This window comes from Vicugna pacos, chromosome 2 (assembly GCF_048564905.1).
Source record: "Vicugna pacos chromosome 2, VicPac4, whole genome shotgun sequence".
Lineage (NCBI taxonomy): Eukaryota > Metazoa > Chordata > Mammalia > Artiodactyla > Camelidae > Vicugna > Vicugna pacos.
The window spans coordinates 31,905,384-32,049,562 of record NC_132988.1 but is presented as its reverse complement, the minus strand read 5'-3'; the positions used below and the strand labels follow the sequence as shown (position 1 = coordinate 32,049,562).

Below are 144,179 nucleotides of genomic sequence, written 5' to 3'. Positions count from 1 at the left end.
AACTTTCACTCTTCCAGGGACATCTACTCTTGTAATTTTCTTTACCATAGATTAGTTTTGTGTCTCATACAAGTTTATGTAAATAAGATGAACAGTATGTAGTCTTTCCTGTGACTTCTTTCACTTAGCTCATGCTGTCGTTCGAGTACTTCAAAACTTTTTATTGAAGCGTGATAGTCTGTTACACGATTATGCCGAACTTCAGTCACCCTGATGGTGCAGAACACCTGATGTGGTTCTGTTTAGTTTTTATGAATAAAGCTTTTATGAATATTGTTGTACATGCTGTTTTATGGACTTTTTTATTTCTCTTTGGTAAATTAGTAGGATTTAGAACTACCGGTTTATTAGGTAGGTGTGTGTTTATGGGTGCAGAACCATAAACACACACCTACCTAATAGGTAGGATAGATGGTTATGGATCCTTTTTCTAGAACAAGTGTGTGATTTTACACTCCATGAAACATATTTTACAGTTTCAATCGCTCCCTGATCTTGACAATATATGGTATTGTCAGTCAGTTGTAGTTATTCTGGTGAATATGTAGTAGCATTTTATTATGATTTTAAGTTGCATTTATCTGATGGCTAATGAAATTAACCACATTTCCATGTACTTACTTTCCTATGTGAAGCAACGTCCTTTATAAAGGATTCGTTTAAATCTTTGCTTATTTTATTTTTGAGTAGTATGTATTTTTACTGTTAAATTATCAGAGTTCTTTATATATCCTAGATAGTGGTCCTTTGTCAGATACATATTTTATGAACATTTCCCTGGTGTCTTGCCTATTTATTGAGTTTTAAAGCATTTTTTAATGATCAGAAGGTTTTTTTTAATATATGTATGTCTTTTTAGCATGATACCTACTTTATTATTTTTATGGTAATTGCTTGATGTTTCCTATCTTAGAAAACTGTATCTACTGCCAGGTCAATCAGATATTCTTCTTCTAGAAAATTGATAGTTTTAGCTATTATGTTTAGTTCTGTGATGCAAATCAAATTATTGTGGGGGTATGATGTGATCTAGTGATTATGGTGATTGAGATACTTTGTTTCTATAGAATACCTAGGGACGTTCTGTAAATGTCCTTTATAATACTGAGAAACCTTTATTATATTCCTACTTTGTGAGAATTTTGGATATAAATTGGAATTGAACAGGCATTTTATAAATTGTTTTCTCTGCCTCTATTAAAATGATTATATCACTTTTCTCTTTTGATTAATTAATATGGAAATTCAACAGGTTGGTTTCTGAATGGTAAACTAACCTACCATACCTAAAATAAAACCCCTTTGGTCATGCTGTATTAACTCTTCTTCCATTGCTAGATTCTCTCTTAATATTTTGTTAAGGAATTTTATGCATATGTTTATGAAGAATATTGGTCTGAAATTTCCTTTTTTGTGATTTTTTATATCATTTTGGTGTCATGGTTTTGCTGGCCTCATAAAATGAGTTTAAAAATATTATCTCCTCCTCTTATTTTCTGGAAGTGGGTGTGTAAGATTCCTCTCACTTTTTTTCCTGAAATATCTGGTAGAATTCACCAGTAAAGACATATAAAATCAGTTATGATTCCTTTTTTTATGTTTTTTCCAGTTATTACTGCCCAACAAACTTGGGAAAAAAAAACCTAACTTTGTTTCAGCATGTGCTTCTCAGAGAAAAAACAGACTCAGTGATTCTTTTTAAATGGCTAGAGCAATATTCAGATTTTATATTTCTCCTTATATTTCCTGGCTTAAAATTAGTAATATCCATTATAATTTCTTCATAAGATCTGTAGTAATACTGTATTTTTTCTATCTTGGTCCATCAATCTTGCCAGATGTCTTTCAGTTTTATTTTTGAAAACAATCAATTTTAGATATTCCTCATTTTCTGTATTTTTCTTTATTAATACTTTTGATATATACACTTTATTTTTCGTGTAACTGTTGGTTTAATATGGTTTTTTGTTGACTATATAATATCAGCTTATATACAGGTGAGACTATATTTTTCTGTAAGCACAGCTTTAGCATTATACCACAAAATTTTGATATATTTTATGTTATCGATCACTGAAATATTTTTCACTGTCTTTTTTATTCTTTTCCCTATCATTTATTCAGAAGTTTATAAATATCCACATACTTATAACTGTACTTATATCTGTCTTTAGTTTTTTAGCTTTTAGTTCAATTCTACTGTAGTCAGAAAAAATACTTGACTGATTTCAGTATTTTGAAATTTGTTGAGTTAACTTATGTCAAAGCATATAATCAAAGTTGATAAATGTTTTACATGTACTTGAAGAATATGAACTCTGTCATTTGGGGGTACAATGTTACAGTATGTGAAGTAGGTCAGATGTGTTATCTTTGTTTTTTAAACCTTAATGGTTGCTCAGAAATTCTTTAGCCCTCCTTTAACTTTCAGCCTTCATTGACCTAATATTGAGAGAAGGACTCTTAAAAGCATCATTCAGTTCTGGTCATAATTTTTTATCACTTGATTTCCAAATTGGCAACCTTTGACTTTGAACTGTTATTGGTTCTCTTTTTATTTCATGTACTTATTGATAACTGTGGGTTTATATCTGATATCTTTCTGTTTTGGCCAACACATTGATGCATTTAAATATTCAAATAGTATTTTTCTGAGCTTCTTTTTTTGTTGTTTTAATTAGGAGTGGTTGAAAGTTTCTGTTTTACCATATAGCCAACAATAGCTTCCTGTTGGTCTCTTTCTGATTACTATTTTTTTAAAAAAAACAGGTGCTTTTCACAGGCAGTTTTTGTTTTTTGTTTGTTTGTTTTGTTTTGTTTTGTTTTGTTTTTGACAAATAAGACTGGCCACAGAAGTTACCTAGAAATACAGGTAGTTTCAAAATATGAATGTAGTTTTAATCATCTGTTACAGAGACTTAATCATCTCTTCTATGTAGTCATTCCAGTGAGCTAAATCTCCACAACCCCCATAACTTTGAGTTAGCAGGGCATTAGCTTAACTCACAATTAAAGTCAGTAAGCAGTAGGTCAGCAAGAATATAGGTGCATGTGTGTGTGAGTCTATGAAATATTTAGCTACTATTTGTTCCTCTTCGACTGTCTTTGATCAGTAGTTCAAAAATCAGTTACCATCTACTATTCCTTCACTCCACCCCTGTGGCCACTGCCTTTCTTCTTCCTCTGTAGTTCCCCCACTATATTGTATGGTGACGTGATACTCGGGGAAGTTGCCATAGTTGATACTTATGGCTGGGTTACGATTTCAAGTAACACATTTATTTGAGGTTGTTTGGGTCATGAGACATACTTTTGGAAAGCTCTCTGTGCTGCCAAAGATCTATAGAGATATACGTGTTCTTTGATTTGTCCCTTTATCGGGTCTACTTTTCATGCATTTAGCAGCAGCTCTTTGTAGTTTGAGTATAAATTGTAAAAATGGTACTTCTTTTCTGTTTGGCTAGTTTGAGGGAAAAAAGTGAGGTAGAAATACTCTTGCTTATATTTTTTTTTACCTACATAAAAATCAAGAACAGTTTTAGGCCATGCAACTAAATTTTCTCCATGCCTAATTAAAAAGTCTGACTTCTGTTTTTGGAAGGAAAAATATAGAAGCGACAGAGATTGTGCTTTTCCTGGGCATATTCTTATACAGCAAAGCACCCTAGAGGTATTCTACTTGTGAATTTTCAATATTACTGAAATATTGAAGCATATATTAAAAAATTAAGCATACATCAATTTGGCCTATTACTAGAAGTATGAGGATTTTAAATAAATCTATAGATAAGATGTAGTACAGAGCTAAAAGTTTTCCATGTATTCTGATTGCTTAAAGCATTTGGTCCAGTAATAATTTGATGTGGTAAATTATATAAAGAAAGGCCACTATGTTCTTTCAGAGATTGGCAAACAGATATTCAGACCAAACTGGCATTAAATAAAAACACACATGAAAATTCTCCAAATCAGTGACCGTGTTGAAAATTAAATAGATGGATTTTCACAATAATACAGATTTCACATCTGGCATCTTGAGAAGCCCCATCAGTATTACACACGAGCCATTCCAAATGTTAGGCAACAAGATATATTCATTAAGGGTGACCCATGAAACACCAGCCAGGAGCATATGGCAATTGTCTTTACCATACAAAAATCTGGGTTGTGGTATATGCAAAGAATCTAAGACATTCATACAGCAGACTGCCTTAGAAACTATTTTTTTTTAACTTTTTAAAATTGAGTTATAGTCATTTTACAATGTTGTGTCAAATTCCACTGTACTTAGAAACTATTTTTTTCTGGCCACTCTGTTCTTAAATTTTTCCAAGGCACTACAGAAAACAACACATAGAAATGTGCTGGGAAACTGCAGAAAGTTACAAAAGTTTGGCACAAGATAATTAGTCATTTTTATATGCTTCTGATTATATTTTTAAAAACCTTCTGCCCTGTTTTAAAGAATTTAACATGATTTAAAGTGGCTTTCAATGATATGTAATACTTAATATTCCAAAAGTAGAATGCAAATAAGAAACAAGGGTAAAATTAAAACAAGTAACAGAGAAAACCTAAGATATTGCATGCTATAATATCCTGTACATATATATTGTAGTTTATTATGAAATCCACACATCTAATAGGAATAAATGGAAAGCCAAGTTTTGACTAGCCATACAAATAGACATGACCAAAAAAATTAAGATGTTTGAAATTGGTGCATGGTTTAAGGAAACCATTTGCTGTCTTGACTCCTTATTTCCTGTCTTGATACCAATAATAACCTAATTTTTCAACTGATACCTTCATCCCACACAATTGAAAAATCATTCTCACGACTGAAAGTTTGTTGAACTGTTTGAATGATTGATATATTCCTAAATAACAGAATACAAATTTTATTAGAGTTAATGTCACAATGCTCCTTGCTCATCTTTTTTTTTAAATGAAGTATACTTTAAGTTATACAACACATTGATTTATTTTTTATAGATTACACACCATACAGAGTTGTTATAAAATTTTAACTGTATTCTCTGCAATGTGCATTGCATTCCACTGACATTTATTTTATAACTGGTGATTTGTACCTCTTAATTCCCTTCGCCTGTTTTGCCCCTCCTAGCACCCCTTTCCCTCATGGCAACCACTACTTTGTTCTCTGTATCTGTGGGTCTGTTTTGTTATATTAATTTGTTTTGTTTCTTACATTCCAAATATAAGTGGAAACATATAGTATTTGTCTTTCTCTGACTTATTTCATTAAGTGTAATACCCTCTAAGGACCATCCATGGTGTCACAAACTGCAAGATTTCATTCTTTCATTAGTTTTCATTTTTATGGTTAAGGAATAATCCATTATATATGTGTTGCATAATGGAATATTACTCAGCCATTAAAAGGGAAATATAAATATATATAATCTCATTTATTCATCTGTCAATGGACACTTAGATTGTTTCCATATCTTAAGTATTGGAAATAATTATTCTATGAGTACTGGGATGCATATGTCTTTTTCAACTAGCTTTTAAAAATTTTTTTTTTCAGGTAAATATTCAGAAGTAGAATTGCTAGATTGTATTTCCTCTATACCCATTTCTTATAAGGCTGGTTTAATGGCAGTACATCTTAGTTTTTGTTTGGGAAACACTTTCTCCTTCAGTTCTTCAATTCTAAATGATAACAATACTGGGTAGAGAATCCTTCATTGTAATTCTTTTTCTTTGAGCACTGTAAGTATATTATGCTACTCCTTTGTGGACTGGAAAGTTTCTGCTGAAAAAATCAGCTGATACCCCTGTTGGGCTTCTTTGTATATGACTTTGTTTTTATCTTGCTGTCTTTAAAATTCTCCCTTTAACTTTTACCATTTTAAGTATGTTGTGTCTTGGTATGGATCTCTTGGGGTTCATCTTATTTGGGATTCTCTGTGCTTCCTTTACCTGAATAGCTGTTTCCTTTTTCAGATTAGGGAAGTTTCTAGCCATAATTTCATCAAATATATTTTCTGCCTCTTTTTCTCTCTATTCCTTCTGGGACCCCTGTAATGAAAGTGTTAGTTCATTTGACGTAGTTTCTCAGACCTCTTAAATATCTACATTTAAAATTGTTTTTTCTTTTTTCTGGTTCAACTGGGTGATTCCTACTATTCTGTCTTCCAGGTTCCTTATACATTTTTCCTGTATCATTTAGTCTGCTGTTGTTTCCCTCTAGTTTTGTGTTTTAGTTATTGTATTTTCCAGCTCTGTTTGGTTCTTTTTTCTGTTTTGTAATTCTTTGTTGAAGCTCTCACTGTGTTCCCTTATTGTTTCCCTATTTTGGTGAGCCTTTTTTTTTATGACCCTTTGAACTCGTATCAAGTAAATTACTTTTCTCATTTCATTAGGATGTTTTTTCCCTTTGTTCTTCTGTTTGGAACATTTTCCTATGTCTTTTCATTTTGTTTGACTTTCTGTGTCTGTCTCCATGAAAACAGGTGAAAAAGTTACCTTTCCCAGTCTCTAAGGCATGTCCTTGTGTAGGAGTGCACCTCTGCAGTCTGTGTGTTCCTGGTAGCTTTGGCAGGAAGACTGGAGTTGAAGCAAGTGTGAGCTGAAGTTTTTTCCAGGGTGTGCTGGTGGCTGTTGCCTTCAGGGTGGGGTGAGGGGAAGGCTGCAGCCAGAAAGGCTAGAGCTGCAGCTCTGCATAGGTTGCAGCTTCTCCTAGGGGATTCAGGTGGTTGCACCTTGAAGGAGGGCAGGACTGGAGCTGGAGCCCAGAAGGGGCCAGACTTTTCCCAGAGTGCACCAGGGCTGATCCTTTGGCAGGTGGTGGGGTGTTACAACTGGAGCCCAGTGCAGACTGGGTGCATGCTAGGGCCCTGATGGCAGGCCAGCTAGAGTACCAAGCACTTTTCAATTTGCTGCCTCTGCAATGGGACTGGAAACAAATAAGTTTGTGGATACGCCCTTTAAGAGCAGATTCAGTTTTCCTACAGCCCTCAAGTTCTCCCTGTTGTGAGACACGCTGGTTTTCAAAACCAGTTTTGATGCCTTATCTTCCCAATGCTGGACTCCAGGGCTGAGGTGCCCAATGTGGGGCTTGAACTCTTGCACTTTAGGGAGGTCCTCAATGTTTGTGATATCTCCTTCCTCATTTGGGTTGCCCACTGAAGTGTATGTCTTGACTAGATTGCTTCTCTTCTCTTCCCTTCTACTCATCTCAATCATCTCATCATCTCAATGTGAGTGTGTGTGTGTGTCTCTGTGTGTGTGTGTTCTTTCTTTCCATTCTTATTTGTAAAAGAGGCATTCTGCTAGTCTCCAGGTTGTTCTCAGAGAGATTTGTTTTACATGTGGTTGTAGTTTTGGTGTTTTCATGGGAGAAGGTGAGCTGGTGTCTTTTTAGTCTGCACTCGATCCCACTTCTCTTTGCTCATCTTTATATACCAAGTTTCTAACATAATTCTACCATTTTTACCTGTGTTACTATATTGTGATGTTTACTTAATTTGATTGTATAATACGAAATAATGCTTCTGTAATTTGAGTTTATGCATACAGCCAGTTCTGCTACAATATGATACAGCATTCCTGAACATTTTATATTATGTAAAATTATGCACTGAAATAAGGAGGCATGCCAGAAAGACAGTTATGGACAAACCACTTAAAATATATGCAACTTTCTAACCTGACCTCCAACTGAAAAATAACACTACAAGTAAATATAAGATACAGTAAATTATACTTTTTAAAAAGAGAAAAGAGTTTTAAAACCATTATCCAAGGAGAAAATTTTAAGAAAAATCAAGGATTATTATTCTTAGGAACAAAAAATAATTTTAGAACTTGTAGTTTTTCTTCTTGAAGGAAATTTCCTCTGGATTTAAAATGCCACTTTTTCAGATTTATATTTATATTCAAGATTATATGTAGGGAGGGGTGATATTAAGTGATCTGTTATTATATTGACTAGCACTTATCCTGATTTATATCTAAAATATAGTGTGATTAAAATAGTTAATAAACCATAAGAAACTTGCAGGTGGTTAGTTTTAAATTCAAAAGAATAGCAGTTTATCTCAGTTTATTTTTGTTTATCAGCGAAGTTCTAGTTGAAGCTGTGTTTGGAGTATGTCACTTGTGTCAGATTTCTGCTCATATTATAATGGAAGTAGGGGTGGGTTTGATACCCAACTTGTTAGAAGGAGAATAGATTACATAGAAAGCCAATTATTAAAAGACCCATTACTAAATAGAAACAGACTCATTAAATGTCACTCTATGGTGACCAGTAAATACTTGTTGCATTTGAGTTGCAGGAATAAGCTTTCCTACATCAAATCCAGTCTGGCTGAGCCTATACTTGCCAGGGTGGGGTGGAAATCAGTTCTGAGTCATTGTGGAATAGAAAGCCCCTTTCCCTCTCTTTCAGAGACAGGAGAATCCTAGTGATCTTGAAGCAAGTCATCAGGACTTCAGCCCATTACAGTGACCTCAGAATTGCTTACTTTCCAAATGACGTAGTTTATCTGAAGATACATTTTACTGCCCCTTGTCATCCATTTCCGCTCTGCCAGGATCTCCCTCATAGCTGTTAATTTTTTAAAAAATATAGTCGAGTTTCCATTTTGAAGCACCTCCTCCTTTGGGGACAATCATATTCTTAGGACCCTTCCTGGGAGTAGAACACAGGTGTCAACCCCTCTTGAAACCTCACAGTCCTCTATCTTTTGAGTATCAAGTAGTATAATCTAGTTCTTCCCTTTTCCTTCAAATGCATATCTTTCCCTTCTTGGCAAACCATCTGCTATTGTGATGTCAGCTTTTGAAGAACCAGAGGCCTATTAATCCTCCCCTAAAAAAGAAAGTCACACTTGGAAAGCTGAGGTAGCATGCTCTCTGCAGATGCTACACAATCGAGAACAAGAGAATTATTATTCTGGTTGATAATCCTGTTGCACACTTAAACACCACCCTCTAACAACAGTAGTTGAGGTTTGATTCACTACCCTTCACCCCTAACACAGCATCACAACCTGCCAAATCTCTCTTGGATCTGTCTACTTCTCTCCAGCTCTCAGGGAGCGAACCTAGATTAAAACACCTCATCTCTCACCTGGACTACTACAGGGTATCTCCCCATCTCATTCTCATATGCTCAAATTCCTTCTTCACAGAGGGAGATGATTTTAAAATACAAATTAGTTTATACTTATTTATTTATTATACCACATCCCCACCTTCCTATACATTCCTTTCTTGAAGACTTGTAAATGGCTTCTCATTTCTCTAAGAATAAAGTCCAGCACTGTAGCGTACAAGATCCCGGAAGGGTTAACCTTTCTAGAACACTCCAACTAATTTTACACCAACACCACTTTGTTCTCTGCATTCAGCAACATTGCTGTCATTCACTCTGTCCTTGGGTCATGGTCTCCAGTGCCGGCCAGACCTCCTCCAGCCCTGCACAGCCCACGGCACTCAGACAGAAGGTGCTTTCACCTGCTGCTGCTTCTTGGAAGAGGCCACTTTCCATTTCACCATGTACTTCCTATTCCTTCTTCAGGTTTCAGTTGAATCTTTACTTCTCTGACTTTTTTTTCCCAAGATGAAATCCTGCCTGTTATAACTACTTTTCCACAGATACATCAGCATTTGTTTTAAACATTAGTTTTAATGTTTTGGTTCAGACAGAATTCCATCTCCATGAAAGCAGGGCTCTATAAGTTTTTTGTTTACTATTATATCCACCCTATGAAATACAGTTTCTGACATTTTGTAGGTGGTGAGTAAATATTTGTTAAAAGAAAGACTATTCATACCTAGGTACAGTACAGTAGTTATTTGGCTGATCATTTGCACTTACAGTTGTGATTTTTTTTTTCCCCTTTCTTCTTGTGGTACTGGAGTGCAGAGTCGTTTGGAATAAGTAAAAAGGAAAACAAATAATCCCACATTATGGGGAAAGTCCTAAAGAATATTGTTAAGATTGACTTTTCCTGGAAAATAGGAAATAAACCTAATTCTTAATCCTTTTATCTTTGTGTATTAAATATATTTTGCTTTAAAATGAAAAATAAATATTTGTGTTTGGGAAAAAAAGTTAATATTAGTTAATTCTTTTTTTCCACTTAGGTAAGAATCTACATTATTTAGGCTTCTAACTCCCCATTACATGGTGAGAAAAAAATATGCTAATGAAGAGCCAGCTTTTTTCCAGGTAATGATACTGGAAGACAGGCAACTTGAAAGACAATATGACCTTATTTTGATTTTTAGCTTGAAATAATTGTGCACTAAAAAATTCAGTATCTTACTCAAACTTGACCTACTCATGTTGGTATACTACAGCTACACTGTTCACGCCTCATACTCTGAGACTTCCAACATAATGTGGAAAGTAGAGATGAGGACCACACAGCCAAGCTGCAGTTAAAAAAAAAAAAAGCCATTAATAAAGAAGCCATCAGTACTGCCCTCTGCCACCCCAAATGAGAGGATACTTAGGGCACGAACGTATTCTGCCGTAGGAAACTGGGTGAGATTACTGAGGGCTAATTGGTGATAACTCCTCCTGTGTCCACAAAATAGCAATAAATACGTTTCAGTTTCCTTTTATATAGTGGCCAATTTAATTCATATGGGCAGCTAAAGATACCGATATAATAAGTGGTGTATCATAGTGTTAGGTGGGCAAATTCTCGAGTCAGACAATTTGGGTTGAAATAATCTCTTTACCTCTTCCACATTGTCATCTAGGGCAAAGTAAGCATCATTAATAATCCTGTTTCTTTTCTATAAATGGATAAAATAGCACTTCCTATTTCATAGGGAGTTTAAAAGAGAAATGAGTGGTGAGTGCTTAGTATAATGCTTGGCACAGAACATACACTCAGTAAATCGTAATTACTATGTGATACTGGTAATCATGCCACAAATATAATTAGGATAATCTACATACCATTTTATAACAGCAAAATAAACCTGATTTGAAAACAGTGTGTGTTATTCTGATGAGTACTTATTGGTAGAAAAGATGGATTTTATGGAATAAACTAAAACTAAAAAATGCAGTATTAAACTTAATATTAAATTGGCACTTGTTTAGTTTACATATAAACCTTAATCTTTGACATATAATAGTTTCTACAGATAGTGTTTAGAAAAATAAGTTGTTTTTGAAGTTATAAATATTTAGAATAGGAAATATTGAAAAGTTGACCAAAACATACAAATAATAGAAAACTATCCCTTATCAAACTTTGTTTTCAAATTCTGTAGATAAAATTCCTAGCTTGTTTTGATTAAGTTATTCTTGAATACTATTATTTTCCACGGCTTTTATTTTTACTGTTTTCTGTCCTAAAAAATAAAAGAACTTCAAACAAAAATTTATTAATTTCATCATTTCTTTCATAAAGGATAAGAATAAAGTTGAAAAGAAGTAAGTAGGGGTTTTTTGAGGTATACTTGATTTATAATGTATTAGTTTCTGGAGTACGGCTTCAGTTCTTCATATATATGTGTATATATACTCTTTTTTATATTTATTTTATTATAGGTTATTACAAGCTATTGAATATAGTTCCCTGTGCTATACAGTAGGGCCTTTTTGTTTATCTATTTTGTGTATAGTGATTTGTATCTGCTAATCACAAACTCCTAATTTATCCACCCCTCCCTTTTCCCCTTTGGTTATCACAAGTTTATGTCTGTGAGTCTGTTTTGTAAATAAGTTCATTTGTGTCATTTTTTACATTGTACATAGAAGTGATATCATATGGTATTTGTCTTTCTCTTTCTGGCTTACTTCACTTAGTATAATAATCTCTAGGTCCATCCATGTTGCTGCACATGGCATTATTTCATATATATACACACACACCACAACTTCTTTATCAAGTTATCTGTTGATGAACATTTAGGTTGCTTCTGTATCTTTGCTATTGTAAACAGTGTTGTTATGAACATTGGGTTGCATGTGTCTTTTTAAATTAAAGTTTTCTCTGGATATATGTCCAGGAGGAGAATTGCTGGATCATAAGGTAACTCTGTTTTTAGGTTAGTTTTTCTTTTAAAGGCATCTCCATTACTGTTTTCTGTAGTTGCTGCATCAAATTACATCGCCACAAACAGTGTAGGAGGGTTCACCCCCCCAAAAAATTAATTTTATACACTTCTTTAAGTTAATCTTTTTTTCTTTCTTAAACATTTATTTAATAAAAGCGATTAAAGAAAAAAATTTAAATTTTTACAGTATTGTCTTCCCAATAGATTATAAGCTCTTCAAGGGCTGGGACATGGGTATCTCAATCAGCAACATATAATGGATTATATAAAATGGTGTGTTGAATAAATAAATACATGATGAATGAGTAATGAATGAATAAATGAACAAGTATGTAATCTCTTAGCTTTTTTTGAAGTTTGTTTTTATTTGATAAATTTTATTGTGAATTGCTGGATGTGGTGACTCAGAATAGATGAGGTGACCATAGAGTAGTTAAATTGGTTGGTCAGGTCTCATTTAAAGCAATTTTACATTCTAGACAGAATTTTAATATGAAACTCATCCACTAGCATTTTAATCACATTAAAATTGCAAACTCACTGTAAATTGTGAACTTATGCTGAAGAATTCCAGTTTAATAACTTCTGCTCATGTTTTGAAACTAATTTATAACTGGTCAGGAAAGAATCTAAAGTCTTATGTGTTATAAAATTACAATAAGCTATAATTTGCTGGTTCTTAAATGTTGGAAATCTTATTAGCTGTGTTTTTATTCCTAAAAAAGTTCCTGACTTTTGTTTAGATGGAAAAATAAAAGTATAAATGCTGGAATGTTAGCTTCCTTTCATTTCCATACAAGCATTAGTTAATAAATAAATGCCAAACTGAGATTCCCAATATAAATACGGCTGGGTAAACTGAGGCATTCTGTAGCTCTTTTCATAAAAATAATCTAAATGGAAGAAGAGGAAGACAAAAGTGCAAACTCCATTTTTTTGAAAATTAGAAAACATGGCTAAACTTTGATAAGGGCTGGTGAAGGCAAGTTCATGCATATATCATCTAGTAAGAAACGTAAATGGAGGAAAGCAGAGATGAATGGGATACAGTGTCAAAATTCAAACACATATCTAAAGCTGTGGGTCACAACTGAGGAGCAGAAGTGTTGAAATCTGAGGCAATGGGCGATGTCAGAAAACCCCTTGATTTAGTTCTAAGGAAACAGAAGAGTCAGAGCTACCAAAAATAAAAAAAAATCATTCACAGAGCAATATTTGCAGGAAGTACTTTTGTGGCAGCCAAGAAGAAGGATTTGAAGTTAAGGAAAACAATTATCTTGTAATACTACCCTGACAAGTCCTCACAACAGAAAGTTCTTAAAATAGCAGGTTGCAAGGCACCAAAATATGCTGTAACTGAAAATCAAAATCAAATCAACAGAATGCATAAAAATATATGTAATAAGAAAAAAGAAATGAGGAGAAAAATATATTACCAAAGAAGACTAGTTAGAACAATATTGCCATTAAACAGGTGAACATTGAAAACATAAATGCATTAAAATAACTGCATACAAGCCTATAGGAAGAAAAACCCTAAGATAAAAACATACTCAGGAGAACCCCTAATGAGATGTGAGAAGGTGATGAAACACAGCCTAGCCAGAAGGATTTTTTTAAGTCACAGATAAACATAAAAATAGAATACACACAAGACTAAAGAGACACTGCAGGGAAAAAAAAAAGGGTTGAGAAAGTACAATTAAGAAAATTAGGTGCAATTGAACTAGATTTTTAAAAAGCAGTTTTTGAATTAGAAAAAATAGCAAAGGCAGGCAAGATGTTCCATTATATGTGTATTTTTATTCTTGAAAAAGAAAACCAAAATTATGTTAAAAGAACAAATATTGAATTATTTGAATATGAAAAACAATCCCCAAATAAGAGAATGAGTCTTTAAGGTGTACTGTATACCACAAAAATTGATTCATATGTCATCATTAAGAAAAATTTGGTAAAGTACTAGATTTCAAAACTAAACAAATTATCCTCTCTACAAAGGTAGGCTAAAAATAACTTATAAATAAGAAATAACATAATGATGGCCTCAAATTTCTCTACACTAAAATCCAATAACTGAAATCAGTGAGTAAACATTTTGAAAACGTTCAAAGAAAGCGTGAAACATTTTAATTCAGACAAAATGCCTTTCAAGTATCAAAACTAAAGAAATTTGAACATGCAACATTTCAGGGGATATTGTTTCCCTAAACCTTGTTTGAAAAAAAAAATTAGAGGATATACCTCAGCCAACAGAAGAATAACGGAAATTATAGTAAAGCACTGGTAGTACGCTGGAATATAATAGTAATAAACTATCAATTTGGGAGAAGAGACACAGAGGACAATGTAAAAATCTAGTATCAATGTAAAACTGATACAAATTAAAAATTTATATGTGAAAAAAAATGAAGCCTGGAGAAATAATAGAATACATAGTATAGGATGGCTTACTATAGCATATCACATTACAAAGATAAAACTTGAAATACATTACCTTTGCCTAAATTCTGCTGGGAGAAAAAAAGGAAAAACAAAGACTGTACAAAAATATATAATTACACCCATAGTAAGGAACTAGTAAATATTGATGAAAGAAATGGAGAAGAAAAGAAATTATATAAAGTTGTACATCTAGAAGTAATCACTGGAACAAAATTACAGAACTTCCAAAATATCAGAACTACACACAGAGACACAGAAAGGAAAGAGACAATTTAGTAACAAAACCTGAAACAGGAAAGAAAAATAAACTACTTTGTTTGAAATACAGAAAATCTGTATTATCAAAAAATATGAAAGTTATGACTCAACTAATGAAAAGATTTACAACAATCTGGGAATGATTCATGTTAAAAAAAAAAAAAAGATGAATCTTGGCAAGGATGAGCTTTGGGGCATTTTAACTTGCCCATTTCTCATCACCTTCTCCAAACAAACTCCAAGAAAGGATTTCAAAGTTCTGAAATCTTGGTGAAAATCAGCAGTCTTGCAACCACTGAAGAAGTTAAAATAGGATTGAAATTGTTACAAAACCCCATTCCCAGAGTACTGCCATCATTTGACCTTTCTGGAAAACTCTACTCACAGAGCTTGTCTTTGATCTGATCCAGAGACTGTTTAATGAGAATGGCCTTCTTCCTAGGGATATTAGTCAAAAAGATCTTAGGCAGGGGCTTTAAAAAGACTTCAGCAGGTTCCTGGAAATCTAGTCACACAAATGCCTGGGGCTCTGCATATGGCCAGGGGAACGGCAGCTGTGTGAAAACAGGAAGTGAAGGCTAAGGCACAGTTGGACACCACTGGGTTGAGTGCTGAAGATCTGTGCCACTGTGTACACAGAACCCTTTGGCAAAACCTGGAAGACTGACTGGTTCTGGACATCTAAGGAAATCTCTAGTGAGTCATTAACTGATCCTAAGCAAACTAGCCAGGGACATCACTAGTCACACATGGCAAAGACTATATACTTCACAGAATTAGTTCAAGGAAGTCCCCAAATGAACAGCAACAACGACACCAAACAGAAACAACTATAAACTTGAGAGGTGTAACATCTCATTTTCAGAGATGCCAAAATACATTATTCAAAAAACTCATTTTTTACCAAAAAATTATAAAACATTCAAAGAAACAGTATGGCAAAGACATTGGAAACAAACAGTTCATAGATACTGTCCTTGAGGAAACCCAGAAACTACACAGACTTTAAATCAGCTATTTTACCTATTTTGAAAGAACCAAAGGAAACCCTGTCTAAAGAACTACAGGGAAGTATGAGAACAATGTCTCATCAACAGATTATTAATAAAGAGATAGAAATTATAATAAAGGCTGTAATATAAATTTTGAAATTATACAGTATGATAAGTCAAATCCACTGCAGTTGATCAGTAGTAGATTTGAGCTGGCAGAAAAAGAAAGAAAAAAGGTGAACATAGATCAATTGAGATTATCCGACCTGAGGAGCAGAAAGAAAAATGAAAAATGAGCACAATTTCAGACTTATGGGATATAATAAAATGTACCAGTATATATAAAATGAGACCCCAACAGTAGTGGCAAAGGGGGGAGGCAGACATAATCTTGGAAAAAGTAATGGCTAAAAACTTCTCCTAAAATGATGAAAAGCATTAATCTAAACACCTATAGATCTCAGCACACAAGAAAGATAAACTCAAAAAGATACATGCATAGAAATATAACCAAAATGTTGAAAGACAAAGAATCTTGAAAGCTACAGAGAAAAACAACCCATTGCTTACAAGAGAACCCTTCCCAAGATAAACAAAATCAGAAATCATTGTGTGATGACATTCAAAGTGCTGAAGAAAAGGAGACTGTCAACTTTGCTGAATATAGGGTTCTCTGTTATCCTTCAAAATGAAGTATAGATTAAGAAATTCCCAGATAAACAAAGCTGAGAGAATTCAACTCTATCAAATGTTACCTACAAGAGATACTACAAGGAGTTTTTATTTTCATTTTTGAAATGAAACAGCACTAGAAAATAACATCCAAATGAAAAAAAGAAAAAAGAATACTGATAAAGGTAACTACAGAAGTAAACATAACAGACAGTATTAATGTATGTTTAGCTTGCAACATTTTTTTCTCTTACCTTATTTAAAAGATAGCTGCATGATGAAATAATTATAAATCTGTGATGATGGAAATGGCATATAAAGCATTGTATATGCAATGTGTAAGATGATACTTGATACAATGTAACAAAGAAGAGGGTAGGAATGAAGCTATATGAGAGTAGTGTTTTAGCACAGTATTAAAATTAGGTTGGTAAACAAGGTCCTACTGTATAGTACAGGCTAGTATATTTAATATTTTTAATAGCCTATAATGAAATATAATAGGAAAGAAATATGTATGTGTTCACTATACTGTACAGCAGAAACTAACACAACCTTGTAAATCCACTATACTTAATTAAAAAAATAAATAAAATTAGGTTGGCACTACTCTGAACTAGATTGCTATAAATTAGATGTTAATTGTAATCTCCAGGTCAACCATTAACAAAATTGTAATAAATTTTAAATTATAGTAAAATAAACAAAATACATGAATTAAAATAGTACATTACCTATTGTCTATTATTAACTTAACTCAAAATGTGGCAGCAATGAAAGAATAGATAGATTAAAAAGCATAAGAGATATAGAAAACAGCAAAATCAGACCTGAATTCTAAATGATCATTAATGACACTAACATAAAAGAATTAAACATTTCATTCAAAAGATAGAAATTGATACATTTGGATCGTACTTTTTAAAAACTTTATATGCTGCCTAAAAGGGACTCACTTTACATTCAAAAGCACGAATAAGGTAAAATAAAATTTGGAAAATGCCATACTGTGCAACTAGTAAAACAAAGCCAGAATGGCTATACTGTTAACAGACAAAATGAGGCTCTAAGGCTGGAAAACAGTTGGGCAGTTCCTCAGAAAGTTGAACATAAAGTTACCATATGACCCAGCAAACTTCCACTTCTATGTATATAACTGGGAAAATCTGAACAAATACCCATGTAAACACTTGTATATGGATATTCACAGCAGCATTATTCATAGGAGTCTAAACTTATAATCAACCTGAATGTCTACCAACAAATAAAATACTTCATAATTCAGTAAGATTATAGAGATATTTTAGTTATAAATATTAATCAAAAAATCCTAAGATATTAACAGTGTCCAGGTACAATTTTTTAAAATGAGTTCATGCGAGAATGTAAGTATGGTACAATATTAATTGATACTCCTCAAATATATTAGAATTTTAAATAAAATCAGAGATATTGAATAAATTTAACAAAATTCAGCATCCATTCTGTATAGAAAGATATTAAAAAGAAATAGATACCTCCTTAACATGATCAAATACATGTATTTATACACAAACACTACCATCATGCCTAATGGGGACCAATAGACACATCTGCAACACGGTCAGGTATGAGACCATGACAGGCTCCCATTTACTTAATACTGTATTTGAAAATTATTCAATGAGATCAGGCAAGTTAAGAAACTAAACATCATAAAATTGGAAAACAGATAGCTATCACTATACGCAGATGATATGACTATATATGTGGAAAACCCAAGCATAATTAACAGTAATGTAACAAAACAGCAAAACAATGAAAAATTGATGCAAATTTGAATAAGTAGATTCTGTGGGTATAAACTAACACAAATTAGAAGATATAATGGAATAAATAATCCTATTTATAATTGTTATACAATGTATATCTAAGCATAAATAATTAGAAGGGAGAAATTTGTAACAAACTTAAATTCTTTGGCATTCACCAAAGACTTAAAAAAATGACAAATTAATCATGGATAGAATATTCAATATCATAACTGCATACATCTTCCCAAATGTGTTATAAATTTAATATGATCCCAATAAACATATAAATATATGTATTTCCTTGAACTAGACAAATCAATTCTGAAGTGGTTTTTTGTGAAAATAAAAATTTAGGAAATAAAAGTAATAGTGTAATAAAGGAAGATAAAACATCCTATCTATTAGAACATACTGTACAATCTCAATTATTAAATTAGTATTAGTGTTTGCTTAAACAGATGAACAGAAGATAAAGTTCAGCAGTAATGTTTATATAAACAGGACTTTAGTCTATGATAAAAGACATCTTCAAAAGCAAGTAGGAAATATATTGCCCCTTATATAAAACTGCATAAAAATTGTTATATCAACTGAAAAACAATCTGTAAAGAAGCAGTTAAGACAGATCGATACAAGGATGAATTGTAGTTGAACCAAAGATTTTTTAAGTGAAGTATAGTTGATTTATAATATTATATTAATTTCAAGTATGCAACATAGTGATTTAATATTTTTATAGATTATATTCCATTTAAAGCTATTACAAAATAATGGCTGTAATTCTTTGCACTGTCAGTATACCCTTGTTCTTACTTATGTACCCTTGTTCTTATAGTAGTTCGGATCGCTTAATGTCATACCCCTATCTTGCCCCTACTCTCTTTCCTCTCCCCAGTGGTAACCGCTAGTTTTTCTTCTATTATCCTATTCTATTCCTTTGTTTCATTTTTTAGATTCTACTTGTAACTGGTAACATATATTCATCTTTCTTTGATTTATTTTGCTAAACATCACACCCTCTGGGTGCATCTGCATTGTTTCAAATGGCAGAATTTCACTTTTTATGGTTGAGTAATGTTTCATTGTGTGTGTATGTGTGTGTATATATATATGATATATATATCTCATATATATCTTTTTATGGACACTAAGGTAGCTTCCATTTCTTGAATATTGTAAATAATGCTGCTGTGTGCTATGAATACTAGGGTGCATGCATCTTTTTGAACTACTGTTTTCATTTTCTTCAGTTATATACCCAGCAGTGGAATTGTTGTATCATATAATAATTCTGTTTTTAGTTTTTTGAAGTACTTCCATAATGTTTTCCATAGTGGCTGCACCAGTTTACAATCCCAACATAGCATAGGAGGGTCCTCTTTTCTCCTCATCCTTGCAAATGTGTTATTTGTAGACTTTTTGATGATAGCCATGTTGACAGATGTGAGATAATCTCAATGTGGTTTTGATTTGCATTTCTCTGATTAGTGATGTTGAGCATTTTTTCATGTGCCTGTTGGCCATCTGTATGTCTTCTTTGGGAAAATGTCTGTTTAGGTCTTCTACCCATTTTTAATAGGGTTTCGTTTTTTTTGATGAAACAAATATTTTTATGTTTAATAAAGTGAAAGAAACCATAGATTAATAAGAATGAACCAAGGAGACTATATGTAACTTTGGATTGAAGAAGCTATTTCTAACTAAATCCAATAATCAGAAAACACAATTTTGATAATATTGGTTACCTTGAAAAATAACTCTTGCGTCATAAAGTAACAAACAACAGTAAAAAACTTTTTTTAGAAAGTTCAAAGTGATAAGGTAAGAAAAAATGCATGCCACGCATGTTACAAAGGCTTCTCTCTCTAATATATACACACTCCCTATAAATTTATTTAAGGAATGTTAAAGCCACAGTAACAATGATCCAGAGAACATGAACACAACCATCAGGATCATCCTTTTAAAACACAAATCACGTTATATTTCCTTTCTATTCACTTGTCTCCAGTGGCACAGAAGCCAAAGCCCATAAGATGACATTCCAGGGCTTTGTATGGTCAGAGCTGTTCCCTCCACTCTCATCTCCTGATACTCTTGCTTCACCCATTTTGTCTAGACTCACTATTCCTTGCCGCTCCTTTAGCACCAAGTGCACTCTAGTCGGGGGGTTTGTATTTGCTGTCTCTTTTCTAGAATATCCTTCCCCAATATCCACTTGCTCACCACCTCACATCCTTTTGTTCTGTTTCCTGATTACATCTTATCACTGCAAATCAACTTCATCCTATTAGCTACATCTCTCTCTGCCCTGCTTTATTTTTTCTCATGGCAGTAATCCCTATCTCAAATACTTCTCTTTATTAATCTGTTTCTTATTTTTCTATACCCATTTGAATGATTAATTTAAGCAAAAGTATATTCTCTTTGTTCACTTCCAGTTTCTGTAGCTCCTAGAACAATGGCTGCCATATAAGTGTTCAAAATTATCTGTTGCATGAGTGAAAGAATGAACACATAATTTATATAAAAAGATAAGTGGCTCTGAAATACACAGAAATATATTTAATTTCACTTGTAATAATTCATTTGCAAATTAGAACTCCACTATAATACAACTTTAAAAATCTGGCAAAAGAAAAAAGCAAAAACTTAATGGACATTATTTTAGAAACTGGTTCTAGTAAGAGTGTACATCAAAACACCCCCTATGAAAGGCAGACTGGAATTATTTATCTATGTGAAACAGAACAGGCTGAGGGCCTACAGTAATGAAGAGCGTTAAGCTTTTATGCTACACGATTATTCTCAGGAAATGGCAAGGTAGCTAGAGACCTCAAAGGGTGGAGAAGTGCAGTCTCACCTTGTACTTGGAGAAAGAACAGGAATATTGATTGATGAGCAACCCTAGTAACTGTAATACTATTGACATTGTTATGTACACACACCCTTTGCTTCAGCGATTCCACATAAAAAAAATCCATCATACAAATATACCGGCAGGTATGTAAGGATAGGATATGTTTAAAAATTTGTGCATTGCAGCATTAAAAAAAAAAGTACCTCAATAGTGTACATTAAGCACACTATGACATATCCATATAGTTGAATGATATATATCTGGAAAACAAAACAAAAATAGAAGCTCTTTATCCTTTAGTATATCAATATCTTCAATATCTTTTGTAAAATAAAACAATAATGCAGAAAATACATATAGCGTGCTACAACTTTTCTAAAATGGAGAAAAACAGGATATGTCTCTCCATCTGCATTGGTTTTCATTTGTAAACAAAATTCTCTAAAAGATAAATAAGAAATGAGTAGTAGATGTTACCAATTATGAGGAACAAAGGTGGTAAGAAGACTTTTCACTAAATACGTACATCTTCTTTATTTGAGTAATATGAATGCATTATGGACCAATAAGACAATTTTTAAAACTGCCGATTTTTGAAACTTAGCTGTAGTTTCATTTTCCTGACTCTCAGTGGGGCAAATCATTTCTATTTTTCTCATTAGTTTATATCACTGAAGGTAAAGGTCATGTCCTAGTATCTGTCTCAATATTTATGCAGTACAATTCCTGGCATATAATAAGTTGCATATATATTCAAATATGTATATTTGAATTTTATTGAATTGAAATTAATTTTCTTCATACATAAGAAGATACTCTGTGTTCTCATTGTCCCTTACAGCTCTTTTGAAGTAAACAAAAATTTCTCCAAATATGTAATTTCTGAAACTGTTATTCTTTTAAACCCAAATTTCTCATATAAATAGATCTGTGTTATTTTAATTACCTTTATTTACGTATATGGTTGTACGCCCCTGTCCTTCTCCAGTCTTATGAAATACTACTTATTCTAAATCTACAGTTACATTAGTGCTTTTAGAAAATGTTTATCACAAAACCTAGCATTTTACTTCTCTTACAAACACTTAAGTATATAGATTAAACATTACAAAACAAAATAGCAAGTGATCCTAAAAATTCTAATGCAAATGTTCTGTACTTGAGGAAATTAGGTTCATATCAAGCTGTTCCTATGTCAAGACTATATATATAGACTTTTTCTTTGGGCATATTGTAAATTCCCAAGACATCAAATAAAACTATATTAAATAAAAATATATAAAGCATATTCTAAAACTGATTTTAAATGTGTTTTATTTATAAAATATTAGAGATTTATAGAACTATTTGTTTCTTTTAATGAGTTGTAGTAACTAATATTTCACTATACTCAAGATAAAAATAAGAGGCAAACCAGTCAAATAAGGACAAAAATAAAGGTCTTCTTGAGTTTATCTACCAAATATATGCCATCTAATTCAAACAGATTTGAGAGTCATTTGAACTCTAGTCAAGTTGAAAAATAGAATTTATCAAGTTCTGGCCTTCTTGTTCTAAGTGCAGAGACCTATCAATGTCTGTCTCTTGGCTACCCTCCTTTGTAATAAATGTAGGCTTGATGTATAATGAAAACCAGCTGAGTAGTTCGAGGTACAGATGCCTTCTTTTCTTCTTCTTCCAACTAAGATTGGTCTTACTCTTCATAATCTCTCACAGCTGCCAAAAATCCATTTTATCTTTGCATGAGGTGAGGTTTCCATTAACAGCTATTAGGGTAGCAGAGGTCAGACGTCCAGTGTCAGATGTGCTACTAAAAAGAAGTACTGAGCATGGAAAGTGTCTACCAAGAGGGGATAAAAACCATTTCAGAATCTTTGGGACTTATCGAAGTGCTTTGTTCTTTCATATTTCCCTTGCCTTTACTGTTGACAAGATAATTTTGGAAGAAAAGAGAAACGAGAATTTATGTGAGAACTCATCAATAATGGTTATTGAGAAGAGATTAACTGAGTTAGAACTTGCCTCACAAAACTTTGCCAATTGGATTGCCAGTATCTTCAGGTTATAAGCTGTAATGATGTTATCTCGATGTAAATATTGGTAATTTCAAAACTTGGTTATGTTGGAAGATTCTGTGGTACAACTCATAACACAGACATCAATGAAGGCAATAAGAACACTTGTTCTTTTGGAATAAAAAGCTAATTTTAAAATGTGTGGGGAAAGTAGCTCTTAGTGTGTGTATATGTGTGTGTGTGTATGTGTGTGCATGTATACACACAAAGAAACTATTGTCCCTAAGAATATAAATACATCTGTAGATATCATTATGTCATTTCATTCATTCATGTATTTTTCCATTCATCCAGTATATTTTATTCTACCTATTTATTAATATTTATTGAGTGATTCCTATGTATCAGACCTACCAAATCAAAATTTCTGAAGAGAGTTCCAGAATTAAATTCTAGAATTAAAGTCCAGTTGATTGTGATGCATGGACAGATATTTTAAATTTATGAGCTTAAAAACTTAGCCCAAAGTTTTATCAGGGCAAAGTAAATATAATTCATTTTATTATGGGACTGAAGGAAAATAGCACTAGGAATTTACGGGATCTGAAATTGACAGTGAGACCCGAAAAATCTGTCTAGATATTTCCCATAGATATTTCACATCCATATCAATGTCCATATATTCATAAATTAATTCTTTTTTTGGCTGAAACTTACTCCTCCTTCTATATTTAATATCATAGTAAATCATGATTATGATTGGTGAATCACTGACTATTAGGTGACTGATTTTCACATGTAAAAATAGAGAGGTTCCACAGGAACCCTGTAGTCACTCCAGAACCTGAAGAACTTAAGCTTGAATTTTTGCAGCTTTACTGTACCCTATCTCCAATCCCATTCACTATTTTTTCCTATAAATTCACCAAAATTTTATATATGTTGAAAAAAATCCCTTCTGTGTTTCCATACAAACTAAAAAATTTTCTGTTCCAATTCTGTGAAAAATGCCATTGGTAATTTGATAGTGATTGCATTAAATCTGTAGATTGCCTTGTATGGTGTGGTCATTTTAATAATATTGGTTGTTCTAATCCTAGAACACAGTATAGCTTTCCATCTATTTGAATTGTCTTCAATTTCTTTCATAGCACCTTAAAAGTTTTCAGAGTATAGATCTTTTGCTTCCTTAGGTAGGTTTATTCCTAGATATTTTATTCTTTTTTGATGCTATAGTAAAGGGGATTATTTCTTTAATTTCTCTTTGATATTGTTCTTAGCGTATAGAATGCAATAGACTTCTGTGTATTGATTTTGTTTCCTGAAATTTTACTGAATTCATTGATGAGCTCTAATAGTTTCCTAGTGGCATCTTTAGGATTTTCTATGTATAGTATCATGTCATCTGGAAACAATGACAGTTTTACTTCTTCTTTTCCAATATGGAGTCCTTTCATTTCTGTTTCATCTCTTTTTGCTGTGGCTAGGACTTCCAAAACAGTGTTGAATGAAAGTGGCCAGAGAGGGCATTCTTGTCTTGTTCCTGGTCTTAGAGGAAATGTTTCAGCTTTTCACCACTGACTATAATGTTAGCTTTGGGTTTGTCATATATGGCCTTTATTATGTTGAGGTATGTTCCCTCTATGCCTACCTTCAGAATACTTTTTATCATAAATGGATGTTAAATTTTATCAAAAGCTTTTTCTGCATCTATTGAGATGCATATGGTTTTTGTTCTTCAGTTTGTTAATGTGCTGTATCACAGTGATTGATTTACTGATATTGAAAAATCCTTGTGTTCTGGGATAAATCCCACTTGATCACGGTGTATGATCATTTTAATGTACTGTTGGATTTGGTTTGATAGTATTTTGTTGAAGAGTTTGGTATGTATGTTCATCAGTGATACTGGCCTGTAATTTTCTGTTTATTTTGTAATATCTTTGTCTCTTTGTCTAGTTTTGGTATCAAGGTGATTGTGGCCTCATAGAATGAGTTTAGAAGTGTTTCTTCCTCTGCAATATTTTGCAATACTTTCAGAAAGTTAGATGTTAACTTTTCTCTAAATATTTGATAGAATTCACATGTAAAGGCATCTGGCCCTGAACTTTTAGTGGTTGTTAATTTTTTAAATTACTTATTCAGTTTCAGTACTGGTAATTGGTCTGTTCATATTTTCTGTTTCTTCCTGGTTTAGTCTTGGGAGATTGTACCTTTCTAAGAATTTGTCTGTTTATTCTAGGTTGTCCATTTTATTGGTGTATAGTTGCTCACAGTAGTCTCTTATGACCCTTTGTACATCTATGATGTCAGTTTTCACTTCTTTTTCTTTCTGATTGTATTGATTTGGGCCCTCTACCTATTTTCTTGATGAGTCTGGCTAAAGATTTACAATTTTGTTTATCTTTTTAAGGAACCAGCTTTTAGTTTAATTGATCTTTTCTATTGTTTTTCAGTCTTTATTTCACTTCTTTCTACTCTGATCTTTATGATTTCTTTCCTTCTACCAACTTTGGGTTTCATTTGTTCTCTCTCTGATTGCTTTAAGGGTAAAATTACATTGTTCATTTACAATTTTTCTTGTTTCCTGAGGTAATCTTGTATCACTATAGAATTTCCTCTTAGACTGCTTTTGTTGCATTCCACAGGTTTTGGGTTGTCATGTTTTCATTTTCATTTTTCTCTATATTTTTTTATTTCCTCTTTGATTTCTTCAGTGATCCATTATTTGGTAGCATATTGTTTAGCCTCCACATATTTGTGGTTTTTGCAGGGTTTTTTTTTTTTCCTTGGAGTTGATTTCTATTTTCAGAGCATTGTGGTCAGAAAAGATGCTTGATATGATTTCATTTTTCTTAAATTTACTGAGGCTCATTTTATGGCCTAGCGTGTGATCTGTCCTGGAGAATGTTCCATGTGCACCTGCAAAGAATGTGTATTCTGCTGCTTTCAGATGGTACACTCTGTAAATATCAATTAAGTCCATTTGGTAATATGTAAGGCGTGTGTTTCCTTATTTTCTGTCTGGATGCTCTGTCCATTGATATAAGGGGGGGATGTCAAAGTCCTCTACTATTATTGTGTTACTGTGGATTTCTCCTTTTATATCTGTTAACATTTACCTTATATATTGAGGTGCTCCTGTGTAGGGTCCATATATTTTGTTATGTCTTCCTCTTGGATTTATCCCTTGATTATTGTGTAGTATCCTAATTTGTCTCTTGTAATTGTCTTTATTTTAAAGCCAATTTTGTCTGACATAAGTATTGCTGCTCTGACTTTCATTTGACTTCATTTGCATGGAATACTTTTTCCATATCCTTATTTTCAGTCTGTACGTGTCTGGATCTGAAGTGGGTCTCTTCTAGGCTATATCTATATCTATATTTATCTCTATATCTATATCTATGTCTATATCTATATCTATATATCTTATTTTGTATCCATTCAGCCAGTCTGTGACTTTCGGTTGGAACATTTAATCCTTTTGCATTTAAGGAAATTATCAATATGTATGTTCTTATTATCATGTTGTTAATTCTGATTTGTTTTTGTAGGTCTTTTTTCCCCCTTTCTTTTGTTCTCTTCTCTTGTGATATCACTGTCTATAGTGCTATGTTTGAATTTCTTTTTTTCTTTTTTGGTTTGTATATCTATTATAGATTTTTGACTTGCAGTTACCATGAGGTTTTTGTATAGCAGTCTGTATATATGTGATTGCTTTAGGTTGCTGATATCTTAATTTCAAATGCATTTTAGATAACCCTGCATTTGTACTCTCCTCTCCTCCTGATGACTATTTTTGATATAATATATTGCATCCAATTGTTTTGTGTAACTGTAACAGCTTATTGGGGATACATACGCTTTTACTACATTTATCTTTTAACCTCCCTACTAACTTTGTGTGTGGATAATTTCCTACCTTTACTGTATATTTGCCTTTACTAGTGAGCTTTTTCCTTCTATACCGTTGTTTCTAGTTGTGGCCTTTTCTTTTCTGCCTAGGGATGTTTCTGTAGCATTTACTGTAAAGCTGGTTTGGTGGTGCTGAATTCTTTCACCTTTTGATTTCTCCACCAAATCTGAATGAGAGCCTCATTGAGTAGAAGATTCTTGGCTGTAGGTTTTGCCTTTCATGACTTTAAATATATTATGCCACTCCCTTCTGGCTTACAGAATTTCTGCTGAGAAGTCAGCTAATAGCTTTATGGGAGTTCCCCGTATGTTATTTGTTGCATTTCCCTTGCTGCTTTTACTATTCTCTATGTTTAATTTTTCCACTTTAATTACAGTGGGTCTTGGTGTGTTCCTCTTGGGGTTAATCCTATATGGGATTCTGTACTTCCTGAAGTTGGATAACTATTTCTTTTCGCAGGTTAGGGAGGTTTTCAGTTCTTCTCTATTTCAGGCTCCTTGTCTCTATCTCTCCTCCCTCTGGGACACCTATAATGTGAATATTATTGTGCTTGATGTTGTCCCAAAGGTCTCTTAAACTGGCCCCATTTCTTTTCATGCTTTTTTCTGTTTGGTGGCAGTGATTTCCACTACTCTTTGCCTTCCAGCTCACTGATCCATTCTTCTGAATCATTTTATCCACTATTGATTCCTTCTAGTGTATTTTTCATTTCAGATACTGTATTCTTCATCTCTATTTGGTTCTTAAATATTGTCTAACTCTTTGTTAAAAACTTCCAGCTTCTTACTCTGTGCATCCATTCTTCTCCTGAGTTCTTTGGTCATCTTTATGATCATTACTCTGAACTCCTTCTCAGGTAAATTGCCTATCTCCACTTCACTTAGTTCTTCTGCTGGAGTGTTATCTTGTTTTCTCATCGGGAATATATTTCTTTGCCACCTCGTTTTGTCTGAGTTGCTTTTGTATCTTTATGTAGGGGTTGGTTAGGTTTCTTGACCATGGAGAGCTAGCCTCTGTAGGAGTGTGCTTTCCTGTCATCGCCCAAGCCATATGCTCTAGGGGTTCCCCATTAGAGGGCTGTGTGTGTCCTTCTGTTGTGGTGGGCTGACTATGTGGGCGGTCTCACAGGCTTGGCTGGCCCCTTGTGTGGTTTGGTGCCAGGTTTGCCTCGTATGGATGCTGCTGGCTGCTGTTGGGTGGGGCACGAGGTGGTTGGTTGTGGAATCCTAGGGGCTAGTGCAGGTTCACTGGTGTACACAGTCAGAGTCCCATGATTCTGTGGCTGTTGCCCACCCACTGGTAGGTGAAACTGGATCCTGGGGTTAGTGCCAAACTACTGGCAGGCAAAATTGATTCTTGGAGTCTGGGTCCAGGGATTCCCAGAGCCTGTTTCAGGTCGTTGGTGGGGCTGGGCTGGTTCCTGATGCAGTTGGGAATGGATTCTGGGGTGTCTGGAAGGAGGGTTTTGTTGGTCTGCTAGTCAGCAGGGCCCAGCTTGTCCCAGGGTAGGATCTGGCCTAAGTTGTTGGATCATAGTTTTCTTGCTTCTGGTGTCTGCCCCCTGGTGGGTGATGCTGGGCTTGTGCAGGCTTCGGGGCAGGAAGGGCTGGTGCCTGTCCACTGGTGGCTGGAGGTGGGTCTTGGTCCTCTGCTGGGCTGGGTCCTTTCTAGGGGCATACCAGAGGCCACTGTGGGCTCTTTAGTCTCGAGGCACCCTGTTTGCTGATGGGTGGGGCTGTGTTCCCACCCAGTTTGTTGTTTGGCCTGTGTCCCAGCACTGAAGACTACAGGCTTTTGGGTGGGGCTAGGTCTTGGTGCTAATAATCCAAGATATCAGCTGCCATGAGTGTTCACACGGCCGAATGGTCCCCAGTATTTCTGACACCATTGTATATGTCCCCAGGGTGAGCTGCAGCCACCCCTTGCCTCTCCAGTATTCACTGGAGACCTGAATAAGACCAGATAGGTAAGGCCCAGCCTCCTATCAAATTACCGCTTTTGCTCCGGTCTCAGTGCATGTGACATTTTGTGTGTGTCCTGTAAGAGTGAAGTTTCTATTTCTCCCAAGTCCTATGGGGCTCCTGCAGTTCAGCCCCACTGGCCTTCAAAGACAAATACTCTGGGGGCTTATCTTCCCAGTGCTAGAACCCCAGGCTGGTGAGCCTGACATGGGGCTCAGAACTCTCACTCCTATGGGAGAACCTCTGCAATATAATTATTCTCCAGTTTGTGGGCTCCCCACCCAGGGAGTATGGACTTTGATTATATCATGGGTCCACGTCTCCTACCCATCTCCTTTTGGTCCCTTCTTTATGTCTTTAGCTGTAGATCATCTTTTCTGGTAGGTTCCAGTCCTTTTCATCAAGAGTTGTTCTACAGATAATTGTGATTTTGGTGTGAGAGGAGGTGAGCTTGAGGTCTTTCTTCTCTGCCATCTTGGCCACCCTCCATAAAAATATAATTTAGCCACAAATTCAGCATGTTCAGTCTCTCTTGTTTTATGGTTTTATGGGAAATCTATGTTGCAGACAAGTTTGCTTTATAGCAAATAATGGTTATTTCTTATTGAAATTTTGATATAAAATATACTATGTTAGCATGGTAGAATATCTTAGGAGACTTAAAGTGAAATATTTGGTATAGGATAAATATACTGGCTATCTTTTCTATATGTGGAATAATTATGAATATGAAAATTATAGTGCTGTGTACTATTTCATATTTTTTCATGTCTTAACCATCTTTTTAAATAAACATTTAATTTTTTCTTTTTTTAATTTTCTTTTTCTTTTTTATTGAAGTACAGTTACAATGTGTCAATTTCTGTGATGTACACCACAATGTCCCAGTCATGCATATATATACATATTTTCATTTTCATATTCTTTTTCATTAAAGGTTATTACAATATATTGAACATAATTCCCTGTGCTATACAGCAGAAATTTTAAAAAATCTATTTTTATATATAGTGGCTAACATTTGTAAATCTCAAACTCTCAAATTTATCCCTTCCCCCTGCCCTTCCCCAGTAACCATAAAATTGCTATGTCTGGAGTCTGTTTCTGTTTTGTAGATGAGTTCATAGTGTCCTTTTTTTTTTGTTTTTTAGATTCCATATATGAGTGATATTATATGGTATTTTTCTTTCTCTTTCTGGCTTACTTCACTTAGAATGATGGTCTCTGGGTCCATCCATGTTGCTGCAAATGGCATTATTTTATTCTTCTTTATGGCCCAGTAGTATTCCATTGTATAAATATACCACAGCTTCTTTATCCAGTCATCTGTTGATGGACATATAGGTTGCTTCCATGTCTTGATTATAGTATATAGTGATGCTATGAACATTGAGGTGCATGTATCTTTTCGAATTAGAATTCTCTCCTGACATATGCCCAAGAGTGGGATTTCTGGATCATATGGTAAGTGTGTTTTCAGTTTTTTGAGGAATCTCCATACAGTTTTCTGTAATGGCTTCACCAAACTACATTTCTGCCAGCAGTGTAAGGGGGTTCCTTTTTCTCCACACCCTCTCCAGCATTTATCATTCATGGACTTTTGAATGATAGCCATTCTAATTTGTATGATGTGATACCTCATTGTAGTTTTGATTTGCATTTCTCAGATAATTAGCATTATTGAGCATTTTTTCATGTGCCTATTGGCCATTTGTGTGTCTTCATTGGAGAATTTCTTGTTTAGGTCTTCTGCCCATTTTTGGATTGGGTTGTTTGCCTTTTTGTTATTAAGTTGTATGAGCTGTTTATATATTCTGGAAATTAAGGCTTTATCAGTCACATCCTTCACAAATATCAAATATTTAATCCCATTCTGTAGGTTGTCATTTTGTTTTGCTTAAGGTTTCTTTTTCTGCAAATGCTTATGAGTTTAATTAGGTCCAATTTGTTTAATTTTTTGCTTGTCTTCAGGCCAAATGAGTATTCCAAAATGAACTCTGCCTCCCTGTGACTGCAACTTTGCAATAAGCCATGATTCATATTTTTACTAAAGTATGAGCAAAGACCATGTCTATGAAAAAGGGATAAAATCAGTTTTTAATGATCTTACTAGCAATGGTATCCCACCTGATACTATGTGGTGGGGTATAAATAGAAAGTACACAGGTTTTGGAAGTAGACAAACCTGGATACTACTCATGTTTTGGCTACTTTCCATCTCTGTAGCCTACTCTTTCCCTATGTTCTCACTCAGTGTATAAATGGAAAATAATTAGTATTGCAAAGGTTGAGTATTTTGGTTCCAATGATTATTAGATTAACTTTCTTATTTTCTATAAAATAATATGCCCCAATTAATAATTATCTAAATAATGTGTTCCATATAACGCAGTTAATGTTTATGCTCAACAGTCTACATAACTTAGTTTAAACAATGATCATTGTGCTTGAAATATTTCATTTTGCCTTGATTAATTAACATGAAAATTTGTATGCAGTATTTAATACATATTTAATTAAAATTAAAATGAAATGATGTAATAATTGCCTAGTCTTTGGAAAATTATACTTTTTTCAGTCATACCTTTTATTGCTTTGGCATACCTCAGCTGAAAATAAACTCACATTTTAGTGAGGCGAGATTACGCAGTGTAGCTCAAAGTGAATATTCTGTGAGTAGCTTGGTTTAAGATCATGTTTCCCTAAATACTTATTTGAAAATTCTATTAAATCTTAATGTGTTACACATTTATCAGTTGAGTAACTTAAGTTCAGTGCTCCATACCTCATACCCTGGCATTTCATATGTAGTATTAATTTTTGTTTGTTTTATTTAACTTTCAAGTAATTTGACTGAATTTTGAGGAAAAGTAAAGTTACCAAAATATTTGGACAGTTCAAATTGGAAATCAAACAGTTAAAGAAAAAAATTCAACCCTCAATTAAATATGATTATGAATTTCATTACTTTGAGTAATTTAATACCATCATTATTGATTAAGATAACTGTTGCTGCAAGTAACATACCACCTAAAGTGAGCAATAAGGACAGTTTATCATCTCACATAACAAGAGTTCTCAGCATTGGCTGACCCAGGGTGGTTAATTCAGGAACTTGATATCATTATCAAGAAGGCAGTTTCATTGAATCTCTCCACTCTGACATTCTGAGTGTGTGAACTTGGCCTCGAGTTGGTGTATCTCATCTCAAGGTGACAGTCATCATTCCAGAAGTGACACGGGAGAGGCAAAACCCTCTGTCTCATGTAAAAGGAATCCTTCCTAATAAGACAAAAAACTGTTTCCCAGATATTCCCCAGGAGACATCACCTCATATCACCTAGACCTCTAAATAAATCACGGACATGGAAAATGAAACTGCACGATTGGCTTAGACTGACAGGAATTTAAATCTAAGTCATGTGGTTGAGATTGGGCACTTAAATAAAACTGAGGCGAGTCAATATGCATGACATGGTGAATGGCCCCTGGGTAGGCTATATATATATACACACATATATACACATATAGTAGGGTAGTCCCTACTGTAAGAAGTAAGATGAATTTCTCTTATACTCTCCTTCATTGAGTCATATAATCTAAAATTTTATCTAAAATCTCTGATGCTTGACTGTTATCTAAAATATTCTAAGAAGTGGTCATCAAGGATCCAATGGAAGTCCCCTGCGTCGAATAGCCTGGACTGCGTGTGTAGCTTTAGATGTAGGAAATGAGGGAATGTGATTTACACCTCCAACAACTGGGCAGTGTTTGCTTCCCGAAGGAGGGATTCAGGGCAAACAAACTGATATCCCTTTATTTGTCCACTTATTCTTTCATTAATATTTAAGAAGCTTCCTGTTCACCCCATGCGGATAATGGATGATGCGTTAGAGACAAAAGCTGAAAAAAGTCTGATTATGACTGCGCTCTCAAGTTAATCATGACAACCAAGTAAAGAGCAAACAAACAAGCAGTTATCATACATTGTAGTAAATGCTGTAGCCGCGGCAGGCAGAGTGTGTGTACTATGGAGACACAGAAGGGGAGCATGTAACTTAGACAGAGGTTTCAGAGGTCAGTGAGAGCTTCCACCTGCCAGTAAAGTTACTGTCTGTGAAGAAGTAAGTTGTAAGCATAAAAGAGTCAGTTACATGAAATGGCAAGAGAAATGTTATACGTAAATGAATCACAGATAGAACAGCGTGTGTGCGTGTGTCATCAGAGAAAGAAAAGGAGGGAGAGAGAGAGAGAGAGACTGATAGGAAGAGTCATGAGTGAAAGACTTGAAGTTGGGAAGTTGGGGCCAAATTATGAAGGGCCTTTTCCAGATCAAAGAGTTTAAAATAGAGCCATGAAGGCATTAGGAAGTCATTAAAGGATTTAGAATAGGATAATGACACAGTTATATTTGCAGTTTAAGCTTCATTCAGCTCAAATGTAGAAGATAAATTGTAGCTGGGAAGAGATTAAAGACAGCGAGATTGATTAAGAGGCTGTTTTCAATAACACAAATGAAGAAACGGAACTGTCTGAAAGCCAGTTAGTGGCAGACAGTGACATTTAAAAGGAATGGACAGATTTGAGAAATATTTACAGATGTAATCGACAGAATTAGGTGACAAAATATTGTGGGGAAATAATTAAAATAAGGACTCATGGAAGCTTGTCAACTTTCTGACTTGGGAAAGTTTCTCAGTAGTTCTGTCATTCATGAGATCAGGATGTCTGAGAGGAAAAGGTTTGGTAAGTAATTAGAAATCAGTTCTGCACTCAGCACTGCAGTGTAGCAGGCAGATTTACTTGCTTGATTGATGTTTCCTTTCTTCTACTGTTTGAAAATACAATTCTTTATATCCCATCTGAAATGTACCTCATGAGTGAAAGCATTGCTGAAATCTTCCTATCACATCCTCAACATGACTGTCTTGTCCCTGTCATCTCAGTTGCCCAGGTATGACATACATCACAGCCTGTGGCATACACTTATCTGGGCATCCAATCTGTGACCTTCTTAGAGATGTAACACTTTCATACCCATGTGTGAGACTCCCCAGTGCCTACCCTCCCCCAAATACTTGCATATAATAAGCACACAATAAATGTTTTTTAAATAGAGCCAAAAAATAATATTCTTCATTGAATTCCTTTAAAATGAAAACAATAGATGCTTTTGGTCCCACTGTCGAGTTGAAGGTCAGGCCATCTCTTGCCAGCAGGCTATGATTGAGTTTAATTAAACATTTTATACCATTCATCTGCTGCTGGTAACTTGTCTTTTAAAACACAGGAAACATTAATCTGCAGATGAATAGTATAAAATCCTTTTACAATATTTTTCTCAGTTACAAGGAGATTATATACTAACCACAATATTTCTGCTCCATTCTAGAATCATAGAAGAATGCATACCATCAATAGACACCTACAGTGAGGGTAATAATGTGCATATGGTGCATTATAACATCCTTATGCTAGTTTCAAAAACTGAGAAAATAAAAAAAATTCACATGTGGGAAACATAAGTGAGAGCACTGTGTGTTTCACTGTGTGGTAACCCCTTATCCTCCTTCATTTGGTTGACCTGTATCATTGCTCTGTGGGTGTTCAATATTGTTGTCTAGGTGGGACTGATGGGAAGAAGGGAAGGCAGGCAATGTGTTAATAAGCCAGCAGAAACAGGGATGGTGAAGCTCTTACTATGACCTGAAGTGTAAGTTTGCATTGATCAGGTTGATAGAATTGATTCATAAACACAGCTGTGTCCAAGAAATATCAGGTTGAGGATGTGAAAAAAAATGGAAGGCAGGAGTACTAAACAAGAAAATAAGCCTTAAGTGGTTTTGGAGTTGGAGAATGACCAATTGCCTAAGGTTTTTTTCTCCAACCCGCCTCTTTTACAGACAGTAGGGGTGGTGGAGGTATCTTGAGACAGCAAATGTACTATGAAAAAATATATATTGAGTATTCCTGAAGACACTAATGAACTTATCTACAAAACAGAAACAGACTCACAGACATAGGAAACAAATTTATGGTTACTGGGGAAGGGTTTGTGGGGGGAGGGGGGAAGGAATAAGTTGGGAGTTCAAGATTTGCAAACATTAACTACTATATATAAAAGAGATAACAAGTTTCTACTGTATAGCACAGGGAATCATATTCAGTATCTTGTAGTAACCTATAATGAAAAAATATGAAAAGGAATATATGTATGTATATGTATGACTGAAACATGCTGTACACCAGAAATGGACACCACACTGCAACTGACTATTCTTTAAAAATTAAGAGAGAGAGAAATGTGTATTGAGTGTTCTATGACTTCATCTCCCTACTCTCACTTCCCTTCTCATCTGAGAACGACGTTCCTGTTCTCTGTTTTTACTGAGAAGTGGGTTGACGTGGCTTTGTTGTATTATCTGGTCTTGACTTAAGCTTCTGTGGATAATTTCAAGTCCTGTGATTCAGAGGTTTCCCTATTTAAGGTACTGAAGGTAACAGCACTCAAGGTAACTGAGCCCTCTCTTTTTCTTAAAAGATTCAATCTCTCAACATGTGTGAAATTCCTATTAGCAATATTCTGGACCCTCTTCTCATTCTTAGTGTTTGGCTCAGGAATCTTACCCATTTCCATCTTATACTTTCCTTCGCAATCTAGATGAGTAGGGAAACGAAATACCTCACCTGTCTACTTCAAAACTTCCCAAAAATCTCAACCTCAGATTTATCTATAACTCCATCTTTTACCTCTCCCCTCAATATCCATTCACAATCACAACTGTTCACCTTCTTCATCTAAACCATTTCCAAAATTTTACTACTTTACCTCCAAAACACACCTTAAATTCTTCCGTATCTTTCCACGTACTATTTTTTCTTGCCTGGAATGTTCTCCCCTCAAAATTGTCTTCACTAACTTCAGTTTATTCTTCAAGTTACGATTAAAATGCTACGTCCAAAAAGATTCTAGATCATGATCATGGAAAATTTATGTGGATGTCACCCTCCAACATCATTTCCTCTCAAAATACTATTTTACCTTATATAAAATCATTGTAATAGTCTATTTGCTATTCGTTTAATACCCATCTCTTCTGCCAAGCTGTAGACTCTAAAACAGCAGGGGTGTCCCTTGTATCTCAGAACTCTGCACAGTGCTTTGGACATTGTGAGAAACCAATAATCACTTGTGGAATAATGAGCTATTTTTATAACCCTTTTATATGTACAACGGTTATCAGTTTGCCTAATAACTTCATATGGCACCATATCTAAGATTATAAATAATCACAGAACAATGTTTGAAAATTGTTGCAAAGTATATTTTTGTTCAATTAATTGTATTTCCCTTTATATATTCCTGGTTGGTAGAAATAACTTTTTTCTTGCCTAGTATTTAATCTTTATCTGCACCAAGGACATTGCCAAGTATACTGTGAGTGTGACCCAGTAAAACATTTTTTTAAAGTGTGATATTTGTCAGGTTTGTATTAATTATGAACTAATCACTTTAAGTGTTGAATTGATGAGAGGGACACAAAAAACTCAGTTTTCACACCCAGATCTCCTTTGTTACAAAAGGGACAGAACAGTAACAACAGAGGGAAGAGATGCATTGAAAAGGCTCCAGAGATCTCGGGTACAGGTGATCTCCTTCAGCTGGGCCAGGTCAAAAAAAAGTGCATATTGCCATCTGGCCTTGAATCATCAGCAAAACACCTCGGTACCAGGAGCCCAAATTCTGCTTGTGCTAGAGACCTCTGTGTTAAGCTGGTCATGTAGGTATATTCCATCTATGTCATCAGCCCTAACTGTTGAACTCCACCCATTCCAGGGCTCCATGTAAACCAGATACTAATCATAAACTTTACTATTACAGCTAAACAGTGTTGACAGATTAGAAATCACTTGTTTCTCAGTTTTATGGTTTGGCCAAGAACAAAGAATGCGATCAGTCCATGTCACTGGACACCCGTACTTTACAAGTAAGAATGGAACTTAGAACATGCATAATATTTTATAACATTCTTTCACACATTACCACATTTAAATTTCACACTGATAAGAGGAGTGTACTACACTTTCTTGTATGATATAGAAGTAGACATCAAACTCAGAAAGATTAGGTGACTCACTCAGAATCAAATAAATAGCAAACAGTAGCACTGGGAATTAAACACATATCTTTAGATATTAACTCCAGGGGTTTTTTTCTTTTTTTTCCCCCCTGTTTCACAAAGACAGTCCCAAGCAATCTGCTTTCTTCACATCTCTCCTAAATACCTTTAAAGTGGTTGATGAAGTAAAACAGTTAACTGTTACACATTTGCATTCTCTTTCTTTTATCTATCCCCAGTACCTTGAGACAATTTATCCTGTAAATTCTCAAAATTCTATATATCCCTTGTACCCTTCCCCCTTTTATCACATGTGAATAATAAATTTCAGACCATCCATTATGTCATGATCTTCATATCTCCCCAAGCCTTATTATCTCCCATGGTTTTGTTATTCCATTAAAGAGCAGCTTTGAGGGACTGGAGGAAATATGTGGAGTTGCCTTATGTCATTATTTACCGTCGTGGAGAGTGGATTAAATGCATACCGTATTGAGGGAACAGAGATGAGCCAGATTTAAAGATCCTGTTAAAAATAGTTGCCGTGAGTGTGTGTGTGTCTATGTGTTTCCAATTATCGTATTGATGTCTATTACTCTAATTGTCTACTCCTGAGCAGGCAGATCTTTTGCAATGCTTAACAGCTTCTAGCAAGGAGATCTTTGTGATTTTTTTCTCTGATTACTTAGCCTCCGAGAGTCAGTAATGAATCTTTGCATCTAATTTAATTTAATTCAGCCGTTATTTACTTTCCCTTCTAGGGGCTTAGTGAGATGGTAGAGTGGAAAGTTATTTTGTTTGCCCATTTGTTTTGAATGGAACATTAAACATCACTAACTAGAAGAAATAGCACAGGATTTAGAATAAGAAGCCATGGGTTTGAGTGCTCCTTTTATTATTTATTTATTTATACATTTACTATTTCATTTACTTATCCATTCATTCTCTTATATAAAATGCTAAAGAAAGAATCATCTACTTGACACAATTACATGAAGGAAGAAATCAGATTGTGCAAGTAGAGATTTTTGTAAACTAAATTATACTGCTTTTAGTTACTCTGTTTAGTTATAAATGTTTTTTCTCGCATAAACTAGAGTATCTTCATTTTAATATGATAGGCATGACAGACTAAATACTCCATTTGTCTCCTCCCTTCTTACAAACCCTTGAAAAGATGGTACAGAAATGCAAAGCCATAATCCCTCATTATACAGAGAACAGGGGAAAGGACAATGATGAATGTGAGGTTTGTACACATTTCTGGAAAGCATAAATCAGGCAAAGGGGTGGTTAATCCGTGAAATACAGCAGTGGAAAAAATAGCCTTAAATATGAACGAAGGAGAAGATAATCAAATTGGATAGTATGTGCCAAAAGTCTGATAACTCAGGGATGGCTGATATCATCTCCAGGTTGAAAGAGAAAGTAGACCTGAAAGCAAAGACTGCAAATGGGAAAGTCTAGACTTAGTATCTGTCTTTCTCAGCATAATATCTAACTTCTAGCTATTAATATTAACCCAGGCAAAATACTGGCATATTTTCTATAAAGAGATTGAATAAATCATCTCGAGATGACCAAGGAAGTGTGTTGAGGGTGCTAGTGTCTCAGGACAAAGCTTCCTTGTTTAGAGATCCCAAAGGCTCCTCACCTGGGTAGTAGCTACTAACCAGTCCTGTTCTCACACATGATCTTCTGGTAATTTTTGTATGTTCTTCTTAAGTATGAATAGGAACCCAGAGATTACCAGACATTTGAAGAAGACTGCCCATGAGATACACAATGAAAAAAATTAACACCAGGAGAAACATAATTCTAGAAACAGGAGGAAAAATCCTCCCAAACCTAAGGAAAAGGATTCGTTATAAAAGAACCACCAGAGAATATGGCTGGCACTGTGCTGGCAAGTTTCCATTACCTAAGACAGAAAAACAGTAAGGACAATATTGTGTTAAACCTTCAGAGATATCAGTGCACCTTCCAGTATCTTGAATAACAGCTTAAAAATACTGTAATCAAACATTCATCTAACATTTGAGTTAGCACAGTTCAGATATCAAAGGTGCAACTTAGGTATTCATAATACAGCATCCTTTATTGCAGTGCTTATGCACTGATCTCATCTTCCTCATTGTTGAATGTGAATAGCTTTACAATTAGGGGCAATGGTGTAAAGAAATGTATGGCAGTAGGAAGGAACATGGTATAGTGCTTAAGGACAGATACTCAGGACCAAACCTGCCTGGGTTCAATACTGACTACCCCTAGGATTGCTTGTTATTTGATACATGTATTCCTCAGTTTACCCCTCTGTAAAATGGGGGTAATACAGTAACTGGCCCACAGACTTTCTATGAGTACTTAATATTTGTAAAATGCTTAGAACAGTGTCTGATAGGTGTGTTGCACTCTACTAGTGTTGGTTCTGTCCATACAAAAGAGATCTGGTATTGCATCTTTGTCTAAAATTAATTAACACGCTACCTTAGCCTTTTAAAATTAGGATTAGCATCATGTCTTTCTCCATCCCTTTATCCTGTCTGTGCCTTTATATTTAAAATGGGTTTCTTATAGACATTTATTATTAGGTCTTAGTTTTTATGCACTCTGACAGTCTCTGTCTCTTACTTGATGTATTTAGAACATTTAGATTTAAAGTGACTATTGATATAATATTGGATTAATATTTCTATCATTTATAATTATTTCCTGTTCTTTCTCTTTTTCTCTTCCATCTTTTTCTGCCTTCTCTAATTATAATTGGGCATTTTATATTATTCAGTTTTCCCCCGTCTTAGCATACACTTATTTTTAAAAATTTTGGTGGTTTTCCTAGTGTTTGCAACGTATCTGTATAACGAAACCAAGTCCATTTTCAAATAACACACCACTTCACGGATAGTGCAAGTGTTTCATAACTGAGTATTTCCAGTTCCTCTATCCCAGCTCTTATAATGTTGCTGTCACTCATTGCACATACCCCTAAGCTTCAATCACCAAATACTTTGATTATTGCTGCTGTCTTGAACAGTTATTATACTGATTAAGAATAAGGAAAATAAAAGATTCTGTTTTAGCCCATTTATTCCTCCTCTAACACTCTTGCTTCATCTATGTATATCCTGGTTTTGGCCTATATTTTTTTCCTTTCTCTCTGAAGAACTTCTCTTATTTTTTGTCAGGTAGTTCTACTAGTGACAATTGCACTCAGTTTGGTTTGAGAATGTCTTTATTTCTCCTTCCCTTTTGAAGGATAATTTGCTAGGTTCAGAACACTGAGTGATTTTTTTTAATTAACAATTTATATTTAACACTTGAAATATTTTGTCCACTTCTCGTTTAGTTTGCATGATTTCTGAAGTCCAACATAGTTCTTTTCCTTGCTCTTCTGCAGGTAAGGATTCCCTTCAGCCCCTTTCTCATAGCTTCTTTTAAGACTTCGATTTTCTGCAATTTGAACATGATATACCTAGGTATAGAATCTTTGGAATTTACCCTGGTGTTCTCTGAGCTTCCTGGATCTATAGAGGATTACTTTTTAAAATTAATTAATTTGCTTTTATTTACCCTTCCCCTGTCCCTCCCCTCTCCTGACTGGGAACAACTAGTTTCTTCTTTATACATGAGTCTGTTTCTTTTTCTTTATATGCACTATTTTATTTCATTTTTTAGATTCCATATGTAAGTGATATCATACAATATTTGTATTTCTGTCTGACTTATTTCACTCAGCAAAATACCCTCCAAGTCCAACCATGTTGTTGCTAATGGTAAAATTTCTTTCTTTTCCTTTCTTTTTTTTTTTCTTTTGGCTAAGTAGTATTCTGTTAAGTACGTGTATATTCCACATCTTTATCTATTCATCTGTTGTTGGACACTTAGATTGCTTCCATACCCCGACAGTTGTAAATAATGCTGCACCGAACATTGGGGTGCATATATCTTCTTGAACTAGTCTTTCCTTTTTTCTTGGATATATACGAATTTTCAGCCATTATTAAAGTATTTCTTCTAACCCTTCTCTCTTTCTAATTCTCTTTCCTTCTAGTCTTCCCATTGCATATGTTACCCCTTTTATAATTGCCCATAATTCTTGGATATCCTGGTCTGTGTTTTTCATTTTTTAAAATCTCTTCATATTTCCACTTTTGAAGTTTTTGTTGACATATCTGTAAGCTCGTGGACTCTATCTTCACCATGTGCAGCTACAGGTGACCCCATCAAATATGGTTTTCATTTCTTTTACAGTCTTTTTGATTTCTAGCATCTCCTGTTTATCCTTTCTTCGAATTTCCATCCTTTTGCTTATATTACCCATCCTTTCTTGCATGTTGTCCACTTTTTCCATTAGAATTTTTAGCATATTAACCATAGTTGTTTCAAATTCCTATTCTGATCATTCCAACATGGTTCTGATGGTTACCATGTCTTTTCAGATAGTGTGTGTTGTTTTTTTGTTTTTTTTTTTTTTGCTTTTTTGCTTTTTAGAATGCCTTGTACTGTTGTTGTTGTTTAAAGCCAGACATAATGTATTGGGTAAAAAGAACTAAGATAGGTCTTTAGTGTGAGGTTTTGTGTTTATCTGGCTAGGAGCTAGGCTATGTTTACTGTTTGCTATAGCTGTAGAGTCAGAGGCTAAAAATTTCCTCCACTGTTTCGGCCTACTTGGTTGTCTTTTGGTTTTCCTGTAGACTCCTAAAATAGGGCCTGAGGGTTACAGCAATTTTAGCTGTCACCTCCTGTTATCATATAGGAGCCCTACTAGGGGACGCATTCTATCGTCTTGTAATTAATTAGGCCTTAGTCTTTTGGTGAGCCTGAGTTAGACAGTTCCCTTCCTTCGCATCAAAAGGTAGAGTAGGCTGGACTTACTACCCTTCCCCAGATTGGTTAGGCTTTGGTTAAACCTTAGTTGGCCAGGCTCTGGTAAGAGTTTCCCTTGAGGAGAAGCCTTACTAAGGAAAATAGAGAACTCTTGTCTTATTTCAGAATGGTTGCTTTTCCCCTCTCCCTGCTGTAAGCACAAAGGGATTTTCCTCAGATCTTCACAGTGAGAAACTGATAGGATTCCTGGAAGTAAAATTCAGGAAAGAGTGGGGGCCCCTAGATTGGGCTCTCTTGGATCCAGTCCACAGTTAGCCTCCAGCAATTTGTCAATTACAGTGTAATGTGTTCCTACTGATACTGGCTTCAGTTTTGGGCTTCTGCTCCTAAGCTTCTTCTCACAATAAGCTGTGACTCTCTGCATCTGATTATCTGTCTCTCCAGTTTCCAGGGCAGAAGTTTACTCTGTGAGCTCAATTCTCTGATCTAAGGAGAGTTGTTGATTTTTAGTTTGTTCACTTTTTTTCTTGTTTGAGGATGGAGTGATGGCGGCCAAGCTTTTAACATGTTGGGCCGGAAACCAAAACTTCAGGTGTCACATCTTAACTTAAAAATCCCCGCCCACAGCAACTATTCACCGTACTTCATTGTTTCAGTTCCTTTGACAAAGTCAAAATAAGGTTCTGGCAAATTGGAAAAGAAAGCAATGTATGACTGAGGATGAAAGAAGCAAAAGATAAATACTTCCGGGCTGACTGATGGTTAAACCCTCTGTATAGAGTAGCAAATTCATAGTGAGGTCTTCATTTGCCTACTTTACTCAGACAATGGTCATTGTTTCCTAGCTTTCATTAGCTTCTTCCTGCAATATGACTTCTTCTGTAGCCTTTATTTATAGTCATGTTGCCTGCTGTTCTCTTTATGGGCCAATTTACATCTTTGGGGAGTAGACAGGGAGAATTTCAGAATGATTTAGGAACCAGCTGGATCAAGTAACTTGCCATGTTTTCTCTCTGCCTATGAAGAGAACATCTGCTAGATATGCTGGGGTGGAGGCTGCTTTTGTCTTCAGAAGGAATCAGGCATCTTCCTGTATTTTCATTCTAAAGAGAAAATGTTGCTATGGTGCATTAAAAAAAAAATCCAACCTGTAAGTAACAATTTGCTAAGACACCACGGTAGAGTTATGTTCTATTTTAAGGTCTTGGATGGAATGCATCTTTACTGCACAAAGAGTGTGGAGAAAATGAGCTAAGACCATGCCTGTCATGGCCTCCTTTAGGTTGTTAAATCTCCTGCTGAGAAAACAGAGGAAATATTAATAATCTGACAGCAACTGTCAAGGTTCACATGGCAGTCTCATGCCAAGCAGGCTTAGTGATACTTGACGGAAAATAATCCTAAACAAGCTGGAGAAAAATCTGAGCATAAAATTTAAGGCCATTCTCCTAACATGGAAAATTAGTACACCTGTTAGCAGCTAAGATAATAATTCCCAGTCTTTTTGGTTATAGCATATTGCTGATAATTGACTAACTCTATCACTAACTTTCAATTCTGCCAAATAGTATATAAGGGGTGGATACATTTAAATACATGTATATGATACATATAGAATTCCGATTTTACAGATTTTAAAATAGACCTGTATCAGAACTAGGTGCGAATAGCTACCATTACCTTACTTCAATAGATTATTCCCCCTCGTCATATATTAGTACCACAAATTGCCAAATGCATACTGGCATTATAGACATTCTGTTGATGGCAATAACCATCACTTACACGTTTAATTCCTTGGTTATTTTCTGATAGCTTTAAAACACAGACATTACTTCTTGTCTAATACATGCAAGTACTCATTTGAAAATATTTCTCCTCCGAAAGATACCTAAATTTTATTCTGGTGGTAATATGATAAAATCATATACAAATCAATTATATGTACTCAATTCATTTTATCTCCATCTGTTTCACTTGTCCTTAGATCAAGCTACCATCATCCCTTCTCTAATCTACTGGAATAACTACTAACTAATCTCTCCAAATCCACTTTTGCCCCTTTTTGATCACTTACCAACATAGCACATTGAACGACCTTTGCAAAGAACAGATCTGACCTTAAAGTCCTCTTCTTAGACCACACACTGCCCTCCATCACTCTTTCGATAAAGACCTGCAGGGCTCTGCGTGTCCTAGCCCCTGCCCATATCTTCAGCTTTCTGAGCTCAGTAGCACTCAGCTTCTTTCCTCTCTTCCTGTACACTAGACCACACCCCCAGTGGGCCTTTTTCATGTTGTTCCTATTTGGAGCCCTCTTTTCTCCCCTCTTAGTCCTTCCGTTCACTCCTCATCCCTCAAAGGACAGGTTCTTAGTCTACTCTCTCTCCCTCAGCATTAGGTCAGATCTCCTATGAGGCAGTGTCAGCTCCCATACCTTTTCCTCCATAGAACTTAGCACTAAGGACTATCACGCAGTAATAAGAACATGCACCAAACAGATGCATTTGAGTCTTGTCTGACATTTAATAGAGAAAGGTATGCATGTGCTGGAGTAATGTATTCTTGGCACATTTTTACATGAGTGCACATGCACAAGCATACATTAAGAGGGAAAAAGAGAGATGGAAAGAAAGAGACATGCAGAGCTGACACCTTCCTAATCGATGACACATTTTCAAGAACTTAAAATATATACTCATGTTTGCACTGAAGTGCAGGTGGTGTTTATCACTGCATTAGCATGGGAAGTAATACAATGATTATGCATCTTGTTTCATATTTGTGTTTAAAGTCAGTATAGTTGATCTCATTATTCTCAGATTCCGTATTTGCAAGTTCATCTGCTTGCCCAAACTTACTACTCGTTACCCCCAAATCCATATTGACTGCACTTTCCTGTCATTTCCAGACAGGCAAGAGCAAGCAGAGAGACAAGAAAATTGAGTTGCCCAGTTTATCCTCAGAAAGACTAAAACAATTTTCTGAAGTAACACAGCTATTCATTGAGGTAAATATATCTAGAACTCAAATTTCTTTGAGTACTAAACTTTTCACAAAATTACGCACACTCTGTCTCTCTTCAAGAAAGTGACAACCAAAATAATAACTGAATAAAAAGGGAAAGAATATTAAAATATCAGCACCGTATTTGAGGTAAAGCTGTCTGTAATGGAGGGACCGCTGGTTCCTTATCTCAAAATTTGGCCTGTTCTCGTACAACATGGACATAACAGTATTTACAAATGAAGGGATAATTTTACAATTTAATTGAAATCTCTAGTTGGTAATGGGGAGAGTCTTGGATAAGTTAATCTGCTGTATATGACACTGATTAAAAACATTAACAAGCAGAACAATTTTGGGTTTCAAACAGCAACTTTAAAATCTTGCAACTTACCTTGCATTATCAGGCATGACAAGGTTTTCTCAAAGAAACAGGTATTATGGATCAACATTAAAATATAATGTATAGTTATTACATGTGTCATGGATCAAAGCACTCAAATTTAATGTATGGTTATTTTGTTTTGTTTGTAACAAGCTGCCTTCCACTGCAAAGTGAATATTCACTAACTTTTTCTAACATTTAGAAGCTATTAAGAAAGCATTCTTCTAATGAAAACCTAAAATCACTTTTGACCAATTCCTCTCTATTGTGGTGCTTGACATAAATCTTACAGCACAGACTGTTGCTTGCATATGTCCACGCCTACAATCTTTAGCTGGGTGCCTGGCTGCCTGCTGTAAAGATTGTTTCCCAGCCTCACCTGCAGCTATTGGTAGCCTCAGACCAATGTTCTGGCCACTGGGTTTGAATAGAAGTATAATGTGATTGCTTCTGGGAAATCTTAAAAGACAGTTGCAACAGAGTCTTTGCCCCTTCTCCTCTCCTTCTTATGAACCCCCTTGAAAGCAGGATATGGACACCTGATCAGCTTCATGGCCATTCAAACAGTGTGATCATATAGAACCTGATGCAGAGTGGCCCCACACTTAATTAATTGCCCTACTACAGCCCTCCAGAAATCCTTAATTTTATCTTTGAGCTTATGTTTTGTAAGGGAAGTCCTATGGGGACAGTGGAAGATACTGTTAAGCACAGGAGCTTCATGTAGTATTTATCTCAGATGTTCATTATTTCCTCATTTATAGCATTCTCAATGCCCCATGAGGTGAGAATTCTGGTGAACACTATGTGGGATTTCAGTGAGAAGCAAAGTGAGTACAAAGTAAACATGCTGCACATTTGAATAAGAAGGAGAGATGTTGTTCGTTCTGAGAGACCACACTTTGTATTTGAGGAATAACTTGCTTCTAATTTAGGGAGAAGGCAGTCGGTACTCTAAGAAGCACAAGAGAGAGGGAACCCTGTCATATCCTTACTTGTGTCCTTAAGTCCTTGTATTAGCCAAGCACATATGCTGAAAATAATGACCCAGAAAGAAAGGGTAAAATAAGGCCACCCATTGTCATTTCTCCTTTTAGTCTCTCCTTACTCAGCAGTAAGGTGAAGGTACTCAGTGGTGGTAGATGGTGCACATATAAAAAAAGTGAAACAGAAATATTTGAATTAGTTTTGCGCAGTGCTTTAACCACTGTGGATATATGATGTATAAAGTATGAACTGTGTATTTGATTATCACATATATGAGTTCAGCAGTTTTATATTTGCATCTAACACTAGCATCATACAATATAAAGGTGAGCGGTAAAATCTCTGCTAATAATAAAAATTTTCAACTTCTGTATACTTAGAAGAACATTAATAGCAAATTTTTAAAAATATCCTAACAAGCTGAGAGAGAAACTGCAGAAGAAATAAGTGGCTTTATCTTTTAGTCCCTTTAGCAGTATCTTTTTCCTGTTTTTTGTAAAAAGAGTCCCACATTTTTATTATTTTCCATGCCCTGAGAAACTGCATAGCCAGCCCTGCATGGAGGTGATGGCTAGAAATCATTCTCGGTCCAGGAGATTGAAGGCCAAACACTAGCAGTGGCAGAAAGGAAAGCTGGAAGCAGGCTGGGTTCCATATGACTGCCAACAATTATAAACCAGCCATGGGCTGTTCACAGGCAGATTTCCCAGACTGAGAAATAAACTTCTATCAAGTTTAACCAACCATGTAGGGGACGTTCAGTTATTCTGTAGTAACTCATACAAGCACTGAATGAAGAAAAGGAGATTTTAAAGTACCAGATCTCACCATCATGCACTTTGTATTACAGACACTAGCCTATAGTTAAGACACAAAAAGATCTTATTTAGAAGAAAACTGGTCACAGAGATGAGTGACCAGATTCATAGTGAAATTTATGTGACTAACTGATTAACTGTCTTGAATCCGTGCATGTTCTGCTGTACATTCATTTATTTCTTGATTTACAAAATCTAAATGACCCTAAGAAAAATGATTTATTTGGATATAGATCCTTGAATTAAAATAAGTCAGTATTGGCTTTTTTCATCAGAGACATATATTTTCTATTAGTATTATTTGAGTATAACCAGGGAAAATCACTGTGAAAATAAAGTGACATCTAAGGCACTGTCTTGGTGCTAAAAGAAGACATTCTAGTGAGAAACAAGCAGAAGAACATCTAGTGATACCCACAAAGCAGAATGAAAGGGTTGTTAGTTTAGTGATAAGAGAACATGCCATGAATATAATTGCTAACAAGTAAGGGGATATGGGAAACTGTAGGGTCAATGTGATACTACAGAAAAAGAAAACATTTCAAACTAAGTAAAATGAAAAACTAAATGATGTGCAGATATGATGTTCATCAACCAGAACAATCTCTAGTAATATTTACAGAAGTGTACTTGTTCTGACTTAGGTATTTTTTTTTCCTGTAAACTCAATACAGATACATTACTGACTTCAGAATATGAAGGGGTATCTAGAAACTGGAAGGTTTTGAAACAGTCAAATATCTGGCTGAGAATGGAATTTAAAATAATTAGCTAAATATTTTGGATATTATTTTATTATCTTTCATTAAAGCAAAGAGCAACACAGTGAATGAGGGGGGAGGGTGCTGTAGTAGTGTGCTCCCTTAATCTCTTAAAGAAAGAAGAGGCATGAGCAAACCACACCTAGGAATGTATCTCAAATATTAAAAATACGTTAAAGGAGAAATGGGAATGAGTTAAACCAATTAGGCATGAAATTAAAACCCAGATAAAAGATGATAGGCTTGGCTCATAACACTGCAATGGAAATGAAACTGAAAAACAATTTAAAGTAACAGAATATATCTTTAAAGGAATTTAAGTTGAGGGAAATAAATATATTTATGTATCGATTGCTATACCTCTTTTCCTGGAAACATACTGTAAATATAACCACATACTGAGTGATTATAGTTGCTTTCTAATGTAGTCCACAGTAAAACAGAGGGAGAAGTCCATGTTTGTAAGTCAGGACTTTATTTTGCCATTAAGTTAATGATGATCATATTTGTGCTCCATGAATCAGTCAAAATATGAATCAATCCACTTATCACAGAATTAATGTTGAGGCTCAGTGTTTGCTTTAGCAATGATGATGTGAGTGGGGAGGTCAACACTGACATGTCTTGAGTTCCTGCCGTGTCCAGGTCTATGGTTGTGCCTTGCAGTCATTATCTTTTTTATTCTCACAAAAGCACTGTGAGGGTAAACAGGACCATCATTTTACAGACCATAAAGCCCTGGCTCAGTGAAGGGAGTTTGCTGCCCAAGGTCGCAGAGCTAGGATATATTTAAATCCAAGCCTGTCTGTTATAGTATAAAGAGCAGCTCTGAAAGCACACTGCCATCCAGGCAAAGCGAGTGGCATTAATCATCTGTGGAAAAGCTTGTGAAGTCTTATATGAATCGAGTTTGTGAGGACTAAAAAGTCCTTGCTATTTCATCTACAACTTGAATCAAGTTTCAATGTGCATTACCAACCCTAGCAACCAGTAAGTTCCACATGAAGCTAATGGAAAAAGAGATCATGAAGACAGATGGAGCCTTTGGATCCATGCACGATTATTGCCTTATGTTCTTTTATATGATCCCTGTAAAAATAGGTCAGCTTAGCTGTCTTACTCAGATGAAAATGTAATAAATGTTTACACAATTCATCACTTAAAGAATCTAAATTTAATTTCCTACTTGGACTTCTGTCTGTAATAAAAATATGGAAGAAACAGCCTGTGTTATTTACCTCTTGAGAATGACAAGTTATAAAGTGGGATCTTTGAGATGCTAAGCATAGATGTTTCCATAGCTTTTGTTCACATCACGGCAGCTGTCATACTCATCAGTCTAGACTGATTTGATCACACTATCAATTGTGCCTATTGGTCAACCAGCTTTATTTGTAAAGGTCATGAAAATCACCCAGTTTGTCACTATAGTGTATAGTTATAGAAACCTTAAAATACATTTAAGAAACCTTAAAATAACATTTAATTGAGCTTTAAAGGGGCAGAACGTTTTGAAAATTGGTAGCTATAATTTAAACTTGTTTTTAAGTGAAAGGGACGTTAGAATCAGGTTTCCTAGTGGAGTATTAAATTATTTAAGACATTCATTGACAACATGAATTTTGAGGGTTTCATACCTTTCAGAGGCGATTATCTATCTCCTGCTTACTGAAATGTCAGTGTTAAGACTGACTCTTACTCTTTACTATGATTTAACTTTTATCTATAAAAACCATCCTTGAATGTTAAGATATTTATATTCAAATGTAATGGACTATGTTACAAGACTCCCTTTTGCAAAAGCTGAGTACTGAATGCTCTGGTAATGAGTAGTTTGAATAAGAGAAAGAGCATTTAGAATTTATGTAGAATAGAATAAAAGAGAAGTAACAGGTAAAGAGTCTTTGAAATAATATTAATGGCAACATTTGTCTTAAAATTGTTACTAGAGATTCTTTGCCTTCTTTTCGTAAAAGAATACATCCTAGTAGGTATTCATAGATTTATTTTATTTTACTTTTTGATTTTAACAAAGTTGATGCCCTAAAAGTATAGGAGAACTGACAGCTGTGTGTACAAATTGTGATTACAAGTAACTGTTCTTGAAGGAAATATGTTTTCCTTATGTTGAGACACATTTTTTGATGTGGTAAATATACGTATTAACAGTTAAGTATATGTGTATGTTTTAAGCATTAGCAGAGAGTCACTTGAAGAAAGTAAATGTTAGTTACATAATAGACATGAAAGAAAAAAAACTAAGAATTGTTCTTGGAGTTAGATATTTAATCATTACAACTAAAGAGGGAACAGGCAAAAATGACTAACTCCTAGTAAGCTACTGACTGTAATTTTTTTTTTTCCCCAATGTGTTACCTGCATTATTTTGTGGCTTTCTGCCTCTTTAAAGGAAATAGTTTTCTCAAATGTTCTGTGATGCATTTTTGTCTACAAATCCCATTCATCTTTCTATTGTGTTTATTATTGGCCCCTGAGGTATTGACTGAGGAAAGTAGAGACTTGGCAATGGTGGTTCCAAAGTGTCCCACTACACTTGAGTCTAAATACCTATCTTGGACACTGTTTTGCTTCTTCAGCATCCAAAGTAGAACTTGAACTTTCAGCTTCAGCCTGTGAGCTTGTTGAGCCTACTTTCTAGGGACAGAGGCAGGAGGATGGCAGAGAACCCTAGTTGATCCAAGTGCCAGCCCCAAATCACCACCCACCCGATCGGTGCTCCAGCTCCTCTGTTTCTGCTTGGCTGTGGTTTTATCTGGTTCTTTAACTTACAGATCTGATTTTCTGTCTGCCTCTCCCTTTCTCTTTGTCTCTTTCTTTTTCTTTCTCAGTAATAATTCTTGCTATCAATGGAGTTACTTATTCTAAAAAGGTCTTATCTATCATTTACTATGCTTTTGAGTAGAAAGGAGAACTGGTGTTGGTGTGCTTATGCTCAGACCATTATCGCTATTGTAATTTTAAAACAAAAAGTTATACTCATGGAGTCAACTCAGGGTTCTTCATAGTACTAGGGTCTCACAGTTCAATTTGTTTTGCATCTGGTTTTCTTGAGTATTAATCTTCATTTCCAACTCTTCTGAAATACATTTTAAAGCTAAGCTAACAGACAGTTAAGAGGAATAAGCAAGTTTAAAACATCTTGAACTGTTCTTTCTCAATATCCTCATACAAAAATTTTTGTAACATATTATCTGGTGAGGAAAAAGATTATCTTGAATATAGTTAATTCTACTCTAACCTTGAATATAAATTCTTAGTCTTATTTACAATTAGGTAAAGAGGCATAATTTTTTAACAGATTAAAATTGGGTAGTTGTTATAATCTCCCTTAAATTTAATTCAGAAGAACTAAAGTTGGTTCATTTGGGGTTCCTCTGTACCCCCTAAGTCTCGCTGTCAATCCAAACTCTCTTGTTTTAGATTTGCTCTTACCTATATGCACATTATTTATATTTTGTTCTCAGGATTAGCACAGTGTTTTACAGACAGAAGGCTCTCCACAAATATATGGGAAAGAATAGATGGTACACCAACAAAAGAAAAACCTCTCACAGAACCATAACCTACCAAAGTGATGTTCTTATATTTTATACGCCTTGTAAAACAAACCTGTAATTTTCACGTGAATAATACTGTGTTACTGCAACAAATTATCTGGTTATTTTATTATCAGTTGACTTGATTTCAGATGCATAAAATCTTGCTTCTAGTTCTCACTGGAGAAGAGAGAAATAAATAGAAACAAATACTATAACATTTATTGTCAAAGTATCTATTGAGCACTTGTCTGTAAAGCACTGAGGAAGTGGCTGCTATGATTCTTGTGCTCTGTAAACCTGTAATCTAGTGCAGGAGAAAATACAGAATTGGTGGTTTATTATGCACCTTTGGAATTTGTATGAGAACAAACTTTAAGTACACAGTTTAATAATATGTTTCCCTGTTTACTCAGGAACATTCCTTTTAAAACAACAATGGTGTCCTTATCCAAACAATGATTCTTAGTCATGATGGTGACCTTGAGTATTCATACCTGGCACCATTAACCAAATGAATCAAAGGAAGGACAAGGGAGGTCAAATCAGGCAGTATTTGAGTTAACTCTTTCTAGCCTAGTCCACAGTGTAGATGGAGGCTTTCTGTGGTCTCCAAAATACACAGATGAAGCAGTTCAAAGTGTGAAATTGTCACACGTGTTCAGTTTACAGGTAAACATAAATTTCTTACTGGTGGCCTTTATATCTATAGTGTTTAACCAGGACTGAGTGTAAATGAGGGAAAGCAATTTATAGTTTTCTGTTTCTCCTAATTTCATTATAATCTTCCTCTGAAACATGATGTTCTATTTTATGAATTAAAAACATTTACTGTCAGTAAACTGACTGTCAGGTTGTAAGAGTGATAGAGGGAAAAATTGCATGTAAGTTATATAAATTTAAGAAATATGTCATAAAGATAGTTTTCCTTGGCTTCTAGACCTACACATATCATACATTTCCCTAAAATTAGGGGAAACTGGGTGGGGGTGCTATTCTTTTTACAACTCAATTTTACCAAAGCAGGGTAGAACTGAATCTAATTCAAAAGGCCTCATCTATCGTGTAGAATTTTGTTCCCTTTCAAAATTTAACTATATAAATGCTGAATTTTATATCATCATAAGGAATAAATTGGAGATTCTGAATGGAGAAAAAGAATGAGGAAAAAGGAGATGTAGAAAAAGAGGGGATGTTTCCTCTTCACTGCATCTCTCTTGCTTCAGCATATTTTATCTTACTCTCTAAGCACTGATTGTACAAAATCCTCTTTTGTGCTCTTTCTTTGAGTTCCTGGTTTTTCTCCCCTTTTTTTCTGCCTGTTGCACCTTTATTAGAATATAAGCAAAATAAAGTAAAATTCACATCACCTAAATTCATGATTTGTTAGACGCTGTATTAAATGATTTAACACAATATTTGAGAACATTTGAGTAAAGTAACGTTTAGCCAAGTCTAACCTAGAGACTAGTGTTGAGACTAAGAAGAAAGGAATTCCCAGAACTAGGACAAATAATTTCAAAATTTGTAAGGGAACACAAAAGCCAAAACAATCTTGAGAAAGAAGGATAGAGCTAGAGGAATTGGGCTCCCTGACTTCAGACTATAGAGCTACAGAAATCAAGACAGGGTGGCACTGGCACAAAACCAGGCACAGATCAATGGAACAGAACAGAGAGCCCAGAAATAAACCCACACACTTGGGGTAAGTTAATCTACAACAAAGGAGGCAAGAATATATGATGGAAAAAGACAGTCTCTTCAATAAGTGGTGCTGGGAAAACTGGACAGCTACATATAAAAGAATGAAATAAGAACATTCTCTAAATCCATATACAAAAATAAGCTCAAAATGGATTAAATACCTAAATGTAAGACTAGATACCATAAAACTCCTAGGAGAAAACATAGGTAGAACGCTCTTTGACATAAATCACAGCAAAGCTTGTTTGGAGCTATCTCCTAAAGCAAAGGAAACAAAAGCAAAAATAAATAAATGGGACCTAATTAATCTTAAAAACTTCTGCACGGCAAAGGAACCCATCAACAAACAAAAAGACAACCTACTGAATGCTAGAAACTATTTGCAAATGATACGACAATTTGGGATTGATATCCAACATATGTAAACAGATCATAAACTCAACATAAAAAACAGCCCAATTAAAAAAAATAGGCAGAACAGAATTGACATTTTTTAAAGAGGAAATGAAAATTGTCAACAGGCATATGAAAAGATGCTGAACATGACTAATAATCAGGGAAATGCAAACAGAAACCACAGTGAGATATCATCTCACACCTGTTAGAATGGCTAGGATGTGGAGAAAAGGGAACCCTTTTACACGGTTGGGAGGAATGTAAATTGGTGCATCCACTGTGGAAACTAGTATGGAGTTTCCACTGAAAACCAAATTATTATATGACCCAACAATTCCACTCCTGGGTATATACCTGAAAAAAACAAAAACACCGATTTGAAAAGATACATGCACCTCAATATCCATTGCAGCACTATTTACAGTTGCCCAAGGTACAGAAGCAACCTAAGTGTCCTTCAATAGATGAATGGAAAAAGAAGATGTGATATATATATAAAATGGAATACTACTCAGCCATAAAGAGTAATGAAAATTTGTCATTTGCAGCAATATGGACAGATTTGGCCATTATACTAAGTGAAATAAGTCAGAAAAAAGTAAATACTGTATGATTCTCACTTATATGTGGAATCTAAAATATATGACAAACTAGTGAATATAATTAAAAAGAAGCAGTCACAGATATATAGAAGAAACCTTGTGCTTTCCAGTGGTGAGAGCAGAGGGTGGGGAAAACATAGGGGTAGGGGATTAAGAGGTACAAAATATTAACTATGAAATAAGCTACAAGGATATATTATATAACTCAGAGAATATGGCTAATATTTTATCATAACTATAAGTGAAGTAGAAACTTTAAAAATTGTTATTTAGTACATTATACACCTGGAACTTATTTAATATTGTACATCAACTATACTTCAAACAAACAACTAAATCAAATCCTGTGTGGTGACGAGTCAAAAAAAGTAAGAAATAAAAATGACAAAGGCCTGTGGAATCACTCAGACTTGAATCTGAATCCTGACTTGACAGCTTCTTGCATTAAAAACTTGGGAAGTCTGCTTATTTTCCCCAAACCTCCATTTCTTCTCTTGGACAAGGACAGCAACATTTGCTGAACTGTGCCATCAATGTGGGGATCTCAACAGGTGTCATATATGAAGAAAGTCCTTAGTATGTGACCAAATGAATGACTCATAACTTTTACAATTTGCATTATCTATTATTTTGCACTGTGTTATACAATGAGTTGAAGGTGCATAATGCACAGATGGACTCAGGCACACATTTTTAAGATATTCAAGAATTTCTCCTTGAATACTTTCAGTTTAAGCTGGACTCATTGGCTATGAACACCAAGAGCCCTGTTTTACTCTGGTAGAGAAGTAGAGAAGTAGAGCATGCCTGCCAATATAAAGTTTTCATGGAAGTAAAAACTAAATATTTTAGAATGTGATCTTCAGCAATGCTCACAGAGATACTAATTCCTTCTCATAACAGTCATCATTCTGTTTGCTGCTTTTGATCTTGCTTCCTGCCTCAGAACTCAAACTGCCTTTCTCTTTGTGTTCATTTCAGTTTGACTTTGTCTACACAGTTTTTATTTCCTGTTTGATTTGATCTGAGACCCTGGACCCTGGCTTAGATTTCTCCCTAAGTGTGACCACAGCCCCTTGGTCTACACAAAAAGGCAAACTGGTATTTGTCGTCCTACCGTTAGCGCCATCTGTTACATTCCACCCGGTAAATCTGGTTTCCAGATTTGGACCCTGATAGTTCATCTCGCTGCAGCCCGTGACTTAACACGAGTTTACGCCAGTCTATGCACACATTCCACATGCGTGTGTGTGTCTACGTCACCACAGGTTAAAATGGAATTTTGCCAGATGGCACACTGTGACAATTTACTCCGCTATGCCTTCCTGGTCCTAATACTGATTTTAAAAGTAAGGATGTCTATCTTCATCAGAGTTATAGATGGAGAAAACACCTTTAATATTTTAAGGGCTATACAATAACCAGTCTAGCACATTGATAAACTGTTACTATTTAGGAAATGGGATAATCTGCTATTTGTTTTGATGTCTCCACCAAGGAAATTAACCGTCATTCAGACTATATATAGTATATCAGATGTCATATTCAGCCACAGTTCAGTCTGAAGATAGAACTCTAAAATAGAGATCAGTGTTAAACCACAAACCCTTAGGTAGGAAGTAGGCTGGAGATAATAATCGGCAGATAAAGATTCATTCCATAGGAGGTTAGCTGATTTTGTCCGGATCAATCACATAATAAGTATTAAATCACTGCCTCATATTCAGTCCTTCTCAATCCTAGTCTGGAAGTCTTAATCTCTCATGTGTTCACTCAAACGGAACAGATAAGTAATGTATCTTGTTTTCTGTGATTTTGGTGATGGATGGTAAGTAGCATATTTTTATAGGGAACACAAAGTCTAAATTTAAAGGCTTGTTTTTTTGTTTGTTTGTTAGAGCTGATCTGTGTCCAGGCTGGTCCTGTTTTGTTTTTAAGTGTTTAGATTATGCAAATTATGTATAAATAAACACCTACAAAATAATGTGAGCTTTAATTTTAAAGAAATTGCAATTATAACCCAATAATCTTCTGAAATTTTGTTTTTTAAAAAAAACTGCTTACCAGATTGACACAGTATGAACCAGTAATTTAGTGACTATCTCAACAAAAGAATAAAGTTAACTAATTTGAAAACACTCAAGGAGAAGACTGTGCATGGAACTGAATGAATTACCAAGGTTTGGCCAAGTCCTTAACTGAACCTTCAAGAAGTCCATGCAACAAATGGTTTCACCCAGAGCGTCCAGCTAACTAATGGTAACTACAGAAGTAAAGCACCTGTGGCACAGGGCCTCGCGCATCTGAAACTCCCCGGTATTCCAGCTGGGATTCATTGCTGGCAGGCTCCCCTTTTGGTGTCCCTTACTTCCTGCTGGAAGCTTAACCCCACTTGTTGGCATTTACTCTGGAGCTGAAATTTCTCTCCAAAGTTTACTTCCCTTAATTCTGGGTTTTGTTTAGATCTGATTCACCATTCTGTTCACAATGACAGCCTCCCCTTCTTCATGTAGTCATGTAACCAGATGGAATCTGTTCTCCAGACATTCTCACTGATCTGGAATTCAAAGAACAGACATCAGCCCCCCCCCCCCCAAGAAAAGCAAGCCCCCTGAGCCCTCACCACCTTCCCTTGCTCTCATCGTCAGCTACTTTGGCTGATGTTTCTGGGATTGGTCCCAGTGAAGAGAACCTATCCAGGGGCACAGAATCTGGTCAGCAGATGGGGGCATGCTTCCATCTCAGATGAAAATCACTTAGCACTTTTTCTCTTCTGTTCTTCCCACAGCCTTCTCTCTTTTTTTTCAGATCAACTGTACCTTCTCTTTTGCGCCTTTGTTAAGATAGAATGTATGATATGTATAGACACAGGGAGAAGCACAGAAATATTAAAGAGTGGGCAATACTCTTTGCCCAAAATACCACTCTCAGTGTTTGGAGAGAAGACACACACACCCCCCCCCCCCAGGGAAACACAAGTATAGCTGAAGACTTCCAGTGTGCTGGCTACTGTGTGTACTGCTGTAAGTAGATTTTACCAAACATAAATTTCCTATAGGCTAAGTGTCAGAGATATTTTATTCACTTTTCTATTACATAGAGTTAACTCACCTTGAGCCAGTTTAGAAAGATTTTATTTACCAAATGTCATTTATGTATAGACATGCTTGTTGAGTATTATTTTGACTTCTGTTGCTTTATCATGTGTATTTGTCATATCTCTATGACAGAAAAACTTATAATTCATCCTTAGTGTCATTTCTCTATGAAAACAATCACAGTTAAGTGTGCTCGGACATGCATTTAACAAAATAGTAACTCATTATCTGTATGTTTCACGTTATACCTCTGTGTCCCACAGCTAAACTACTTGCTTCTTCCAATTTACTCTGAGTGGTAATTTCTGGAGAGAGTGAAATAATGTCTATTTCCAACTAAATGTTTATTATTTAAAGAATCTAATGTTTTTGGTTGCCCTCTCTTAAAACTGCAGGGAAAAAAAAACAATGTGTAAGATTGCACAATGACTCAAACATTTGGAAATGTTCCAAATCCAGGTGAACTTCAATCATTTTCTTCATAATCCAAAACAGATGATTACATTGGCACATATGAAATATGATGTACAGTTAAGTGTAAAAAGGTAGAAATATATAGAAATCATTATGATTTAATACATACATTTTTAATAGTATTCTACATATCATTTCTATTTCAACATAAAAAAATTTTTGCAATATATTATTTTAAAAAATGAAGATCACCAGAATACAAACAGACAAACGATAAATCTGTCCATCTTGAGTCTGTTAACCTGGCAGTCGAGGGAACACTGACAAAGAAGAAATTCTTTAAGGCAAAATAATCAAAGGTTTTTAAGTGCCAGAAATGGGAAGGGAGTTTCATGGTGGTTATGCTAATTCAAAATTGAAAACAAGTTCTCTGGATAATATGAAATGTGTCCATCAGTACATATATAGTCAATTGAAAGTACCACTTTTCAGCAATTAGAAAAATGTCTTCAGTCACTTCCAGCAGAGGTCTGGCAAACTGAGTTACTTGAACTTCGTGGCTCTTGATAACCTTCAGATGACTAACCAATTGTGGGGAAACACTGTATCTGGGTTTAGTATCTTCTATATGAATATGACTGTAAGAAAAGTTGTCTTTCATAATATGCATTTTCATTTTATAACATCTTAGGATACTCAAAATACTATCATTAATATTTATATATATATATATAAAAGACAAAAAGATGCTAAAGATACAAAACAGTAAATTTTACAAAGGGATGTATTACAAAGAAAAAAATAACACGAACAATATATTATTCTTTCTGTTACCATTGTTGATGCATTTGTTAGTTATTGTTACTATTCTTATGTCTGAAAACAAATAGAAATACAATCTTGTTCTAAAGAGTGGTAGTCTTAAATTAATTTTTTAAAGTTCTAAATCTAAAATGCACCAAGAAGAAACTGTGCAGCCTCTGGTATTCCTTGTGGAATGGGATAACAGTTAAGAAAATGAGCCTGTGTAAAACATTGATGATTTACAGAACGTAAAGATGGGGATACAACTTCAGAATTACACTTTCAATGTGTTGAATGAAAATTAACACTGCATCTATATGGATATAGTTTTCCAGCTATTATTCTTAACAGGTTCTTCTTCTCCACGAACATCTACTGATGTTCTCTGTTTCTGTAATATTTACTTCTTTTAAAACACACTTGCTTTTCCATCATCATTTTCTCCTTAGCCACTAAGACTATGGTTCCTATATCTGCAGACAGAAGGAAGGGAAGCAACTTAGGGATGAACATTCTCAAAGCTTAGTATTAATTAGCTCAAGTTAGAGATTTGCAATTCATGGGGGACTTAGCACTACCTTTGTTCACATATGGAGCCCACCCCATGTAAAAAACACAAGTGATATCAAAGGATTCTCTGTCACATACAATTAATATCAAATCAAGATATAATTAAAATGATGTATAGATGTCATCTCTTTCCAAAAGTCTAGCTTTTATTCAGCTAGTTATAAGTTATTGTTGTGTTTTAAACTTAATTCAGACTTTTTCCACCATCAGGAGCTTTTCCTGTCTGTGTCTAACAAAACTAAACACACAACTCTGGAGGCTATGTAATTGGTCTCTTTAACTTTGCTAAATTAAAAAGAAAAGGGTCTCTGTTTCAGTCAGTTGGAGTGTTTTCCTCTTCAACAGACATATCAACCTGTTGGCCATTTATACATCTTCTTTGGAAAACTGTCTATTCGGATCCTCTGCCCATTTTTCTATTGGAATTTGTTTTTTGAAATTGAATTGTATAAGTTCTTTACGTATTTTGAATAGTAACCCTTACAGATCTTTTCATTTCCAAATATCTTCTCCCATCCAATAGGCTATCTTTTCATTTTGTTGATGTTTTCCTTCACTATGCAAAAGGTTTTTGTTTTGTTTTGTTTTTAGTTTGATGTAGTCATATTTCTTTATTTTTGCTTCTGTTGCTCTTGCCTGTGATCCAAAGAATATTGCTAAGATGTCAAAGAACTGACTGCCTCAGTTTTCTTCCAAGAGTTTTATGGTTTCAGGGCTTACATTTAAGTCTTTAATCCATTTTGAGTTTATTTTTGTATATGGTGTAAGAGACGTCTAGTTTCATTCTTTTGCATGCAGCTGTCCAGTTTTCTCCACATCATTTAATGAATAGACTGTCCTTTCTTCATCCCTTTCTTCATCATATGTTCTTGCCTACTTTGTACAGATTACTTAACCAAAACATATGAGTTTATTTATGGACTGTCTATTCTGTTCCATTGATCTATGTATCTGTTTTGAGCCAATACCATCCTGTTTTGATTCTATCATTTTAAAGTATTCTATATATGTAGCCCAAAGTTACCATCTTATAGTTTCTGACTATGGTTTCCTCTGTTACAGTTTTGTCCAAACTACTCTCATTACATCTAGATTTCTAACACTGGAATACTCTCCAGTGTGTTTCTCTCCCTCTTAAAGTATAGTGCCCAGAACAGAATCCAGCTTTTGAATGTGTTCTGACAAATGAAAGGTAGGACAAGAATATCATCTTTCCTATTCTCTAAGCTAGAATTCTACCACTGTATCATACAGCTTATTCATATTAAGTTTATTGTAAACTAAAACCTCAATATGTTGTTATTAAATCAACATCTGCTCATGTGTCTGTCATTCTCTCCTCTCTTAAAAAGATTTGGGGTTTTTTAAACCAAAATTCAGTTTTATCTTGTAACATTTGTTCCATTACCCCAGGCTATCAAACATCTTAAGAAGCATACTATTTCTCCATTAAGTCCATCTACAATGTTATTATTAAATACCTTAATAAATGCTTTAAAGAAACCCAGATATATTATAAGCTCTGCATTTGATATACTATAACTTTTTTAAAGTCTACCATATTGAGGGCTGATTTTTACTACTTCTTGCAGGATTTAGCAAAATGAGTCTTTAATAGTTCACTATTCATGGAGTAAACATTGAGATTAGCATCCTGTAGATGCACTATCCCTTAATAAATGTGAATGTCTGCTTGGCCATTCCTCTCCCTTTCACTTTAAAGTCTCTTCAGGGTTTTCTAGAAATTTCTAATAACTGAAAAATTGTTCTTGCAAAGTCACTGTGTTAAAATTGTCCCCTTTAAGTAAAGCATATTTTTGGAAGCTAAGTATAATAATGACACAATAGTTTTACAGCACAATAAAATAACATACATATTACATAAAACATTGATACATGTAAATTTCTTTTTACTCTATTTTGTACTTGTATGTAAATACTTGCCTTCATTCCTTCTTATTTAAATTCAGATGAAGATTATTATTCATCTTTTAGTAGAAAAACTATAATTTAAAAAAAAATAAAACTATAAATCAGCTGGACACAAAAGTATTTGATTTCCTAATATAGAATTTTCCTTTACTCTTTTACCTTCTTTTTCACTGAACTCACTTGTAGAAAAACATTCCCAGATGAAATGAAACAACTGTACTCTGTTTTCCTGCTCTTAAATTTTTTTTTTCCCTACATACTTCTTTTCACACATGATTGATAGGAAGGGAATGGAGAATAACATGTGAGCTTCTGTGATTGTATTTGCAAAGAACAGTGAGTTATTTTCTATTTTTTTCCTTGAAAAATGATTAACTTTTCTCCTCTCAGCTGGTTTTCTCCTTGCTAGGAATTCCCCAATACTTTAAACCACAGTCTTTTTTATTTTTCTATCTATAAACTTGTAAATTTTACATTCATTTGTCTCTGATATAACTGCTCTTTCAAGGAAGTTGATTTTTGCCAAAGAAACATCCATAGACTACTTCATAGAATATAAATCTTTTTACCAGGGAACACACTCATATATGACTTAATTCTTCTCTATTCTATACCTTATACAAAAACTAATGGGAATATTTAGAGATTTGCTTGATTTTTATGGCAAATACTCATTTATGTATGATTTACTTGTTAGTCACCTCACGCCAATTCCCTACCTAGGCAATTATGAGCTATTAAGTGAAACAGATCTATGTTGACTGGGTTCATCGGCAACCTCCCTCCCCAGTATACAGCTTTTTAGCTTGTGTTTTTCCCTGAGTATCTGTGCACACCAAAACCTTAGTAGGTAATATACTTAATATCCCAAATTAGCTCAGTTGCCAGGCCCAGCCTGCATCTTGGCATCCTCCTCCCAAATTAGAACACAAAATCTATGTTATTAACCTTTTTATCAATTCCAAAGCAGGTGTGCAGTAACAGCCCTCTTGTTGTGTTATCCACTTCACTTTCTGTAAGTATATTTTCCAATACTATTGCTAACTGTTGACTCACCCTAAAATACCAAAAAAAAAAAAAAAAAACCCAAACCCAAAATTGCTATTGCTAAAGAAAAACTAAATTTATTAGACTTGCTAAAGTAAGGAAGAATATTACCTTGACAGATACTTGTGTGTCAAAATGGGGATTGGGGCAGAACGCTTACAGGCATTGGGGTTTTAGGTTCTTGTCTGGAAGATTTTTAATTTAGATCATGTTAGGTGAGGAACTAATTGGAATTATGCAGAGTTGATAACATAATAGCTCCAAATTGGGAGTCAGCATGAGGTAAGGATTTTGAAGTGAGTCTTGCTGAGCAAGCTTGCAGTCTTGAAAATAAGCTATATACTTGGGCCATCTCGCCTTTCAGGAACAGGCATTTTTTTGAAGCAAATGGCTACATTATTTTCATTTAGTTCCAGCATTTTTTAATCTGTGGACAAAACCTATAGTCCTATTATTGCTTAATATACTAGGTTGGTTTAAATTCTCAATATGTCCACTCCCAAAGCCATTTTAATGTCTATTCACTTTTCTTTGTGTTCTTTTCTGTATATACAGTCATCTCTCTGCATCTGTGGGGGGATTGGTTCCAGGACCCCCTGTGGATACCAAAATCCAAGCAGTCAAGTCCTTTATATAAACTGGTGTAGTATTTGCATATAACCAATTTGTATCCTCCCTTTAAGAAAGTTATGTTAGGGAACTTTTAGAAACATGCAAGTAGAAATAACAAAGAAATAATGTGTGTGTGTGTGTTTATTTGCGGTTTCCATTAAATTCTGATCAGAGGATATATGCATTTGTCAGTAATAACTTTGTATAACAAACTATAAATCTATAAACGTGAGTAAAATCAGCTAGGTAAAGATATGTAATAGAAAGAGCCTTGTTGTAGAATGTCCAACCTTAAGGGCCAGATAAGTTTCAGCCAGCAAAAAGTGGCATAGAAGGAGGTCCATAAATGTACTGATAAAACCAGAACATTATGACCTGGAAGATAGAAAAAAGTAACAAGAACTGCATATTGTGGAAGGTTGCTAAAAATTAAGTATGGTGTTTGAAAACCAGAAGTGCCATTGGATTTAGAAATATGGAATCATCAGTGATTTTTCTAATATACCAACCTTAAACTTGATTATTGTTGAAAAAGTAAATGTAGAGTCTGAAGGGAAGTCTTCTTTAAGTTACATCTAATAAAGATGTCGTAACGTAGAAAATGAAATCATAAAAGGTAATTATATAAACCACAGTGCTGTTATTAGAGGTGGATATTGGTGTGACCATATGAGGCAGTAGTTTTAGCTTTAGACTTCTGGCTGTTGAACATGAACTTCAGAAAATCATTTTGGTGCTCTCTTCATGTGTTACTTCTTTTCTATCTCTTTGTAAATATACAGCCCCAAAATAATATAAGCTACATTTTCTCTGTTTGGAGATACTTTGAATACAAAAGATCTGAAACTTCAATATTTATGTCAGGATAATCAGCAGAGCTGAGTGGATTTGATTCTGAGGCAAGTCTTAGGAGGAAGGTTACTCTGCTGAGATTTAAGGAAAGAGAAGGAGTGAGAGTAAAATCTGGCTACCAGCTCTCTCTTCTATAAAATTTCTCTCTGAGGACAAAGATACATTGCAATCATAAGAAATTTGGAAAAACATAAGAGCCCTGGGAACTGTTTGGATTTAATGGGTTTTGTTTTGTTTTGTGTTTTGTTTGTTTTTATGGCAGCATCTTCCTTACCTACTACTTATGTAAGGTGTCCCTCAGCCTCACTACTCCTTTCAAAAACCTTTGTGTTTGGACAAAAAGGCATCCTCATGTGTTATTGAAAATGCCTAATCATAAAGGAAGGAAAAATAGTATTTACTCATTCCAGAATTTGGAAGCTATCTAAATCTAAACAATTTAAGGGTCTCCTTGATATGCTGTAATGTTTCATAATATTTTCAGCTTATAAGTTGTAGATTATTATAGCTTATGATAATGTGGCATAAGATTGGTAATGCATATGAGCTGAAGCCTTAGTACTTAATACTTAAGCATGAAAGTATCAAATAATTCAATCCGTTTGTTTTGCCATGGTAACCTACAACATGGGAAATGTAGTATAGATTGCCAGTTTCAGTTTTATGGGAATTCTTTGAAATATGCTGACCCTTAGTTGTTAGGGATGTTAATTTTTGTAATTGCAGAGGAGATTATTTCCAAATGAGCACATACTACGGGAAGTGAATTAATACAATTTTAAAGTGGTGCATAAGGGGAATTTTATAGGACTGAATGCATATTTGGAAAAGAAGAAAGATATAAATCAGTAATCTAAGATTCTCCCTTTGGAAACTAAAAAGAGAAGAGCAAATTAAAGCAAAAGAAAGGAAATAATAAAAATTAGAGCAGAAGTCAATGAAATTGAAAACAGGAAATCACTAGAGAAAAACCAGTTAAACCAAAAGGTGGTTCTTTGAAAAGATTAATAAAATTATTAAGACTATAGCCAGACTTAGAAAAAAGAGAGAAAACACAAATTGATAATATCAGAAGTGAAAGAGGGTATCACTACATATCCCATGGATGTTGAAAAAACAGTGATGGAATAATAGTCAATAGCTCTATGCCCATGTGTTTGATAACAAAGATGTAATGGAGAAATTCCTTGAAAAGACCCGACTTGCCAAAACTCATTGAGGAAGAAAGACAATCTGAATAGGCCTATATCCATTAAGGAAGTTGAATCAATGATTAAAACCTTCCAAACAGAAAGTCTCAGACCCAGATGGGTTCACTGGTGAATTTTACCAAAAATTTAAGAACTAAATTATACCAATTCTCTACAGTCTCTTCTAGATGACAGAATCAGAGGGACTGCTTCCTAACTCACTCTGAGTCCAGCATTACCCTGATACCAAGTTTTCATACTGATGAGGAGAAAAAATTACCGGCATGATTCTAGCAGGGGAAGGGCACAGTAACCATTTGGAAATATATCAAAGTATCTTATTCTTCCTAACAAAGTTGCCTCTCAAGATAAATATTTTTTAACACAAAAACCTGCATATGGATATTTATATAGCAGTTTTATCATAATAGGCAAAACTTGGAAGCAACCAAAATGTCCTTCTATAGATGAATAGATGAATAAACTGTGGTACATCCAGACAATGGAATATTATTCAGTGCTAAATACAAGTCAGTTAGTATGTCATGAAAGGCATGGAGGAATCTTAAATGTCTATTGCTGAAAGAAAGAAGTCCGTCTCAAAAAGCTAGTTACTCTATGATTCCAATTACATGGCCTTCTGGAAAAGCCAAAACTATGAAGACAGTAAAAGATTCAGTGATTGTTAGAAGTGTAGAGAGGCAGGCGGGGTACACGGGGCTGTATGCATAAGTGGAGCATAGAAAATTTGGGGGGCAGTGAAACTAGTATCTATGATACCACAATGGTGGATGCATGTCATTTTACATTTGTCAAAACCCACAGAAAGTACATCTCCTAGAATGAACCCCAATGTAAACTGTGGACTTGGTTGATAATGTGTCAGTGTAGGTTCATGCACTGTAACAACTATAGCACTCCAGGGTGTGATGTTGATAATACAGGAGACTGTATGTAGGAGTAGGGAATATATGGGACTCTGTTCTTTCTACTTAATTTTGCTGTGAACCTAAAACTGTTCCAAACATGAAGTCTATTTTTAATGAAGTTTTTATAAAAATACACATATATAACATACATGCTTATCTTATAGTTCTTACATTGAAACTCAACAGCCAGATTAACTGTTTAACTCAAAATTTCCCAAATGTATTTTGCTACTAGATTCATTTTTATATAATGTCTCTTTATATCTCTTGGGCTTTGGATTCTATGTAATATTTTCTGTGAAATAGTGAGTTTAGATGTAACAGTATTAAAGACATTCTATGGAAATCTTCTGCATAGTTTACTCTGTGTCTTAAAGTTCACATTTTTGTGATTAAAGAGTCATAAAATCCTTTTTAGACACGCAGAACAATAAGAAATTGACATAAAGTAACAGCAATAATCAAAGGTAGAATGTACTCCTATTTTGACTCACAGTGTCAAGTCAGTCTTACTGCTGAACAAGCGTCTATAGTTCTGTGGAGCTGAGAGTTTTTGCTTTTCTCTTACCCACCCCATCACATACACGCATGCATGCACATAAAACACACACACTATAGTTACCATGTTGAGTGTGAGGGGCAGAGAGCTGATGACTATCTCAGATCTTTGTCAGACCTGATTGTGCTTCTCTGGTGGACCTGCCCGGCTTCATTGAAACTTGCTTCCTCTCCGTAAATGTGTGCTGACATATGTCTACTTCTTTTGACTCGACCTCCTGCCACTCAGTCTCAGCTTAGTTTGAATCCCTGGCACTTACATTACTCTGTCTATTTGGTCTTTGTTTTCTATTTCTTTCCACTCTGTTTGGAAATCTTGCTGATGACCTCAGTCTGTGCACTTGGACTTTATGCCCTGTTTGCTCCTTTCCTGTTGCCACGGAGTCATTAGACTTGGAGCACATCATCTCTCCCTGGAATTACAATATCTGTGTTTTCTAACCTCCTGGGTTTGAGTCTGTGCCTGCCAGACATTCACTGTCTTCAAGGTCATTCCAGTTGGACTCCTGAACTTGGCTTTCCCGGGTCTGCCCTAGCTGGCTCTGTGCCATTTTCCAATACTTAGCAGAGATGAAAGAAGCCCTTCCTTTCCTGTCACAGCTTTTGGTAAGTCAGATATAACACTTCCTGCAAACTCACAAGGCTTGTCTTCTATGCAGTTCAGTCCTATCACTTTCTAGGTGAAGCCTTCACCTCCAATCTATTTAAAATGCAACCTTTTTCTCTCATCACATTCCCTATTCCCTTTCCTTGCTGTATTTTTCTCCACAGTATATACTATATAATATACTTATTTATTGGAGGTATTATCTGCCCCCTTCTACTGGGACATAAGCTTCATGAGTGCAGGATTTTGTTTTCCTCACTGATACATCCCTCAATCTGGAAGACTGCCTACTTCATAGTAGACACTCAATAAACACATACGTAAATGGATAAATGAGTGAATATGAGTGAACCTTTGGTGGGTCAAATTGGGGGTAAGAACACTGCAATCAGCAATTTCCATTTCATACAGTTTCAAAGTTTACCCACCAAGACTGGCCCACCATGGCATTCCCAAAATACTTAGAAGGGAATTTGCACTCTGATCTCATTGTGAATCTGCTAGCAAGGAAATCAAAGTTAAGTTTACCTTACTGACATAATCTTAAAAGCAAAGTGAACACTTATTTTTTTAAGTACAGATTTTAATGGAGTTATTGACAATTAAAGGCAGTGTGGCTTACTCTCTTTTCATTAGTTATTTCATAACAAGAAAATCACATTGCTCAATGATTCCAAACTAAAAACTGGTTGAAAAGGGTGATTTATTTTTCATCGTTCATTTATTTCATGCTTTCTGTAACTAAAAGTATGTTTTACTCTCAGTGAAATTTTAAATTTCGTAATCTCCCAGTTGAGAGGTGTGGTCATTCCTCCGTCCACTGTATGATACTCAGATTGTTTCCACTTCTTGGCTTCAGATAAAGGTACAGTGAATATTCATGTCCAGGTTTTTGGGTGAGCATAAACTTTTAATTCTTTGGTACAAATGCAGTGAGCTAAATTGCTGGATCATATGGTAATTCGATGTTTTGTTTTATTAAAGTATTTTCTAGGTTGGCTGTTATCATTTTACATTCCACCACCAATGTCGGAGTGATCAAGTTTCTCTGCAATGTCGCCAACATGTCGTGTTGTTATTTTTTATTTTAGTCTTTCTGATAGGCAAGTAGAGGTATCTCACTGTGGCTTTAACTTGAATTTGCCAAATGGATATTAAAGTTGAACATCATTTCCTGTGTTTATTTGCCATCTGTATATCCTCTTTGGTGAAATGAAAAGTTTGTCTTTTACCTGTTTTTAAATAGGTTGATTTTTACTGTTGAGTTTTAAGAGTTCTTTATATATTCTAGAAACTAGTCCTTGGTCTAGTATGAGGTTTGAAAATATTTTCTCCTAGTTGGTAACTTGTCTTATCATGCTCTTACCATGGTCATTTGCAAGGCAAATGTTTTAATTCTGACTAAACCCAATTTATCAACATTCCCTTTTATGAATTGTGCTTTTTGCATCAAATCTAAAAACTCTTCCTCTTCATTGGTCTCATGTGTTGAAGATTTTTACTTATGTTTTTCCTAAAATATGTATAGTTTTGTTTTATTTTTAAGTCTATGAACCATTTTGTGTTAATTTCTATGTAATATATGAGGTTTAGTTCAAGGTCGTTTTTTTGTGTATTTTTGTGGTTTTGGTCTATGGATGTCTAATTCAACAACACCATTTGTTATAAAGGCTCACTTTCTTCCATTGAATTCCTTTTACATCTTTTTCAAACATCTGTTGGAAATACATGTGTGGGCTTGATTCTGGGTTGTGTATATTTTTACTATTAATCTTTGTGTCGGTCCTTCCACCAATAATGAACTAACTTGATTAATGTAGCTATATAGTTAAGCTATATAGTTAATAGTTAAGCTATACAGTTATGACTTAATATTAGGAAGAATGATTCCTCCTATTCTTTCTTCTCTAAAAAAAATTGTTCTAGCTGTTGTAGGACTTGTGCCTTTCCACATACATGCTAGAAGAAGCTCTTCTATATCTATAAGAATCCTTGATGGGATGTTGATAGGAATTATAGTCACCTTTCATATCAATTTGAGAAGAATTGATATCTTTAATGTATTTAGTCTTTCAGTCTATGAATATAGTATATTTATTTAGATCTTTGATTTCCTGCATCAGCATTTCATATTTTTCAGCATACAGATTCTGTACATGTTTTGTTAACTTTATAGCTATGTCCTGTAGCAATTTTAAATGGTTTTTTTTTGTGGTTTTTTTTTTTTTGGATTGACATGTTTACTGTTGGTATATAAAAATGTGACTTAAATTTTTTGCAATGATCTTACATTTATGATCTTGTTGAATTCCTTTATTTTAGTAGTTTTATTGTAAATCCTTGGGATTTTCTATGTAGACAATGAGTCATCTTCAAATAGTGAAAATTTTCTTTCTTCCTTTTTAATCAGTAGGATTTTTTTTTCTTGACTTATTGCAGTGGTTAGAACTTCTAGTACCATCTTGAAAGGGTAGTGAGAACAGATTTCATTGCCTTATACCTGATCTTTGGGAAATAATTTAGTCTTTCACCATCAATCTGATGTTAGCTGTAATGTTTTTGTAGTTGGTTTATGTCAAATTGAGGTAGTAATTCTTTTTTCTTTAACTTGCTGAGTTTTTTTTTTACATTTTTTATTGATTTATAATCATTTTACAATGTTGTGTCAAATTCCAGTGTTCAGCACAATTTTTCAGTCATTCATGGACATATACACACTCATTGTCACATTTTTTTCTCTGTGATTTATCATAACATTTAGTGTATATTTCCCTGTGCTATACAGTGTAATCTTGTTTATCTATTCTACAATTTTGAAATCCCAGTCAAAACAGAGTTTTGTTTTTCTTTTTTCATGAATAGATGTTATATTTTGTTAAATGCCTTTTCTGTGTGCATTGATATGATAATACATGTTTTTTCTTCTTTACCCTATTAATATACATTTGATTTTCTAATATCAAACCAGCCTTCAGTAACAGAAGCAAATGCTATTTGGTCATTGTATATAATTATTTTTAGACATTATTGGTTTTGATTTCCTATTTTTTTTCAGGATTTTTGTGTCTAAGTTTATGTAAGACATTGGTCTATAGTTTTCTTTTTTACTGTCTTTCTCTAGTTTTACTAGCATTATAATACTACCAATCAAAATTAGTTAAGTTTTCATTTCAGTTTTCTGGAAGAGACTGTATAAAATTGACATTTTTTAAAAATGTAAATTCCACAGGGAAGCCAACTGGGTCTGGTATTACTGTTTTTAACTTTTTAAATTACAAATTCAATTACTTAAATGATTACAGGATGACTCTGGTTACTTATATCCATCTTGGTTTGAGTTTTGGTAGTTTCTGTTATTTTAGGAAGTTATCAAATTTATGAATATATAATTGTTCATAGTATTCCCTTGTAATTTTTAAGTGATTGTAAAATCTGTGGTGACATTCCCTGTTTTATTCCTTATTTGTGTCATTGGTCTTTTTATCTTAAGTCTTTAGTCTTGTTAGAGGTGGGTCATTTGTATTGATTTCCTTTTAAGAACCAACTTCTGATTCTACTGATTTTTCTTTACTGTTTTCCTGTTTTTAATTGCATTGATATCTACTCTTATTTGTATTATTATTGTCCTTCCTTCTGCTTACTTTGGGTTTGTTTTGTTCTTATTTATCTAATTTCATGTCATAGGAGTTAAGATTATTGATTGGATTTTTTTTTCTTTTCAAATTTGAGCATTTAGTGCTAAATATTTCCCTCTCATTACTGCCTTAGTTGCATCTACAAATTTGGATATATAATTTTATTTCCATTCAGACCTATGTACATATTTATTTCCTTTGAGACTTTCTCTTTCATATATGTGTTGTTTAGGAGCATGTTGTTTAAATTCCAAGTGTTTAGAATTTTTGCTGTTATTTATTTATCCTGTTTCCTTATATTTCCCTCTTTTATTTCTATTATTGATTTGTAGTATGGCTCCATTATGATCATAGAACATAGTTCCTATTTCAATTCCTATAAATGTGCTGATGTTAAAATTATGAACCTGGATGTGGTTTAACAGGTTCCAAACACAAAAGAATGTCTATCCTGTATTTTGGGGTAAAGAGTTCTATAAATATCAATTATATTCTTTGGGTTGGTGATTTTATTCAGTTTTTCTGTCTTTGCTAATTTTTTTCTAGTAGTGCAATTAAATGTGGGGCACTGAAGTCTCCAATTATTGCTAATTTGTCTATTTCCCTTTTCATTCTATCAAGTTTTTTTTTTCATATACATTAAGCCTCTAATATTTTGTTTGTATATACATTTAGGATCACTATGTCTTTTTGCTGAATTAAGCCTATTATCACTATGTAATGGCCCTTTTTGTTCCTGGTAATTATCCTTGCTATGTGGTTTCTTTTAACTGATAGTAATGAAACTATTCCTGCTTATTTTATGATTGATAGTAGCATGATACACATATTCTGGGTTTTTTTACATTTCATTGTGTTTAATGTGTTTCTCCAATTTAGATAAATTATCTAAATACAGAGATTTATGCAGCATATAGTTGTGTCTTTTGAAAAAATCCACTCTATCAATCTCTGTATTTAGATAATTTATATTGAAAATACTCGTATCTGGCATTTTATTATTTTGTGTGTTTCCTGTTTCTCACTCCCCTATTTCTCACCTTCATGTGGATTATTTCAGTATTCTTATTTTTAGGATTCTGTCTTGCTTTATTTATAGACTATTTTGGAGGGTATCTCTTTGTATAGTTTTTTTAGTGATTACTTTAGGTGTTACAATACATATGTGACTTGTCACAGCCTACTGATACTGACATTTTACCACTTCAAGTATTGCAAGCCTACTTCCTAATTGGTCTGTTAGGGTCACCACATAGAGGAGTAATGGACCCCCCTCCCAATCTAAAATGGGCTCAGGTGTCTACACTAGTAATATCACAAGTGCCTCCAAAAAGTATGAAATGTTTTTTAGTCACATAGTGAGTAGGACAGGCTCCCAAGCAGGTCCATAAATATGGAGAGATTTCAGTATCATCAGTATTTGCGTCACTAATGGGGTGCTATGCAGGGCTAAAGGAAGCAGTGACTTGCACCAGAATTCCATTAGCAGCTTATGCCTATCATGGGTACAGAGACTCCAGGAGGCACACGAGGAGGCTGCAAAAAACCTCTCTAATGAAGGAGTCTCAGAGGGATACTAGTGGGAGTGCCAGTTTTATTCCAATTTCAACAGATTCTAGAGACTCTGTTCTAAGAAATTCCATTCAGGATGGTCTGACTTATAACAGCCTATATACGTTTAAGTAAAAATTTTAAATGAGTAGTATGTTTCCACCAAGATCCAAAAAGACTTAAAAGATATTGGATTTAACGTTGTGGATGCTGAGAGGATAAATAGCTGTTTGTTGACAGTGTAAGGGATAGAGCAGCCCTTGGCAAACCAAAAAATTAAGGTGGCGAGTCTCCTATGTTTTGTGAACTGCTTTGTTATTATTTGTATGACCTGAATGAGTATATCAAATAAATCTCCTTGGAGGAGAATACCATCAATGAAATATCCTACCTGTGTTGTGGATAAGGTTGGATGTGGTTAAGAAAGGCAGTTTGTGAAGAATGTTAAGATGCCCTATAGAGTTACTCTTTATTACAAGATCCATTTACTCTACCCACTTTAGATATACCAGTCTCAATTCTCTCTATATATACTTAGCAACAGAATACATGTAATTATTGCTTTAATTATCTAATACAACTTAAGAAACTCTTAAAGTATAGCTTGTTATTTTACCTATATTTTATCCATTTCCTTTTCTCTTCATTATTTTCTAAACTTCCAGTACTTTTTCTGTGACTGTCTTATTTGGAGAGCTTCAGTCAGCTATTGTTTGAGTAGGTCTATGAATGGTGAATTTTTTAATTCTCCTTTACTTGGAATAACCTTATTTTCCCTTCAATCCTAAAGGGTAGTTTCACCGAATATTGAATTCAAAGTGTACAATTATTTCTCTTTCTACAATTATTTTTGTTTAATACATATATTTTTATTGAAGTATAGTCAGTTTACAGTGTATCGGTTTCTGGTCTACAGCATAATGCTTTAGGCACACATGAACATACCTATATTTGTTTTCATAGTTATTCACCATAAGTTACTACAAGATACTGAATATAGTTCCCTGTGCTGTACAGTATGAACTTGTTTGTTTTCTATATATTAGGTAGTATCTGCAAATCCAGAACTCACAATTTATCTCTTCACACTCATATCCTCCCCTGGTAACCACAAGTTTCTTTTCTACATCTGTGAGTCTGTTTGTAAATAAGTTCAATTATCTTTTTCTTTAGATTCCACATATAAGTAGTATCATATGGTATTTTTATTTCTCTTTCTGGCCTTCAACACTTAGACTGACAATCTCCAGGTCCATCCATGTTGCTGCAAAAGGCATTATTTTATTCTTTTTCATGGCTGAGTAGTATTCCATTGTATACATATACCACATCATCTTTATCCAGTCATCTGTTGATGGACATTTAGGTTGTTTCCATGCCTTGACTATTGTAAATAGTGCTGCTATGAATATTGGAGTGTGTGTATCTTTTTGAATTAATGTTCCCTCTGGATATTTGCCCAGGAGTGGGATTGCTGGATCATATGGTATTATTTTAGTCTTTTGAGAAATCTCCATACTGTTTTCCATAATGGCTGCACCAAACTACATTCCCACCAACAGTGTAGGAGAGTTCCCTTTTCTCCACAGCCTCTGCAGCATTTATCAGTTGTGGACTTTTGAATGATGCCCATTCTGACTGGTATGAGGTGATACCTCATAGTTCTGTTTTTTTTATAATATATTTTTATTGAAGTATATTCAGTTTACAATGTTGTGTCAATTTCTGATGTACAGCACAATGCTTCAGTCATATAACATACATATATTTGTTTTCATATGCTTTTTCACCATAAGATACTCCAAGATACTGAATATAGTTCCCTGTGCTATACAGTTTGAATTTGTTTATCTATTTTATATATAGCAGTCAGTATCTGCAAATCTTGAACTCCCAATTTATCCCATCCTCTTTCCCTTCTGGTAACGGTAAGTTTTCTATGTCTCTGAGTCTGTTTCTGTTTTGTAAATAATTTTCTTTTTTATTTAATTCCATATATGTGTTACCATATGGTATTTTTCTTTCTCTTTCTGGTTTACTTCACTTAGAATGGCATTCTCCAGGTCCGTCCATGTTCCTGCAAATAGCATTATTTTATTCTTCTTTATGGCTGAGTAGTATTCCATTGTGTAAGTAGACCATATCTTCTTTCTCCAGTCATCTGTTGATGGACATTTAGGTTGTTTTCATGTCTTCACTATTGTAAATAGTGCTGCTGTAAACATTGGGTTGCATGTATCTTTTTGAATTAAGGTTCCCTCTGGATATATGGCAAGGAGTGGGCTTGCTGGATCATATAGTAAGTCTATTTTTAGTTTTTTGAGAAATCTCCATACTCTTTTCCATAATGGCTGCATGAAACTACATTCCTACTAGCAGTGTAAGGGGGTTCCCGTTTCTCCACAGCCTCTGCAGCATTTATCATTTGTGGACTTTTGAATGATGGCCATTCTGACAGGTGTGAGGTGATAACCTCATTGTAGTTTTGATTTGCAGTTCTCTGAAAATTAGCAATATGGAACATTTTTTCATGTGCCTGTTGGCCATTTGTATGTCTTCATTTGGAGAATTGTTTGTTTAGGTCTTATGCTCATTATTGGATTGTTTTGTTGTTGTTGTTGTTGTTGTTGTTGTTGTTGTTATTAAGTTGTATGAGCTGTTTATATATTTTGGAATTTAAGCACTTGACAGTCACGTCATTTGCAAATATTTTCTCCCATTCTGTAGGTTGTTCTTTTGTTTTGCTTATAGTTTCCTTTGCTGTGCAAAATCTTGTAAGTTTAATTAGGTCCTATTTGTTTATTTTTGTTTTTTTCAATCACCTGAGTAGACTGCCCTAGGAGAATTGCTGAGATTTAAGTCAGATAATTTTGCCTATGTTTTCTTTAAGAGGTTTATAGTGTCTTGTCTTATGTTTAAGTCTTTAAGCCATTTTGAGTGTATTTTTGTGTATGGTGTGAAGGAATATTCTAACTTCATGATTTACATGCAGCTGTCCAGTTTTCCCAACACATTTGCTGAAGAGATTTTCTTTACTCAATTGTATGTTTTGCCTCTTTTGTCAAAGATTAATTAACCAAAAGTTTGTGGGTATATTTCTGGGGTTTCTATTCTGTTCCATTGATCCGTATGTCTGTTTTTGTGCCAATACCATGCTATTTTAATTACTGTAGCTCTGCAGAATATCTGAAGTCTGGGAAGGTTATTCTTCCTTTTCCTTCAGTATTGCTTTGGCAATTCTGGGTCTTTTTTGATTCCATATAAATTTAGGATTATTTGTTCTAGTTCTGTGAAAAAAGATGTCCTAGGCAACTTGATAGGGAATGTATTAAATCTGTAGATTGCTTTAGGTAGTATAGCCATTGTAATAATATTAATTCCTCCAATCCAAGAACATGGGCTATGTTTCCATATCTTTAAGTAACCTTTAATTTCCTTAGTTAATGTTTGTAGTTCTCTGTAAGTCTTTCACTTCCTTAGTCAGATTTATTCCTATTTTATCTTTTTGGGTGCAATTTTAAAAAGGATTGTTTCTTTCCATTTCTGATATTAACATATGTGAAATTACTGTATCTATTTGCTTTAGACTGGTGTTCATGTGGGCTCAAACACATCCTAAAAAGAATGAAGGGAAAAAAAAAGGGAAAAAAGAAATGTGTATTTTCTTGCTCCCCTCTCCTACCTTTTATGATTTTGATGTCCTTTTTTGTTTTTTTTCTTTGCGTCTTTATGTTTATTCTTTTGCAACTCATTGTAGTTATCACATTTCCAATTATGGTTTTCTTATATTTATAGCTTCCTGCTTATTTTCTATTTAGAATAGACATTTCAACAATTCTTTTAGCATAGGTTTAGTCTTGTTGAATTCTTTGAGTTTTTGCTTGTCTGTGAAGTTCTTTTTCTCTCCTTCTAAAGGATGGTCTTGCCAGATACAGTATCCTAGGTTTACACCTTTATCACATTCAGGACTTTGAAAATATCTTGCCAGTCCCTTCTGGCCAGTGGTGTTTGTGTAGAGAAATCAGCTGAAAGCCTTATGGGCATCCCCTTGTCACTAACTGTTTTTCTCCTGCTGCCTTTAGAATCATTTCTTTAACTTTGGTCATCTTAATTATAGTATGTCTTGCTATAGGTCTGTTTGGGTTCTTTTTGTTTGGGACCCTTATGTGTAGGTTTTCATGCTGATATTATCCCATAGGTCCCTTCTATTGCTTTCATTGGTTTTTACCTGCTTTTCTGGCTGCTGTTCCGATTGGGTGACTTCTGTTGACTTGTCTTCTAAGTCACTTACTCGTCTACGCGTTATCTAGGTCTGCTTTCGACTGCTTTAGGCTTTTTTCTCAGCCATTGAATTTTCTGTTTTGAATTGTCTCCTCTATTGTTTGTTTCCTTTTTTATAGTACTCTGTCTCTATTCATAGTCTCTCTTATTTCCTTCAGTGCTTTTATCACCCCCCCCCCCTTTTTGAAGTCATGATCTAGTAGACTGTCACGGTCTATCTCATTGTTCTTTCTTTCAAGGGACTTCTCTTGTTCTTTTAATTGGGAGTGGTTCCTCTGCTTCTTCATTTTACTTATATTTCTCTGGCATTATGGATTTAGGAGTATCACTTATCTACTGTGGTCCTGAAGGACTGTTTTTTTGTTTTTGTTTTTATTTAAAGCAGAGCTTATGTGCATAGACTGTGTGCATCTAATAGTTTTGTTGCAAGGGCTGTTAGTATGGATGACTGCCATGTCTTTCTTTCATGCATGCTGGCTGTTATCCCTTTGCATGGGGTGTGGTTTTAACAGCCTTGACTGGGGCCGGGGCAAGGACTGCTCCCCTGTTGCTGGAATAGAGGCTTCTAGGCCTGTTTTGAGCTGTGGTGTGTGGTAGGCAGGGTTGGAGTGCTTCATTTGGGAAAAGGAGTTGCCGAGTATACCTCCCCAAGAGAGATCCACTGGGAAGTGCCCTCTGTGGTGTTGTCTGTCAGTTGTCACAGGCCTACAAAGTAATCTTTGTTGATGCTGCCTTTGTCCCCACCTTAGCTGTGGGAATGTCAGCCACCTGCTCTGGTGTCCCCCAGGTTCTGGACCCCAGGAACCACCAGTACAGATCCACCAATGTCAGGCATGCAGTCACACACCTGTATCTGTTGTGCATCACAGGGTCAGTACTGACCCGAGGCCCACCTCAACGTACAGTACAGTGTGCTGGCTTGTTGTACATACCTGTACTTGCCTCCACCATGGGCCAGAACTCCACTCCCTGCCTGTTCATCCCAGAGGTGCAGGTTCACAGTGTCACCAATGGAGCAAATCACTCTCTCTGCCTGGGGCTATAAATAAATCTCAGTCCTACCTGTGAAGTTGCAGGGGCCCTGGGTATGGATTCAGCTTTCAGCTCTGCCTCTGCACAGCAATGATGGCTATGACCAAGCACATCTCTGTTCTAGCAAGAACACACCAACCATAGAGCCAAGCAGAGACAGTGGCTACAGTGAGGCTCTTGCGCCCCAACCACCACGCACACCAGTGCTTGTCTATGGGGGTCCCAGGCTATCCTGTTCCCACACACCCTCAGCCAGAGCCCACACTGCCCTCCAGTCCCCTGAGGCCACCTCTGAGTAGCAGACCCCAGCCCCTCCCCCAATCTCCAGCAGCCAGTCCTGGCCTGTCCCTGCCGGCTTGCATCTAGGGCTCAGGGACCCGCCCTTCCACTTTCTTTTAGTTCTGTCTTCCACATGGCTGCCACTTTCTCCTCTGAGCTTCAGGAAGCTTGGCTTCTGTCCCCACTTCCCTCCCAGCTGAAGAGGGGTCATACCATCGTGAGGGTGCTTTTCTTCTTTTGCCACTCCCTCCCTGAAGGACTGGTCCCACACCGGTTTTCTTTTTTTCTCTTACTGGATTTTGTGAGAATCGTTTTGCATTTCAAAGCAAGAGACACTCTGCCAGATTTTAGTAGGTGTTCTGTGCGGTTCAGTGGGCTTGTAGATATAGTTCTTGGTGTATTTATGGGAGAGGGTGAGCTGTGAGTCTCTCTACTCTGCCATCTTGGCACCTCCCCCTGTGTGTTCCCTACACTCTTCCAGCCCCCAGGATTTCTACTGAGAGATTCATGTTCCTCCACTGAGTTCTGCTATTAGTAATACACTGTTTTCCCTGACTGCTTTCAAGATATTATCTTTGTCTTTAGTTTTCAAAAATATAATTGAGTTTTGGTGTGAATATTTTGGTATTTAGTCTACTTGTGGTTCACTTAACTTCTGGAATGTATAAGTTTACCTCTTTCACCAAATTTGAGAAATTTTTAATCATTTCTGTAAACACCTTTCAGCCTTATAGTCTTTCTCTTTACTTTCTGGGACTCCAAAGATACAGATGTTACACTGTCATCTCCATTCGTCCCACAGAACCAGTTTTTATTTTCTCCAGGCTATTCTTTTTCTGTTTTCAAATTGAATAAATTTTATTGATCTGTTCTCACCTTCACTTATTGTACATCACTGCCACTCAACTATTGATCTCTTCCAATATAGGGTTTTAATTTAGTTATTGTATTTTTCAGTTCTATTTCCTTCTGACTTATTTTTTCAAGTGTCTTAAGATTGCTGCTTTAAAAACTGTCAAATAATTGATTCATTAGTTATTGGTGCCAGTTGATTGACGTTGTTCATTTAATTTGTGATTTTCATTGTACTTGGCATGACAAAGTAGTTTTAATTGCATAATATATAATTTGTATATTATGTTGGGAGACATCTGGTCCTATTTAAATCTTTCATTTTAGCAGGCAGTTGCCCTGGTTAGGTTTAGCATATTCATTCTGGCGCCCTCTCTGGTGCTACTGAGGTAACTGCTGGGGACAGATCAGATCAGTGTTTTTTTGCTATATTACATAGATAATGGAACAACTAAAGATTGTACTCTACTGTTGACTATATTTATACTTGCAATGAGACTGAGTTTTAAAAATCTAGAAACATGTTCCACACTAAGAGAGAGTAAGAAATATTCATGTAAAAGAAAAAAACAAATACACTTTGAAATTATCCAAAAAACTCATGATGAATTACCATTAAATAATTATATTTCAATCCTACCTTTGAAGACTCAAGGCATAGTTAATGTTTTCCTTTTTTTTAAAAGAAAAATTGTTTTCTATAATATGATAAATGAAATATTCAATAATACATATTTTCTAAGGACTGAAATCAAGACTACATTAAATATGTAAAGTGGAGGAAACAGAAGTTTATCCTGTATGTTTTGCTAATAATAGAATTAAGAAAAGTTCTGAATTTTTTGAAAGAACAGAAAATGGGAAAACTAATTTCAGGCAAATATTTTCTATTATGTAATTGTATGATATACACCCTTTATTGATTTTAAAATTATATATGTTGAGGGAAATAAGTAATTTTTCAAGGGTGTATTATTTTAAAATATGGGAACTGGATGAAATTTATATTCATGTATTAACAGTCTTTATGAATAGGAATCTTTCACTGGGAGTGAATACGGCAAACATTAACTATGCATATCTAAGAAGACTGAAGTTACCCTCAAAGAAAATAATAATTACATAGGGTCTCAAACACTGAAAAGGTACGGCAATCTTGAAAATCCAATTTGGAAAGAATATTATTTGTTATCTAATTCATGAAACAAATACATTTGACTATATTTTACTGCCACCAAATATGACAACATATCTCACTCTTTAGGTTGAACTGAATGTATGTATTCTATAGGTTGCCTACAGAAAAAAATAGAATAAATTTTAATTAAAATATCCAGAACATTTATGCAGTTGAGTATGAGGTCAATAGACCATAAAGAAGTAGAGGTGAAATGTATAGAGTATGTGGAGAATGTCATGCTAAGTGAAGTAAGCCAGAAAGAAAAAAAATACCGTATCACTTACATACAGAATCTAAAAAAAAAAAATGAGACAAGTGAACTTATTTACAAAACAAACAGACTCACAGATGTAAAAAACAAAATTGTGATTACCGGGGGGAAGAGGGTGGGAAGGGATCAATTAGGAGTTTGAGATTTGCAGATACTAACTACTATATATAAAGTAGATAAAGCAAGGCCCTACTGGATAACACAGGAAACTACACTGAATACTTTGTAATAGCCTATAATGAAAAAAGAATCTGAAAAGGAACATATATATATATAGATAGATATAGATATAGATATAAAACTGAATCACTATGCTGTACACCAGAAATTAACACAAATTGACTATATTTCAATAAAAAGAAATTTAAAAATTTTTTTAAAAGTTAAGTGGAAATATTTAAAAGCTTGAAGGTCAGTAATTAGACTTGTACATTTTGGGGTTTTATCAGTGCTTTTTTATAAACTAAAAATGAGTTCTCATAAAGATTAATGTATCTGAATATTATCTGGAGGCATACTATATAACTTTTAATTTATTCATTTAAATTTACCTGCTTTAAATCAGAAAAAGGAATTATCATTACACTACTTCAGCCATGCCCAAAAGAAGTAAAGAATACTCTCCGAACATAAAATGGTAGTTTGTCTTTCTCACTCTTTCCAACTTTAATTTCCCCCTGAAACCAGGAACACATACTGATCCATGGAACTGTAAGGATTGAATCATTATTTCTTCCCCTTCTCATGTTATGATTTGAGGTTGGGATCCATCATAAATATTAGTATTATCATCTGGATCTGATTAAATGTAATGGATACGCAGTTTTGGAAAATAACCCACTTTTTTGCCTATTAGTAAATAATATTGATTCTTCTTTACACAAATCACTAAAATTCTGTAACACCCAGTAAAATAATGGTCTTTAAAAGCTTGCCCAGCCTTGTGTATAAAGTTTTATTTTCATAGTTTAATTCAATCTGATTATTTTGTTTTTTACCATAATAGCTATGACATTACCTACTGATGTAAAATATTTTAAACATCCATAATTAAAACCTAGGGGGAAGAAAGACAATAAAACTTCAAAACTGGTTTAAAGCTTTGCAGTAATATTTTACTGCCAAAGAAAGCAGATAAGACTTTCACACTGTGCTGAAAACTGCAGGTAATTAATTCCCATGGCAGAGAAGTGAAGGAAAAGCACATTCCATATTCTCAGGGCAAAATATAAAAGGAATTCACAGCAGATCCTGTGAGGTTTCAGCATTAACCTGTTAGGGACACTTAGAGTGGACTAGGATGTGTTGGGGGTGGGGAGGACGGGATGGGACTGTGAAAGTACAAATTATATCATAGAAATGCTTCTGGCAACACATCATCCACAACAGGAGAAAAAGCTCTAAGTGATACAACAAACGGTGTCTCAAGTTCCTTACTCATTTCACGTTTAGCCAAATCACTGACTTTCTTTTTCCCTGTCATGCTTTCCTAGCTCAGCCACATTTAATGTCAGATGTAAGAGTGTCCCTGGCTTTTTGCTTACTTTATTTTCTGACTTTTAAAGAATAGAGGATTCTTTAGGATTTGTAATTCTGCTTTGCCTTCTCCATTTCAGTCATTGATTTCAAGGGGTAATCTGTAGTTCATCAGTAACTCAAGGAAGTATGTGTGATCTCATGAATCCTGGCGGTTTTAAGACGAAGGTGGAGTGGAGTGAGTAGAAGACAAAGGCCTGCACACCATTAACGAGGAAAGCTTGTAATTTTCCAGGATTTGGCCAAGAGTTGACTGTTTGAAACTGCCTGCAATGTGTTTGATAGATACATGAAGAGGAAATACAGTAAACAATCCACCGGGGGGCCAGAGCAGATCATAGCATCAGATACACAGCAGTTGTAGAATATAGACTTCAAGTTCTTCCCAAGAAGCATTCAGGTGGGCAGCGTTCTGCCTATCATGATTATGCCACGTGTAGAACAAGGAGAATATATTTTTACAGCGACTATCTATATATTTTAAATCATATCCTCAAAACATACCTTGACTAAAACATTTTCTCATAGATTTGAAGAGTTAATAAAAGCAGTTTAGATGAAAAATATACAAAGGAACCCTCCTACACTCTTGGTAGAAATTAAATTGGTGCAGCAACAATGGAGAACAGTATGGAGGTTCTTTAAAAAATCAAAAATGGAGTTCCCATATGATCCAGCAGTCCCACTCCTGGGCATATAGCTGGAGAAACTCTAATTCAAAAAGATACACTCACTCCAATGTTCATATAGCAGCAATATTTACAGTAGCCAAGACATGGAAGTAATCAAAATGTCCATCGACAGATGACTGGATAAAGAAAATACGGTGTGTATGTATATACACACACACACATACACACAATGGGGTATTAGCCGTGAAAGAGAATAAAATAATGCCATTTGTAGCAACATGGATGGACCTAGAGATTATCTTATTCAGTGAAGTTAAGTCAGAGAGAGAAGATAAATAACACTTACATGTGGAATCTAAAAAATGATACAAATAAACATACAAAATGGAAGCAGGCTCACAGACGTGGAAAGCAAACTTCCAGTTACCAAGGGGAAAAGGAGGGAGGGATGAATTAGCAATGTGGGATTAGCATGTGCACACTACTCTATATCAAATAGATAAGCAAGGACCTACTGTGTAGCACAGGGAACTACATTCAGTATCTTGTAATAACCCATAACAGAAAAGAATCTGAAAAAGTACATATATAATCTGAATCGCTTTGCTGTACATCTGAAACTAACACAACATTGTAAATCAACTATACTTCAGTTTTTTTCAAATGGAAAAAATATACAATACTTGATCCTTCTTGAGGGCAGAATTCACAAAATGGTTTTAAGAAATCTATGCAAACACCTGTGAGAATGGTAAGCTGCAAAAAGACCTAGACACTATCCCATAGTTATTTCTATTTTTCCCCATACTTCATAAAATTTAAAGAATTCCAGAATTTTAAAGGCTATGTCTGATAAGCACGAAGGTCCAACAATTGCAGGTGCCCTGTGTATCTATTAAATGCCACTGAAACTACTGACAGATTTGGCTCATGTGCCAGTGGAGTCTTCTGCCATGCCAAATCACTGCATAGGGGAAGAGAGAAGAGAAGGAATTGCATGTTATTTTTCCAGATGGTGTTTCTGAAGCAGTATTCTACAAACCATAAGAGTTCTAGAGATACACAACCCCATTATCAGTGGTGAGGGAGGGTGACTGGAGGGCCAGTAAGCAAATACTTTTGAGTTCCGCAAATACTTTAATCAGAGTAGGTTTGCTTTTATCTGCTTTACAGTCTGGAAAACTTCTCCCACTTAAACTGTCAGTACACTATAAACGCTGTTCTAGTACCAGATGAACGATCCAGATCTCAAATGCACATATGTAAAAAGAAGAACAAATTGTGTGTGTCCTAATTGTTTTTACTGCTAAGCTGTTAGAGCACATATAAGGAATGTGCTGTTGTGGTCTTTGTGTCCCTGCTTAACAGAGATTGCCAGGTAAACAATTACAATTAACAAAGGCTTTTCCCCTCCAGTTGTTAGTTTCAGTGTGTCGTTATCACTCAACACAAAACTCATAAAAGCATAGCAGTAATTCCTTAATTATCAGAAGGACATTCGTTAGCTTTCAGTGTTGTGAGTTTTGTTTTAGTTTGTTTTTCTAGTTCAATCTGTATTGACCCCACAGTGTTCACGAGGTATTACACAATTGTGACAATAGGTGCAGGTGAGTTTTGCAAACCAAAATGCTCTGAAATGTGAATGCATGCTTTTCCCTGAAGAGCTATTATTAAACCAATGGCCTCATAAAAATCTATCTTAAAATCAGATAATTAATAGCTGATGGTTGCTGTTAAGAATATCTCTCTGGTGGATTCTTTTGATCTTGAAGCAATTTAGCCATATAAGTATCAATACTAAGTTGGATACGATTCCCCCCACCCCCAACTTCCATAGACAAAAAGAGACTGATTGATTCAGCTTGATGACTGAATTCTGAGTAGTAAAAGCTCAAATCTTTCTCTACCCTTTTCTTCCCAATAAATCCAAACTGCCTTTGCAGACAGGTTTGACTGTATTAGTATGTAAAATGGGATGACTGTCTGATTCCCGCTATCCTATACACAGAAAGAGTGATACTCACATTTTTTTTCACTGGGTTCTTTGTGTCCCTGAAGGCTTGAAGGTGCTCATTCTTCTCCCTGTCTTAGCTATCAACAGGGTATCTTTCCCAGTCAGGCTGAGGTTATAGCTTATTACACCTGTTGTCCTGCCATTCTCGATTTTACGGCACACACAGCACTGTATTTGGTATGTCTTTGAAAGCCTCACAGAACCCAGCACAGTTTCTAGGCCACTGCAGGCCTTATCTATGTCTGTGTGTCTGTTACACACGTGTGTGTGCATGCGCATGCATGAGAGATGTTGACTTTTGAGAGATCCGAGTTTTAGAAAGGAGACACATGGTGCTGACTTCAGTTTGCACTAAGATAAGGAGGTGTTTGGGTTATTCACCCTCACTTGACTCAGTCCCTGGCTGATGTATAATAAAAGTGCACCTGAAAAATATGGTTTCCAACAAGTCATCTTTCTAGAGGGTAAAGAAATATCAAATCTGTAACATTTTCCCCAATGTAAAAATTATCATCAATGATAAACTCTTGAAAGCAATGAAGCGTACTAGTTGACTCTCAAAAGTGTTTTTGAAAACCTATAAATAAAATATCTATTTGAATTGGTGAATAGTAGTTTTCCAGCTAAAACTGACTTGTTTTCTCATTACCCACCCCCAATCTCCTTATTTAATTCAGATGCCTTTAGTTTATTGGCTTGGCCATTGAAGCATAACCAAAAAGAAAAAGAAAAAGTTTCTTGCTTTCCAAAAGTATTTTAGAAAATTGGGTTCACTTTTGGTTTCACATTAATTTAGGATAATCACATAAGTTGTTGACAAATAAACATTCAAGAAATTTTTATAAAGGATAATCTTGGCAAACCACAACAGCCTTTAAACTTTACTTTAAATTAAAATTCTAGCAGTTCATTATGTTACTTTGTGCCAGGATAAGGCTATAAATGACTCTCATATTCAAAAGAATGTTTCCATTTAAAATTTACATTTACAAGTTTAATACGATGTTGGAGCTCATTCTATTCACAGAAAATATACTGAGTTGTATAACTTAACTTTATTAGAAACCTAACTCACATTGTTCCTTGAATCAATTTAAGTTAGTTTATAGTTTTTTTATGATGAAATTTGGTAGGTAAATTAGTGATAATGATAGAATCTTAAAGTAAATTACTAAATAGTTTAATACAGATAAGTTATTTATTATGAAGTTAGTGTGTTCAACTATTTAATCGTAAATCAGTTTTGAATTTCCTATTACTTTGTGATCAGTTTAAGCAGATTGTTTGGACTATTCTGATGTTAGGTTTAATTTTAGAATATAATTTATAGAAGGTATTTAGAACTGTACTGAGTACATTAAAGACACATGGCATGTGGTTTCAACCCAAAGGAGATGCTTCATCCACTATGAGAAATATTATGGCTAATAGATTTCCTATTGTATGTAGAGGGTAATACATTATAGGCCAGTTCTTTGAAAATGTAAATTGTAATCCTTAAAATTCTTGCAGAGTTTCAAAATTCTAAATTATGTGACATAATTGGCAATTTTTTTAGAAAAAAAATAAATGCTTGGAAATCATTTTGGCAACCAAGTTTCTTCTTGAATACTAACAAGTTCATATTCTGCATTTTTAAATGATTTAAATTTTGAGCACTATGGATGGCATGTAATTCTCTCAGAAGACATATTCAATACCATGGATAAGTGTATGTCAGAAATAAAAAGAAAAATGTGGTAACTAAATTGGCTTCAGTGGGAAAACTAAAATTGATTTTTGTGAGAACCATAATGACCTGAATTTTATTTATGGCAAGTTGTATACGCGATTCTTCAAAAAAGCTCTGACCTGAGAAGCAGAGTTTGAACTACTCCAGGGGAGAACAAACATCTATATTAAAGTGTTTATAGTGTTATTTTTTATTGGATCATCTAAGGAGAGGAAAGTGTTAACAAACCATTTATAATCTTCTATGTATCTTTCTTTAAAACACAACAGAAAGTGCTTCCAACTGTGCAGATACTTCATGTGAACACAAACATACAGTCACACACACACATATACACATGGGGGAAGATTTCCCAAGACTGAGAAGTAGCACAGTTATACTATTGAAACTGAAATGAAACAAAAACCTCTGGTCTATGTTGTGATGAGTAAACTACCATGGGTGATCTTAGATGAAATGGAAAATATAAAAGATGTTTAAAACTGGCACACAGTGTAATTATGTATGGTGACAGATGTCAGCTAGACTTACATATATTGCAAAATGATCACCACAATAAGTATTCAATCATGTTGCATACCTGAAACTAGCTGCACCTCAGTAGATAGGCAGATTTCAAAGAGAAAAAAACTGGTATGTATATAGGTTATGGAGAAATACAGACTGGTATCTGCTGTCTGCTAACTGTGCACAAATATAATAAAAAAACCCATGAATTACTACTGTATAACAGGTACAGGGAAACAATATTGGCTGTATTATCCAGATGAGAAAACTGATGCAGACAGTATCTAACTTGCTCCTGATTGCACAGGTATGTATAAGAGATAAAACTCTTGATTTGAATCTAAATCTGAATTTCAAGATGACTCATGGCTTGGTTATGTGGGTCACATAAGGCAATATTTGTAAAATGCCAAATATAGTGCCTGAAGTACAGTAACTATTAAAGGCTAGCTACAATTATAGAGCTTTATTAACAATTAGCTCCTACCCTTTTGGAGATGCTGGGCAATTAAATAGAAAATAATTTTGCATCCATCTTAATCTTCAATTCCATATAGACTGATTATAATCCTATGGAAAGACACTTATGAATATAAAATAAAATGAGAAAGTGTAATAAGCTGAACCTGTGCTGTATGTTATTCCAATACCCTGTTTCTCAAAGTGACAACAGTTGCAGTAGTGCTTGGTATTCCGTTTCCTAATGCCATCCTCAACAGAAATTCACTTGTGACAATAACCCCAAATTCCATTATTTATTAATAATGCTGTCACAACATTTTTGCATTTAAGTTCTTCCATAGTCTTTGTCAAAGCCTACCACATATCTTTGGATGTTAAGGGTGAGGTTGGAAGGAAGGGAGTTCTTAGGCGATCAAATCCTTCCTAGCCATATTGTAAATATCAACCTAACTTTCAAACTCTCTCTTTTGTTTAACATTTCTTCCAAAACAAATATGCTGCTCTAATTTTGTCACAAATGCTGTGCCGAACATTGAAGATGCAGTAGTGTGCAGAGAACCCACTGTGCCTTGCTGCTGTAGCATTTAAAGCCTTTACTGAAATTCAGACAATACAAGCTCTGAATACAATAAAGGTGTGATAAGTGCTTTGATAAGGAAAGAATAGAGTGCCCTGAGGTCAAATGCAAGGAAGCCCTGCCCAGATTAAGAGTCAAAGGAATTTCCCCAGAGAGAGAGAGAGGTTAAGGCTGAGAACTGCTACAAATTATAAACTGTGATCCCTGGTTTCGGTTTTTTTCAATCCTAATGAAAATCTTATCTACCCACCAAACCATACTTGATAAAAATTTTATAGGCATTGATTATATTCTTACTTTTGGACTTCTGGGCCCAAACCAAATGAAAGAAGTATTGTTAAACAATTAAGTAAGTTATAAAAAGAGCGAAAGTGGTGTCTCCCAAAAATGTATTTTAAATGGATACATATTCAACTGCTCTAAGCCTTTAAGGAGGACAGAACTAGACAAATTGATTTGCCTGCCATGCATATGAGTGTGTGTGTGTGCATAATGTTTTAATTATCCCAAAGAAGCATTATATCTGATGGCATAATCAATTATTTCTTGTTTACTATTTCATAAAATGAGACTGCACTACAAACATTGTAATATGTGATACTCTAAATATAAGGGATTATAGTAAAATTTGAGTCAAAAATAATGAACAGAATTAAGAATTACATAAAAGACATGTTAATTAGATGTATTGTGGTGACTATTTCACACAGTATACAAAAATTGTATAATCATGTTGTATATCTGAAACTAATATTAATTCTCCATGTCAATTATACCTCAATTTAAATTTTACTTTAAAAAAGTCATCTTTTGGTTTCACAGAAAAAAAAAAAAGGAATATACAGACATCTGTGTATCCCTGTATAAGTGTTTCTGTTCATCTTAGCCATCAATGCTATCTATGGTTTCTTGTCAAGTGACCTATTTATACCATGGGCAACATAGGAAAACATGTTGTCACTGACAGAGAAGCAAATTGAGCAGCATTTTGGTAATTGAAAAGGTGTATCAATTCTTACATGGTGTGAACAAAAGCAAGCCAGCTTTTCCATCACAATGCCAGCAAACTGAACCGAAGAGACAAACTTTCTGCCAAAGAAAGAAAATAAAATCTAAACTTCAGATAATGATGTAATGAAATAAGCATAAAGTGAGGATAATAGTGATTCTCATCATTCTGTAAAGAATAAAATAGAAAATAGTACAGTTACACAAATCTCAAGTATTAGCTCTTGGTTGCTGATTACTTGTCATATGGGAGGCTTATGTCCAAGTGATTTGCATGTTTTTAACATCAAAACAATAATTAATCATTTACTATTATTTATCTTCACCTTATAGATAAGGAAATTGAGACAAGTTGAGCGTGGCAATTTTCATATATAGCTGACTCTTGAACAATATGGGTTTGAATTGCATGGATCTACTTATATGTGGGATTTTTTCAGTAGTAATTAGTACAGTGCTGCATAACCTGTGGTTGGTTGGATCCTCAGATGCAGAACCACGGATACAGAGGAACTGTGCATAGGAGGGCCAGCTATAAATTACAGTCTGACTTTCAACTGCACTGAGGTTTGGCGCCCCTAACCCCTGGAGTTGTTCAAGGGTTAACTACTCATCCACATGTTCTTTGGTATTCCTTCCTTCAAGAGGTGAAGCGTAAATCCCCTCTCTGCAGTGTGGGCTGGACTTAATGCCTTGCTTATTATTAATACAATATGGTTAAAGTACACCATGTGACTTATAAGACTCATTCATATAAGACATTGTTGTTTCCTCTTTGCTCACTCTGTCAGATCACTTGCTCTGAGGGAAGCCATCTACCATGGTGTGAGAACTCCCAAGCAGCCCTGAGGACAGGCTCAAGCAGTGAGTAACTAAGGCCTCTAGCCAACAGACAGTCAGGAACTTAGGCCTCTGCCAACATCCATGAGTATGAACTTGGAAGTGAATCCTCTGGCCCAGGCAAGCCCTCAGGTAAGTGCTACCTTGACTAACACCTTCACTCCAATTATCGAGAAACCCTGACGCAGACTCATAGAAAATGTGAGATAATAAGTATTTACTGTTCTAAGTCATTAATTTGGGGGTTAGTTTGTTAACACAGCGATATACGTGTAGAGTTAGTTGACTTGTATAAATTGAATATTTGAAAATTAAATTCAGGAAATGTGGCTTCAAAGCTGAAGCTCTTATATAAAGTGGTGGTAGTAATGGCACTCCTTTGACTTTCTGCCTTGTACTAAAAGTTCTCCCTCACACTTCCAAGAGCACCCATCAAAAGATAACATTTTATTTACTCTGGCTCAAATGGGTTATGTTCCTTGTTGAAAGCCACTGCGTTACCCAGGTAGAAAAAGATGGAAGGACATTAAGCACTCACTTAGGGCTATAACACTGATTAAATTAGGTAAAGAAAAACAGAGATTAGATACTGAGACTTTGGTACAATTTTATATTAACTATCTACAGGAAATCAGAAAAATAAGGTGATACTTGAAATCATTTTATAACAATTTTTATAAATATCATTGGATTGAAGATGGTACTATTACTATTGCTAATATTAATAATACTTAAACAGGTTAAAATAAGAAATTGAGTAGATATGTACTAGATAAGAATAAAGATAACATGTTATCTTTTTTTTGATATAGTCTTGTTATAGATAAACACATTTCTTCTGTAAAGGGCTAGACAGTAAATATTTTAGCTTTTGAGGACAATGAGAATTCAGTTATAACTATACTACTCAGCAACTGTAGTAAAAAATCAATCATAAGTAATATATAAATAAATCATATGGTTTCATTCTAATAAAACTTTATAAAAACAAGTGGTTGGCTGCATTTAGACTGAGTTATACTTGGCTGACCCCTTATCAAATATAAAGTACTTGATATAAAAGAAATAAGCATCTCTGATGTATTTTAGCTTACATTTTTGTCCTGTCTTAGACAATGCTATTCAGAAATGGAGGCTATACAGATAGTACCAAAATGAACAGAAAGGACTTAGCTATACTCCCTGATCACGAATAAACAAGACCAAAACTGAAAGCTTTTTACAGGAAAAATGACAACAAAGGAGGATAGGGCTGAAGACTCTCCGTGGAAGGTTATCATGAAACTGCAGGTGTGCGCAGAGTGATAGAAAGGTAGTGGGAAGAATGTTAGCTATTGTCTTAGTCCATTTGGGCTACTAGAATGGCATACTGTAGGCAGGGTGATTTTTAAACAAGAGAAATGTTTTTTTTACACCTCTGGAGGCTGGGAAGACCAAGACCAAGGTATCAGCAGGTTCTGTCTGCTGAGAATGTTCATCCTGCTTCACAGATGCCATTTTTCTCAGAAGAAGGAGCAAAGGGGTTCTCTTGGGCCTCTTCTGTAAGGGCACTAATTCCATTCTTAAAGGCTCCACGCTCATGACCTAGTTACCTCCCCGTCTTCTAATACCAACACACTGGGGGTTAAGTTTCAACACAGGAGTTTGGGGATGGCTCATATATTCAGCCTATAGCATTCCAGCCCTTTCCCCTGACCAAATCACATGTAAAATATGTTCATTCCATCTCAATAGTCCCAAAATTCCTAACTTATTCTGGCATCAACTTTAAACATCTAAAGTGCATAGTCTCATCTAGATATCAGCTAAATCATAAGTGGGTGAGACATGAGGTTTATGTCTGATTTATCCTGAGGCAGAGTTTCTTTCCAGCTGTGAACCAGTGAAACCGAACAAGTTACGTGCTTCCAAAATGCAAAGGTAGGACAGGGATAGGAAAGATACTCTTATTCCAAAAGGGAGAAATAGGAAAGAAGAAAAGAGTGATCAGTAGGAAGTAAGTCCAAAACCTAACTGGGCACATTCAATTAGACTTTAAGTTCCTTTACTAATCCTCTTTGGCTTGACGCTCTGCCTTCCAGACCTATTCGGGTAGCAGTGTCTCCCCACAGCCTGGAGGGGAGCTGCCCACTCTGTGACTCTTTGCCAGGGCCCCACCCATGCCTTGGCTCCACTGGCTGTAACCCACGCTGCAGCTCTCTGACAGGGCCCCACCAATGGGACACCTAGGCAGACACATCCTGACCCATCTGCAGCAGAGAGGTGGCCACACCCATAGACAGAGTTCTTTTCCCTGGGCAGGTGTTGGTAATGGCAGGGACGTTGACCCCAGAGGTCATCCCCTGCCCTGAAGACTCATTCCTGTCTTCTGCTATGGCTGTTTAGGTCCATGATTTATATTCACATTAATCTCCTTATCAAAAAGTCACTTGGCCACACACTTAGTGTTTTCTTCTGAAAAAGCTTTCTCAATTTACTGCAATATGGCTAAGCTGAGAATTTGCCAAATTTGTAAGTTATGGTTCCTCTTCACTTAGCAATTCAATCTTCAAATCATTTCTCTCTTCTAGCATTTTATAATAAGCTGTTAGGAGGAACCCAGCCACTCCTTCAACCCTGTGCTTAGGGTTCTCCTCAGCTAAATATCCAATTTCACTGCTTACAAGGTCTACCTTCCAGAAAACACTACAACATGAACACAAGTCAGCCAAGTTCTTCACTATTTTATAACAAGGAGCACCTTTTCTCCAGTTTCCAATAACATGTTTCTCAGTTACATCTGAGACCTCATCAGAGTGACCATTACCATCTGCATTTCTGCTAACATGATTTATGTTCATGAGTACTTAGGTATTCTTTAAGACGACTGAGGCTTTCTTTCTCATCTCTCCCGAGAGTCATCCTTAATGTCCATATTTTAGCAATCACCTCAGAACTCTTCCAGCCTCTGTTACTCAGTTCCAAAGCCACTTGCTACATCTGTAGGTATATGTTACAGCAGTCCCCCACTTCTCAGTACCAGTTTTGTCTTTTGTCTTAGTCAAGCTGCTATAACAAAGTATCATAAACTATATCTGAAACTTAGAAAATATTTCTCACAGTTCTGGAGACTGTGAAGTCCAGGATCAAGGTGCCAGGAGATTCAGTGTTTAATAGAACCAGCTTCCTTGTTCATAGACAGCCATCTTCTCTGATTCACATGGATGAAGAGGTGGGGGGGGGGGTTCTCTTATGTTTTTAATCTATTATTTTTTAATCTATTAATCTATTATATTTTAATTTTGTTTCTTATTGAGGTGTAGTTGATTTACAATGTTAGTTTCAGGTGTACAGCAAAGTGATTCAGTTACATACATCTTTTTTTTTTCAGATTCTTTTCCATTGTATGTTATTATAAGCAACTGAATACTACAGATCCCTGTGCTATAATAGTAGGTCCTTGTTTATTTTATATACAGTAATGTGAATCTGTATCTATTAATCCCAAACTTCTAATTTATTTCTTCCCTGCCCTTTCTCCTTTAGTAACTGTAGTTTCTTTACTATATCTGTGAGTCTATTTTTGGTCTGTAAATAAGATTTGAATCACTTCTTTAAGATTCTACATATAAGTGATATCACATGATATTGGGAGTTTCTTATATAAGGGCATTAATTTCATTTGTGAGGGCTATAGGCTCATGACCTAATTGTATCCCCAAAACTATACTTTCAAATATGGTCACATTGGGGATTATGTTTTAACATAACTTTAAAGGTACACAAATATTCAGTTTATAACTGTTTATGCTACATTCACAAAGTGGACTAGTAGATGGCCATTAAAAATGATATACTCAATTCTCATTATTCACAAGAGTTCTGTTCTCTAAATTTGGTTCTGAACTAGCAAATGCAGAGCCATTGCTCCTAAAGGAGTTACAGGGTTAGGTTCCTTTTGGCCGTAAGATTTCTGTCAACTGATCAACAGATAACCTTGTTTTCTGTGGCATCTTATTAATATATATTTCTTATAAGTAATTAATTGCATGATACTGAAATTATTTGAAGTCAGAGGTTTTGGGGCCATGTGTGTGTTTTATGGGTTTGTTTGCCAACATTTTTGTAAACAAGTCAAACTCATCAGCATTAAAAATCTGCTCTAACATGTAACTCATTACATGTGTAACACTTAGTTATTTTTGAAAAATCCTTCCATAGCCTACTGATCTGAGAACCAGCCTTGTCTACAAGTTTAACTTTTTCAAGCCATATCATCATTTAAAGTGTGCAAGTCACTCAGCACTGGTACCCAGAGTTTTACCATTTTCATGACCCTGGAGAAAGTGACTATAAACTTCCTTGGGTTTCAGCCTCACAACAGTGCCGTCTGCTGCACTTTATTATCAATCATCATCTCATGAATCCACAATCTTAGCTTCTTTTTCATCATTTCCATAGCTTCATCCCACACTACAGATGTTACTTAGCACTTCTGGCATGGCCTCACATACAGATAAACAAATTTGCTTTTTCTTTTTCTGGATGTACCCTATTATTGATTCATTAACACTGAACTCATGGTCAACAGCAGTCTAAATCAAGCCTGGATGAAGTTTATCTAACATGAATCTTCTCCATAAGACACGTCACTGACTTCTTGTGCTTAGAAACACGAGACAGCACTTCATCACTATGGTTGGGGGCCATTTAAACAGTGAAATCACCAACAAAAGCATACAAATGCAAAAGGAAAAAATGTGCCAAGTAGACCACAAGAAGAACATTTGTTTAAGTAGAAGAGCTGAAATAACATGGCAGTGTGTCACCTCACTTGACCTTGGCTGAGGATGTGCACGTCAGCTGGCTCAAAGTGTTCACTGCTCTGTACGTGTCTGTAAATGATCATAAAGGCTCCAGAAGTACTGACTGGGGTTCAAGGTAAATTTTGGTGAGTAGGCAAATCTGTAAATACAGAATCCATGAAAAATGAGAATCAATTGTATATATAAATAAGAATGGTAAATATTGTATTTTATTTGCTTTGATTCACTTAGGGAATATTTTATAAGCATTTAATTCATGATGATATTCACTCAGTTTACAAGGATTTATATGAATTCATTCTCTTAGAAAGTACACGTACACCTAGGTACAGTGGAATGACTATGAAATTAATTACTGTACACACCTGGTCACTATTTATAACTTAGTGTGCTTATAGGTTTTAATAGACAGTTATATTTGGCGTAATGATAGATGGCTACAGAAAAGAGAAAATAAAGGATTCATCTGTTTAATGATGGAAAGTTTGTCTTCCCCTTCACCCTGGGTGTGCACCTCTGACCAACACTCTTTACTCCTCCTACGTTCCACACCCTTCATACCAATATAGAAAAATGAGCAGAGAGTAACAGAATGATATTAATTATATACATTTGGTTAGTATGAATTATCTGTGTTCCTATGATTTTAATACCAAGGTAATGAATCTATTAAAACTATAAAAAGTGGGTAAGACCAAAAAAGGAGAAAACATGATGTCATATTGTTACTGTTTTTTTTTTTCTTAGTATCCCGATACTTGGACAAGGGGCATGCACTGACAAGGTAAGCTTACACGTTATTCTATCTTTTACGTCAACAAAAAGACAGTCCATCACTTAAAATTTGTATATATAAACTTGTCAACAACAACCTGTATGCTGAAATCATACCAATGAGTGATGTAACAAGCCGTTTGAAGATAGGGATTGTCATGCATTCACGTTTGTATCACCAACTTTCCACCCAGTTGCCTAGTAAGCCTTATTTAATTAAGTGACTGTTTATTAAGTATTAGTTGTTGAAAATGGAAGTATTCCAGTTTTTAAAGTTTATTCAAAATATGTTTCTGACATTAAGAAAGTCCATTGGGTTTTTGGCAGCTTAATGAAATGAAATGATAACTATGGGTAGTGAATGCAAACAAGACAGGATGTATTCACAATAAATGAAGTGCTGCAGTGAAAAAAAAAAAGCCTTCTTCCCACACAATAGGGACCATCTGTTTGATCATAATTATTAAGGAAATAAAGTGTTTTCCAAGTTTTTTTTTTTTGATAAAACCTAAAAATGTCGCTGGAATATTGGTTTGTGTGCTGAATCCACAGTTTCTTCTTAGAGGACTGGCGATCTTCCTGTGTTAATTTCAACATGAACAATGTGGTCAAATAAAATAACTAGAATAATGTAAGAAAAATGGTGTGTTAGTGAAGTGTTAGTATAGATACGCTGTAGAGTTTAGATGAAAAGTCACAGCAAGAATTTCACCCGTGACTAGAGCAGAGCCAGTGCAGATCTAAACCTATGCGTAATACGTTCCATATGCTTAATACCTACAGGCTATGAAATATATAGCTGATTTAATTTTAATTAGCTTTTTACTTCCTAGGTCATCACCACACATGTCTGCACACATTTTCTACAATTCACATACATGGTGTATACTAGTTTTGTTATCATTAGGCTATGTAGAATAGAATAACTTCTCAGGTCAAGAGTTTTAAGAAATGTAAAATTTTACTCATCATAAGAATGAAGATTGCATTACATGGTGAAAAGTAAACCATACTTATTCTTAGTGCAATTAAAGGGTATATCACTTTGATGCTTATACTTTTTCTAGTGGTTCTAATTTCATATTCATTTTCAAAGAAAACACTCCCTGAGACCATACACAAAATAAACTCAAAACAGCTTAAAGATTTAAATATAAGATAAGACACAATAAACCTCAGCAATGTTTTCCTAGAACAGTCTACCAGGCAATAGAAATAAAAGAAAAAAATTAATTAGCAAATGGGACCTAACTAAACTTATAAGCTTTTGCACAGCAAAGGAAACCATAAGCAAAACAAAAAGAGAACCTACGGAATGAGAGAAAATATTTGCAAATGTGACTGATAAAGGTTTAATTTCCAGAATATATAAACAATTCATACAACTTAGTAACAACAACAACAACAAAAAAAAGCTCAATCCAAAATTAGGCAGAAGACCTAAATAAACAAGCAATTCTCCAATGAAAACATACGCATGGCCAAAAAGCACATGAAAAAAATACTCAATATTGCCAATTAGCAGAGAAACACAAATCAAAACTACAATGAGGTATCACTTTACAATAGTCAGTATGGCCATCATTCCAAAGTCCACCAGCAATAAATGCTGGAGAGGATGTGAAGAAAAGGGAACCCTCCTACACTGCTGGTGGGAATGTAGTTTGGTGCAGCCATTATGGAAAACAGTATGGAGATTCCTCAAAAGAATAAAAATAGATTTGCCATATGATCCAGAAATCCCACTCCTGGGCATATATCCAGAGGGAACTCGAATTTGAAAAGATACATGTACTCCAATGTTCATAGCAGCACTATTTACGATAGCCAAGACATGAAAACAACCTAAATGCTGATCATTTATACAATGGAATACTACTCAGCCATAAAAAATAAAATAATGCCGTTAGCAGCAACATGGATGGACCTAGAGATCATCATTCTAAGTGAAGTAAGCTAGAAAGAGAATGAAAAATGCCATATGATATCACTCATATTTGGGATCTAAAAAAAAAGGAAAAAAAGGACATTAATGAACTCATCTACAAAACAAACAGACTCACAGACAATCTTATGGTTACCAGGGAAAGGAGGTAGGAAGGGATAAATTTGGGAGTTTGAGATTTGCAAATGTTAGCCACTATATATATTCAATTTCTTCTCTATAGCACAGGGAACTATATTCAGTATTTTGTAATAACTTTAATGAAAAAGAATATGAAAACAAATATATGTATGTATATGCATGACTGGGACATTATGGCTCTGCACCAGAAATTGTCACACTGTAACTGACTATACTTCAGCTAAAAAAGAAATGAAAGTTAGAATCAGTTATGGTGTAATATTGGACTATATATATACATGGTAATAACAAAGAATGAATTATGCAAGTGACCACAGGAATGGATCTCACAGAAATCATGTTTTGTGAAAAGAAAATGAGGCACAAAAGCCTATTTACTGTACATATTTGATAATTTTATAAGAACAGAAAAAAATAACTTGATAGTGATAAAGTCAGAATAGTTATCTCTGCAGAGGGTTCTGAGAGGATTCTGGGCCTGGGTAGATATTAACTGGGACAGGGATTCTTTTTGGGTGCTAGATATGTTTGTATCTGGTCACACTGTATCTCTACGACTAATGCACTTTATTCTGTTTTCCTCAATGGAAAATCTTTCAAAAGTACTTACCCCATTCTAAATATTATCTGTATTAGATTAGTTCATTTTAACTTCAGTGGAATGGGAATACATATAAACATTTTCCCAGTAAGAGATAAAAAGAGGTTTCTACCTATTCAAAACTAGTTTTTAAAAATCTAAAAATGATTTAATATTATCACTTCTGTAAGCATTTGTTTATAATTTTTTTAGATAAATAACATTTTGCTCCCAAATGTTTCACATTATTTGATTTGATTTGAGCAAGCTGTTCATATATGCAGAAAGAAAACATCTGATAGTGTATCAGATTGTAGTGCATTAATTAGACAAACATACATCAATGTTAAAAAATGGATTGTTGATACATTCTGTACTTAAGCCTGGCGGATATAGGAATGCTATATATATAGTTATCCTGGCTATGCATTGTACAAACATTAAGTGGTCCACTCTTATCATAGTCCATGTGAGTGGTGCCCCCTGTAGTTAAGCCTGGCAACATTCTAAATATTTTATACATACTGTGTACTCACAGTATTTCCCGTCAAAATCTACATAATTAACAAAAGAAATGACCTTTCCTGTTCTTTAAACAATTCATACCATTACATAAACCTTTTATTTTTTTTAACTAAAATTAATAGCCTTGTATTTCCTCATTGGGTATTTTATTTACCATATTTACTCAAGAAGAGAAAGCTGTACAGAAAACCAACATATTTTCAAGGTAATTTCTCAAGTGATGTTTGCAATTATGTGCAATTTGACATTGTCCATAGTATTTGTGTGTTCTCTACATAAAGTGTGTTGTTCCATCCAAATATATTTTTGTTCTCAAGTGTATTAATAATGGAAATAGTAAATGGGTACAATTTCACTGCTGAGTCATATGTTGGCTTGAAATTCTAGTGAGGTAGTGAAAGCAGTGGTCTGGGAAAAGAGGTGGAAGCATTCAGAGCACAGGAGAGGAAGAAAGGAGTAACAGAAATGTAGCTAGGTGGATTGGGAATTTATATAAATGGAGGAAATCATTCAGCAATAAACTCAGCAACATGGGTCTACGGGGGGGAAAAGGGGAGAATATTAAAAGTAAACATTCATAAAATAGAATTAAAAGCACAAAATGGCATGGCAAAAGTCAGCATTTCTGAATCACTTAAAGTACATGTGCAAAGTATCTATTTTTGGAATGACATTAAATAGATTTTAAATATATGTAACTCAAAATATGACACTATTTTAGATCAAAATAATACATATTAATGTTGTTCAAAACATCTTGGTTAGTACTAATAGGGGAATAAAGATATTGACAGTGTTATAAGTTTAAAATCAAGGGCCCCAAGCCAACATTTTAAGAATTACTGCCTTTCCTTTGAAACCTGTTCTTTTTCTCCTGACTACACTTTGCCACCAACAGTATCACGTTTACCCTCAACAATCTAACGTGGGTTGAATGAGGAAGCCAACAATTCAATCATTGCCAGATACTACTCCACACCTTAGTATGATACTTCTAACATGGGCATTAAAGTGAGGCTTGAGGAGAGTGAAACAAAGGACTAAATATAAAATTTGCATGTAGAACAGAAGAAAAGCATTAAGGAGATTTTAGTCATTGTCTAGTTATTTGAATGTGTTAGTGAACTGTGCAAAAGGTAGACTGGATGTGAGATGTTTCACAATCTGCATGCCCAAGTTAAGGCATCCAACTGACAAGCAGTTAGCCTGACAAAACTGACTTGGATCGACTTGAGTCCCTGTGGAAGTGACGTGTGCAGAGTAAGCAAGTCAGCCTATGTATGGAATCTAAGACCTGGCATTCATTACAGCCCAGTCGGCCCTATGACCCTTGATGGTCATATACGGCCCTCCTTCAAATGCCCAATGATCCTCGGCTATCAGCTCATACTGGATAGACAGACAATGAAAAGATAACATGAAAGTCTTGACTGCACAGAGAAGTCTTATCTGTTGGTTGGCTTCTCTTTGGCCTTAAAGTTCTCAAACTTTTTTTTAATAGCATCTTAAGAGGTATCATTTGGCAAATACAACAGCTTCTCTAATCTCTGAGTATACTCAAAGAGTTTTAGATTTATTTTTTAATTTGTAGATTATTTTCACCAATTATTGCTTCTTGCAGGGATTTTTTTTTTTTTTGCCTTTTTGGGTCCTTCTCTCTGTAGCGGATGGCTTTCCTAATATGCTGGTCAATATTTCGTTGTTTATTCATACTTTAGATTACAGTACCAATTAGTTGGTTTGGGTTTCCTCTTGACTTTTTTTGAAAGGCTTCCTTCATCCCAAAATCATAAAGATTCTGTATTTCCTACTTTTATTTTTTGTACTTAGCTCTTTAATACTGTGTGGACTTCATTTTTGTATGGTATATAACACACATTTAACTTAATCAATTTTTTGTTTGGAATGCAGATTAGTTATCCTAAAACCATTTATTTAATTTATTAAATTGTTATTCTTCCCTCAGTGATTTGAAATATCTATTTATTATTATTTCCTAGGGTCATTCCATTTTTGTTTTACTAGCACGGTGGTGTCTGTGTGTTTGTAGATTATAGAGGTGTAGATAAAACATCAAATGGGGACTCAGAGACCCAAATGCAGAAGGACACATTTTTCACAGCCATTTGCCAAATGCTACGTTTGTAGGTGGTTGAAACTTAAGACTGGAGGGATCTCTCTTTTTAGTCAGGCTCGCCTAGTATTCTGGCATCCTACAATTTTGCATACTTTTTCCTTTCCTTAAAAAGAAAGTGGGAAGGTAGGAGGGTTTGTTTTTTATTATCTCAGTTGGAGAAATGAGGAAATGTTATATGTAAATTTTTCTGGCAAATCTGTTGAAAGTTGGGTCTGCTATTGCATGGCAGCACCATGTCTTCCTTCCCTTGTCCCTAAGTCAGTAAACTCCATCCACAGTGGGTATCAAGCAGTAGACCTGGCTGGCCTGTTTCAGATGGTGCTCTGTACTCACAACAGCAGCATAACAATGAAAATAGACACTGAGCTCTTACTAGATTTAATACTTAGCATGAATGATCTCATTTAATCTTCAAAGAAATCCTATGATACGGACTCAATTGTGGCCTTCACTTCTTCCAAATCCATCTGTTGAAACCTTAACCTCCAATAGGACGGTATTTGGAGATAATTTGAGGGGTAAATGTTAATGAGGTCATAAGTGTGAGGCCCTAATCTAATGGGATTAGTGTGCTTATATACTTTATATATTATAAAATGTACATTTTGTTTTGGTTGATATATTTTACCCACAGACGCTCCAGGCTAGAATTCTGACTGCACTGGGGAGCTTCAAAATGACAAGTTCAGGATTTTAAATTATTCATTCAAGGCACAATTAGAGCACCTTTATATAAAGCTTCTGTGACCTTGGTGGAACTGTCACCCTGAATCAATGAATCTGAAAACCAGATACTGAGTTTGATTCAATGGTTTACAGCATTAAAAAGTAAGTTACTATGTTCAGTATCTTGTAATAATCTGTAATGGAAAAAAAATGAAAACAAATATATGTATGTGTATGCATGACTGGAATATTGTGCTGTACACCAGAGAAAGACACACTGTAATTGTCTGTACTTCAGTTTAAAAAAAAAATTAAGTTAACATCACAGGTTCAGCAGGTTTTCAGTGTTGAAGCTGGGAACCTGGCTGGAAGAGTGGGAATCTGAATACAAGAGTAGACAAATTATGGTGGATTTGGGTGAGTCTAAGTCTCTGGAATCCCTTACTGAAGCTGTTGTTTGCTTACTAACAGAAGGAATAATTTTCCCCATCTAATGAGTTTAATCCTGCTTTATATGAAGATCACTGAATGCAGGCTTTGATCATTCTTCTTTCAAGGAGATGAAAATTTTACTCAGGATAGATTCCTACCAACCCTCATATCCTCCAGGCCAATATTGAGGTTGCAGCAAGTTCCAGAAACAAATACAAAGTCTGAGCTACTATGAGGAAAATTACATGTCAAAAGGATGACAGTTTTTTTTTTAATTTACATTGGCAGAAATATAAATACTGCAGAATATGTTCTAGAATGAATTCCAAACTGTTAAACCACGTTGGAAAGAACGTAAGATTGTGACAAATTTATCACTATGGCTACACCTATCAGATGGTAATTTTTGAATTCAGTGTGCTAGCTTGAAAAGTTGTCAATGGCTCCAACAGTCTGCCACACTGATTTTCTAGAACTGGAAGAAAAATGTGACCTACATTAAATAAAATTGAGATTCCAAAAATTTCTTGTTGCAATATAGATGACACAATTCAAAGAGAGAGATTGGAATGTTGTTCTTACATCAAGTGCAAGATCTTATTTTAAATACATTTTGAAATAATATTTTATGCATTTGTACACCTCAGATGTATGCTTTCATATTTTATATGCATAAGTAAACACAGTGGATTCTTTGAGTTTTATTTCTCTAGACCTCAGTACTTACCACCATTAAAATGACTAACTCATATGAGTAAAAGGTATCTATATTAAGTATACCTAACAGATAGGTTAAATATTTAAATGATTCCTAAATAAGCCACACAGGAGCAGTAAGAGTCACTGTGGGTGCTGTTATAATGCAGGCGCCCCCTCTCCCAGAAGCAGACTATAACATTATTTTTCTCAAATTCAAAATAAGCTATGAATACAGTATTTAGAATTGAATTTTGTAGTAAAACTTTGGTTTAAATAATTACTGAATTTGATTTTTCTCCTTATGTGAACATGAACCTCAAACATGGAAACTTGTTAAGCCTTGGTGTCTGCGTCTGGACATGTCTGGAGACAATTATACCAGCCTCACAAGATCCTTGGGAGGACTTCAGTGAAGTAATGTCTAGAGAGATTAACACAATGCCTGGCTCATAGTAACTGCTCAATAAATTATTAGTACTAGTATTGTAAATTATGAATAAAGAAAACAAATGTTGCCTTCAAAATAGCTTTACTAAAACACGTAAGGAGAATAACTTTGGAGCAGAGATTGGGTTTTTTAAAATGCTGCATCAGTAAAAAGCATATTTTCAAAGTGACTCATTCTTTTATTCACTCCTTTTCCTTCTCTATCATTCCACTGCTACTCACCCTTAAGATTTGTCTTTCGCTTTGTTTATAATTCATTTAGTTTTTCCAACAAATTAATTATTTTAGTAATTAAGCCAACTACCTCCTCTTAGAGTTTACTCAGTGCTTTTCCATATAAAAACATATTACTCAACTCTAAGTAAGGTTTGCTTGCTTTGGCTGAACTGACTGCACGTTTCATAATGTTTATCCATCCATGAAACTTCACCTTCTGTAATGCCACTTGATGATTAGATATATAACAAGGATCTATGACAAAAATTTAAATTAATCATTTGATGATATTCATGAGCCTCTAATTCAAGATTCTCATGGTTTTTTTCAGATTAATTCAAATATTGCTATATAAGGATGAATCTATCTTCTTTATACAGCACTACATGAAGTATATACATTCCATAGTTTTCCCACATAGATAATGCAACAAGAAGTCACCTAGCACAGTATAAGCAAAATTGCATTTAGAATTTATATATCATTAGTTTTCTGTCTAATGTTGTCTGGGAGCAGCAGAATGTTTAATTCTGGTAAGAGGGGCATGGAACCAAAACAAATTTGAACCTCACTTGGTAAACTGAGTTTGCTCTGGGCTTGTTCCATCCTGTCTTACCTAGTAAAATCTTCAAGTATATCCTACATAAAGTCTATTAAATTGACAGCCAAACTTGTTTTCCCATTTTCTCTTTCAGTGTACTGATTCTCAATACCCTTCTCCTTCTCCAGATGCCCCCTTAACTCTCTGTTACTCTCTGCTGCCCAATTCTTCTAGTAAATTTCTTTATTTTACTTATTTTAGGTACACCCTCTAGCCAGAGAAGAAAGTTGGAATCTTCTGGTCATTATATTTCTTGGCCATAATACTTGCTATGTGAAAAGAACAGACCGGGAGGAGTCATACTCCCTGACTTCAGACTATTCTATAGAGCTACAGTAATCCAAACAGAATGGTACTGGCACAAAAACAGACACATTGATCAATGAAACAGAGTAGAGAGCCCAGAAATTAACCCACATACTTAATGCTCAATTAATCTATGACAAAGAAGGCAAGAATATCTAATAGAGAAAACACAATCTCTTCAATAAGTGCTGTGGTAAAAACAAGACAGCTACATTTCAAAGAATTAAGTTAGAACATTCCCTAATACTATACACAAAAATAAACTCAAAATGGATAAAAAACTTAAATGTAAGACTCCATAAAGATAAAAACATAGATACCATAAAAATTCTAGAGGAAAACAAAGGCAGTTAAGTTTTTGGCACAAATCATAGCAATATTTCTTTGTATCTGTCTCCTAAAGCAAAGGAAACAAAACCAAAAATAAACAAATGGGACCTAACTGAACTTAAAAGCTTTTGCATAGCAAAGGAAACCACTGACAAAACTATAAAACAACCTACTGAATGGGAGAAGACATTTGCAAATGTTATGACTGATAAAGGGTTAATATCCAACATATATAAATAGCTCACACAACTCAACATCAAAAAAAAAAGATATCTGATTGAAAAATGGACAGAACTGAATAGACACTTTTCAAAAAAGGAAAAGCAGATGGCTAACAGGTACATGGAAAGACACTCAACATCACTTATCATCAGGTAAATGCAAATCAAAACCACAATGAGATATCACCTCACTCCTGTCAGGATGACTGTCATTAAAAAGACCAGAAATAACAAGGCTAAGATCTGGAGAAAAGGGATCCCTCATATGCTGCTGGTGGGAATATAATTTGGTGCAGCCACTGTGGAAAACAGTATGGAAAACAGTATGGTCTCAAAAAACTAAAAATAGAACTACCATATGATCCAGCAATCCTACTTCTGGTTATATACCTGAAAAAAACAAAGACACTAATTCAAAAAGATACATGCACCTCAATATTCATCACAGCACTATTTATAGTTGCCAAGGTATGGAAGCAACCTAAGTGTCCATCATATCCATCAACAGATGAATGGCAAAGAAGATGTGAGTATATATATGTACACACACATACACATATATATATTATATATATACACATACATATATACAATGGGCTACTACTCAGCCATAAAAAAGAATGACATTTTGCCTTTTGCAGCAACATGGATGAACTTGGAGGACATTATGCTAAGTGAAATAAGTGAGACAGAAAGACTAATTATGTATGATATCACTTACAAGTGCAATCTAAAAAATATAACTAGTGAATTTAACAAGAGACAGACTCCAGATACAGAGAACAAACTAGGAGATACAAGTGGGGAGAGGGAAGGGGAGGGACAGTAAAGGGGTAGGGAGGAAAAAGGGTTTATTATTGGATTATATGAAATCATATGTGTGAAACTTTTGAAATTTGTAAAACACTAGAGTTTAAAGATTCTTTCATTCAATAAAAAAATTTAAAAAATATATTTAGAAGGATAAATTTCAAAGTCAATGGCCAGAATGAAAACAGAAGTGAAATAATTAAAAGATTGAAAGAAAACAAGATTAATGATACTGTCAAAAATCTATCAAAACCCATAGAACTCAGTGACATAAAGAGTAAAACTTAACAATGCAAATTTTAAAAAACAATCACTTAGGAGGTCAGAGGATCGTAAGACAGACATATTTACACTGGGATTGAACAATTTAGTAAATCTATGGCAAATGAAGGGATTCAGATTTCTCACTGTTGGCATGGGAGGCAATATTTAAGCAAAGGGAAGAGGCTGGGATGATCCATGTGGTAATGGATTAGAGGTATAGACATCAGTATGAACTCATGTTCAGCTTAATATAAATATAGCTGGTTACATACAGAAATATTTATAGAGATATGTATATACACGGGTGAGTACACACACATCCATTTCCCTGCTTTGCCAGCTGAGAGACCCAAAAGCAAGAACTCATAACAGCAGAGACCACACCTACCTTTTAATACCATTCTCCAATAAAAAGAACCATGACTTCTTGGAGAAATGGTTGATTCTAGGACTAGGGCAGGAAATACACAGGATGAGCCTCAAAATTGTGTACGGCCAGAAAGTAAGGAAGTGTTCAAAGTAAGCAAACTGTACAATCATAGAGGTATGTCAAAGGAAAGCAAGATTCATTAAAAGAGCTTCCAGATGGCCAAAGATGGAATAATTTGTGCAACAAAATAAGTAAAACATTACTGGATTATAGCTCAAAGTTTAAAATACATACTTAGATTTCAACTGATACAAATGATTGAATAAATAAATACATAGGCAACAGACAAATCTCCCATGCCAAAGAATTATAAATAATTTATGAAATTTTATGCTCATGGAGGTGAAGTATAATTGCCCCTTCTTTAAGCTTGAGCTACACATAGTGACTGATGCCCAAAGATCACAGTATGGAAAGGGAGGATACAAGAGTAACTATATAATAGTGAAAGCTAACAACACCTCAACCAGCTTGTCAAGATTGGTATCAATATTACAAGCCATATTGATAGTATATACACTTGATATGATATGATTAAAATGGCATGTTAGTTTGTGGTCTTCCTTCCCCAAACTCATAACCTAGCATAATCATGAGGAAAAATAAGACAAATCTTAGTTGAGAGACATTCTATAAAATAACTGACCAGTAGGCCTTCAAACTGGTAAGGTCATCAAAAAACAAGAACTAAATGTAGTGTGAATCCTAGACGAAATCTTAGAACAAAAAAGGAATACCAGGCAAAAACTAAGGAAATCTGAATAAAGTGTGGACGTTAGTTAATAATACTGAACCAGTACTACTTATTTGATTGTGGCAAATACACCGTACTGATATCAGATGTTAAAAATAGGGGAAACTATATATGGTGTAAATGGAAACTCTGTACTATTTTTGCTATATTTCTAAAATAAAAATTTTAGTAATTTAAAGTAAAACCGGTAAGAAATATATTCTGACAGGCAAATTATTTAAAAAAAAAAACTACACACTCAATAGGATATTCAAGTTTTTTTCACTCTTGAAAAAACACGTGGCATTTTTGAGCAGGATTTCTACAGTATATATTTAGAGGTTGTTTCAGAGGTATTACAATATATGTTAAAAAGTTAGCATGCTTTCTAGGGAGAATAAATGTATGGATTTATGTTCAAGTTAAATAAAATAAACCTTTAATTTCTAAAGAGCTTTGCAGTTCACTGTGGGATTTCATATAGTCTCTCACTTCTTGTAAAGAAGGTCGAAAAAATACTGCATTAATAAATGTATAATGAGCAAACTAAAGCTCAGATACATTAAATGGCATGTTAGTGCCATAACAGAGTTAGCACATGGCAGAGACAGATCACGGAAATGATCTCCAGTTCACTGATTTATTTTTCAACTTTGCCCTGAAAAAACATCTAGTCCTTTGTCAAAGACATGTTAAGAGCATTGGAATTTACTCCAGCTGCCTTTAAAGAGAAAAAGGTTATGCAAATGAAACTGACAAAGGCTTGATCTCCAGAATATATAAGCAGCTCATATGACTTAATAAGAAAAAAACAAACAACCCAATCCAAAAATGGGCAGAAGACCTAAACAAACAATTCCCCAAGGAAGACATACAAATGATCAATAGGCACATGAAAAAATGCTCAAAATCACTAATTATCAGAGAAACGCAAATCAAAACTACAATGAGGTATCAACTCACACCAGTCAGAATGGCCATTATTCAAAAGTCCACAAATGACAAATGCTGGAGAGGCTGTGGAGAAAGGGGAACCCTCCTGCACTGCTGGTGGGGATGCAGTTTGGTGCAACCACTATGGAAAACAGTATGGAGATTCCTCAAAAGACTAGGAAATAGACTTACCATTTGACCCAGGAATCCTGCTCCTGGGCATATATCCAGAAGGAACCCTGCTTCAAAATGACAACTGCACTCCAATGTTCATAGCAGCACTATTTACAAAAGCCAAGACATAGAAACAGCCTAAATGTCCATCAACAGATGACTGAATAAAGAAGAGGTAGTATATTTATACAATGGAATGCTATTCAGCCATATAAACGGACAACATGACGCCATTTGCAGCAACATGCATGTTCCTGGAGATAAGTGAAGTAAGCTAGAAAGAGAAAGAAAAATACCATATGAGATCACTCATATGTGGAATCTAAAAAAAAAAAAAAACCATAAATACAAAACAGAAACAGACTCATAGACATAGAATACAAACTTGTGGTTGCCAAGTGGGGGACGTGGGAAGGGACAGACTGGAAGTTCAAAATTTGTAGATACTGACAGGCATATATAGATTAGATAAACAAGATTATACGGTATAGCACAGGGAAATATATACAAGATCTTGTGGTAGCTTACAGCAAAAAAAAAATGTGACAATGAATATATATATGTTCATGTATAACTGAAAAATTGTGCTCTACACTGGAATTTAACACAACATTGTAAAATGACTATAACTCAATAAAAAATATTTAAAGAAAAAAGAGAACAAGGTTAAATGATGTTCAACTACAATTAAGAATAAAATATAACCGCATTTTCTCTCTGCCTTCTTTCATTGTTAGAGGCTAATTTTATCTTAACTTAAAAAGGAAAAAACTTTTCCCCAGATGGTTTTTGTTCCAGGACTGTGGATCATGCTAAAGCTACAGATGCCCAGCCTAGGAACTGACCTGTCTGTGCACCCCAAGACCTGCATGCAATGAAGAGAAGTCCAGGAATCCCAGTCTTCTCTGTATACTGAATGCGAAGATTTCAGACCCACTGATGACATCCCTACTTCTCTTTGCTTCTGGTACCCAATACTGGCTTCTAATATTTTGGCTTCTATCTTAGCCTGACAAAAGGAAGTACTCAGCTTCAATTAAAGCTGAACTTTACAATCCCTTGGAAATGGTGGTATACTTGCCCTTTCTCTCCTCTTTTTACTATTGTTCTGCCCGCCTGGCATCTATCTATTCTCCTTCTAGTAATTCCCTTTGGTGACTTAACTTCCGCACAATTTTCCTATTGATAGAACAGAATGACCAAAGGCTCCAGATGCAGCGTTTGTCACATGACCCAAATCTAGCTGACCAGCTTCTTTCTTCCCTGTAGCAATAGGAATTATTTCAGGAACTGACATATAATAAGAATTGATCTGATGCAAGGCAATCCTCAAATTTGTAGGAATTAAATGACAAAGAGTTTTTCATACTGCAGTTGCTTCACCCAACCCCAAGTTTTATTGAGGGATAATTAATGTACTATAAAATATATTTTGCATTGTAAATGCACAATCCAGTGGTTTCAACAAAACAACTGAATGCAGCAACCATCACTGACATCTGTTAGAACATTTCCACCACCCCAAATAGTTACCTTGTACCTGTATGCAGTTAATCCTTTCCTAACTGCAGCCCTAGATAACCACTAATCTGCTTTCTGACTAAATTTGCTTTTTCTGTATATTTCATATTATTGGAATCAAAGCAACATGTGGTCTTTTGCATCTGGCTTCTTTTACTGATAAAATATTTATTATTTGATTTTTGAGATTCATTCACATTGTGGCATTTATCAATAGTTTACCTTTTATTGATAAGTAGTTCTATTATATTGATATACCACATTTGTTTCTCTGTGCACAATCTGATAGACATTTGGAGAATTTCCTGGTTTGGCTCCTATGAGTAATGCTGCTATGAACATTTACCTACAAATCTCATGTGGACTATATATATATATATATTATTTATTATATATATTATATGTATATAATATATATAATTATATATATATATATATATTTTTTTTTTTTAGTTTACTTGGTTAGATTCCTAGGAGTGGAATTACCGGGTTGTATAGAAAGCATATTTTAACATTTTCAGAAACTGCTGAACTATTTTTCTAAAGTGGCTGTGTCATTTAACATTATCCTCAGCAATGTACAAGGTTCCAGTTGTTCCACAGCCTTGCCAACACCTGGTACTGTTCATGTTTAGTACAGGTTTTCTAGTGAGTAGCTGAAGTAGTATCTCATTGTGGTACTGGCATTTCTCCAATGGCTAAGAATTTCGAATAACTTTTCCTATGCTTATTAGCCATTTTTATTTCTTCTTTAATAAAATCTACCTTTAAATAACTTGAACATTTTCTAACAGTTTGTCACATTATCATGCCAAGTCTTGTTCATATTTTCTAAATTCAAATTCTTTATCAGATGTGTAATTTGCAAGTATTTCCCCCAGTGTATGCTTGTCTTAATTTTCTTGATGGTGTCTTTTGAAATGCAGAAGTTTCCAATTATGACAAAGTCAATTTATTTTATTTTTTCCCTTAGGAATCTTGTTTTTGGTACCGTATCTAAGAGCCCTTGACTGGCCAAATTTCATGAAGATTTTCTCCTATGTTTACTCAGCAATAGAAATAAAAGCAAAAATAAACAAATCTGACCTAATTAAACTTACAAGCTTTTGCACAGCAAAGGAAAACATAAGTAAAACAAAATGACAACCTATGGAATGGGAGAAAATATTAGCAAATGAGGTGACTGACAAAGGTTTAATTTCCAGGATATATAAACAGCTCATACAACTTAATAACAAAAAACAAATAACCTAATCCAAAAATGGACAGAAGACATAAACAGGCAATTCTCCAATGAAGACATACAAATGGTCAACAGGCACATGAAAAAATGCTCCATATTGCTAATTACCAGAGAAATGCAAATCAAAACTACAATGAGGTATCACCTCACACCAGTCAGAATAGCCATCATTCAGAAGTCCACAAAAGATAAACACTGGAGAGGCTGTGGACAAAAGGGAACCCTACTACACTGTTGGTGGGAATGTAGTTTGGTGCAGCCATTATGACAAACAGTATGGGGATTCCTCAAAAGACTAAAAACAGACTTACCGTATGATCCAGCAATCCTACTCCTGGGCATATATCCAGAGGGAACCTTAATTCAAAATCCCCAGTGTTCACAGCAGTACTATTTACAATAGCCAAGACATGGAACCAACCTAAATGTCCATCGACAGATGACTGGATAAAGAAGCTGTGGTGTACTTATACAATGGAATACTACTCAGCCATAAAAAATAATGCTATTTACAGGAACAGGGATGGACCTAGAGATTGTCATTCTAAGTGAAGTAAGCCAGAAAGAGAAAGAAGAATACCATGTGATACCACTCATGTGGTATCTAAAAAAAAAAACAAAACAAAGGAACACTGTGAGCTCATCTTCAAAACAGAAACAGACTCACAGACTTGGTAAACAGTCTTATGTTTACCGGGGAAAGGGGGTGGGAGGGGATAAATTTGGGAGTTTGAGAGTTATAAATCTTATCTACTATATATAAAAATAGATTTAAGAAAAGTTTCTTTTGTCTAGCACCAGGAACTATGTTCAATATCTTGTAATAACCTTTAATACAAAAAATATGAAAATCAATATATGTATGTATATGCATGACTGGGATACTGTGCTCTACACCAGAGATAGACACATTATAATAGACTGTCCTGCAATAAGAAATTAATTTAAGAAAAAGTCCATCAATGATGAATGCTGGCGAGGGTGTGGAGAAACGCAGACTCTCCTATGTTTTAATCTAAATTTGTATTTTTAGCTCTTAATTTAGCTCATGCTATTAACTATTTTTTCTATATGCTATGGGATAAAAGTCTAGATTATTTTTTAATTTGGATATCCAATTTTCCCTGAATCATTTGTTGAAAATAATATTTCCCACTGCCTTGTCTTGAAGAGTTTTTTTGAAATCAATTAACCATAAATGTAAAATTTGTTACTGGATTCTCAATTCTGCTTGATTTGTTTCTGTTTCTATTCTATGCCAGTACCACATTGTGTTTATTGCCGTGGCTTCATACTAAGTTTTGAAATTGAGGAGTAAGTCAGTTCTCCAACTTTGTTCTTGTTTTAAAAATGTTGTTTTGGCTATTTTAGGCCCTTTTAATTTCCATACAAATTTTAAGACCAGCTGGTAAATTTCTATAAAATAAGCCTGCTAGAATTTTGGTAAGAATTTCAGTGAATTAATAGATTGACCTACAGAGACTTGTCATCTAAAATATATTATTCCAATATATGAAATTAGATCATATCTCCATTAGATCTTAATTTCTTTCTGAAATATTTCATAGAATGCAGTGTAAAAATCTTGCATTTCCTTTGTTAAATGTATTTCTAAGTATTTATATCCTTTTTGATACTACTGTGAGTGGGATATTTTTAATTTCATTTTCAGATTATTCCTTGCTAGGATTTAGAAATATGAATGATTTTAAAATATTGATCTTATATGCTGCTAATAAGGTAGACCAATTTATTATTTTTCAGGTATTTTTGTGTATGTCTAAGATGTGTGTGTGTGTGTGCGTGTGTGGTGTATTCCTTGAATTATCTGCCTATTAGATCATGTAATTTGCACTCCAACCCCCCCCCCAAAAAAAGACAGATTTACTTTTTTCTTTCTAATCCAGATGCCTTTAATCTCTCTCTCTTTCTCTCCTGCCCTACCTCTTACACGTGCATGCAACTTATTGTATTGCTTAGAACTTCTAGCATTATATTAAATAGAATGGGCACAATGGACATCCTTGTTTCATTCCCTTTCTTAAGAGAGAGAGAGCTTTTCTTTTTCACCATTAAGTGTGGTTTTAGGTGTGCGTTTTACATAGTTCATTCTGGATATAGTTTTTGTTACTAATTCAGTTTTCTTACTGGTTAATTACCTATTCAAATTTTTATATTCTTCTTGAATCAGGTTTGGTAGTTTTTAATCTTTCTAGAAATGTTCCCACTTTATTAAATTTGCTAATTAGTTGTCCATACAATCCTTTAACTTCTGTAGGGTCAGCAGTGATGTACCCTCTCTCATTCTTGATTTTTGTAATTTGTATCACACATCTTTCTTTCTTGGTCAGACTAAAGGTTTGTCAGTTTTGTTCATCTTTACAAAAAGCTCATGTTGGTTTTATTTATTTTTTTCTATTGTTTCTGTCTTTTCTATTTCAGCAATTACTGTTCTAATTGTTATAATTTTCTTTCTTCTGCTTATTTTGGATTTAGTTTACTCTTCTTTTTCTCTAATTTCTTAATATGGATGAGATACTTCTAATATAGGCATTTAGAAGTATTAATTTTCCTCTAAATATTGCTTTAGTTCCATAAATTTCAAAATGTGGCACTTACATTTTTATTCATTCCAAAGTATTGTTCAGTTTCATTTGGAGACATACTCTGTGAATCATGAGTTGTTTAGTATTATGCTCTATATTTTCAAATATCTGGGGATTTCCTAGATTTCTTTCTAATGTTCATATATGGGTAAGAGGACATATTTTGTGTGCTTGTATAATTAATTTGATTATTTCAAAGATACTGAAATGCCTAGTATGTAGTCTATTCTGAAGAATGTCTCGTGTATGGTATATTTAGTTGTTACTAATAGATTATGTTCAACTAATAGGTTAAAATTTCTATGGGTGTTAGTTGTATGAATCTGTATTATAATAGAATCCTCCTTACTATATAAAAGAATGTAAAACATTATAGTATATGTAAGCCACTATAAATAACATGAATTACTTGATTATTTGTTCTTAACTAATGGTGTAATATCCTTATATTTTGAAAGTATTAATTCTGCCCTTACCACTGTACAATGAAAACAGTAGGTGTATAAAATGCCTTGTCTTAATTTAACTGCAATTGTCTTATGTAACAGTTTCATGATATTAAAGCAAAATAAGCTATACATTACATTTTCTAACACAGTGAGACACTCTAGGCAGCATATGCAATATACACTTTCTTTAGAGACCTTGTGGGAATATGCACACACTATTGTGCATGTGGTATATTCATTCATGACATATGCCCTTGATTTATTGGTGGCAATTCAGCAAGTAGGTTTATGTTATTTAGGTTCATGAAGCAGAATGGTAAAGGTAATGAAGTAGCTTTAACAGTTCATGGACCAAATTAGAATGGGTGATTGCTTATCAGGGGTGCCATTGTTGTTGCAAAAATTCTCACAAATGTATCCATATCAGCTATTTAAATCCTTAGTTAACATTTCTGGGAGCTAATGATTCTTAGAAAGACATTTTCACAGATATACTAGTGCTTAATATGAATGCGGATTTTGTTAATAATATGATAAGGTGTTTTAAAAGTTCTTGGGAAATATTGATTCCAGTTACGGAAACACTTTAATGGGGTCAACAATTTTATTTCTGTTGTAAAATAAATAATAATTAAAATATTGAGGGAACATTTTGAGTGTTACTGCTTTTGTAATGTGTAAAAGCAAGGTTCTAGCATAAATTACCAGTAAAGCTTTTTTTTTGTTGTTGTTACAGATATTGACTATATTCCCCACAGTGTACATTTAATACTCATGACATTTATTTTGCAACTGGAAGTTTGTACCTCTTAATCTCCCTCACCTACTTCTTTCCTCCCCAACTGCCCCTCCCTTCAGGTGACCACCTGTTTGTTCTCAGTATGTAAAACTGTTTCTCTTTTACTATGTTTGTTCATTTTTGTTTTTTAGATTCTATGTATAAGTGAAATCGTATAGTATTTGTCTTTCTCTGTCAGACTTTACTCAGCATAAATAACATGTAGGTCCATCCACATTGTCACAAATGGCAAGATTTTATTCTTTTTAATGGCAAAATAATATTCCACTGCATATATAGATACCACATTTAAAGGTTTTAAAACTTTCCACATTTGTTTAGATGCAATAGGTTTTTGATGGGAAAAGCAATATTTGTATAACTTTTTTTTTTAGCTTTTACTATATTTCGTCACTTTTCTGGTACAGTTTCTGCTATAAGTACTTTAAACTGTTGGCAGAAGCTGAGTTACAGTAATCTCCTTAGTGTTTTCCACTCCTTGGAAATTAAAACATGGCTTCAGGTATACTATTACTGCTATTTATTTGTACTTGATGACATTTTATACACTTGAAATAAGGAATGTCTGAATAAATAACATGATTTTCTCTGGCATTTCTCCACAAATATTCTGCCTAACAGAATATTTAAGAAAAATGCCCAGAGTCATATCCAAGTTTTGTATTTTGAAAGAACAAAAATAAGTTTAACACTTACTTTTAAAGCCTTATTGAGATGTAATTCACATGCCATAAAATTCACTCATTAAAATGTACAATTCAATGGTTTTTAGGATTTTCAAAAGTTATGCAAACTCTACTTTCTGTCTCCTAATCTAGACATTTCATATAAATGTAATTGTACACTATATAGTCCTTTGTGACTGAATTCTTTGACTTAACATGTTTTCAAACTTCATTTGTTTTGGAGAGCATAAAAGTACTTCATTTTAATTGGTCAATATTTCATTGTATGCATATACAACATTTCATTTATATACGCCTGAGCTGATTGACATTTGAATGTCAATAGCTAACTTGGCTATTTTCAGAAATAATGCTGATATGAACATCTGTGCACAAGTTTCTCTGTGGACATGTCTTTTCAGTTTTCTTGGGTAAACACCTCGAAGTGGACTTGCTGGATCACATGGTGATTCTATGTTAAACATTTTGAGGAACTGCCAAACTCTCCTCCAAAGTGGCTGCACCATGTTATATTCTCATCTGCAATGTATAACAGCTCCAATTCCTCCAGTTCTTACAAACACTTGGTATTATCTGTCTTTTTGTTGTAGCCAACCTAGTGAGTGTGAAATAGTGTTTCATGGTGGGTTTGAGTTGCATTCAAGTGAGTCATGAACTTGTGCTTCCTTTCATGTGCTTTTTGGACATTTGTATATATTCTTTGGAGAAATGTCCGTTTCTACTTTATGTACTTTAAAAAACTGGATTATTTGTGTTTTTATTATTGTATTGTAACAGTTATTTAAATAATATGGATACAAGTCCCTTATCAAAAATTTTTTCAGCATTCTCTCACATTCTGTGAATTGTCTTCACTTTCCTGTTGTCTTTTAAAGCATACATGTTTTTAATTTTGTTGAATTCCAATTCATCTATTTTTATTTCCTTGCTTATGCTTTAGGTGCTGTATCTAACAAGGCTTTGTCTAATGCAAGTTCACAAAGATTTACTCCTATGCTTTCTTTTAACTGTTTCATATTTTCAGTTCTTACATGTTGGTCTAAAATCAATTTGGAGTTAAATTTTTATGTATAGCATAAGAAAGAGTCTCACTTCTTTTGCATGTGGATGTCCAGTTGTCCTAGAATCATTCGTTGAAAAGACCTATTATTCTTCCCTCATTGAATTTTTTTGGCATACTTGAAAGTCAATTGACTATCCTTTACTTTGTTTATAATCTCAAGTAGTAACTCTTCAACTGGACCTTATTTTTCTAATCTTAATTAAATGTACTGTTAATATTTGTCAAATGACTCTAGTATATAACATTTGATTTCTTGATTAATTTACTATCTTTTCCTTTATATACTATTTTACTTCTTGATTTAGTATCATAATGATTACATAGGTCAATTTTGTGCTGAATTTTAAGTGGTAGACTATGAGGTTATCATCTTCCTTGATAAATCAATCATCAGAGCACTCTGAATTTAAAAAAAATTTAGAATCCTTTTGCCCTAGATTTTGCCAAATATGACAAAAATGTAAATTTCTACTATAAATATAAGGCACATCTTAATCAAATTCCTGCTCAAAATCCATATTATCAAAATACATACTAGCTGGAAATACAAATATTTATAGAAAAATCACTTATCATATTTCCTGGTTGCCCAACATGCTGACAGATCCTAACCTTATTTGAAGAATTCTTAGGTTCACGATCCCATTTGCTCAAGGTAAATCAGAAACTTATCCCCCTCCTTTCCAGCCAGTTCCTGGGTAGGCGAGTTCACACACAACAAGCAGACTTACTTGTTAGGATCTTTAAATTCTTAAGTAATTGAGGGAATTAAACACAGGACCTAATCCATTTGACTGGTTACAGTGGCAGCAGAAGTACAGGCATTGATGGGTCTCAGAGTTTGCAAAGTCTCCTGCCTTGCAGAGACGGTATCCACGGGGAGGCCACGGCTGCGTCTCCCCTGGAGCTTGCCTGCTGTGTAGCAGCAGGACAGTGTTTTCCTCAAACTGGATCAGCAGTGAATGTTTTATGGCATGTTTCCTATAAGTTTGCCCTTAAACCAGCTCTCTAGAAAATTCAACAATTCTGTAAACTGCTCAGATATTCTCTGGTAAATTCCTTTTCTGTTTAAAGAGACCAAGCAAATATTCTTGCTTTCAGCTGACAACCTGATTGATAAAATACTCTATACCATCCTGGAGTAGATTGATAATAATCATTTATGAAGTCATATTGTCAATTTACTAACAGAATTTAATTAAAATAGAATTTGCTGAAAAATATTATTTTAGTTACTGAGATGTCACAGAGGTTTTAAAGACAAGATCACCTACTGAATTCTGCACCCTAAAGGATTCATGATGACCATGTGGATTTATACAAAGGTACCAATGTAAACTTTTAACTATAATTATAATATAATTAACTAAAAGACCATTGGAAAATGGCAAGAACTTAGACACAAATAATATTAAGACATTAACATTTTCAGGTGAGTTAGTATTTATGACCTTGGGATAAGAGCTTCTGGTTATTTCTGTAGACTCACAAAACAGAATTTGGGTCTTAAGTTTGCATTCCTCTGAATTCTTAAATAATATATTAGAGAAGTATAATCAACTTTAAATGTTTTCAATTCTAATCAGGAGTGCACAGAATTATACAGGTAGGCAAAAACCTAAATATTTTTATTGCTCACTATACAGAAGACTTACACATATGTATAACTGGACTATTATGTTGTACACCAGAAATTGACACAACATTGTAAACTGATTATACTTCAATTAAAAAGTAAAATGAAAATGCAAAAGATAAAAATTTCTAAAAAATCAGACTCTTCTTGAAAAAACCTAAACTTTCTTCTTCCCATTCCTTCCTTCATTCCTCCCTCCTTCCCTCCCTTCTGTCTGTCCTTCTACAATATTTATTACATGCCTGTGTGTCAGGTGAAGCGCAATGCATCACGCTAGTAGTTAACTTGATAAATTATGTCTCCACGCACATACACATAAAGTGTTCTAAAATCTTGTGATACTCCATTCCATGCTCTCTTTAATGTTGGTATGTGGCAGATATTTGTTTATATATATGAAGAGCTAAACAGGTCCACCAAGGTCTATAACGTTCTTGTGTGTTCAGACACTTTTCAGGTATAGCTGCAATATTCAATACATCTAAACATTATATTGTCTCTTCCTTTCTACTGCTTGCCACACAGGACCTTCAGTATGAAATGGAAACCAAGGTCACAGATGGAAATGGTAACAGGATTCCTCAGCCTATAGATATGATCTCACTGGCAGCTTAGACTCCTCTTTTCCTGTACTATTTGAAACTCCAGCCAAACTTTAGAGCCAATTATATATAGAAATGTAATATCAAGTTTATTTTTAGGGCAACCAGTGCACTTGGAGCCAAGTTTCACAATGAGATTCTAACATGCCCTGAAGATTAACAGCAACTCTCAGGATGAGGTGAAATGATTTAATGCTCTTGAAAGTTATCAGTCAGAAGCTTTATAGTGAGTATATAAAAATCTCATTCCCATTTCATCCTTGATTTCCATACTTCACTATTCTATTACTAAATTTTTGTTGTTCTTTAAAGGGAAAGAGAAGTATACAATGAAGTAAAGGAATTAATATTTATGGACGGCAACTGTACTAGAACCTCTACTCACATTATCTTAGATAACTTTTAAGAAAAAAATATACGAGATAGGCATTCTAACTAATTTCCAGATGATGAAACAGACTGAGGTGAAGCACTGTATCTACACCAGTAGAAAAATGTATCAATGTATCTTCCACCTATTCAGTTAAGCATTCAACAAATACTTACTCAACACATGATAGAATAAAATATTTTCAACTTACACTGTAAAAGCTATAATGAGATAATGTTTTTTGAATTATATTCTGCATATTGTCATATTTTGAATTTACCACATCACCTCGTGTTTTCAGGGCTATTTTAAATAGATACGGTTGGGGCCTTTAATTTCATATACTTTGTTTCCATTGTTGGTGATAACTGTACCTAAATCTTGTTGTTGTTCCAAGTGTTAGAGACTTACTAGAATATAAACTTCATCAAGGCAAGAATTTTATTTTTTGTTCATCAATGAAAATCCTCTTATTCTAGAACAGTGCCTTGTTGGGTCTTCAACAATGATTCCTGTGAATAAATGTATGAGATTACGGAAATATAACTTTTATAATGAAAGTGAGAAAATAATAAAAATTATCTCATAACTTTTTCAGTGAAATAAAAAATTTATGTCTGGTTAAATATACACTGGATTGGAAATCATTACAGTTATTTTTCAGCTTCGAAGATTATCTCATGAAAATTCAAGATTATGTTATGTGATTTTGGGTGCTGTCAATATGAGGTGGAGCACAAAGGTGAAAAATTAATTTATAAAGTAAAAATCTAAACACCCACCACGCAGAAATAACCACATAATATTGAGAGCATAATCCTGCACACATTTTGATACCTATTTTTTTATCTACCCATGCATTTGTTCATTTGTCTCTCCCTGTGTCCAACATTAGTAAACTCAATATACCCTACCATTTGGTCACTAGGCTATAAATACTGTTTGTTCCTTTTGACTTACTTTGCTTAATTTGCTGTTGTAGAAGTGCAGCAAGTTTTCTATAGGAAAAGCTTTGCATACATCCATGGGAATAATTCCTAGATTTTAAATTGAGGAGACTGCTGTATGCATATTTTTATAGTTTTGAGAAGGGTAAGTATTTCATGACTCAAAAACAGAGTATACAAGTGTCATTTTCTTAACAATGAGTATTGGCAGGGCTTCTCATTCTTACCAACTTCAAAGATACCTTAATTTTTATGAGAACATTTGCACAATATAATGCTTCAACTCCGTAGTTTTTCAGACAACTGACTCTATTTTCCCATCTTCTGTACCACAGAGAGTATAGTTCGTATGATAAACCCTTAGCTTCTCTGTAACTCTGCTGGCTAGTAGCAAGGACTCCAAGTAAGACTCTGAATGTTTCTTAACGCTTGTGGACTTTGGATCCCAGCTGCTGATGACTACTGTGGATTATTTCATACTTCTTTAGTATTCTTAGCAACTGTTGTGGCTGTGATGGCAATACAGTTTTAGCCATGGTTACAATCTGTATCTCTTTTGTGTTCTGTGATTTGATGGTAGATAATCTTGGAGGAGGGTCGTGTCCTCATAGCAGCTGCTGGTCATAGCCATTCCACCTTACAGCTTAAATCTTCTCATTCAGCCAGAGGGCTTTTTTAAAAACATATATGTATGTATTTATTGAAGTACAGTCAGTTTACAGAGTTGTGTCAATTTCTGGTGTACAGCATTCACATATGTTTCGGCAGAAGATTACTTTTAGGACTCAGTAGCAGGCAAATTTACCAATCAAGCTAACTTGTGGAAAAGAAGTAAACAGAAGATGAACAGTAAATTGCTGAAGTTAAATAAAAGTTGGAAGCAAAGAATAAACTAATTTTCAGTGTCATGACCTTCCTATATCAATGTTATATTATTCTCATTATTCTTACTAAGAAAAAAAATCCCTACATCTTGCTGTAAATACAACAATACAATAATTTCGTCTGAGATCCCTCAAAAAAGGAATTGCTTTTTATTCCTGCTTTTAATGAAAATTGGGGTCATAGGATGAAAATATTTAGACCTTATTTTTGCAAACATCAAACCTCAAGAAAAATGTGTGCTTATGGTTTCAACTAGAGACCTTATTGCTGCAATGTATGGGCATTTCCTTATTCACAACCTCATTTATACAACAAGTATTTCCTGAATGACCAATACATGTCAACTTCTGTGGTGGATGCTAGAGATAAGTGATTAATAAAACAGCCTGCTCCTGCACTCTAACTGGAATTATAGACAGTTGAATACAAACAGGAGAGTGCTATGAACTATGCTAGATGTATCAGGTCTGGAGATGACAAGAGCTTATGTCATAGGCTAGAAGAATCAGTGAAGACTTCACTAAGAAAATATTATTTATGACCTTAGTGATGAGAATTAGGAATTATTTATGTGACAAGGGGACAGGATTCCAAACTGGAAATATTAGAAATGAATGCCCAAGGTGAAATTTTTAGTGCACTGCAGGAACATAAACGCGGATTACTACCCTGAGTAAGGGGTATTAAGGGAAGAAGATGAACATAGGAGAATTCAGCCAGTCCAGGTCGTCTGGACCTGGGTAAGACATGGATAGGAGTTTTGATTTTATTCGAAGAGAATGAGGAAAACTTTATAGTATTTTACATAGGGCACTTACAGGACAGAGTTGTTTATTTGAAAGAACACTCTGGCTAATGTTGGGCACTAGTTGAAGAAAAACACAGCTTGAGGTGAGGATACCAGTTTGAAGCCTGTTTTGTTATTCAGAGGATACCAAATATTAGCATTGACTAAAGATACGCTCTCAGCGCGGTTTAGAGGGGCGGGAGTGAAGACAGAAAGACGTAAACAGACTGAAAGAGACTTATATGATGTAAAATTTTAAGGCCTCTGTGGAGCATTATGAAAGGAAGAAAACCATGGATGTCTCTGAAGGCTCTGAGTGGGACTCCAGGCGTTTGGCTATGCTGCACTAGGAGATCATAAAAAAGGACCAGCTCATTGAGAGAAGAAAAGTGAGATTAAGCTTATGCATATTGAATATAACCTTCCTATATGCTATAAAATAAAAGTGCCCAACTGGAAAATAGATACACCATCTAGAACTTAAGAGTGAGCTCCACGCAGAGGATACTGTGGAATTTCAACATACAACTGGTAACTTGGACACACGTCGTTAATCTCACCCAGAGAGATGACATAGAATAAAAAGGGAAAAGGTTCTTGAATAGAATCTTGAAGGAATACAAACTAGGAAATGAAATTTTCAAACTCAAGTTTCTTCTGTGGCCAATCAGATGGTATAAATTAAAAAGAGTCCAGATATACAAATATACAAATAATAATAATAATGGCATAAAGAGATAAGTGGCCACAAACATTGTGACTCAAGGTCAGGGTCCAAAGGAGGTGACGGAGGCTGTAGTGGCCTTAGAACGAATGCCTTTCAGGAGGTGCTGCCAGTCAACTCTAACCAGTTTTTTAGTATTAAACAATGTATCATGGAAAGCTCAAACTCTGGATGTTCATATAATTTTTTTGAATATTGACAACTAATTATTAAAAAAAGTTGTGAGTAGCAAACAACACACAATGGTGGACCAGATTCTACACAGGGCCGTCCCATTTTAAGGAACAGAATGAAAAAAGAGAGTAGCAACAGAGGAGACTTGGGACATATGAACAGAGATGTACAAATGCAGTGACCCTAAAGAGCTAACAGACTTCCTCATCCACTACTAAGTGGTGAGAACCTGTAGAATAACAGGTCCTTGGGCTTGGAAATGGCTCCAAGTATTAAACAGCCTGTACTGATATTACTCACAACACCGCCTTCCGTCTCCTACTGTTCATCTTCATCGTGTACGATTTATTATGCTTCCATGTGCGTGAGTTGCAGTGATAGTTGTTCAACTAGTAAATGGAGTATATAGTTCATCTTTTCCAGAAATATTTATCACTTGTGGTTTAACATTTTTTGTACCTCGAACATACTGTTTTAGCAATGTGTTCAGTCTAATTCTCTTTAAGATTTTTTTTCTACTTTTCTTTCCTTAAATAGCATGGCAATATATCCATATTGGATAGTTTTCTTGATAAGATTTTGCATCTGCTCCAACTAGAACAGAATGTGACTGCCAGGATGCATGTAGCTGGAATGACAGAAGCACATTTTTTTTTTGAGGGATTTATTGGATAGAAGTCAAACACTATATTGACTTGGCTCTAACAAGGTTTCTCTTATGCACCCTATAAGGTATTATACTTTCTTGGCAAATAAGAAGTGCTAACTCCTCTCTCTTGGGGTTGAGGCATATCCTGCCCAAGCAAAAGGATGAACATGATAACCTAAGAGGTATTTTTCCAATCACGACTACTGTGATCTAAGTCCAATAGACAACTAGAACTTTTAAAGCATTTCATTTTAAAATGATTGCACTTATCTTAAGATATATCCTATGAAATATATATTTGCTTTAACATACATTGCAAGAGTCTGAGCAATTTCTTCCAGTTATATTTTGCTCTACAGTTTTCAATAAGAAACTTGGGAAATCCAATGTCCTATGTATTTTCAGGAGAATGTCAAAGCTGAATTCAATTTGTGAAGGATAATACTTTCTCAAGAACAGTATTAATGTATTAGACCCTCAATTTTCACTTATTTTTTCATAATTAATTCCAAAATTTACAAATATCTTCTAAGTCTATAAATTTCCTTATAAAATTTGTTAAAGTATGATGAAATGACAAATGTAAATGCTTCATATTTTTAATTTTTGCAAGATAATATTTGAGTCATTGAAATAAATCTGAATATTTGAAACAAGTCTCTCATGAACTATGTGTCCAAGTTAAGCCCATAATTCTGTGCAAACTTTACTGTCTATGCACTTGAATTAGACATCAACATAGCTGAGTCATCATCTATGTTCACCTATCAGCCAAGTAGCCTTTTCCCTCACATTTAGGCACATAAAATGCATATTTATATGACAGCAAAATTAGTATTTACTATGCTTTATGGATTTTTTGGCCTCCTGTAAATGAAAAAAAGGTGGAGATACAGAAACTCCAAATGGCAAGTTTTAAAGAATAAATCAAAAGTCCAGGGAACAGTGGAAAAGGCCACACATGTAATTATTCTGTTTTTTTGTTTCCTCAAGGTCTATTATGTGGCCTCCACACAGTGCATTTAGCTTTAGCCTCTCTCTGCATCTGCCTGATCCTTCCTTGACTCCTACTTATTTCATATTTCTTTTTGTTTCTTGCTTATTACATTTTTTAACCGTTTCATTGAGGTATAACTGACATACAAAAAGCTGTACATGTTTAATGTACACAACATACTGAGTCTGAAGATAAGTGTGGACCTCTGAAACCATCACCACACCTATGCCATAAACATATCCATTCCCTCCAAAAGTTTTCCCTGCATCCTTTACTATTATTAATGTCTGTGTGTGTGTGCCTGTATGATAAAAGCACTCAACAGAAGGTTTACCCATGTAGCAAATCAGGGAGGTGTTCGTCAAAGGGTAGAAAACTTTCAGTTATACCAAATGACTATGTTCTAGATCTACTGTAGAACACAATGCCTGCAGTTTACAAAACTGTGTTATGTACTCATTGTATTTGCTAATAATTCATTCACCCAGACCTTGGACAAATAAAGCAGGTGTCAGGTAAAATGTAGGGGAAAAAAGAGGCAGAAAAAGAAAAAGTTGACTTTCTCTGAGTGTCTCTCATGGGCCATTAACTCTGATAGGCTCTTTACTAGCATCCTTCTCAGTATCCACAGCATGGCTGAATACCTCAGGGTATCACACATTCTTCTTCACCACTCACCACGTTTAATCTATCACTAGACTCTAAATACCTTTCATATGTCTTGTAAACATCTCAGTTATCAAACCACTTCCATCCATCCTGTCAAGTCTGGGTTGCTATCATTTTTCACCAATAAATTTCTAATTACTCTATTTAGACTCATCTCATTCTATCTGCTGTACTTTATTAAAATGCTATTAAAGATGCATATTTGTCATGCCCTTTCAACACCTTAAAATCCTTCAGCCGCTCTTACACAAAACCTACGTATTTCCAAGTATGTGTCAAATTCCCGAATGATTCACTGCTATCTGCCCTTCTAAATGTACTCAGCATCATTCTCTGGCATGGCATCTAGAATGATTCATTCCCTCAAGTCTCCCAAGCTCAGTTGCACTGTAGGGCATTTTCACAAGCCTCTCCATCTGCACGGAGTGCTCTTGGCCTCAACCTTCCAGAATGCTACATTCCATGTGCCCATCAGGTCCTTCTCTTCCTATGACAAACTTCCTGCCCAGGTTCCATTAGGTCCTCAAGCTTGTAGTTTAAAAAAACTCAACACTTCTTTCTGACAACTGATTAAATGTGTATTTGTGTCATATGTGTCCTTCCATTCTGGCGTGTGAAACCCACATATCCCTAGTATTTATAGTGTTTGGCATATATTAGAGAGCTAACACATATTTGATAATAAAATGAAATAAAAATATCCATATGTAAATCATTCAATTCATTTTACAGTATGAGATTCCTAAATGACCTCTCTACATAGAACTCACGAAGTTACCTAGGACTGAAAGTAAAACATGATCTGAGCTATACTTAGTGCTTATGTGTTCCTTCTTGGCTAATCTCATTATGTTAAAGATGATTTATGAGATGAATTAGAGTTGATTTAAAATGTTTTTGTCTCATTACTATTTGTTGCATGTATCAAATAAAGCAAATCTAAGTTACTTTTTATTTTTATAAACTACAGATAAATCCAAATGGAACAAATGGGCTTTTTAATATTCCAAAGGAAATACCAATACTATGACTAGACTAGTTTTCATTATCAAGCCATTGTTTCCACATATCTTTTGAACCTCAGGTCAAAATATTTATTTTGGAGTATTTAGGAGATATTTTTTAAATGGAACAAATTCTTAAGGTGTTGGTAAATATTTTGAATCTTTAAACTACAATATAGACCCTGATTTAATTCACTAACAAAACACCAAAACTGAATTTAAAAATGTTTTTATTCACCCATTACTTATTCCCCATTTTTTTTTTTTTTGTAATCCACAAAGCCCTCTCTGATGCCCATTTTTCTTGCTATTTTTTAATTTCCCAGGACCACAGAACTCTTTCAGAATGTTGCTCCAGGTCTGTTTACCTTAGTGCAGTTAAAGAAGCCAGGCTGCATCACGGTTAACAGTGTGGCCTCTGGAGCCAGCCTGCCTGGATTTGAATCCTGACTTTGTCACTTACTAACTATAAAAATATTTCCTGAGTATCAAAAATATGGAGCAATTAATTTGATGGCCTTTGGCTCAGAATGCAAATGCTTACAAGGTTGATACTGTGCCTGTAAGCCCTAAATAAATAATCTGACAACCTCAACATTAACCAGCATTTCTGAGGGAAAATATCCTATGATCTGTTACCTCAACAATTTGAAGCATGCTGCTTACAACATCATTATTACATTATAAAGGTCATTTGTTTCAGGCATTTCCTTAAACAGAGACAACTGTAAATACACACACACACACATACACACACATAATACAGTAAGAGAATTCTGTACTATGCTAATATGCTGACTGAGTTATTTGGGGCAGTTTTTATCAATGTTTATATTTTATAATTTTCCCTTAATGTAAGAAAAACTTATTTAATATTTTGAATCTTAGATTTTTTAATAAGGAGACGGTTTATTATTTCAGTGTGTATAGACACTTTTCTTGTAATTTTATAGATGACAAAAACAAATTAATAAGTAAGTCACATTAGATTATGGTAGCAATAACTGCCTCTCTGAATTAATACCATGAATACACTGCTACTCACCTTTATTTCATTCTTATAATGTGTTGTTGATATTAAATTATTTCATCTTAAATAACCATGTTTCATTAACAACTAGAGAAAAGGAAAACAAATGATTTTTTTTTATTTAATAACAGTAGTAAATTATTTGGAAACTACATTGTTACTAGAATATTTAAAATGTCCTAATTATTTGGACCAAAAATATAATTTAATTAAAAATTAGCCTACAAAATTTGACTAGCACTATATAGTCAAAAGATGACCTAAAATTGTTTGGGGGCTTAAATATACTTTTCATGATATAAGTCCTCATGTAGAAAATTTAGAATATATTCCTCAGCTATCTTGTGCTCTTCATACACATAGCACAAGATATTGTCAATGGCATAATGACAGTCCAGTGTAAGAAATATTTTGCTAGTGCACTACAGTCAGGGTCATTCTAGGTGCAGTTCAGAGAGACACTCCATATAGGTGTATTTGAATCTGGCTGAAGACAGGTCAAAAATGATTAAAGTCAAGAGGGTAAGGCCCATCTAAGAGACAGTCAAGAGGACTTTGGTTGTCTGATGAAAGCTAATCACTCTAATAACATGAAAGCTAAAGAAGGAACTCAGTCCTTTGTCCTAAGAGCTGCACTACCATCCAGTGGCTCTTCTCTTTCTCCCACAATGCAGTTGTTAAAGGCTTCTAGGGTTAAGATCACAAAACTATTTAGAGTTCTAACAGACTTGAAGTAAAGAAAAACCTTCAAAAATTCAGCAGTACAACTGGCTTCGTTAAGAAGCAATGAGATTCTTTGAAAATGAAGAGTTCAGAAGTGAAACATTCTTATAGTTCCAGACATTGCAGAGGGGTTTATTGCAACCAAGTCTGTCTCCCTCTAGGTAACACCTGCTTATCATCCTCTGCTCCTAACTGGTTTCAGAAAATAAAGAAAATCAGTTCCATCACTTATTCACCCACAGACCTTTCAATAGTTTAAGGCAATTCTTTGGTACCTCAGTTAGAGCAATATATGTATTTCCATTTCCAAATGAGACAAGAGGGAAGGGGGCAGGGCACAAGCACTAGAAGAATGACACAGCTATTAGCACCAGGATAGTAGATAATTCAACTCCCAGTTAGACCTGAGCTTCAATATGCACTCACTGAAATACAATAGCTGCTAAATGGCCCTCCCACAGGCGCCAGGACAGTTTTAAGGCTGACCACAAAAGGTCAAAGGGTGGGCGATAGCCCAGATCCTGAGAATTCCAGCCTCTTCCCCCAAGTAGCTGGAATAATTCCCCTACTCCTTAGCACATGAAGCTACAAAGCCCATAAAAACCAGCAACACCACACCTCGTGACAGCTCTCCCTTCTGAGCGAGACAGCCCGCACTCAGTCCATGGAGTGTGTATCTACTTTTACTTTAAACTGAGCACCCAACCCCCACACCTCTTGGCCTTTCTCTTGCCTTCTGAAACAGCCTACAGTGTCTACGGAGTATGTATCGCTCTGAATAAATCTACATTTACCCAACTGTGGCTCACCCTTGAATCCTTTCCTGTGCAAAGCTAAGGACCCAGAGTTGGCAGTCCATGTCCCAGGGACTCAGCTGAGACCTGGGACACAGCCATCTTCTCACCTCACATTTTTCCTGTTATCACAAAGCTCTCTTGATTTCATGGATAAAAGACAGTATAGAATTTGGTAACTCCAAGTGTCTGGCAAGTAAGAGGAAGCGTCCATCATCTTCATCACCAGTGTCCCAACACTGTGGTGCTTTCTTTCCTCAGTCAAGTGGTCTGAGTCTACCAGAAAGACACTGAGATTCCTCCAGTCACATACATTTCCAGGTCAGTGTATCTTGTGTGACAAATGATTAGCTGCTGACTTGAGTCACTTTTAACTAATTTCCTAAATGTCTTCTCTTTGGTGTGGCTAAGAATCATGTGCCCAATTCCCCTTGCCTTCTCAGTCTGGCACGCTCTATGGAAAATCTGAGTATTGCACAAGTGAAGTCTGGTAAAATTACACTTTATCCAAAACAAACAGTGGGAGCACTACCAGAGGAGTTTATGGTTCTTTCCGGAAAAGCAGGATTTGGGGGATAACTCTTCTCAAGTCTGTTGCACTCTTGTGACGATGTCAACCGCAACCACTAAAACACAACATACTCCTTTTCTCCTGTGCCTAATTTTACCCTGAGTTAACTGGAGGAATCAACTTTCCCAAGTTAATCACCTCTTCTCTTGTACCCTAGAAGTCTGTGAGTTCCGTTTAAACAGGGTTTATAACTTCTTTTCAAAGGACCCCGCCACAGTCTGTAGGGATTGCCTTTAGACACTGGGAACATCATTCAAATTATGCCCCTGTTCTAATATTCATGGATTACCAGCCTATTCTTTTCACTTACACTAAAGGAAATTTGAAGGTTACAAAAATACCCTTTTGTAAATCATTAAACACGGCACTTTCTTTCAATAGTCTTCCGTCAGTGAAAGATGATGAAACATGCCATTATCAAGGTACTAGCTTCCTTTTTTCGTGCAGGCATTAAAAAAAATCACATATTTTTGTAGCCATGATATTCATAAATGTTATATGTCCTTGGTGGAAAATGAGAGTTGTTTCAATTAAACCAGATTTGTGAAGTCAATCCTTCTGTATCAGATCCTACACCAAGAAAGGGATGAAACATATAGAGTCCATGCTAATTTCAGTTTAAGAAAAGTACTGCCACTGTTGTTTTGTGCTTTGTTTCATATTTTCCCGAGAATGACTGAATACGTATGTTGGCATTTCGAAGTGATGAACAGTTTCTAAAATTCTGAATGAATACATTTGTGATATAAAAACATTTTATCATAGAAAATCAAAATTGTTCAGCTGTATCTGAATTATTCAGAATGTTTAGTCTCATGATCTTCAAATACTCATAGTAAGAGATGTTTTCAATAATAAATTTTTCTAAACTTCATGAAGTATTTCTTCCTTCAAATTGTGTTGAATGATTTAAAATATATAAATCACTTAGGAGTGTAGATTGCATATAATAAGCATTATAAGTGTTGTGATAAATGCTAAATATTTATAAAAATATAAATTTAAACATAAAGCAATCTTAATGTAATAGTAACTCCCATTAAATTGTGAAGCATTTATCATGGGGAAATCAGTGTATTATATCTCCAATGTTATAAAAATGGATCAGTTTTGAATTCATATGTGCTTCAGTCATTTTTAATGTCAGTACACTATATATGTAACATGTTTAATAATTCCTATAATATGTGAGAATTGAATTTCATATTTGGACAGATAAAAGAAAGAATCTACCTGATGAAACAAAGTTCTTTCAATGTAAATTGATATGATGAAAATACATTCATTTTGAAAGCAAAAAATCATGCTTTAAATTACTCTAAAAAAGTTAATCTCAGAGCAGTAGTTCTATATACTTGAAAACAAAGGAAAACAAAGAACAAGATATTCCCAGAATTGACTGGAAATGCTGATGGGATCCTGCACAGGTTGTTACGCAAGCCTGGAATAACTGGAAGGCAATAAAAGTGTGACCAAAAAACTCATGGCTGCATTCCAAGATGAGCTACTTGCCGTGTTTTCCGTTGTGTCCTGGTGCAGCGCCCCGACGCCTAGCTGTCGAGTCAGAAGGATGTAGGGACACTCTGCGAGGGGCCCTGCCATCCAGACTGTCATCAAAACATGCTGCTTAAATAATACAGGTCATGAACAACTTCTGTTTATCATAAGTTGGGTGTTATGTATGCTCATAAATTACTCCATATTAACTCTTTTATTCTTTTACTTTTTCTTTTTAAAGATAGATTCCTATGGATTTTAAACCAGAGATACTGTAACTCAGCAGGACCCTACGGGGCATTCCTGGGACAGACCCTCCCCCATGTCCTCTGCTTGAGCTCCTCTCTGAAGTTCCAAGGTAACCGAGGTAACCGTATCTGACGCACACTTCCTGGTTGTTTTACATATGCTAAAACCACCACCAAATGGAAAAAAGTAACTACTTGATGACCGTGAGCACACAGCCCCCAGACCTACTGCTGCATGAGGATCGAGAATGTTAACCCCGTCACACCACCTTGCCATCAACCAACCCGAGAATTGTGCATGAGCTAATCACACACGCTGGGGCTCCCCTCCCTCACCTCGCCCTTTAAAAGGCTTTCCCAGACCCACTGGGGAGTTCGGGCTTTTTGAGCACTGGCTGTCCTGGACTCCGTGTACTGCCGCTCGCAGCAAACACTGCACTTTGCTTTACCATGACCTGGGGTCAACAGATTGGCTTTACTGCATATGGGTGAGCTGGCCCAAGTTTGGTTAGGTAAAAATACCAGAGAGAAAAATTACCTTGAATTTATGTCAATTTTAAGAGAATTACTACTTTATTATCCCATAATTTTTAACTTGAAAAACTATTATGACTAAAGTTTCTCACATGATGTGTAAGATATCAGTACTCTAAGGAATAAAAACTAGTCTAAACAACTTAGTTTTAATAGGGAGTTATTATTTAATAGGTATAGAGCTGCTGTTTTGCAAGATGAAAAATTTCTAGAGTTTGTTTGCACAGCAATGTGAATATACTCAACAATACTAAAATGTATACACTTAGGAATGGTTAAGATGATCAATTTTATGTTATATGTTTTTTACCACAATTTAAAAAAGTTGATTAAGCAATGCTTAGAACATTGTAATAAAAATGTTTGCTTAGAAACAGTCACAAGAAAGTAAGAACTTTGCTTCTCTCCTTTATATCCACAAATATCAATGTTTTTCTTACCTGTCTGTTCCTGTTATGAGAGCAATCGCTAGTACAACTGACTGGGCAATCCCAGCTCTCTTATTAATAATGTTTGCACGGCATGTATTTTCCCATCTTTGTACTTTCAACCCACTTATGTTTTTGAACTTGAGTTGGGTCTCCTATAGACTGCATATAATAAGTTTTTACCTTCTTATTCAATCTGACAATCTCTGACTTTCCTTTAGACCATTCACATTTAAACAAATTATTGATTATTAGCTGCATTTACATTTACTACTCTGTAATTTGCTTTCTATATGTCTCTTGTCTTCATCCTGTTTCTCAGTTACTATTGTCTTTTGAGTTGAATAAATGTTTTCATGTACCTCTAATGATTTTTGTTATATATTTTCAGTTATTATTGATTGCTCCAGGGATTACATTATTTACCTTTTCACAATCTACTTAAGATTAATACTAATTTAACTCTGATAAAATTTAAAAACTTAAAAGACATTCTGCTATATAATTATAGCACTATCACACGTATCTAAGAAATTAACATCCATTAAATACCATCTAATATATAGCCACTATTTAAATTTCTGCAATTGTCCTGAAAATAATTTCTTGTTTCTTTCTTCTAAGTCTAGGATTTTTATCAAGGTTCAAGTATTGCATTTGGTTAGTATATCTCTGTTCTATTTTCAGCACTGCTGATTCTCAATAAATTCCTCCCAATACTGATCCAAATTTTTTTTTAAATTAAATATCAAAACTTTTCTCCAACATAAATAAATTTAAATGTGTTAATCAGTTTCTTAGGTAAGTAATCACTTTGATAAAATGTAGGAGGAGACTAGAATATAGATTAGCAGTTCACCCATGTTAAGGGTAGGTTCCATTCAGACTCTAAACTTTGAGTAAAACTGGATGTTCATAAATGAACTACTAAAGATTTTAAACCAACCTAATGAACTGTCAAGCAAAACTAGTTCTATATTTTACCATAAAAAGGAGGCCTTCCAAACCACCAGGAAGGCCAGGATAAATCTGAAGTTCTCAGACTCTTCAGGTATCTGTGCTTGAATGTGTTGGCCAGGAGAGACCCGGACCCCAGCTCCATGTCTTCAGCCCACAACTTGCCCCCACTGTCTTCTATCACTGTCCTTTTCTTATTCCTGGAGGGACTTCATGCTCACCAGTGTGAGCATTCCTGCTGTTACTTTTACGCTCTAAACAGTCTGTATAAGAAGCCTCTCCTTGGCCATTCTTTGGGCCCAGAAGTGTGTACATGCCAGTATGTCCTCAGGAGGAGAGACTCAAAGAAAAGGCCCACATAGGAACTGGGAGCATGGGTCTGGGCCATTTAAGCAAGGCCTTCTAAGGTCCTGGGTACCTAGAACATGGTCCAGAAGGGAATCTGTGGGTTCTGGTTGGTCATGACTTATTTAAAGACTCCTCCTGGAGCAGGGCCTCTGTCGCCCTGGTTTATACTGTGTATTAAATATAATCATAATTTTTTACACTATTTGCTGACACTGTCCATTAATCCTAGCTAACATAAATAAGTGACTGGATACATGGATCATAATCATCATCATCTTTCTAACAACTAAGTCTCCTTGGTAATCTCAATTCATTTATCTTGGAGAACTCAGTATCCTCCATTTTAACCATCACTGTATAGTGGGGGCTGTTTTTGTTTTTGTTTTGTTTTGTTTTTTGCCACAGGCCTAAGGATGCACACATAATCATCCTGCCATAGGATTATGTGTGCTAAAGCTAGTAAGGAGAATAGATCTCCTTGTAGTAGAGAAACTTTAAGATATGAGATGGGCAGGAGCTATCTGGGAAGCCATTATTTTCAACCATCGCAACAAAAATCTAAGAAAATGATGTCATGCAGAAGAAAGGAGGGAAGGGAGACAATAAGTTCCAAACAATGCCCCTGGTCCTTTTAGGACTGAGCCAAACCTCACCATGGTGCTTTCCTCCAAGGTTTAGGGACCTTATTAAACGACCACTCTATGTTGTTCAGGACCCTAAATTAAATGGACATTATCCCCAAAAAAGTATGAGAACTATAGAAATATCCATCAGCTTATTAATAAGAAGACGTTCCTCTTCGTTTTATCTCGGAATATCATTTATTTTTGTACTAGTTCTAGAGCAGCTTGCTTCCTAATACTGTGACAGATTTTCAATCTGTAACCTGTGAGTGCAGGGCATCCCTGTGAGTGCGATGGGCCATATGGTGCTTTTTTGTAGTCATATGGAAACCCAGCTGGGCCGCCTAAAGATTTATGATCAATTATCTATGCTCAAAGGCCATAAACCCATTGAACAATGGCTCTTTCTGAGTTGCTACGTGAGGAAAATAACCAGCTATTGTAGAGTTCCTTTGTCAATAGAAGAAGTTATTAACTCAAATTACACAAGTTTATACTTCAAATGGGCTCTTTCGTTGATAATAAAATATTAAAGTGTTTTGAAAGAAGTTTTAGTCTTCAAATAAACATATCCACAGACACAAACATACACACAGAACACACACTCAAACACATAAACACTATCAGACTTTCTGATATGATTTATGTAAACACTGCCCTAGGAGTTATATATGAAAATAATGGTTTTTAATTGTTTTCCTCCTGTATTTTCATTATTATTTTATTCTAAGTGGGACCAGCCTGGAGAATATTTTATGAATTGAATTCTCATTTGTGAGTCTTGTTATCATCTAATTGTGTATTGTCCTTTCTAATTTGGTGGCTGACAGCTTTGGGGAAAATACTGTGTTCTCTTCAGGATCTCCTTAACGTAAAGATTAGCTTATTGGTAATTTTTTCACAGGTTTACCATGCTTCCTGGCATGTGTACATGTCTTATTTTCACACTGTTCCAGGAGGAGTTTGAGAAAGAATCTCTATAAACTACTTTTACTAGTTTGAGTAAAAGTTATATTTATTAGTGCTTCATTTCCAATATTAGTATTCTGAAGAAAGCTGTCGCTTTATAAGAACGGAAAATAGTAACTTCTAACTCTGTTGCCCAGAAGGGACGCATGTAGAATGATGGAAAAACTTAAACCTAGACTGAGGCAGCATCAGAAATAGGGCCATTGATTTTCTAATCTTCTAATTTCTTTAGGATAAAAATCTGAGATTAACCAAAAATCTGTATTTGTTAGGTTGCATCAAACGTCACATGTGAATTATTTACCTCCAGAGGTTCCATGTTAGAATGAACTCCGTGGTATAAACTATAATCAAGTGTCTGATATTTTTATCACTATGAAATTATGACACACAGTCATTTAAGTTTATTGACATGCTAATATCCTGCATAAAACCCAACTGATTGTTTTTTCTTGTAAATATAGCTTTGCTTGTTTTATTTTTGTAAGAAATCTCTAAAAGGATCCGTAACTATGATTAACTGAAAAGCTCAAATGAATCATAATATGGACAGAATTTTTTTGACAAAATCTTGAACAGTTAATTATTCATGCCCTGCCCACTTCAACAAAAAGATCAGACTACTGCTTCAATACTACTAGAGAAAATGAAAATCTATTTTATAAGTAATTTAAAAATCTATTTTTGTCAAAACAAAAATCAATAAATTTTGAATTTTGATACTTTTTTAATTAATTGAAGTTTTTGATGATATATTGCCAATCAACATATTCTGAGCTTATAAATTACACATAAGTTTTTTCTAGACTATCATTAATATCCAAAAATTCATTCAAATACAGTCAAAACAAATATTATTTTCACTAAATTAGTTTTTAAAATTACTAAAATCAATACAAGAGTAGTTGTTTGTTTTCTACAAGTGTCAACAAGAGTGGGCAAATGTTTAAAAAAAGGGCACAGATGTTAAATGTTAATATTAATGTTAATATGTTATCAAGCTTATAAAGATATTAGAAAATTCAATGGTTTTTTCTATAGATAGTTACTTAACTTAATGAGTTTTCCAGTGTCTTTCATCTTAACATAAGGAAAACATTTGTTGCTAAAATCTTGAATGGGACATAGATTTGACTCAGAAACAAAAAATTGACATAAAATTCCAGAGCCTTCTCCACTGCACTATGATTTATTTGTCCTCGTATTGTTTGTGGACTGTTATATTGGGGGAGATCGTTAAGCCAGGAAGAAAAGAAAAATGTGAATGGGTGATTTCCAGAAAATTATTGATAGAACTACTAATCTGTAAGGACATGTATGACCTTTATCAAATCCCGGGCTTTCCTAAATGCATCTGTTACTATCAAAAGAATTTCTTAGCTATAGAAAGTCTGTACTATGTGGAATCATAATGGTTGTATTCTTCCCAGAAACACAGTCAGTGTGACAAAACAGATTTAGGGAGTAAATAGTAAAGTTGTCCTTTAGACAAAATTTATAATACACCTATATGTATACAATAATGTAAGTAAGAATCACAAATGTTGTTTAAAGTCTGTAAAATATTTTGAAAGTAATTATTAATTATTTATGCCTTGCTTAATTAGAAAATACAATTTCTGTTTGCTTTTAGATTTTCAGATTACTAAAACTGTTTTGTGTATGCTTGTCAGTTTTACCTTGGACAAGCTTTAGTGTTTATTCTATTTGCTATTTAGTCCTTGGCTTTCACTGCCATTGCTAAATCAATCAAACAACTTAAAAATGAATTCTGACTTTGAGACATAGCAGTGTTGTAAAAACAAGGCCTCAAATTACAATGACTAAGGATGTACCTTTTTAAATCTCCAAAATATAATGAGGAGAGAGGACAATGATATCCAAAGCTTCCATCTATTTGCACTCCTTCAGTAAAAATCAGAATAATGAGCTCCCTGTAGTCATTAAAAACATGAGAGGTGATTTAATTGTTTTGGGGGCTCCCAACCCGATGCTTATCCTAGAACTATAGCTCAGACAAAGCATATTTATCATGTACCATAACAAGTGAACCTATGAAATCTGTAGAGTAAGATGATATAAATCACCAGGCAATAAATAGTCACTGGACCTCTGGACTTTTAGAATTCCCACTTCTTCAGTGAAGCAATATGAACTCTATAAGAATGGTAGAAGAAAAATTTAATGATCTAGAAGAGAGATGACAAACTGGTGGATTAAGGGACTAAATATTCACTGGACTTACGGGGTTTAAAAAATTCTAATTTATTTAATGAAGCAAATAAATTCTTTATATGGTTGAAATATATATAAGGATAATCTATCAAAGAGGTTGCACACTCCTGGCCTGAGGGATTTAAAAATGTGTTGCATTTGCACTGAATTGAGTAGACAGGCAGTGTTGATTCCAATTTTACCTTTGTTGGCAACACTGAAAATCTTGTTTTCCTATAAAAATTCATTTTATGATTTATGTGAAAATTGAAAGAATCTGGTAGCATGGTACCTCATTATCACAGTGATAAGTTATTAAATCTGTGGAGCAGCTGCATCTTAGACAGAGTGCATTTACCTTTTATTGTGAATTGCGCCTCTCGTTCTGAGTCATGAAGGCTAAATTTCACAAGGAACTGCCTTAAAGCCTTCCCTGACTACCCACCTATGCAGTTTATTCCCTATTCTGCTTCTCTGCACTATATTCAAGGCAATTATCACTGTGGGAAATAGTCTTCTTTGTTTACTTGTTAATGATTAGTCAAACTGTTATGGAACATAAATATCCAAGTGCAGGGATATTGGCTGTGTAACTTAGCATGTTCCCCAGGACCTAGAATACAGCCTGGTGTACAGAGGAGTCTAAATAATAATTATTAAATGAACGCCATGTGGCTGTCAGTTGTTTATTTGCATAATGTTTCTGTTGTTTTGCTCAGGTTAGATAAAAAACGTCAAATTTTCCTTGTGGCTAAAACTCCAACACAGGTAAGAGATACAAAATTAACCAAGGGTTCCATATATTTACTTATACTTGACTTGCTTCACATTTTCTTATCTTCTTTTTTGGAATTTTTTAAAGGACTACTTCTGCTCAGAGTGAACAATTATACCACTGCCCTTAATCAAGTCATCTTCCTACTTCATGTTGATTTGGAAAATTGTTTATATCAATTGATTGTTTATATCAATCTTTATAAACAACTGTCTGTTCAATTAATTTTCACATCCTTTAAACAGTACTATTTAAAAATCATTGCAGCTTTATCTTATACTGGTTCACAGTCATTATTCTTATGGGGAACATTTTTTTTTTAATAGTACCACCTATTTACCTTGTTAATTTTCTCAAGTGAACTCAAAAACGACTACCAGAATTCCAACACATTTATCAGAAACAACTTGTTCTATTCACAATAGTATTTCTAATTTTTCACATTATTATATTAATTTCATCAATAGATAATATACTGATTTGATGAATGTTATTAATTTTGTTTCATGTATTTGTTGACAAATATTTTTAATAGATTTAATTCCTTTGTCTGAAGTCTCCATAGAAAGCCTAGAAAAGGGCTGTCTGGTAACACTCCACCCAAGAAATACCAATGGAAACTACCTCCTCCATGACTTCAGTGATGCGGGAACAGGGAGGACTGATCTTCCATCTCCCTCCTTGCAGAAACAGAGTGATAACATCCGAGTCTAGTGGCGAGGTAAGCCTCTACCTACGATGCAGCAAAGTGTGTAATAATACAGTATGGAGTGGGGCTAGTCATCACCACGTTTCACCACCCTACTCCCACCCCAAGTGTTAACAGGGCCTAGGCACAAGTAGAGCCTCCACCCCACCCTGCACTAATAAAAATAAGTGAGACACTGTGAATTGAGGAACACTCTACTTTCTCACTAACTTGTTGTTAGCAGGACCCAGCTGGAGACCAGAACTTTGACATGCCCCCACCAGTAATGAGACTAAATGAGGTGGTGGGAAGCAGGGTCAGCTGGTACTCCAATTCCTTCTACTGACTCCAGCATCTACAGGTGCCAACAGAGATTTATAAATAAATCAACATAGCATTCTACAAAAAAATGTCGAGCATCCCCCCAAATAAGAAAATATGAGACATGAATAAAATAAATAGAAAACAAATAATAAAATGAAAAGATTAAAGCCATAAAATATCAATAATTGTCTTAAATGTAAATGGTCAAAATACATCAGATGAAATAGAGGTTGGCAGAATGAATTTAAACAACTAGACCCAATTGTATGCAGCTTGCAAGAAATTCACCACAGATTCAACGACAAAGGTAAAATGTAAGTTAAAATATAAGGAAAGATATATCATGCAAACATTATTTTTAAAAGCAGGAATGGATATGATATATCCAATAAAACAGACCTCAAAGATAATTCTTAGATAAAGAGGAATATTATATAATGATATTAGAATCCTTCTACCAAAAAGACATAATGAACGTTAATGATAATGAATGTTAATGCCCAAAACAACAAAACTTAAAAATATTATGGAGCAAAAACTTACAAGGCAGGAGGGAGAAATAAACAAATACATGATTGTATTTGGTGATTTTAACACTCAGTCAGCAACTGATACAACTACTAGGCAGAAAATCAACAAAGATGTAGAAAACTCAACAGCACAGTCAACCAACACAAACTAATTGACATAGATAAGTATCTAGCAACAGAATGCAATGTTTTTTTCACTATTTGTATCCCATTTTGGGTCTCCCCATGCCCCCTACTCCCATTCATACATACATCATAGTTGATATTAATTGATAATTTTTTGGCATATGAGCATTACTACAATTCTAAGAATCAAGGCTATCCAAAAGTATGTTCAGAGAAGTATTACCACCTATCTCATCCATACTATGCCATTTCCCTTCTCCCATTCTTTCCAACTTATTCCCATCTACTCCTCACAGGTAACAATTTCATTAGTTCCTGGGTTATCTTTCCTGTATTTCTTCTGCACAGAAGCATGTATATTTTCTTATATACTTCTTCATTACAGGAAGGATAGCATACTATATGCATTCTTTTGTACTTGGCTTCTTTTTTGGTTGGCAATACATCCTGGAGACTACTTATAGAAATCTTCCCCTTGTTTTGTATAGCAGCATAATATTTAGTTGTGTGGATGTGACATAGTTTATCCAGCTAGTCTCCCATATTGGGGCATCTAGGTTGTCCAGTATTTTGCAGTTGTGAACAATGCAATGAATAACTGCATGAGTATGTATGTATAGATATAGATAAAGATGTAGGTATAGATATTATTGTTGAAGGTGTTATCTTCAAGGTACATTTCTAGAAGTGGGATTGCTGGTTCAGAAGATAAGTACATATGTAGTTACTGTAAGGCATTGCCAAATTTTCTTCATGAAGAGTTTTACTAACTACAATGAGGTATCACCTCTTACCAGTCAGAATGGCCATCATTCAGAAGTCCACAAATGACAAATGCTGGAGAGGCTGTGGAGAAAGGGGAACCCTCCTACACTGTTGGTGGGAATGTAATTTGGTGTAGCCATTATGGAAAACAGTATGGAGATTCCTCAAAAGACTAAAAATAGACTTACTATATGACCCAGTAATCCCACTCCTGGACCTATAACCAGAGAGAACCTTAATTCAAAAAGATACATGCACTCCAATGTTCATAGCAGCATTATTTACAATAGCCAAGACATGGAACCAACCTAAATGTCCAATGACAGACGACTAGATAAAGAAGCTGTGGTATATTTATACAATGGAATACTACTCAGCCATAAAAATAATAAAATAATAACATTTGCAGCAACATGGATGGACCTGTAGATTGTCATTCTAAGTGAAGTAAACCAGAAAGAGAAAGAAAAATACCATATGATATCACTTATATGTGGAATCTAAAAAAATAAAAAGACAAACAAACTTATTTACAAAACAGAAATACTCACAGACAGAAAACAAACTTATGGTTACCAGTCGGTAAAGTGGCTGGGAAGGGATAAACTGGGGGCTCAAGATTTGCAGATACTAACTAATAAATATATAAGATAAACAAGTTCATATTGCACAGCACAGGGAACTAGATTCAATATCTTATAGTTACTTGTGAAAAAGAATATGAAAACAAATACATGTATGTTCAGGTATGACTGAAACATTATGCTGTACACCAGAAACTAATACAACTGACTATACTACAATAAAACATATACTAAGAAAAAGAGTTTTACTAATTTGCATCCCCCCCGAGCATGTGTGAGTCTGCCTTTACCCCACAGTCTTGCAACAGAAAGCGTGGTCATAATTTTTAGTTTTTGTCAGTCTGACAGCTGAGCAATGATACCTCCCCGAACTCTGACTTCCATCTCCTCAACCCAGCAAGATTGCCAAGTGAGTTCTGTTTGGCTACATCCTTCCTGCACTGTGGCCTGGAAACTACCTCCCTTCAGAAGCTGACCCTATCATAAGGCTCACCTCATTTCTTTCACTTTTCTCAGGGATGACAGTCCTGACTTCTATTACCCAATGCCTAAAAAACTTTATTTGTCTATATTTCTAGTTGTTTAAAGCAAGAGCATAAATTCAGTCCCATTATTCCATCAACGGTGGTAGTGGAAGTTGGTCCACGATTCATCTGATAAGATTTCTAGATAAAGAGAGAAAATTATCAAAGATTATCAAAGCAATAGAAAAAAATTCTAGAATTGAATAGATGCTCTCTTTTACATTCAAAAGGCTCCAAGAATAATAAACAGAACGAATGCAACTAAATCCACCTTGTGAAAATTCTTAACTCTAAAAATGTTTTTTTTTTTAAATGGAAAACTTTTATAAAGGAAGAATAAAGAAAAGAGAAAGGAAATCTTTCTCTACAAAAGAAAGAGAAGCTGAGTAGTAAGAGACTTCTCATTGACAGAATGATAAAAGACAATAGACCAAATTTTCAGAGGCCTGAAAGAATTTGATTTGAATCTAAAATTCTATAATTGGGGAAATTAGAATAAGTGATAATAAAATTTTAAGAGAATACTATTAACAACTGGAACAAATCTGAAAATAAAGATGAAATGGATGATTTTCTTGGAAAATACAGATTATAAAAATTGACTCAAGAAGATACAGAAAAATCAAATAGACCTATATTCATAGAAGAAATTGAAAATTAATTTCAATATATACCTATTAAAAGGCACCAGGCTCAGAAGTCCTGATAGCAGAGTTTTACTGAACTTCAAGGAACAGACAAAAAAATATGAAAAATTTCCTAATTCATTCCAAGAGGCTACCAGACCCTGTTAGTAAAGCCAGACAAGCATATCAGACCAGTGAAGGTCTAATCAGGAGGAAGAAACCCTTCCACTTATTAAAAAAATAATAAAATAATGCAAAGAACTGAAACTAGATGTAAAGTGGTTACCCGAGTAACTGAAAGGATAGGATGGGAAGTCAGAATTGAGCAGCTGCAGAGAGCAGTTTACACCTTAGGATATGAAAGAATAAAGGAAGTAAGCTGAAAGTATTAAAACACAGAAGTATGGAGGAAGGTCCCTATGAACTAAATCTGAAGAGAGGCTATGGCCTTACCTGTGCTGCTATCTCTGAGTGGTGGGGAGCTGAGAGAGCACAAAAAGCACACATATAAAGCAAAATTTATGCCCATCCCATTTATAAATGAATGAAAAATTATAAATAAAACATCAGCATGCTAAATCTAGCAATGTAGAAAAAATTAAATATCACAACAAAGAGTTTTTCCCAGGAATACAAGGATGCTTCCGCATTCAGAAACCTATTTATTAAGAGATGGGAACAGACAAATCCTGAAAAAGCATTTGATGAAAGCCAATGCTTGTCCCTGATAAAAATCTCTTAGCACTAGAGTTAGAAAAAAAATTGTATGGAATAGTAATACATCAGAAAAATTCCTAACGAAGTCAGAAAAAAAGCACATTCTTTTTTAGCACTGATTATATATTCACCATGATAGTCCACATCCTGGGCCAAAGAAAACTCAGAAAATTTAAAATAAGTGAAATCATACAGAGTGTGTTATCTAACATACCAGAATCAACTAAAATCAGTAATTGAAAGACAACAGAAAAATCTCTGTATAAGTGACAATTAAGCAATATACTTCTAAAAATATCCATGAGACAAAGAGTAAGTCTAAAAGAAAATTTTAAATATTTAGAATCACAGGACTGACTAAAAATTAAATACAAAATATCAAATATGTGGGACATAGATAAAGCAGTGCTAAAAAGGAAACTTACTGCACTAAAGGCTTACATTAAAAGAGAAGAAAGAATCAAATTGAAAATTTAAGTTATTACCTCAAGAACCGAGGAAAAAAAGTAAAATACACCCAAACCCAGCAGAAGGAGGAAAACAATATGAAAAGAGAAATCAATGAATTTGAAAACAGTAGAAAAAAGTCATTGAAAAAAGCTGACTCTTTGAGAAAATAAACCTGATAAACCTCTAGTAAGACTAACAATAATAAAAAGAGAGAAGACTACTAAAATTTAATCAAGATGAAAGCAGAAATCGAAATCCCGTGAAGTTGAAGAAATTATCTACATTATTAAGAGGATTCCAAAAATAAATCTTCAAGTCCCTATGGTTTTACTGAAGAATATTACAAAATAATCAAAGAATAATTAACACCAATTTTATACAATATATTTCAGAAAAAAATAGGTAATACCTGATTGTTCTAACTTCTTTCCCAAAGCAGCCTGATGAAAATGATGCCACTGTTCAGAGATTAGGATGCATAAGTCACAACTCTCTCAAGTGTGTACGGGAGTGTGTATGGTGTGTTCCCCCCAATAGTGCTTCCCGTACTCTATTACCACAAACCTGGAGATTGATCATGTATCCTCCAGGCTCCACACTGCTACTTGCATATGTAAAGTCTCCAAATGTCTGGATAGATCACTTCCTTTACATTTATTGAAGATTTTAACATCTGAATTCACCACCTCTTCTTATAGATTTATGATTTCAGTATCAACATATCAGATCCTTTTAGAACCCTAGTCTTCTATTATCTTGACTTCTTTTCCTTATGCCATCTCAGCTACTCATTTACATGATGAAATAGGAAAACCTGTTACTTCTAATGAGTGCACCTCCACCATCATCTCTATTTAACCTCCACTCTCTGTACCACAGCCATATTCTCCCTCTAATATTCCAATTATAATAAATATTCAAATATAAGACCTATAATTTATTTAATGTTTTAATTTATTAAATATTTTAATTTGTCATCTTCTATATTGAACTTACTTTTTTTTTTTAATTAAATTTTAGAAGTTTTTTCTGGCATCCACCTTTGATCATGGTGTGATAGAGACAGCGCCTATTGCCTCCCGAGAACCATCCCTTCCTGCCACGTTTATAGTAGTATCGAACTGATAGTTTACACCAGAAATTGACACACTGTAACTGACTATACTTCAATTTAAAGAAAACTGAGCTTAAATATTTATACCACATAGTCTGTAAACATTTTCTAGCACACAACTGCCTTCAAATCCCTTATGCTTGCACTCATCCACATTTCCCTGACCACAGTGTGTCTGTGAATATAGATCTGGCTTTATCTTCTTTGCACCTGGATCTCTGCCTATCTCTCATCATATATACCACACCTCACTTTTTATAATCCATCTCCATATTTCATAGTTATCTGTCCCATTATGTAAAGTCTACTTCCAGCTATGAAAACAAAACCTTCATAAAAGGAAGGATTTTTTTTTTCAGCTTTTCTCCCCTTTGTTGTAAAAAAAAAAAAAATCTAAAATAGTTCTTGGCATATTAATAACAAATATTAATACATTTTATTCAATTAATTAAATGATATAAATAGTTTTGAAATAGATTTTTAGATTTTTAACCTACCCGTGTAACATATGCTATTCTTTTTTTTAATGTAATATTTGATTTGGATGAAGAATATATGTAATATATAATCATAAGGCATAATACCAATAAGCACCTATTAAATTCCCCCATTTTAAAGTATTACCAACCCAGTGTTTTTCTCACCCATTCCATTCCTTTGCTTCCCCTCTGTGGTAACAAATTAAATTGGTGTTTGCTAATTCTACAAATTTAAAAAGTAGTTTCATTGTAAAATGATACTGTTTGATTTTTTTTTTATTGTTTGATTTTTAAATTGTATAAAAGTGATATACCTGTGTAGTCTTTAAGAACTAGCTTTTTTCATTCTCAAATGTGTTTTAAAATTTAAGGTGTTGTATGTAGTTGTCATTTATTTTTAATATGTGAATATCAGGCTTTG

At 34.7% G+C, this 144,179-nt stretch overlaps 3 long non-coding RNA genes across 3 annotated transcripts; 2 read left to right on the top strand and 1 right to left on the bottom strand.

Moving 5' to 3' along the window:
• The first annotated feature begins 89,105 nt into the window (after positions 1-89,105).
• LOC140685729 (uncharacterized) lies at positions 89,106-94,720 on the top strand. Its single transcript, XR_012059089.1, has 3 exons — positions 89,106-89,272; positions 92,511-92,571; positions 94,693-94,720. It is a non-coding gene; the product is annotated as an uncharacterized lncRNA (long non-coding RNA).
• LOC140685726 (uncharacterized) lies at positions 93,884-130,051 on the bottom strand. The gene is made up of 2 exons (XR_012059086.1): positions 129,751-130,051; positions 93,884-94,084 (listed from the first exon to the last, which is right to left on the bottom strand). It is a non-coding gene; the product is annotated as an uncharacterized lncRNA (long non-coding RNA).
• A 98-nt stretch (positions 130,052-130,149) lies between these two features.
• LOC140685725 (uncharacterized) lies at positions 130,150-137,722 on the top strand. Its single transcript, XR_012059082.1, has 3 exons — positions 130,150-130,471; positions 136,776-136,824; positions 137,388-137,722. It is a non-coding gene; the product is annotated as an uncharacterized lncRNA (long non-coding RNA).
• Positions 137,723-144,179: the final 6,457 nt, after the last annotated feature.